At 45.8% G+C, this 144,179-nt stretch overlaps 2 protein-coding genes and 1 pseudogene across 2 annotated transcripts; all 3 read right to left on the bottom strand.

The window, feature by feature from the left end:
• Window positions 1–60,762: 60,762 nt before the first annotated feature.
• On the bottom strand, window positions 60,763–74,036 carry LOC143983817 (keratin, type II cytoskeletal cochleal-like). The gene is made up of 9 exons (XM_077483914.1): window positions 73,534–74,036; window positions 71,989–72,197; window positions 71,193–71,253; window positions 71,017–71,112; window positions 69,725–69,889; window positions 67,729–67,854; window positions 64,004–64,224; window positions 62,849–62,883; window positions 60,763–61,172 (listed from the first exon to the last, which is right to left on the bottom strand). The coding sequence occupies exons 1-9, from the start codon at window positions 73,957–73,959 to the stop codon at window positions 61,063–61,065; spliced, it is 1,449 nt and encodes a 482-aa protein (XP_077340040.1). The 5' UTR covers window positions 73,960–74,036; the 3' UTR covers window positions 60,763–61,062.
• Window positions 74,037–74,392: 356 nt separating this feature from the next.
• Window positions 74,393–123,629, bottom strand: LOC143984186 (keratin, type II cytoskeletal 75-like; annotated as a pseudogene).
• A 6,626-nt stretch (window positions 123,630–130,255) lies between these two features.
• Window positions 130,256–135,596, bottom strand: LOC143984466 (keratin, type II cytoskeletal cochleal-like). Its single transcript, XM_077484627.1, has 9 exons — window positions 135,138–135,596; window positions 134,703–134,911; window positions 134,555–134,615; window positions 134,374–134,469; window positions 133,032–133,196; window positions 132,691–132,816; window positions 132,337–132,557; window positions 130,879–130,913; window positions 130,256–130,772 (listed from the first exon to the last, which is right to left on the bottom strand). The coding sequence occupies exons 1-9, from the start codon at window positions 135,594–135,596 to the stop codon at window positions 130,498–130,500; spliced, it is 1,647 nt and encodes a 548-aa protein (XP_077340753.1). The 3' UTR covers window positions 130,256–130,497.
• Window positions 135,597–144,179: the final 8,583 nt, after the last annotated feature.

The following is a 144,179-nucleotide window of genomic DNA, read 5'->3' as shown; positions in this document are numbered from 1 at the left end:
CCAGCACAGCGGCCTTGTGTAGTGTTCCGGCATCTGCAGTTAGTGGATGTTGTCTGTGTGTCTTCACCGCACAATACATCTGTATCCACCCTTTATTGCTGTTCTGAGTGTTCTCTAATTGAGCCATCTGCCATCTGCAGGAGTTAGTGGGTGACTGGGTGTTGTATGTGTGCCTGCACCGCAGAATACACCTGTATCGACCCTTCATTGCTGTTCTCTAATTGAGCCATCTGCCATCTGCAGGAGTTAGTGGGAGACTGGGTGTTGTCTGTGTGCCTGCACCGCAGAATACACCTGTATCTACCCTTTGTTGCTGTTCTCTAATTGAGACATCTGCCATCTGCAGATGTTAGTGGCTGACTGGGTGTTGTCTGTGTGGCTGCACCGCAGAATACACCTGTATCTACCCTTTGTTGCTGTTCTCTAATTGAGCCATCTGCCATCTGCAGGAGTTAGTGGGTGACTGGGTGTTGTCTGTGTGCCTGCACCGGAGAATGCACCTGTATCTACCCTTTATTGCTGTTCTCTAATTGAGCCATCTGCCATCTGCAGGAGTTAGTGGGTGTTGTGTGCCTCCAGCACAGCACAGTATACACCTCTATCTACCCTTTATTGCTGGTGTTCTGTAATAAAGGCAATTGCATGAGTTAGTGGGTGTTGTGTGCCTCCAGCACTGCACAGTATACACCTATATCTAGCCTTTATTGCTGGTGTTCTATAATAAAGGCATCTGCAGGAGTTAGTGGGTGTTTTGTGCCTCCAGCACAATATACACTACCCAATTGCTGGTTTTCCCATCTCCCTGCAGACCATTACCATGTCTGGAAGGCCAACAAGGAGAGGCAGACAGGCGCGAGCCAATAAAAGAGGGCAAGCAGGCACTGTGTCTAGAGACAACAGTGCTGGTCGTGGACGCGGCGCATCGTCATCAGCACGTGGCCATGGGACACGCTTGTCCCATTTTTCGGCAGCTGGACGTGTTGAGCCACATCATGCCGAAGACTTGGTAGAGTGGATGGCCAAGCCTTCTTCATCCTCCTCATCCTCTCTCACCTAGGCTCAGGGTACTGGCAAAGCAGCTGCCAACGCATCCTCTTCTCTCATCTCAATGTCATCATTAGTGACTCCTTCCCTAGACCCACCACGTCCTCCTGAGGAGTCCCCAGAACTGTTTGAGCACAGTGTTGGGTACATGCTCCAGGAGGATGCCCAGTGTTTTGTAGGCTCTGATGATGATACTCAGCTATAGGAAGGCAGTAGCATGAGCGCAGAGAGAGGGGATGCTCAAGAAGGACAGAAATCTAGCAGTCATGTTCCACAAGCTGCAGCATACTGCCAGTGATGAGGGCACTGACTCCAGTGGGTGCCTGGTAGGAGAGAGGAGGGGGAGGAGGAGGAGGCACATTTCCAATGAGGCAGAATGCCCTCCAGGGGCCAGCTTAGGGGCTGCACACCGACTGAATCACACAGCAGAGCTCCGCCTGTGCAGGGCTCTGCTTCTGTGAATTATTCTAAAAGTTCTTTGGTGTGGGCCTTTTTTGAGACGAGTGCATCAGATTGCACCGCTGCTATTTGCAACATATGTCTCAAGCGTATCTCGCATGGCCAAAGCATCAGCTGCTTGGGCAACACATGCTTGACCAGACATATGTTGACCTGTCATGCAGCTCATTGGCAAGCTTACCTCAAAGACCCACACCAAAGAACAAAGCGGACCTCTCCTTGCTCCTCATCAGCTGGGATCTCCAACCCCACTAGACCTTCAGTCCTCTCTGAAACCTGCGCTGAGAGGAATGAAGGTGTAGAATTAGGTGTGTCACAGCCAAGTTCTTGCGGGCACTCTTCTAGCAGTACACCCACGTCCGATTGTAGCAGGCAAATTTCCCTGCCCCAGCTACTGGACCGTAGAAAGAACTTCACTCCCAGCCATCCACATGCCCAGCGGTTGAATGCTAGCTTGGCTAAATTGCTAGCACTTCAACTGCTGCCTTTTCAGTTGGTAGACTCGGCCCCCTTCCGTGAGCTTGTGCAATGTGCGGTTCCTCAGTGGCAAGTCCCCAAATGCCACTTTTTCTCACGGAAGGCGATTCCTGCTCTCTACCGGCATGTGGAAGGCAATGTCCTTGCCTCGCTGGACAGGGAGGTCAGTGATAAGGTGCATATTACCGCTGACTCATGGTCCAGCAGCCATGGACAGGGATGTTACCTGTCTTTCACGGCCCATTGGGTCACTCTTCTGGCAGCTGGGAAGGATGCAGGACAAGGTCCAGTAGTGTTGGAGGTTGTTCCGCCACCACACCTCCAAAATGCTACTACTGGTTGTGACACACCTCTCTCCTCCACCCCCTCCTCTTCTTCTTCCTCCATGGCCTCTCCAGGGCTCTGTCCGTGGAACCAGCAGTGCTCCATAGGCACTCAAGGGTCTACACAAGTATGCAGGCAAAACAATGCCATGCCGTGCTTGCGCTGGTATGTTTGGGGGACAGGAGCCACACTGGGGCAGATATTTTGTCAGCTCTGCAGGGGCAGGCCGAGAGGTGGTTGACGCCACGCCAGCTTAAGCCAGGATTGGTGGTTTGGGACAATGGCACCAGCCTCCTCTCCGCCCTCCGACAGGGACAACTGTCCCATGTGCCCTGTGTGGCTCACGTCCTTAACCTGGTGGTGCAGCAGTTCTTGGGCAGGTACCCGGGCTTACAGGATGTCCTGAAGCAGGCCAGGAAAGTCTGCGTGCATTTCCGCCGATCATTTAATGCCAGTGCTCGGCTGGCTGAGCTCCAAAAGGAGTTGAACCTGCCCAAGAACCGCCTTATATGTAGCATGCCCACCAGGTGGAACTCAATGTTGGCCATGCTGCAGCGGCTGCACGTGCAGCAGAGGGCCATCAATGAGTACCTGTGCGACTACGGCACCAGGACAGGGTCAGGGGAGCTCCGTTTTTTCTCACCATGCCAGTGGGGCATGATCAGGGATGCATGCACTGTCCTGTCACCGTTTGAGGAGGCCACAAGGATGGTGTGCAGTGACAGTGCATGCATCAGTGACACTGTACCTCTTGTCCACCTCTTGGAGCATACGCTGCATGGAATAATGGACAGGGCACTTGAGGCAGAACAGACGCAGGAAGAGGAGGACTTCCTTGCCTCTCAAGGCCCCCTTTATCCAGACAGTGTTCCTGCTGTCCCAGCCATCACACATGAAGAGGAGGAGGAGGAGGAGGAGGAGGATTGTGTCAGCATGGAGATGGAGCCTGGCACTCAGCATCAGCAGAAGCAGTCTTTTAGGGATGATTTACAGTTCTAAGAAACCCGTGGACTTCTACGTGTCTGGGAGGAGGTGGCTGCGGATCATGTTGTCCTTAGTGACCCAGAGGACTCCGGACCGAATGCCTCAGCTAACCTATGCTGCATGGCCTCCCTTATCCTGCAAAGCCTGTGGAAGGATCCTCATATTCTTCGGATCAAGGAGAGGGACCATTACTGGCTGGCCACTCTCCTTGATCCACGGTACAAGGGTAAGGTTGCAGACCTTATCTTGCCATTGCAGAGGGAGCAGAGGATGAGACATCTCCGGGAGGCCTTGCAGAAAGGTCTGTGCGAGTAACTCCTGGTCCTGGACAATGTGTTGCTGAGGCATCGGTCAGAAGGAGCGGTGGAGAAAGTGGCTGTCTGACCGATGCATTCAGACAATTTTTTAGTCTGCAGCCAAAATGTATGATCGGTTCCAGCAACCATCACCAGCGTCTGATTTAAATGGTGCAGGAACACCTAGGAGCAAGGTCAGACTTGGACACCCTTCCCACCGAAAATCCTCTGGCTTACTGGATCTTGAGGATGAATCACTGGCCAGAGCTTGCACAGTATGCAATTGAGTTAATGGCCTGTCCTGCATCCAGCGTTCTTTTGGAATGCACCTTCAGTGCTGCTGGTGGCTTTGTAACCAAACACAGGGTGCGCCTGTCCACTGACTCGGTTGATCGACTGACCTTCATAAAGATGAATCAGGCTTGGATCACCACCAGCTACCAAGCACCTGAAGCTGATGTAACCAAATAATTTTTTTTGAAATATCACATCCCTTCAAGACTACCTATGCTGATGCTGAGTGACTGTCCTGTTATGTTGACTGTCTATCCTCTTCCTCCTCCACTGATATCTTGGAAGAACATGTTTGGTTCTGGTTGATGCCACCAGCCCAATTTAAACAGGGGCGTGCAATTACAATTTTTGATGCAATGCTTTGCAGCAGGGCTCATTCCTGCACTCCAACTAGAGTATATGGTAGAGGTTGCAGTGTATAGGCCCAATTTTTCAGCCCCTGTGTAACAGGGGCATGTAATATAATTTTTGATGCAATGCTGTGCAGCAGGGCTCATTCCTGCACTCCAACTAGAGTATCTGGGAGAGGTTGCAGTGTTGTGCCACCAGCAAGCAGTGCCTAAGGCCCAATGTTTCAGCCCCTGTTTAACAGGGGCATGTAATTACAATTCTTGATATAATATTTCACAGCAGGGCCCGTTCCTGCGCCCACCAAGAGTAACTGTGAGGACTTACAGTGTTGTGGCACCAGCACCACTACCACCAGCACAACTACCAAAGGCCCTATTTTTCTACCACTGTTAAACAATGGCATGTAATTACAACTCTTGATATAATTGTTCACAGCAGGGCGCTCCAGCGCCTACCAGTAGTCAATTTGAGGGCTTACAGTGTTGTGGCAACACCAACACCTTAGGCGCAAATTTCTGCAGAGCATATAGGGCAGGCCCCTACTTTCAAACATCCAACTTACAAACGTCTCCTACTTGCAAATGGCAGGAGACAACAGGAAGTGAGATGAAAAAAGACGTACAGCAAAAAAATTATACAGGGGTGATAACCCTTCCCTATGTTTTCCAAAAAGCTTAAAAATTAATTTTTTGACTGGAGCTACACTTTAAAAATGTACTAGTTCAAAATTACAAACAGATTCTACTTAACAAAACAAACCTAAACAGTCCGTGTCTTGTTTGCACCGCCTGTATACTCCTGTTCTGAGTATATAGGATCTGGGGGCCCCACGCCTTTCCTTTTTTTGGGTATGAGGTTCCCCTTAATATCCGCACAAGACCCAAAGGGGCTGGTAATGGGCAGGGGGGGCTACCTATGCCATTTTTCTCAATAATTTTCATCCATATTGCCGGAACCAGATATTACATTAAAACCGCAAGCAGTTTTAAATGACTTTTTTTCTGTTAAATGTCATTTTGTGCAGGGACTGTTCTAAACACGGGAAACACGTGCCACTTCACAGGCATACTATAGACACCCCCGGGCACAATATTTAAAGGAATATTTCACTTTTTTTTTTCACTTTAATCTTCAGTAAAATCAGTGCTCCCGAAAAACGGCCATTTTTAAAAACATTTTAGGCATTGACCCATGTCCCCTGGGGCAGGAGCCAGGTCCCCAAACCCTTTTTAGGACAATATCTTGCATATTAGCCATTAAAATAAGCACTTTTTATTTCAAACGTTCGAGTCCCATAGACTTTAATGGGGTTCTAAAGTTTGCACAAATTTTCGGTCTGTTTGAAAGTGCTGGTGCGAACAGAACCGGGGGGTGTTCGGCTCATCCCTAATCACTTAATATCATAAACAACTGCCATTTTGTATTGTCTTATAAAGTATACTGTTTTCATTTTTTTGCATTGGTTTTTGCTTATCATTTTTGCATATTGTCTTCATTGTTTTGCAGTCATTCACTTTCTACAAGCGGTACCCCCGTGGGGGCTGCTGTTTGTTGTGGTCCACCTCACCCTACACAGCCTGGCACACGATCCTCAGCAGTCAAGAAGCAGTGCTTGTACTTTGTTTTTATGTTTTACTGGGGGAAATAAACTTGGATGGGGATAAGAGACATATGGGATGCCCACTTGATTGAAGAAAAAGATAAAGAATTGGGACTTTAACTATATACAGTCTTTGTATATACACCTCCTCACCGCCAGCTCTAGCACATCACTTGATTACTGATCTCACTCTCCAGCATATCACTCGTTTCCTCACTTCCAGGATCAGCTAGCACTATGTTTTAGGCCTGACACTAGCTTGGCCAGACCTTAGCAAATGCCCTTTGCGGGCAGGGACCGCAGGCCCCTTTGGTGTAGCAAAAATGTAGGTAGTCCTAGTGCTAGCTGTCCACGTGGCCACTGATCCCAGCACCACCTCTTGAGGCCCTGCCAGTCCTTCTGCCTGCAGCTGCCTCTCTCCACTGCTCATATCACCACAGTCCACTTTACTGCCTCTGCACCCATCCCAGACTGCACTCTCCCAGTTCTCTCAAGCATGACTCCCTAGTCCTCCTGATTGTGTGAATTCTCACCAGCCCTCTTGGCTGCACTCTGTGAAACTCCTGGAGCCTTGCCCGGCAGTGTTCCCCCCCCCCCCCGCTGTCCTCTCTTGTTCCTCCTGTGCAACCTGGTCAGGACACCTCTGGGTTGTAAGAGGGTCCCATCTGCACCTAAGCCCAGGCCCAAGGTCATCTCCCCCAATAATGATGAGCTCCCTCAAAGGCTACAACATTCTAACACTCCATCTCCATTTTCCACCGATACCAACTCCTCCCCAGCTGGACGAAGTATATGAGGAGGCCTGTCCCCTGCCAATCCTAGTTGGTGATTGGTCAGTGCCCTCAGAATAATCCAGACATCTCCACCTCTCCTTTCCTCCTTCCTTCCATCTGTTTGAGGTCAGGACTCTGTGCAAGCCAGTCAAGTTCCTCCACCCCAAACTCGCTCATCCATGTCTTTATGGACCTTGCTTTGTGCGCTGGTGCACAGTCATGTTGGAACAGGAAGGGGTCATCTCCAAACTGTTCCCACAAATTTGGGAGCATGAAATTGTCCAAAATGTCTTGGTATGCTGACACCTTAAGAGTTCCCCTTACTGGAGCTAAGGGGCCAACCCCTGAAAAACAACCCCACCCCATAATACCCCTCCACCAAATGATTTGGGTGGCCCAATACTTTTGGCAATAAAGTGTGGATGAGCGAGTTTGGGGTGGAGGAACTTGACTGGCCTGCACAGAGTACTGACCTCAACCTGATAGAGCACTTTTGGGATGAATTAGAGCGGAGACTGCGAGCCAGGCCTTCTTGTCCAACATCAGTGTCTGACATCAAAAATGTGCTCCTGGAAGAATGGTCAAAAGCCTAGCACACATGATCGGATTGTTCGATAATAAAACCGTGGAATTTTGTCTGAAGGGTGTTGGCCCAAAATTGTCATGCATACACACGGCCACACAAATGTTGGCCAACAATTACGAATGAAGTGACATTCTAGATGTACTACTAGCTAATAAAAAGGAAGTTCACTAGTCATTGCGCCACCCTTTTGGCTTCTTCTGCTAATCTCGTGCTAGTAGAAATTTGGTGAGTGTCCTTTTGCGCTTTTCAGTCTCGTGCTTGTCAGTTCTTTTCTGTTTTTCAGGTCATGCTTGATGGTTTGTTTCTGTTTTTCAGTGCGTGCTTGTCAGTTTGTTTCTGTTTTTCAGTGTGTACCTTTCAGTTCGCATCTGATTTTCAGTACGTGCTTGTCAGTCATTTCTGATTTTCAGGTTGTGCTTGTTATGTCCTTTCTGATTTTTAGTGCGTTCTGTCAGTTCATTTCTAAATGGCCGTCATGCTAATATTGGGCTTAGAGTTATTGCTTTGACCCAAGTCCAGTCCAGGGGGAGGAGGAGTTGCTTAATCGTGACCAATTCTGTCATATGCCTTTGTTGCGGGAGCTCCAGAAGATGTTTTCAAGAATTTACTCTGGATGACAGACCCCTGTCTTCACTGTCTATTGGCTTTGCTTACCCCCTATATTAGTAAGCAGGATAAATGCATGTGGCAAACCATTACTCCCGAGCAAAGGCTCGTCACCACTTTGCGGTACTTGGCGACAGGGAGAAGTATCCAGGATCTGAAGTTCACAACTAAGATCTCTCCTCAGGCCCTGGGAATCATTATTCCAGAGACCTGTTCTGCCATCACCCAAGTCCTGCAGAAGGACTATATTCAGGTAAGTTTTAGCCTTTAACATCACATTCTATGTATTTAATGTTTGCTAATGTATTGTATTAATTTCTTCATTCCATAATTATCATTATAATATGCTGTGAATTTCCTCTTTGTCCTCATGCATGCTGTAGCTTTTTTGTCCTTCATGCATATTTGCCTTCACTAACCTCCCCAGCATACTATCCTGGGCCCATACACGCCTAGCCTATTAACTTAACAATGTATTTTGTCAGATTCATTTTTGTGCTTACCCTAAACACCCCCTCAAATGTGTGCAAATGTTATTGCTGTCCTCAAATTCAGGCAGAGTGCAAAAGGGCATTTTTTGGGGGCCCAAACTCATTTGTAACCCTCCCAAGTGCTAAGTCAACTGATACCAATACTCTGCTGACTTTACACACTATAACTCTTTTGTGGTTATATTTCTGGATAAATTCACCAAAGATTGTAGTGAAAGGGCCTGCCTGAATCCCTTCAAATGGTACTGTTGAAAGTTTTTGTCTCCTATTATCTTGATAGGTAATTTATCAATGTAAAAATGTGCTTCAATTTGGACAGTGTGTATCCATATTTTTGGATTATGACACTTCTTACATGTCCAATGGGCTGCCAATAGTGTAAGTAAGGAGGGGCTGGCCAAAGTTTTACACATTATTTATGCATTCAACTCTCAAGTGGAGAGGGTTACCTGTCCAAAACATCTACACACCCCAACACCATAACATTTTTAGAGTGGGCCACCAGAGGGTGTTAGGAATCTGATAAGTTGACCTTATACTTTTGTATTTAAATACTCATTTAAATAAATGTTATACTTATGTTGGCCAAAAAAGTTTGTGTCTCTAATCTGCTTGCAATGTTATGTGCAAAAGTAGTCTTTTTTTTCTCATGTGGCTACACAGTTTCCTTTCAAATCACAGGAATGCAGGCTGTTGCTTCCCAATTCCACCATCAGTGAGATTTTCCCAACTGTGGTGAGGCTATTGATGGGAAGCATGTGCGTATTGTTGAGAAAAAAATGTGATGATCAGGCAATATCGAGTCACAAGCACGTTTAAAGCAGCAATGTATGCAGTAACGGGGAAGAGGATGGAGGGGAAGGGTCAGGGGGAGAGGGGGGGTAGAAAAGAGTCCAATGGGTGGGTAGGCCAAATAGATATATGGCTGCAAGGGAAGCATAGCCAACCATTGGACCTGGGGTACGCTCATTTCCGGGAGGAGCCTATACCAGACTGAGGCATCCTCTGGGAGAGAGATGTACAAGCAGGAGGGTAAGGAAGAACATCAAATGAGCTCTAGGGGGGGGGGGGCTGTAGGGAGTCCCGGGTTAAGCTGGGAATGGTCCCATAAGTCCCAGACCCGGAAGAACCTAGGTAGTGTGTCATGAATAACAGCGGTAAGGTGCTCCATCCTACAGGTCTGTTCCAGGGTTTGTAATATCTGTGGAAGCGTTGGCGGAGATCGCGACAACCATCTAATTGGTATGGCCCGTCTCGCTGCCAGCAGGATATAGCCTAAAAGTTTCTGGACATTGGCAGGCAGGTCAGGAAAGGGTAAGCCTAACAGAAAGTGGATTGGTGAAAGAGGGAGGGTGGTGTCGGAAAGCTGTTGCAGATATACATGGACAGAGGACCAAAAAGGTTGGATAACAGAACATTCCCAGAAAATGTGGAAAAGTGATCCGATAGCCTTCTGACATCTCCAGCAGAGTGGGGAAGCCCGGGGATCGTATTTATGTAGGAGCTGAGGGGTCCTGTACCAGAACATTAAAGTTTTATAGATCGTTTCTTTTTGTTCTACACATCTAGACGATTTAGAGGCAGTCTCCCAAATTTTCAGCCATTGGGGGGTGGTAATGGTCTGGCCAAGAAGCCTAGACCATTTGTGCATATAGAGGTGACCTGGGCCAGAAAGAGAGGGAGAGGCCTGTAAATACTTGTAAATCTCAGAGATGAGTCTCGTTTGGTATGGGCCTTGGGAACAAAGAAGTTCAAAAGGGGTAGGGTTACGTAAGGTAAGGGTAGGGTTTTTGGAGCTAAAGTAGTGTCTGATTTGAAGATAGGAGCAAAATAAACCCTTGGGGACCTGAAATTTACGTTGAATATCAGCGAATGAGAGAAGCGAATGTGTAAGGGGATGTACCAGGTTCCGAAGTTGGAAGACGCCCGCACGTGTCCAGGGGAACATGTGCGGGTAAGACAGACTGTCCGAGATGTCAGGGTTGAACAATACGTTTAATAAAGGTGAGTACGGAGAGGTCAGGGAGAAACGCTGGGCACACTTCTTCCATACAGAAAGAGTAAAGAGCATGGGGCGTAAAGACAGGTTCCTAAGTTGACGTATGGAAGTTTCCAGTTCTGCCCAAATCATCGAGCAGGGGTGAACCGGAGTAGTAATGTTCATTTCAATGTCAGACCACACACTGGACGACATTCTATGCGACCATACTATAACCGGTTTCAAGTGTGTAGCAAAATAATATTTAAAGAGGTCTGGGGCCCCCAGTCCACCTCTAGCTCTGGGAGTGAGCACAACGGAGCTAGCTATCCTGTGGGCCTTATATCGCCATATAAAATTAAGGAAGGACCTCTGAGTCGCTTTAAGTTGGGACATGGGAACGGGAATCTGTAACGTTTCAAATAGGTATAAAAGTCGGGGCATGATAGACATCTTCAAGACATTGATGCGACCCAAGAGGGAGATGGGATACAAGTCCCATTGCCGCAAGAGTCGGTCAATGTCCCGAAAGAGTGGGGGGAAGTTAGCGTGATACAGGCTAGAGTAGGAAGAGGTAAGGTTAACCCCTAGGTATTTGAGGGAATCTGTACACCAATGGTAAGCATAGTTGCGCTGCAAAGGGACAAGGTCCGTGGGGGGAATAAGGATAGGTAGAGCTTCCGTCTTGGTAGTGTTGATTTTATATCCAGAGAGTGAGCTGAATTGGTGCAGGAGAGCATGGAGAGAGGGAAGGGAGGTGTGGGGTCTGGTTAAAGTTAGCAGAATATCATCAGCGTATAGAGACAGTTTATACTCTGTGTGGCGTAACTGTACCCCTCGAATGTCAGGATGAATACGGATAGCCGCTGCCAGGGGAATGAGAATAAAGAGCAAGGGGGACAATGGACATCCTTGCCTAGTGCCATTACTGAGGGAGAAGGATGGTGATAAATAGGAGGACAACTGAACTTGCGAAGAGGGTCTGGAGTACAGTGCTCTCAGAGCCTCGACAAAGGGACCCGCAATGCCAAAGTGGGAGAGCGTGGCAAACATAAATGGCCAGCTGAGTCTATCGAACGCTTTTTGAGCGTCTAGGCTCAGAATTAGAGCTGGGCGGTTCGTTTTATTTAGTAAGTCGATCAAATCTATGGTACGTCTGGTATTGTCTCCCGCATGCCTAGCCAGTAGGAAACCGACTTGGTCCTTGTGGATGAGTTGTGGTATTAAGCTGGACAACCTACTCGCCAAGATATTAGTGAAAATGTTGTAATCGGAGTTTAGCAGCGCGATAGGCCTGTAATTATCTGGGAGGGAGGGGTCTTTGCCTGGTTTCGGGATCACAGATATGTGGGCATGGAGAAACTGGGGGTCAGGAACGGTGCCTTTCAGTAAGGAAGAGAATAGGGAAAGAAGATGTGGACTCAAAAGCGGGAGGAAAGTTTTGTAGTAGGAGTAAGGTAGGCCATCAGGGCCAGGGGCTTTTTGAGTGGGAAGGTTCTCCACTACTGTAGCTAATTCCTCAGGGGAGATAGCGGAGTTTAAAGACGGGAGGTGGTCAGGAGAAAGCTGGGGGAGGGGCAGTGATTCCACGAAGGAGGTAAACTTCTCCTGAGTGAAAGTGTATTGATCATCAGTGAGTAAACAGTTATACAGCTTATGATAAAAGTGGCCAAATGTTTTAGACATTGCGAGAGGGCAGTAAGTGGAGGAACCGTCGAGTTGTCTAAGGGAGTCAGGATATGCTTGGAAAGGTCTGGGTTTAAGTTTGTTTACTAGGATCCGGTGGGGTTTGTTAGAGTACTCGTAAAAATTTCTGTTTTGACCATAGGAGGGATTTGTCTATTTTCTGCATATCAAGAGATCTAAGGAAATTGCGTAAGTAGACAACAGTCCTAAGCCCTGACACCGTGGGGGAAGAGAACAAACGGTCTTCGGCCTTACGAAGCCTGAGAAGAGCCGAGGCTCTTTGGTACGTGGCGTCTTTTTTGAGTCGGGAGCTTATTGCAATACAATGCCCCCTGAATACAGGTTTATGTGCCTCCCACGGAGTCGAGGGCTCGGAGACGGTGCCAGCGTTAAGCTCAAAATAATCAGTAAGGCATGTGGTCAATTGGGCTTTAGTCTCAGGGTTACGTAAAAGAGTCTCATTGAGCCGCCAGTGACAGGTGCGGGGGAAGGCCGAGGATAGGGAGAGTTCTAAATCGACAGAGGAGTGATCCGACCAGGGGACAGGATTAATTTCCGAGGACACTGCAGCTGTCAAAAGGGGCGTGGAGATAAAAAAATGGTCCAGTCTAGAAAAAAGTTTGTGAGGGTGGGAGTAGAAAGTATAGTGTTTCTGAGTAGGATGTTTAATTCTCCATATGTCCAGTAAACGTCGGGTTCTGATAAGTCTGCGGAACGATTTGGAAAGGGAGTCTACATTGGAGGGGGTCTTAGGGGGAAACAAAACATGTTTGTCTTTACCAGGGGACATGACCATATTAAAATCTCCACCAATCACTGTAAAAGTGTGTGCATATTTATCTAACATATCAAACACAGTACTGAGAAAGCGAACTTGACTAGAATTGGGAGCATACACATTTAGGATCGTGACAGGTTGAGACTGAAACATGCAATCCAGAATAATAAATCTGCCCCGGGGGTCCAGGTAAGAAGATTGGATTCGAAACGGGCAGGAGCGGCCAATCAGGATCGCCACGCCCACCTTGCCAGATGGATCCGAGGCCAAAAAGGAGGTCGGAAATGCTTTGCTGGCAAATTTAAGGGAACCCCCAGGACGGAAGTGTATCTCCTGGATCAGTATCACGTCCGCCTTAGAAGCTTTAAACTCTTTCAGAACCAACCACCTTTTCCGAACAGAGTTTAAACCTTTCAGATTACAGGTAAAAAATTTCAACGACATATCAAAGGAGACTGGTGAGAGAGCATAGAAAGAAATATAAAACAGTCAGTGGAGAGTGAGTCCCGAGGGGTGGGGAGGAAGAAGCAAGAGGAGAAAAAGAAACGAAGGAAGAGAAAGAGAGAGAGCCTGACATTTTGGTAAATAGTGGTGTGACAGTAATATTGACAATTACATACAGCTAGAGAGTTGCGGCTGTCGGTCACCAAAAGATACAAAGGAGATAGAGGCCTGACTAAAAAGAACTTCCCAAGAAAAACTAGTGTGGAGGTGAGCGGTGTCACCAGGATAAGTGAATCACCGAAAAAAAGCTGTCGACAAATTTCAAAAACATTAAAGAAAACAAAAACAACAAAAAAAAAACAGCTTATGGGGAGACTGCATGGGCAGCAACCCCAAAAAAAGGACAAAAAAAAGGAAGAAAAAGAAAAACCAAAAATAAACAAGACATCCAAAGAGAAGCCTGGAGAAAAAAAAAAACGACCTCCAGGAAGTCCAGGTCTGAGCCCGGGACCAAAACAGGGGTCACGAGGACCGCCTAATGTGGGGGGGAGGGAAGCCCATAGGCCACCCCCCACCTTCCATAGCTGGAAAAAGGAATTCAGCCAACTTTCAAAAAGCGAGCGTAGCAACCGTGTAATAATATAACAGGCAAAAGGCAATATAACAGAGTTGCAAACAGTAAAAAAAAAAGAGAGCAATAAACAGTGATCAGTGAACAGTGCACCCCATGGGTGTCAGGGAATAGGTATGGGAGATCCACCATGGTACAACAACATGAGACAGTACCATGGAAAATCCAACAAGGCCCCATCTAAGGGGGTAGATACACTCAATCACGTTCCGATGCAGTGTCCCTCAAGTCGGGGGTCTGAAGGAAGGCCTCCGTTGAGGAGTGAGGTTGGATCTAGAAGGCTTTGGTCGAACCGGAGTCCAAATCCGGGCAGGAAGTGCAGACGGCCGAGGTGTAGAGGGAAGCGGAGCAGGTTCCTCATCTGGAAGAGGAGGGAGGCCAATACTTCGCAGGAAGGCGTCGCTTTCATGTAGATCACGAAGAGAGAATTGAGTGCCTTCTCGGGTCACCGAGAGGCGGAAGGGGAAACCCCATCTGTATGAAACCTTGTGGGATTGGAGGTGGAGCGTCAAGGGACGTAGGCTCCTTCATCTCGCCAAGGTGATGGGCGAAAGATCATTAAATATTTGAATTTTGGCACCTTTAAAGTCCAGCTTGGATTGATTACGAGTAGCGAGTGTAAGTGCTTCTTTGCTGTCAAAGTATTGGAACCGAACCACCACGTCCCTTGGGTTCGCACCTGCAGGGGGTTTAGGCGCCAGTGATCTATGGGCCCTGTCTAATCGCCAATCAATATCTGGAACTTGGGGGGCCACCACATTAAACAAGCTCAGAAGGTAGGAGCGGAGATCCCTGTCCTCCACTACTTCAGGGATGCCTCTGATCCGCAGGTTCTGCCTGTGTTCACGGTTCTCGAGGTCTTCTTGTTGCGTTTGGAGTTGAGAAACAGAGTGTTTAACACCGGCGTTATCTTCCTCTAACACTTGAACATATTGGACCAGTTCATCAAATTTAGTTTCCAGGGTGTCCGTTCGGCCGCCTAATTGGTCAATCTCACCCCTCAGCTCCTTGGCAAGCTTCCCAATTTCCTGAGTTATAGAGTGAGTGATAGCTTTGAGCAGGGATTGGAGCTTAGCGTCCAGGACATCTGCCGTCAGCAGAGTGGGGGGCCCCTGGTCTAGGGTGGGTGAAGGAGCGTCCAGGCAGTTCAAATCTGGTTCACGGCGAATTTGAAGGACTGATGCAGGGTCTCCCTCCGATTGGGAGGAGGGGGTGGATTTGTGTAGATAACGGTCCATGGTGGACGAAGTTTGGGGGAGAAGAACAGAAGCGTAGGACTTTCTTTGGTCTCCTATCTTCCCCATGGGGTGCACGGCTGTGCTGAGTGGGTGAGGATGTGACTCCCGGTGGTAGTAAAGCTGCAAAACATTGAGAAGGAGCATCAGGAAGGCGGGGGTGGGGACCTGGCCCCAGAATTACATGGCAGTCATGGTAAAGGGGCGCTCACATGGTCTAGCAGTCCACAGGCCTGGACAAGTAGGCACAGGAGTTGAAGGGGGGGGGCAGGGGGAGACACAGGGAGATCCGGGGAGGATGGGGGCAAAACAGTCAGCCCAGGTGGACATGGGGGGAAGCAGGGGCACAGAGGGGGATGATGAAGGGGGGGCAGATGCAGAAAGGTACCTGTTGAGATGGCAAGAAACACTGCGCTGTGTATCGGTCCAGAAGGAGGTCAATCACAGTAGGGGAGAACAGTCCGGTAGCTACCAGGGACCTCTGGCAGGTGGGGGGTGAGGGTAGGTGCAGACCCCCACAACTGTAGCTGCAGGTATCTCCGCTGGGTACGTAGATTGCTAAAGATGGCGGCCGGCCTCGTGTAAGAGGGGCTCCGCAGTAGGCCCCAGCGCGGTCGGATCTTCCGGAGGCGTTTCAGGCTACCACCGCTAGCTGTCTCTGCCCCCGATGGCCTGGGGGGGATGTCAGCCGCGCTGCAAGAGACCTCGGAGGACGCGGAGGTCTGGAGATGGGGTAGGCCCCAAGATGGCCGCGGCGCTCCGGCGGGCAGGAGTAGGCCGCAAGCCTGGACGGGGCTCGAGCGGCGGGCAAAAATACCAAAAAAACCCCCGGGATGGTGCGGGAGGGTTCCAGCACCCAGCGGGGAGAGTCCAGGGCTCTCTCCCCGCTCGGATCGTCCCGATGGCAGTGGATGAAGCGGCGGCTGTGTCGGAGCTCTGGCACAGCACGTCCGCTCCCATCGACTTCCGGTCACGCCCCCCCTTGAAAAGTTTTTTAAAATATATATTTCTCCATATGGGAGTGAAGGAACATACTCCCCTTATTTTAAGGAGATATCTCATATATTTCCATAGCATGTTCAGTAATATAATTGTGGGAAGAGTATTTGATAAGTTTGTGAATCCTGCTTCTAAATAGGCCAAGGCTGACAGACTGGATCCGTTGGGTACCAGCAGTGATCTAATCGGATCTGATATGTCTACACTCCCCCAATTATGTAGATGTTGTATTTGAGATGCTATGAAATAGGGATGGCCTTGCGGTTCGCCCGGCGCTAGGTTCACGACAAATTTTGCGTGTTCGTGATTCGCCAAACCGGCGGACTTCTGGCGCTGTTCGCGCGGCGGACATATGCGTTTGCATTGTGAAAGAACTTTGGCCCATGATGACACATCCACCATGGGGTACAGGACAGCCAATTGAGACATTTCAGCACATGGACAATTGGACATTCCCCCTACCTTATAAATAGACCTGATCTGGCGCCATTTTACATTTTGTCTTTTGTCAGTGTAGGGAGAGGTTGCTGTGTGGAGCAGGGACAGACTGTAGTGGCACAAATTTCTAGCTATTAGGTCTACAAAAGTCCTTTTAAGAACTGGTATAGGTGTACAGTATATAGGGTACTGGTGCACTGCTGCTGACTGCTGTGCTGCTGATTGCTGAGTGCACTGCTGACTGATTCTGCAGCTGTCTTTTGTCAGTGTAGAGACAGGACGCTGTGTGGAGCAGGGACAGTCAGTTTAATCACTAGCTATTACTATTAGGTCCACAAAAGTCCTTTTAAGGACTGGTGTAGGTGTACAGTATATAGGGTTTTGGTGCACTGCTGCAGACTCCTGTGTTGCTGATTGCTGAGTGCACTGTTGACCGATTCTGCAGCTGTCTTTTGTCAGTGTAGGGACATGATGCTGTGTGGAGCAGGGACAGTCAGTTTAATCACTAGCTATTACTATTAGGTCCACAAAGGTCCTTTTAAGGACTGGTATAGGTGTACAGTATATAGGGTTGTACAGGTATAATATACTTTCTTATAAAATATAGAAAGCCTATTATACTTGACTGCTGAGCTGAGTGCTGACCGATTCTTCAGCTGTCTTTTATCAGTGTAAGGACTGAGGGACAGTCTGCAAATCACTAGCTATTAGGTCCGCAAAGGTCCTTTTAAGGACTGGTAAAGATGTACAGTATATAGGGTTGTACACATATAATATACTTTCTTTCAAATATAGAAAGCCTATTATACTTCACTGCTGAGCTGAGTGCTGACCGATTCTGCAGCTGTCTTTTATCAGTGCAGGGACTGAGGGACAGTCTGCAAATCACTAGCTACTAGGTCCACAAAGGTCCTTTTATAGGTGTACAGTATATAGGGTTGTACACGTATAATATACTTTCTTTCAAATATAGAAAGCCTATTATACTTGACTGCTGAGCTGAGTGCTGGCCGATTCTGCAGCTGTCTTTTATCAGTGTAGGGACTGAGGGACAGTCTGCAAATCACTAGCTACTAGGTCCACAAAGGTCCTTTTATAGGTGTACAGTATGTAGGGTTGTACACGTACAATATAATTTCTTTCACATATAGAAAGCATATTATATATCACGGTGCTGGTGTCAGTGCTCTCTATCACGGTGCTGGTGTCAGTGCTCTCTAGCTCAGTGCTGGTGTCAGTGCTCTCTATCTCGTTGCTGGTGTCAGTGCTCTCTATCACGGTGCTGGTGTCAGTGCTCTCTAGCTCAGTGCTGGTGTCAGTGCTCTCTATCTCGTTGCTGGTGTCAGTGCTCTCTATCACGGTGCTGGTGTCAGTGCTCTCTATCACAGTGCTGGTGTCAGTGCTCTCTATCATGGTGCTGGTGTCAGTGCTCTCTATCTCGGTGCTGGTGTCAGTGCTCTCTATCTCGGTGATGGTGTCAGTGCTCTCTATCACGGTGTTGGTGGCAGTGCTCTCTATCTCGGTGCTGGTGTCAGTGCTCTCTATCACAGTGCTGGTGTCAGTGTGCTCTATCTTGGTGCTGGTGTCAGTGCTCTCTCTCTATCTTGGTGCTGGTGTAGTGTCAGTGCTCTCTATCTCAGTGCTGGTGTCAGTGCTCTCTATCACGGTGCTGGTGTCAGTGCGCTCTATCTCGGTGCTGGTGTCAGTGCTCTCTAGCTCAGTGCTGGTGTCAGTGCTCTCTATCACGGTGCTGGTGTCAGTACTCTCTAGATCAGTGCTGGTGTCAGTGCTCTCTATCACGATACTGGTGTCAGTGCTCTCTATCATGGTGCTGGTGTCAGTGCTCTCTCTCTAACTCGGGGCTGGTGTGGTGTCAGTGCTCTCTATGTCGATGCTGGTGTCAGTGCTCTCAATCACGGTGTTGGTGTCAGTACTCTATCACTGTGCTGGTGTCAGTGCTCTCTATCACGATGTTGGTGTCAGTGCTCTCTATCTCGGTGATGGTGTCAGTGCTCTCTATCACGGTGTTGGTGTCAGTGCTCTCTATCTCGGTGCTGGTGTCAGTGCTCTCCATCACGGTGCTGGTGTCAGTGCTCTCTCTCTATCTCTGTGCTAGTGTGGTGTCAGTACGTTCTATCTCGGTGCTGGTGGCAGTGCTCTCTATCACGGTGCTGGTGTCAGTGCTCTCTATCACGTTGTTGGTGTCAGTGATCTCTATGTCGGTGCTGGTGTCAGTGCTCTCTATCACGGTGCTGGTGTCAGTGTGCTCTATCTCGGTGCTGGTGTCAGTGCTCTCTCTCTCTATCTCGGTGCTGGTGTGGTGTCAGCGCTCTCTATCTCGGTGCTGGTGTCAGTGCTCTCTGTCACGGTGCTAGTGTCAGTGCTCTCTATCACGATGTTGGTGTCAGTGCTCTCTATCTCAGTGCTGGTGTCAGTGCTCTCTATCTTGGTGTTGGTGTCAGTGCTCTCTATCTCAGTGCTGGTGTCAGTGCTCTCTATCACAGTGCTGGTGTCAATGTGCTCTTTCTCGGTGCTGGTGTCAGTGCTCTATCTCGGTGCTGGTGTGGTGTCAGTTCTCTCTATCTCGGTTCTGGTGTCAGTGCTCTCTATCACAGTGCTGGTGTCAGTGCGCTCTATCTCGGTGCTGGTGTCAGTGCTCTCTCTCTATCTCGGTGCTGGTGTAGTGTCAGTGCTCTCTATCTCAGTGCTGGTGTCAGTGCTCTCTATCACGGTGCTGGTGTCAGTGTGCTCTATCTCGGTGCTGGTGTCAGTGCTCTCTAGCTCAGTGCTGGTGTCAGTGCTCTCTATCACGGTGCTGGTGTCAGTGCTCTCTAGCTCAGTGCTGGTGTCAGTGCTCTCTATCTTGATACTGGTGTCAGTGCTCTCTATCATGGTGCTGGTGTCAGTGCTCTCTATCTCGGTGCTGGTGTCAGTTCTCTCTCTCTATCTCGTTGCTGGTGTGGTGTCAGTGCTCTCTATCTCGGTGCTGGTGTCAGTGCTCTCTATCACTGTGCTGGTGTCAGTGCTCTCTATCACGTTGTTGGTGTCAGTGATCTCTATGTCGGTGCTGGTGTCAGTGCTCTCTATCACGGTGCTGGTGTCAGTGTGCTCTATCTCGGTGCTGGTGTCAGTGCTCTCTCTCTATCTCGGTGCTGGTGTGGTGTCAGCGCTCTCTATCTCGGTGCTGGTGTCAGTGCTCTCTGTCACGGTGCTAGTGTCAGTGCTCTCTATCACGATGTTGGTGTCAGTGCTCTCTATCTCAGTGCTGGTGTCAGTGCTCTCTATCTTGGTGTTGGTGTCAGTGCTCTCTATCTCAGTGCTGGTGTCAGTGCTCTCTATCACAGTGCTGGTGTCAATGTGCTCTTTCTCGGTGCTGGTGTCAGTGCTCTATCTCGGTGCTGGTGTGGTGTCAGTTCTCTCTATCTCGGTTCTGGTGTCAGTGCTCTCTATCACAGTGCTGGTGTCAGTGCGCTCTATCTCGGTGCTGGTGTCAGTGCTCTCTCTCTATCTCGGTGCTGGTGTAGTGTCAGTGCTCTCTATCTCAGTGCTGGTGTCAGTGCTCTCTATCACGGTGCTGGTGTCAGTGCGCTCTATCTCGGTGCTGGTGTCAGTGCTCTCTAGCTCAGTGCTGGTGTCAGTGCTCTCTATCACCGTGCTGGTGTCAGTGCTCTCTAGCTCAGTGCTGGTGTCAGTGCTCTCTATCTTGATACTGGTGTCAGTGCTCTCTATCATGGTGCTGGTGTCAGTGCTCTCTATCTCGGTGCTGGTGTCAGTTCTCTCTCTCTATCTCGTTGCTGGTGTGGTGTCAGTGCTCTCTATCTCGGTGCTGGTGTCAGTGCTCTCTATCACTGTGCTGGTGTCAGTGCTCTCTATCACGATGTTGGTGTCAGTGCTCTCTATCTCGGTGCTGGTGGCAGTGCTCTCTATCACGGTGCTGGTGTCAGTGCTCTCTATCACGTTGTTGGTGTCAGTGCTCTCTATGTCGGTGCTGGTGTCAGTGCTCTCTATCACGGTGCTGGTGTCAGTGTGCTCTATCTCGGTGCTGGTGTCAGTGCTCTCTCTCTCTATATCGGTGCTGGTGTGGTGTCAGCGCTCTCTATCTCAGTGCTGGTGTCAGTGCTATCTATCACGGTGCTGGTGTCAGTGCTCTCTAGCTCAGTGCTGGTGTCAGTGCTCTCTATCTCGTTGCTGGTGTCAGTGCTCTCTATCACAGTGCTGGTGTCAGTGCTCTCTATCATGGTGCTGGTGTCAGTGCTCTCTATCTCGGTGCTGGTGTCAGTGCTCTCTATCTCGGTGATGGTGTCAGTGCTCTCTATCACGGTGTTGGTGTCAGTGCTCTCTATCTCGGTGCTGGTGTCAGTGCTCTCTATCACAGTGCTGGTGTCAGTGTGCTCTATCTTGGTGCTGGTGTCAGTGCTCTCTTTCTATCTCGGTGCTGGTGTAGTGTCAGTGCTCTCTATCTCAGTGCTGGTGTCAGTGCTCTCTATCACGGTGCTGGTGTCAGTGCGCTCTATCTCGGTGCTGGTGTCAGTGCTCTCTAGCTCAGTGCTGGTGTCAGTGCTCTCTATCACGATGCTGGTGTCAGTACTCTCTAGATCAGTGCTGGTGTCAGTGCTCTCTATCACGATACTGGTGTCAGTGCTCTCTATCATGGTGCTGGTGTCAGTGCTCTCTCTCTAACTCGGTGCTGGTGTGGTGTCAGTGCTCTCTATGTCGATGCTGGTGTCAGTGCTCTCTATCACGGTGTTGGTGTCAGTACTCTATCACTGTGCTGGTGTCAGTGCTCTCTATCACGATGTTGGTGTCAGTGCTCTCTATCTCGGTGATGGTGTCAGTGCTCTCTATCACGGTGTTGGTGTCAGTGCTCTCTATCTCGGTGCTGGTGTCAGTGCTCTCCATCACGGTGCTGGTGTCAGTGCTCTCTCTCTATCTCTGTGCTAGTGTGGTGTCAGTACGTTCTATCTCGGTGCTGGTGGCAGTGCTCTCTATCACGGTGCTGGTGTCAGTGCTCTCTATCACGTTGTTGGTGTCAGTGATCTCTATGTCGGTGCTGGTGTCAGTGCTCTCTATCACGGTGCTGGTGTCAGTGTGCTCTATCTCGGTGCTGGTGTCAGTGCTCTCTCTCTCTATCTCGGTGCTGGTGTGGTGTCAGTGCTCTCTATCTCGGTGCTGGTGTCAGTGCTCTCTGTCACGGTGCTAGTGTCAGTGCGCTCTATCACGATGTTGGTGTCAGTGCTCTCTATCTCAGTGCTGGTGTCAGTGCTCTCTATCTCGGTGTTGGTGTCAGTGCTCTCTATCTCAGTGCTGGTGTCAGTGCTCTCTATCTCGTTGCTGGTGTCAGTGCTCTCTATCACAGTGCTGGTGTCAGTGCTCTCTATCACAGTGCTGGTGTCAGTGCTCTCTATCATGGTGCTGGTGTCAGTGCTCTCTATCTCGGTGCTGGTGTCAGTGCTCTCTATCTCGGTGATGGTGTCAGTGCTCTCTATCACGGTGTTGGTGTCAGTGCTCTCTATCTCGGTGCTGGTGTCAGTGCTCTCTATCACAGTGCTGGTGTCAGTGTGCTCTATCTTGGTGCTGGTGTCAGTGCTCTCTCTCTATCTCGGTGCTGGTGTAGTGTCAGTGCTCTCTATCTCAGTGCTGGTGTCAGTGCTCTCTATCACGGTGCTGGTGTCAGTGCGCTCTATCTCGGTGCTGGTGTCAGTGCTCTCTAGCTCAGTGCTGGTGTCAGTGCTCTCTATCACGATGCTGGTGTCAGTACTCTCTAGATCAGTGCTGGTGTCAGTGCTCTCTATCACGATATTGGTGTCAGTGCTCTCTATCATGGTGCTGGTGTCAGTGCTCTCTCTCTAACTCGGTGCTGGTGTGGTGTCAGTGCTCTCTATGTCGATGCTGGTGTCAGTGCTCTCTATCACGGTGTTGGTGTCAGTACTCTATCACTGTGCTGGTGTCAGTGCTCTCTATCACGATGTTGGTGTCAGTGCTCTCTATCTCGGTGATGGTGTCAGTGCTCTCTATCACGGTGTTGGTGTCAGTGCTCTCTATCTCGGTGCTGGTGTCAGTGCTCTCCATCACGGTGCTGGTGTCAGTGCTCTCTCTCTATCTCTGTGCTAGTGTGGTGTCAGTACGTTCTATCTCGGTGCTGGTGGCAGTGCTCTCTATCACGGTGCTGGTGTCAGTGCTCTCTAGCACGTTGTTGGTGTCAGTGATCTCTATCACGGTGCTGGTGTCAGTGTGCTCTATCTCGGTGCTGGTGTCAGTGCTCTCTCTCTCTATCTCGGTGCTGGTGTGGTGTCAGCGCTCTCTATCTCGGTGCTGGTGTCAGTGCTCTCTGTCACGGTGCTAGTGTCAGTGCGCTCTATCACGATGTTGGTGTCAGTGCTCTCTATCTCAGTGCTGGTGTCAGTGCTCTATCTCGGTGTTGGTGTCAGTGCTCTCTATCTCAGTGCTGGTTTCAGTGCTCTCTATCACAGTGCTGGTGTCAATGTGCTCTATCTTGGTGCTGGTGTCAGTGCTCTCTCTCTATCTCGGTGCTGGTGTAGTGTCAGTGCTCTCTATCTCAGTGCTGGTGTCAGTGCTCTCTATCACGGTGCTGGTGTCAGTGCGCTCTATCTCGGTGCTGGTGTCAGTGCTCTCTAGCTCAGTGCTGGTGTCAGTGCTCTCTATCACGGTGCTGGTGTCAGTGCTCTCTAGCTCAGTGCTGGTGTCAGTGCTCTCTATCTTGATACTGGTGTCAGTGCTCTCTATCATGGTGCTGGTGTCAGTGCTCTCTATCTCGGTGCTGGTGTCAGTTCTCTCTCTCTATCTCGGTGCTGTTGTGGTGTCAGTGCTCTCTATCTCGGTGCTGGTGTCAGTGCTCTCTATCACTGTGCTGGTGTCAGTGCTCTTTATCTCGGTGCTGGTGTCAGTGCTCTCTCTCTATCTCGGTGCTGGTGTAGTGTCAGTGCTCTCTATCTCAGTGCTGGTGTCAGTGCTCTCTATCACGGTGCTGGTGTCAGTGCGCTCTATCTCGGTGCTGGTGTCAGTGCTCTCTAGCTCAGTGCTGGTGTCAGTGCTCTCTATCACGGTGCTGGTGTCAGTGCTCTCTAGCTCAGTGCTGGTGTCAGTGCTCTCTATCTTGATACTGGTGTCAGTGCTCTCTATCATGGTGCTGGTGTCAGTGCTCTCTATCTCGGTGCTGGTGTCAGTTCTCTCTCTCTATCTCGGTGCTGGTGTGGTGTCAGTGCTCTCTATCTCGGTGCTGGTGTCAGTGCTCTCTATCACAGTGCTGGTGTCAGTGTGCTCTATCTTGGTGCTGGTGTCAGTGCTCTCTCTCTATCTCGGTGCTGGTGTAGTGTCAGTGCTCTCTATCTCAGTGCTGGTGTCAGTGCTCTCTATCACGGTGCTGGTGTCAGTGCGCTCTATCTCGGTGCTGGTGTCAGTGCTCTCTAGCTCAGTGCTGGTGTCAGTGCTTTCTATCACGATGCTGGTGTCAGTACTCTCTAGATCAGTGCTGGTGTCAGTGCTCTCTATCACGATACTGGTGTCAGTGCTCTCTATCATGGTGCTGGTGTCAGTGCTCTCTATCTCGGTGCTGGTGTCAGTTCTCTCTCTCTATCTCGGTGCTGGTGTGGTGTCAGTGCTCTATATCTCGGTGCTGGTGTCAGTGCTCTCTATCACAGTGCTGGTGTCAGTGTGCTCTATCTTGGTGCTGGTGTCAGTGCTCTCTCTCTATCTCGGTGCTGGTGTAGTGTCAGTGCTCTCTATCTCAGTGCTGGTGTCAGTGCTCTCTATCACGGTGCTGGTGTCAGTGCGCTCTATCTCGGTGCTGGTGTCAGTGCTCTCTAGCTCAGTGCTGGTGTCAGTGCTTTCTATCACGATGCTGGTGTCAGTACTCTCTAGATCAGTGCTGGTGTCAGTGCTCTCTATCACGATACTGGTGTCAGTGCTCTCTATCATGGTGCTGGTGTCAGTGCTCTCTCTCTAACTCGGTGCTGGTGTGGTGTCAGTGCTCTCTATGTCGATGCTGGTGTCAGTGCTCTCTATCACGGTTTTGGTGTCAGTACTCTATCACTGTGCTGGTGTCAGTGCTCTCTATCACGATGTTGGTGTCAGTGCTCTCTAGCTCAGTGCTGGTGTCAGTGCTCTCTATCACGATGCTGGTGTCAGTACTCTCTAGATCAGTGCTGGTGTCAGTGCTCTCTATCACGATATTGGTGTCAGTGCTCTCTATCATGGTGCTGGTGTCAGTGCTCTCTCTCTAACTCGGTGCTGGTGTGGTGTCAGTGCTCTCTATGTCGATGCTGGTGTCAGTGCTCTCTATCACGGTGTTGGTGTCAGTACTCTATCACTGTGCTGGTGTCAGTGCTCTCTATCACGATGTTGGTGTCAGTGCTCTCTATCTCGGTGATGGTGTCAGTGCTCTCTATCACGGTGTTGGTGTCAGTGCTCTCTATCTCGGTGCTGGTGTCAGTGCTCTCCATCACGGTGCTGGTGTCAGTGCTCTCTCTCTATCTCTGTGCTAGTGTGGTGTCAGTACGTTCTATCTCGGTGCTGGTGGCAGTGCTCTCTATCACGGTGCTGGTGTCAGTGCTCTCTAGCACGTTGTTGGTGTCAGTGATCTCTATCACGGTGCTGGTGTCAGTGTGCTCTATCTCGGTGCTGGTGTCAGTGCTCTCTCTCTCTATCTCGGTGCTGGTGTGGTGTCAGCGCTCTCTATCTCGGTGCTGGTGTCAGTGCTCTCTGTCACGGTGCTAGTGTCAGTGCGCTCTATCACGATGTTGGTGTCAGTGCTCTCTATCTCAGTGCTGGTGTCAGTGCTCTATCTCGGTGTTGGTTTCAGTGCTCTCTATCTCAGTGCTGGTTTCAGTGCTCTCTATTACAGTGCTGGTGTCAATGTGCTCTATCTTGGTGCTGGTGTCAGTGCTCTCTCTCTATCTCGGTGCTGGTGTAGTGTCAGTGCTCTCTATCTCAGTGCTGGTGTCAGTGCTCTCTATCACGGTGCTGGTGTCAGTGCGCTCTATCTCGGTGCTGGTGTCAGTGCTCTCTAGCTCAGTGCTGGTGTCAGTGCTCTCTATCACGGTGCTGGTGTCAGTGCTCTCTAGCTCAGTGCTGGTGTCAGTGCTCTCTATCTTGATACTGGTGTCAGTGCTCTCTATCATGGTGCTGGTGTCAGTGCTCTCTATCTCGGTGCTGGTGTCAGTTCTCTCTCTCTATCTCGGTGCTGTTGTGGTGTCAGTGCTCTCTATCTCGGTGCTGGTGTCAGTGCTCTCTATCACTGTGCTGGTGTCAGTGCTCTTTATCTCGGTGCTGGTGTCAGTACTCTCTCTCTATCTCGGTGCTGGTGTAGTGTCAGTGCTCTCTATCTCAGTGCTGGTGTCAGTGCTCTCTATCACGGTGCTGGTGTCAGTGCGCTCTATCTCGGTGCTGGTGTCAGTGCTCTCTAGCTCAGTGCTGGTGTCAGTGCTCTCTATCACGGTGCTGGTGTCAGTGCTCTCTAGCTCAGTGCTGGTGTCAGTGCTCTCTATCTTGATACTGGTGTCAGTGATCTCTATCATGGTGCTGGTGTCAGTGCTCTCTATCTCGGTGCTGGTGTCAGTTCTCTCTCTCTATCTCGGTGCTGGTGTGGTGTCAGTGCTCTCTATCTCGGTGCTGGTGTCAGTGCTCTCTATCACAGTGCTGGTGTCAGTGTGCTCTATCTTGGTGCTGGTGTCAGTGCTCTCTCTCTATCTCGGTGCTGGTGTAGTGTCAGTGCTCTCTATCTCAGTGCTGGTGTCAGTGCTCTCTATCACGGTGCTGGTGTCAGTGCGCTCTATCTCGGTGCTGGTGTCAGTGCTCTCTAGCTCAGTGCTGGTGTCAGTGCTTTCTATCACGATGCTGGTGTCAGTACTCTCTAGATCAGTGCTGGTGTCAGTGCTCTCTATCACGATACTGGTGTCAGTGCTCTCTATCATGGTGCTGGTGTCAGTGCTCTCTCTCTAACTCGGTGCTGGTGTGGTGTCAGTGCTCTCTATGTCGATGCTGGTGTCAGTGCTCTCTATCACGGTTTTGGTGTCAGTACTCTATCACTGTGCTGGTGTCAGTGCTCTCTATCACGATGTTGGTGTCAGTGCTCTCTATCTCGGTGATGGTGTCAGTGCTCTCTATCACGGTGTTGGTGTCAGTGCTCTCTATCTCGGTGCTGGTGTCAGTGCTCTCCATCACGGTGCTGGTGTCAGTGCTCTCTCTCTATCTCTGTGCTAGTGTGGTGTCAGTACGTTCTATCTCGGTGCTGGTGGCAGTGCTCTCTATCACGGTGCTGGTGTCAGTGCTCTCTATCACGTTGTTGGTGTCAGTGATCTCTATGTCGGTGCTGGTGTCAGTGCTCTCTATCACGGTGCTGGTGTCAGTGTGCTCTATCTCGGTGCTGGTGTCAGTGCTCTCTCTCTCTATCTCGGTGCTGGTGTGGTGTCAGTGCTCTCTATCTCGGTGCTGGTGTCAGTGCTCTCTATCACTGTGCTGGTGTCAGTGCTCTCTATCACGATGTTGGTGTCAGTGCTCTCTATCTCGGTGCTGGTGTCAGTGCTCTCCATCACGGTGCTGGTGTCAGTGCTCTCTCTCTATCTCTGTGCTAGTGTGGTGTCAGTACGTTCTATCTCGGTGCTGGTGGCAGTGCTCTCTATCACGGTGCTGGTGTCAGTGCTCTCTATCACGTTGTTGGTGTCAGTGATCTCTATGTCGGTGCTGGTGTCAGTGCTCTCTATCACGGTGCTGGTGTCAGTGTGCTCTATCTCGGTGCTGGTGTCAGTGCTCTCTCTCTATCTCGGTGCTGGTGTGGTGTCAGCGCTCTCTATCTCGGTGCTGGTGTCAGTGCTCTCTGTCACGGTGCTAGTGTCAGTGCTCTCTATCACGATGTTGGTGTCAGTGCTCTCTATCTCAGTGCTGGTGTCAGTGCTCTCTATCTTGGTGTTGGTGTCAGTGCTCTCTATCTCAGTGCTGGTGTCAGTGCTCTCTATCACAGTGCTGGTGTCAATGTGCTCTTTCTCGGTGCTGGTGTCAGTGCTCTATCTCGGTGCTGGTGTGGTGTCAGTTCTCTCTATCTCGGAGCTGGTGTCAGTGCTCTCTATCACAGTGCTGGTGTCAGTGCGCTCTATCTCGGTGCTGGTGTCAGTGCTCTCTCTCTATCTCGGTGCTGGTGTAGTGTCAGTGCTCTCTATCTCAGTGCTGGTGTCAGTGCTCTCTATCACGGTGCTGGTGTCAGTGCGCTCTATCTCGGTGCTGGTGTCAGTGCTCTCTAGCTCAGTGCTGGTGTCAGTGCTCTCTATCACGGTGCTGGTGTCAGTGCTCTCTAGCTCAGTGCTGGTGTCAGTGCTCTCTATCTTGATACTGGTGTCAGTGCTCTCTATCATGGTGCTGGTGTCAGTGCTCTCTATCTCGGTGCTGGTGTCAGTTCTCTCTCTCTATCTCGTTGCTGGTGTGGTGTCAGTGCTCTCTATCTCGGTGCTGGTGTCAGTGCTCTCTATCACTGTGCTGGTGTCAGTGCTCTCTATCACGATGTTGGTGTCAGTGCTCTCTATCTCGGTGCTGGTGGCAGTGCTCTCTATCACGGTGCTGGTGTCAGTGCTCTCTATCACGTTGTTGGTGTCAGTGCTCTCTATGTCGGTGCTGGTGTCAGTGCTCTCTATCACGGTGCTGGTGTCAGTGTGCTCTATCTCGGTGCTGGTGTCAGTGCTCTCTCTCTCTATCTCGGTGCTGGTGTGGTGTCAGCGCTCTCTATCTCAGTGCTGGTGTCAGTGCTATCTATCACGGTGCTGGTGTCAGTGCTCTCTAGCTCAGTGCTGGTGTCAGTGCTCTCTATCTCGTTGCTGGTGTCAGTGCTCTCTATCATGGTGCTGGTGTCAGTGCTCTCTATCACAGTGCTGGTGTCAGTGCTCTCTATCATGGTGCTGGTGTCAGTGCTCTCTATCTCGGTGCTGGTGTCAGTGCTCTCTATCTCGGTGATGGTGTCAGTGCTCTCTATCACGGTGTTGGTGTCAGTGCTCTCTATCTCGGTGCTGGTGTCAGTGCTCTCTATCACAGTGCTGGTGTCAGTGTGCTCTATCTTGGTGCTGGTGTCAGTGCTCTCTCTCTATCTCGGTGCTGGTGTAGTGTCAGTGCTCTCTATCTCAGTGCTGGTGTCAGTGCTCTCTATCACGGTGCTGGTGTCAGTGCGCTCTATCTCGGTGCTGGTGTCAGTGCTCTCTAGCTCAGTGCTGGTGTCAGTGCTCTCTATCACGATGCTGGTGTCAGTACTCTCTAGATCAGTGCTGGTGTCAGTGCTCTCTATCACGATACTGGTGTCAGTGCTCTCTATCATGGTGCTGGTGTCAGTGCTCTCTCTCTAACTCGGTGCTGGTGTGGTGTCAGTGCTCTCTATGTCGATGCTGGTGTCAGTGCTCTCTATCACGGTGTTGGTGTCAGTACTCTATCACTGTGCTGGTGTCAGTGCTCTCTATCACGATGTTGGTGTCAGTGCTCTCTATCTCGGTGATGGTGTCAGTGCTCTCTATCACGGTGTTGGTGTCAGTGCTCTCTATCTCGGTGCTGGTGTCAGTGCTCTCCATCACGGTGCTGGTGTCAGTGCTCTCTCTCTATCTCTGTGCTAGTGTGGTGTCAGTACGTTCTATCTCGGTGCTGGTGGCAGTGCTCTCTATCACGGTGCTGGTGTCAGTGCTCTCTATCACGTTGTTGGTGTCAGTGATCTCTATGTCGGTGCTGGTGTCAGTGCTCTCTATCACGGTGCTGGTGTCAGTGTGCTCTATCTCGGTGCTGGTGCCAGTGCTCTCTCTCTCTATCTCGGTGCTGGTGTGGTGTCAGCGCTCTCTATCTCGGTGCTGGTGTCAGTGCTCTCTGTCACGGTGCTAGCGTCAGTGCGCTCTATCACGATGTTGGTGTCAGTGCTCTCTATCTCAGTGCTGGTGTCAGTGCTCTCTATCTCGGTGTTGGTGTCAGTGCTCTCTATCTCAGTGCTGGTGTCAGTGCTCTCTATCTCGTTGCTGGTGTCAGTGCTCTCTATCACAGTGCTGGTGTCAGTGCTCTCTATCACAGTGCTGGTGTCAGTGCTCTCTATCATGGTGCTGGTGTCAGTGCTCTCTATCTCGGTGCTGGTGTCAGTGCTCTCTATCTCGGTGATGGTGTCAGTGCTCTCTATCACGGTGTTGGTGTCAGTGCTCTCTATCTCGGTGCTGGTGTCAGTGCTCTCTATCACAGTGCTGGTGTCAGTGTGCTCTATCACAGTGCTGGTGTCAGTGCTCTCTCTCTATCTCGGTGCTGGTGTAGTGTCAGTGCTCTCTATCTCAGTGCTGGTGTCAGTGCTCTCTATCACGGTGCTGGTGTCAGTGCGCTCTATCTCGGTGCTGGTGTCAGTGCTCTCTAGCTCAGTGCTGGTGTCAGTGCTCTCTATCACGATGCTGGTGTCAGTACTCTCTAGATCAGTGCTGGTGTCAGTGCTCTCTATCACGATACTGGTGTCAGTGCTCTCTATCATGGTGCTGGTGTCAGTGCTCTCTCTCTAACTCGGTGCTGGTGTGGTGTCAGTGCTCTCTATGTCGATGCTGGTGTCAGTGCTCTCTATCACGGTGTTGGTGTCAGTACTCTATCACTGTGCTGGTGTCAGTGCTCTCTATCACGATGTTGGTGTCAGTGCTCTCTATCTCGGTGATGGTGTCAGTGCTCTCTATCACGGTGTTGGTGTCAGTGCTCTCTATCTCGGTGCTGGTGTCAGTGCTCTCCATCACGGTGCTGGTGTCAGTGCTCTCTCTCTATCTCTGTGCTAGTGTGGTGTCAGTACGTTCTATCTCGGTGCTGGTGGCAGTGCTCTCTATCACGGTGCTGGTGTCAGTGCTCTCTATCACGTTGTTGGTGTCAGTGATCTCTATGTCGGTGCTGGTGTCAGTGCTCTCTATCACGGTGCTGGTGTCAGTGTGCTCTATCTCGGTGCTGGTGTCAGTGCTCTCTCTCTCTATCTCGGTGCTGGTGTGGTGTCAGCGCTCTCTCTCGGTGCTGGTGTCAGTGCTCTCTGTCACGGTGCTAGTGTCAGTGCGCTCTATCACGATGTTGGTGTCAGTGCTCTCTATCTCAGTGCTGGTGTCAGTGCTCTCTATCTCGGTGTTGGTGTCAGTGCTCTCTATCTCAGTGCTGGTGTCAGTGCTCTCTATCACAGTGCTGGTGTCAATGTGCTCTTTCTCGGTGCTGGTGTCAGTGCTCTATCTCGGTGCTGGTGTGGTGTCAGTTCTCTCTATCTCGGTTCTGGTGTCAGTGCTCTCTATCACAGTGCTGGTGTCAGTGCTCTCTATCTCGGTGCTGGTGTCAGTGCTCTCTCTCTATCTCGGTGCTGGTGTAGTGTCAGTGCTCTCTATCTCAGTGCTGGTGTCAGTGCTCTCTATCACGGTGCTGGTGTCAGTGCGCTCTATCTCGGTGCTGGTGTCAGTGCTCTCTAGCTCAGTGCTGGTGTCAGTGCTCTCTATCACGGTGCTGGTGTCAGTGCTCTCTAGCTCAGTGCTGGTGTCAGTGCTCTCTATCTTGATACTGGTGTCAGTGCTCTCTATCATGGTGCTGGTGTCAGTGCTCTCTATCTCGGTGCTGGTGGCAGTGCTCTCTATCACGGTGCTGGTGTCAGTGCTCTCTATCACGTTGTTGGTGTCAGTGATCTCTATGTCGGTGCTGGTGTCAGTGCTCTCTATCACGGTGCTGGTGTCAGTGTGCTCTATCTCGGTGCTGGTGTCAGTGCTCTCTCTCTCTATCTCGGTGCTGGTGTGGTGTCAGCGCTCTCTCTCGGTGCTGGTGTCAGTGCTCTCTGTCACGGTGCTAGTGTCAGTGCGCTCTATCACGATGTTGGTGTCAGTGCTCTCTATCTCAGTGCTGGTGTCAGTGCTCTCTATCTCGGTGTTGGTGTCAGTGCTCTCTATCTCAGTGCTGGTGTCAGTGCTCTCTATCACAGTGCTGGTGTCAATGTGCTCTTTCTCGGTGCTGGTGTCAGTGCTCTATCTCGGTGCTGGTGTGGTGTCAGTTCTCTCTATCTCGGTTCTGGTGTCAGTGCTCTCTATCACAGTGCTGGTGTCAGTGCTCTCTATCTCGGTGCTGGTGTCAGTGCTCTCTCTCTATCTCGGTGCTGGTGTAGTGTCAGTGCTCTCTATCTCAGTGCTGGTGTCAGTGCTCTCTATCACGGTGCTGGTGTCAGTGCGCTCTATCTCGGTGCTGGTGTCAGTGCTCTCTAGCTCAGTGCTGGTGTCAGTGCTCTCTATCACGGTGCTGGTGTCAGTGCTCTCTAGCTCAGTGCTGGTGTCAGTGCTCTCTATCTTGATACTGGTGTCAGTGCTCTCTATCATGGTGCTGGTGTCAGTGCTCTCTATCTCGGTGCTGGTGTCAGTTCTCTCTCTCTATCTCGGTGCTGTTGTGGTGTCAGTGCTCTCTATCTCGGTGCTGGTGTCAGTGCTCTCTATCACTGTGCTGGTGTCAGTGCTCTCTATCTCGGTGCTGGTGTCAGTGCTCTCTCTCTATCTCGGTGCTGGTGTAGTGTCAGTGCTCTCTATCACGGTGCTGGTGTCAGTGCGCTCTATCTCGGTGCTGGTGTCAGTGCTCTCTAGCTCAGTGCTGGTGTCAGTGCTCTCTATCACGGTGCTGGTGTCAGTGCTCTCTAGCTCAGTGCTGGTGTCAGTGCTCTCTATCTTGATACTGGTGTCAGTGCTCTCTATCATGGTGCTGGTGTCAGTGCTCTCTATCTCGGTGCTGGTGTCAGTTCTCTCTCTCTATCTCGGTGCTGGTGTGGTGTCAGTGCTCTCTATCTCGGTGCTGGTGTCAGTGCTCTCTATCACTGTGCTGGTGTCAGTGCTCTCTATCACGATGTTGGTGTCAGTGCTCTCTATCTCGGTGCTGGTGTCAGTGCTCTCTATCTCGGTGCTGGTGTCAGTGCTCTCTAGCTCAGTGCTGGTGTCAGTGCTCTCTATCACGGTGCTGGTGTCAGTGCTCTCTAGCTCAGTGCTGGTGTCAGTGCTCTCTATCTTGATACTGGTGTCAGTGCTCTCTATCATGGTGCTGGTGTCAGTGCTCTCTATCTCGGTGCTGGTGTCAGTTCTCTCTCTCTATCTCTGTGCTGGTGTGGTGTCAGTGCTCTCTATCTCGGTGCTGGTGTCAGTGCTCTCTATCACTGTGCTGGTGTCAGTGCTCTCTATCACGATGTTGGTGTCAGTGCTCTCTATCTCGGTGCTGGTGTCAGTGCTCTCTATCACGGTGCTGGTGTCAGTGCTCTCTCTCTATCTCTGTGCTAGTGTGGTGTCAGTACGTTCTATCTCGGTGCTGGTGGCAGTGCTCTCTATCACGGTGCTGGTGTCAGTGCTCTCTATCACGTTGTTGGTGTCAGTGCTCTCTATGTCGGTGCTGGTGTCAGTGCTCTCTATCACGGTGCTGGTGTCAGTGTGCTCTATCTCGGTGCTGGTGTCAGTGCTATCTCTCTCTATCTCGGTGCTGGTGTGGTGTCAGCGCTCTCTATCTCAGTGCTGGTGTCAGTGCTATCTATCACGTTGCTGGTGTCAGTGCTCTCTATCTCGGTGCTGGTGTCAGTGCTCCCTATCTCGGTGCTGGTGTCAGTGCTCTCTCTCTATCTCAGTGCTGGTGTGGTGTCAGTGCACTCTATCTCGGTGCTGGTGTCAGTGCTCTCTGTCACGGTGCTGGTGTCAGTGCTCTCTATTACGATGTTGGTGCCAGTGCTCTCTATCTCAGTGCTGGTGTCAGTGCTCTCTATCTCGGTGTTGGTGTCAGTGCTCTCTATCTCAGTGCTGGTGTCAGTGCTCTCTATCACGGTGCTGGTGTCAATGTGCTCTTTCTCGGTGCTGGTGTCAGTGCTCTATCTCGGTGCTGGTGTGGTGTCAGTTCTCTCTATCTCGGTTCTGGTGTCAGTGCTCTCTATCATGATGCTGGTGTCAGTGCGCTCTATCTCGTTGCTGGTGTCAGTGCTCTCTATCACGGTGCTGGTGTCAGTGCTCTCTACCATGGTGCTGGTGTCAGTGCTCTCTATCTCGGTGCTGGTGTCAGTGCTCTCTATCTCGGTTCTGCTGTCAGTGCTCTCTCTCTATCTCGGTGCTGGTGTGGTGTCAGTGCTCTCTATCTCAGTTCTGGTGTCAGTGCTCTCTATCACGGTGCTGGTGTCAGTGCGCTCTATCTCGGTGCTGGTGTCAGTGCTCTCTATCACGGTGCTGGTGTCAGTGCTCTCTATCACGGTGCTGGTGTCAGTGCTCTCTATCTCGGTGCTGGTGTCAGTGCTCTCTATCTCAGTGCTGGTGTGGTGTCAGTGCTCTCTATTTCGCTGCTGGTGTCAGTGCTCTCTCTCTCTCTATCGGTGCTGGTGTCAGTGCTCTCTCTCTAACTCGGTGCTGGTGTGGTGTCAGTGCTCTCTATGTCGATGCTGGTGTCAGTGCTCTCTATCACGGTGTTGGTGTCAGTACTCTCTATCTCGGTGCTGGTGTCAGTGCTCTCTATTAGTGATGGACGAACTTCCGACGGGACGTTTCGCGAACGCGAAACGCGAACGGGCACAAACGTTCGCGAAAACGACCGTTCGCCGCGGGCTCCATTGACTTCAATGGGAGGCGAATTTCGCAAACCTTTAGGTCGAATTTGCGGCCACGGGGTAATTATTAGGGGGTAGCACGTAGTCCCACCACCTGGACAATAGCATAATACATGTATGAGGTGAATTTGGGATCGATAACTACAAGCATTTTTTTTTTATTTGGGAAATTGTTCTGACAATTCAGGACTATGGAGCTAATGAAGGCAATGGAGGAGAGGGAAGGTCAGGGACCAGGGTAGGCAAACAAGAGGGTGCAGGAGATACAGAGCACTGACAGCAGCACCGTAATACAGAGCACTGACATCAGCACCGTGACATACAGCGCTGACAGCAGCTCCGTGACATACAGCGCTGACAGCAGCTCCGTGACATACAGCGCTGACAGCAGCTCCGTGACATACAGCGCTGACAGCAGCTCCGTGACATACAGCGCTGACAGCAGCACCGTGACATACAGCGCTGACAGCAGCTCCGTGACATACAGCGCTGACAGCAGCTCCGTGACATACAGCGCTGACAGCAGCTCCGTGACATACAGCACTGACAGCAGCTCCGTGACATACAGCGCTGACAGCAGCTCCGTGACATACAGCGCTGACAGCAGCACCGTGACATACAGCGCTGACAGCAGCTCCGTGACATACAGCGCTGACAGCAGCTCCGTGACATACAGCGCTGACAGCAGCTCCGTGACATACAGCACTGACAGCAGCTCCGTGACATACAGCGCTGACAGCAGCTCCGTGACATACAGCGCTGACAGCAGCACCGTGACATACAGCGCTGACAGCAGCTCCGTGACATACAGCGCTGACAGCAGCTCCGTGACATACAGCGCTGACAGCAGCTCCGTGACATACAGCGCTGACAGCAGCTCCGTGACATACAGCGCTGACAGCAGCTCCGTGACATACAGCGCTGACAGCAGCTCCGTGACATACAGCGCTGACAGCAGCTCCGTGACATACAGCGCTGACAGCAGCTCCGTGACATACAGCGCTGACAGCAGCACCGTAAGCAGCCCCAGGAGGAAGTCAGCACAGCACAGGGATGGTGTGATCCCCTCATAATAAGAACCCCCAGGAGGAAGTCAGCACAGCACAGGGATGGTGGGAGCCCCTCATAATAAGAACCCCCAGGAGGAAGTCAGCACAGCACAGGGATGGTGGGAGCCCCTCATAATAAGAACACCCAGGAGGAAGTCAGCACAGCACAGGGATGGTGGGAACCCCTCATAATAAGCAGCCCCAGTAGAAATATGACACCGCTCAACCTCTTCAAAGAGGAGGGTAGGGGCATATAGTACGGTGTGCTTTTTTGGGTCAGGGAAGTGAGCCAAATGAATTAAGAAGGTCTGTGTGCTTGATTCCAAAAATTGTTTATAGACATATACATGGTCTACTGATCACATGTGTTGAATTCCTCCGAGATCCATGCCTCATTCATTTTTAGAAATGTGAGGTAGTTAACACTGTCGTGAGCTAGGCGAGTACGCTTATCGGTCACAATCCCCCCTGCTGCGCTGAACGTCCTTTCGGACAGGACACTGGATGAGGGGCAAGCCAACAGTTCGATTGCAAATTGGGCAAGCTCTGGCCAGAGGTCAAGCCTGCCCACCCAGTAGTCTAGGGGTTCATCACTCCTCAGAGCGTCCACATCGGCCGTTAACCCAATGTAGTCGGACACCTGACGGTCTAGGCGTTCCCTGATGCTGGATCCGGATGACACCTGTCGATGGGTCGGCTGAAAGAATGACCTCATATCCGAAGTCACCAACACATCTTCAAACCGGCCTCTTCTTGCAGGCGCTGTTGGATTGGTACCCGCAAATCCTTCTCTGGGAGTGGGAATTGCTCCTCTGCCAGCGCACGCAAAAGCAGAATGCAGCATTTCTCGAAGCAAGGCCTGGAAGTGCTGCATTCTGACAGCCCTCTGCGACGGCGGTAACATTTCCGCCATTTTGTGTTTGTACCGGGGATCTAAGTACGTTGCCACCCAGTACTGGTCCTTGACCCTCATGCTTTTTATACGGGGGTCCCTATTAAAACACTGGAGCATGAAGGCCCCCATTTGCACTCAAGCGGAAGGTATGTGGTGGTGGTGGTGTTGTTGGTGGTAGTGTCTTTGGGGGTGCACATAGCAGAGAGTGAAGAAGAGGGTGCAGATCGAGAGGATGAGGAGGGTGCAGAAGAATAAGGCTGAGTGAGCCACTCAACCAAGTCTGGTGCGTCCTTTAAAGTAATTGAACGCACCTTCTGCAACTTCCCACTTTGGCTCAAGGCTGTTGCTCCTGCCCTACCCCTACCACCCCTGCGGAAGGGCCTGCCTCTTCCTCTGCCTGTCATTTTTTAAATCACCCTGTGACAAAACTCTTAGTCCCTATACCGCTGAAGGACTGCTGCAGTATAGGGCAGCGGTCAGCAGTAGTGCACGTCAACCCTATGTATTGTGGACCGATAGCGGTCCTTACAGAACAGCAGACTGTACTGCACTCAGGCCTATGTACCGTAGCACCCTATACCAAGTTACCAGTCCTTATAAGAACTTTTGTGGACCAAGCAGGTTGTGTGTTAGTGTTTAGCAGACTGTGCGTCAGTCCCTATACCGCTGAAGGACTGCTGCAGTATAGGGCAGCGGTCAGCAGTAGTGCACGGCAACCCTATGTATTGTGGACCGATAGCGGTCCTTACAGAACAGCAGACTGTAACGCACTCAGGCCTATGTACCGTAGCACCCTATACCAAGTTACCAGTCCTTATAAGAACTTTTGTGGACCAAGCAGGTTGTGTGTTAGTGATTAGCAGACTGTACGTCAGTCCCTATACCAATGAAGGACTGCTGCAGTATAGGGCAGCGGTCAGCAGTAGTGCACGGCAACCCTATGTATTGTGGACCGATAGCGGTCCTTACAGAACAGCAGACTGTAACGCACTCAGGCCTATGTACCGTAGCACCCTATACCAAGTTACCAGTCCTTATAAGAACTTTTGTGGACCAAGCAGGTTGTGTGTTAGTGATTAGCAGACTGTACGTCAGTCCCTATACCAATGAAGGACTGCTGCAGTATAGGGCAGCGGTCAGCAGTAGTGCACGGCAACCCTATGTATTGTGGACCGATAGCGGTCCTTACAGAACAGCAGACTGTACTGCACTCAGGCCTATGTACCGTAGCACCCTATACCAAGTTACCAGTCCTTATAAGAACTTTTGTGGACCAAGCAGGTTGTGTGTTAGTGATTAGCAGACTGTACGTCAGTCCCTATACCAATGAAGGACTGCTGCAGTATAGGGCAGCGGTCAGCAGTAGTGCACGTCAACCCTATGTATTGTGGACCGATAGCGGTCCTTACAGAACAGCAGACTGTACTGCACTCAGGCCTATGTACCGTAGCACCCTATACCAAGTTACCAGTCCTTATAAAAACTTTTGTGGACCAAGCAGGTTGTGTGTTAGTGATTAGCAGACTGTACGTCAGTCCCTATACCAATGAAGGACTGCTGCAGTATAGGGCAGCGGTCAGCAGTAGTGCACGGCAACCCTATGTATTGTGGACCGATAGCGGTCCTTACAGAACAGCAGACTGTAACGCACTCAGGCCTATGTACCGTAGCACCCTATACCAAGTTACCAGTCCTTATAAGAACTTTTGTGGACCAAGCAGGTTGTGTGTTAGTGATTAGCAGACTGTACGTCAGTCCCTATACCAATGAAGGACTGCTGCAGTATAGGGCAGCGGTCAGCAGTAGTGCACGGCAACCCTATGTATTGTGGACCGATAGCGGTCCTTACAGAACAGCAGACTGTACTGCACTCAGGCCTATGTACCGTAGCACCCTATACCAAGTTACCAGTCCTTATAAGAACTTTTGTGGACCAAGCAGGTTGTGTGTTAGTGTTTAGCAGACTGTGCGTCAGTCCCTATACCGCTGAAGGACTGCTGCAGTATAGGGCAGCGGTCAGCAGTAGTGCACGGCAACCCTATGTATTGTGGACCGATAGCGGTCCTTACAGAACAGCAGACTGTAACGCACTCAGGCCTATGTACCGTAGCACCCTATACCAAGTTACCAGTCCTTATAAGAACTTTTGTGGACCAAGCAGGTTGTGTGTTAGTGATTAGCAGACTGTACGTCAGTCCCTATACCAATGAAGGACTGCTGCAGTATAGGGCAGCGGTCAGCAGTAGTGCACGGCAACCCTATGTATTGTGGACCGATAGCGGTCCTTACAGAACAGCAGACTGTACTGCACTCAGGCCTATGTACCGTAGCACCCTATACCAAGTTACCAGTCCTTATAAGAACTTTTGTGGACCAAGCAGGTTGTGTGTTAGTGTTTAGCAGACTGTGCGTCAGTCCCTATACCGCTGAAGGACTGCTGCAGTATAGGGCAGCGGTCAGCAGTAGTGCACGGCAACCCTATGTATTGTGGACCGATAGCGGTCCTTACAGAACAGCAGACTGTAACGCACTCAGGCCTATGTACCGTAGCACCCTATACCAAGTTACCAGTCCTTATAAGAACTTTTGTGGACCAAGCAGGTTGTGTGTTAGTGATTAGCAGACTGTACGTCAGTCCCTATACCAATGAAGGACTGCTGCAGTATAGGGCAGCGGTCAGCAGTAGTGCACGGCAACCCTATGTATTGTGGACCGATAGCGGTCCTTACAGAACAGCAGACTGTAACGCACTCAGGCCTATGTACCGTAGCACCCTATACCAAGTTACCAGTCCTTATAAGAACTTTTGTGGACCAAGCAGGTTGTGTGTTAGTGATTAGCAGACTGTACGTCAGTCCCTATACCAATGAAGGACTGCTGCAGTATAGGGCAGCGGTCAGCAGTAGTGCACGGCAACCCTATGTATTGTGGACCGATAGCGGTCCTTACAGAACAGCAGACTGTACCGCACCCAAGCCTATGTACCGTAGCACCCTAGACAGACCAAGTTACCAGTCCTGATAAAGAGCTTTGTGGAACAAGTGAGTTGTGAATGATTAGCAGACTGCAGCAGAAGGGCAGCAGTCAAGTATAATATTCTTTCTATATTTGGAAGAAAGAATATTATACGTGTACAAGCCTATTACCGTACCACTGATACCAGTCCTGAAAAGAACCTTTGTGGAACTAATAGTAACAGCAAGTCTTTAAAATTATCCTCACTGCCTGACACACTGCTTCCTGCCTGTCCCTATACAAATTGGCAAAAAAGAGTAGGCTGGAACGATTAGCTGGAACAGCTCTTTTGTGGACCTGATAGTAACAGCTAATGATGATGATGATGATGATGATGAAGAAAGACTAATCTGGCTGAGCTGTCCCTAAAATAGCAGCATACAGCGCTCTGTCCCTTTATCTAAACTGACAAAAGAAACTCAGGCTGCTGACCTAACACCTATACCAGTCCTGAAAAGAACTTTTGTGTACCAAATAGCTAGCGTTTTCTCTGTCCCTACTCCACACAGGATCCTTTCCCTACAGTGACAGAAGAAAGAATGTAAAATGGCCACCGGATCGGGTGTATTTATAGGTTAGGGGGAATGTCCAAGTGTCCATGAGCTGTCATGTCTCAATTGGTTGTCCTGTAACACATGATAAACGTGTCACGAAAGGTTAAAGTTCTTGTATACATTAAACACGTAAGTCCGCCGGGGCGAACGACGGAAAAAGGCGTTCGAACCCGCGGACGGCGAAAGTCGGAAATTCGCCGCGAAACGACCGCCGGGCGAACCGTTCGGCCATCACTACTCTCTATCACGGTGCTGGTGTCAGTGTGCTCTCTCTCTGTGCTGGTGTCAGTGCTCTCTCTCTATCTTGGTGTTGGTGTGGTGTCAGTGCTCTCTATCTCAGTGCTGGTGTCAGTGCTCTCTATCATGGTGCTGGTGTCAGTGCTTTCTATCACAGTGCTGGTGTTAGTGCTCTCCATCTCGGTGCTGGTGTCAGTGCTCTCTATCTCGGTGCTGGTGTCAGTGCTCTCTCTAGCTCGGCGCTGGTGTGGTGTCAGTGCTCTCTATCTCGGTGCTAGTGTCAGATCTCTCTATCACGGTGCTGGTGTCAGTGTGCTCTATATCAGTGCTGGTGTCAGTGCTCTCTCTCTATCTTGGTGCTGGTGTGGTGTCAGTGCACTCTATCACGGTGCTGGTGTCAGTGCGCTCTATCTCGGTGCTTGTGTCAGTGCTCTCTATCACGGTGCTGGTATCAGTGCTCTCTCTCTATCTCAGTGCTGGTGTGGTGTCAGTGCACTCTATCTCGGTGCTGGTGTCAGTGCTCTCTGTCACGGTGCTGGTGTCAGTGCTCTCTATCACGATGTTGGTGTCAGTGCTCTCTATCTCAGTGCTGGTGTCAGTGCTCTCTATCTTGGTGTTGGTGTCAGTGCTCTCTATCTCAGTGCTGGTGTCAGTGCTCTCTATCACGGTGCTGGTGTCAATGTGCTCTTTCTCGGTGCTGGTGTCAGTGCTCTATCTCGGTGCTGGTGTGGTGTCAGTTCTCTCTATCTCAGTTCTGGTGTCAGTGCTCTCTATCATGATGCTGGTGTCAGTGGGCTCCATCTCGTTGCTGGTGTCAGTGCCCTCTATCACGGTGCTGGTGTCAGTGCTCTCTATCACGGTGCTGGTGTCAGTGCTCTCTATCATGGTGCTGGTGTCAGTGCTCTCTATCTCGGTGCTGGTGTCAGTGCTCTCTATCTCGGTGCTGGTGTCAGTGCTCTCTATCTCGGTTCTGCTGTCAGTGCTCTCTCTCTATCTCGGTGCTGGTGTGGTGTCAGTGCTCTCTATCTCAGTTCTGGTGTCAGTGCTCTCTATCACGGTGCTGGTGTCAGTGCGCTCTATCTCGGTGCTGGTGTCAGTGCTCTCTGTCACGGTGCTGGTGTCAGTGCTCTCTATCACGGTGCTGGTGTCAGTGCTCTCTATCTCGGTGCTGGTGTCAGTGCTCTCTATCTCGGTGCTGGTGTGGTGTCAGTGCTCTCTATTTCGCTGCTGGTGTCAGTGCTCTCTCTCTCTATATCGGTGCTGGTGTCAGTGCTCTCTCTCTAACTCGGTGCTGGTGTGGTGTCAGTGCTCTCTATGTCGATGCTGGTGTCAGTGCTCTCTATCACGGTGTTGGTGTCAGTACTCTCTATCTCGGTGCTGGTGTCAGTGCTCTCTATCACAGTGCTGGTGTCAGTGTGCTCTCTCTCTGTGCTGGTGTCAGTGCTCTCTCTCTATCTCGGTGTTGGTGTGGTGTCAGTGCTCTCTATCTCAGTGCTGGTGTCAGTGCTCTCTATCATGGTGCTGGTGTCAGTGCTCTCTATCACAGTGCTGGTGTCAGTGCTCTCCATCTAGGTGCTGGTGTCAGTGCTCTCTATCTCGGTGCTGGTGTCAGTGCTCTCTCTAACTCGGTGCTGGTGTGGTGTCAGTGCTTTCTATCTCGGTGCTAGTGTCAGATCTCTCTATCACGGTGCTGGTGTCAGTGTGCTCTATCTCAGTGCTGGTGTCAGTGCTCTCTCTCTATCTTGGTGCTGGTGTGGTGTCAGTGCACTCTATCTCGGTGCTGGTGTCAGTGCTCTCTATCACGGTGCTGGTGTCAGTGCTCAGTCTCTATCGCTGTGCTGGTTTGAGACAGTGAGGGAGATAGCAGTGGAGCAGCTAATCAGCAGGAAGTGCCAGCACCATGGCTGAGGATCAGCACTGGACTGGCCCCTCCGGACCACCGCAGTGGAGCCCTGCATAGGTGGGGGTAAGGGTCGGGCAGAGGGAGGGGCTTAAGCACAGGTTGGCACACTGGGACACTGGCACAGGACTGCGCTGCCCTGACTGTGGCACTGATCATCTCCTGCACCCCTTCATAGCCTGGCCTGACCTTGCCTCTCTTCCATGGCCTTCATGCGCTCCGAAATTGTCAAAATTTCACAGATAAAAAAAGAATGCTTGTCGTTGTCGATCCCAGATTCACTTAATACTTTTGTTATGTCAGTGCCCATGTTGTGGGACTATGTGTGCACAGCTAGTAAGCATTTTGTGGCTGAAAATATGACCTGGAGGTTTTTAAGGTTCACCTGCCATTAAAGTCAATGGTGTCCGCCGCAAACTTTGCGGTTCGCGTTTGCGAAACGTCCCGTCGGAAGTTCGTCCATCACTACTATGAAACAATATCTGGCATGTGGCACCGCCATGCCTCCTTGATCTTTCACTAGTTGTAAGGAGTTTAGGCTAATCCACGCAGGTTTCTTGCCCCAAATTAAGTCTCTAAACGTGTGCGTCTATTTGAGTGAACCACTTATGTGTTATCCATATAGGGTAGTTGTGTAATATATATATATATATATATATATATATATATATATATATATATATATATATATATATATATATATATAGGAGTTGTGGAGCCCATATCATTTTAGTTAGGTTGACTCTCCCTGTAAGCCCCTATACACACGGTCGGACATTCTGCCAACCAAATCCGTCGGATTTTGTCCGTCGGATTTTGCCCGTCGGATCTTGTCCGGAGCTGTTGCATACACACGGTCGGACTAAGTTGTCGAAAAATCCGATCATTCAGAACGTGATGACGTAATTTCGTTACGATGGGACTAGTAGCCAATAGCTTTGATGTAGGAATTTGATCTGAGCATGCGTGGCACTTGGTCCGATCAAAATTCTTTACACATGATCGGAGTATGTCCGATCAAACCAGTTGGTCGGAAAATATTTCCAACATGTTGGAAAATTGTGTCCGACGGAGATTCGGACGTAATCAGTCCGATGCATACCACACACACGGATTATCCGATGACACAGTCCGATAAGACGCAATCCGACGGATTCTCCGACCGTGTGTACAAGGCTTAAGAGGTAACTTTTTCCATGCTGAGCATTTCAGTTTAAATTTTTTAACCGCTTCCTGACCGGTGCATGATGATGTACGTCGGCAGAATGGCACGGACAGGCAAATTGGCGTACAGGTACGTCCATTTAAAATTGCCGCCATGCCATGGCGTGTGCGCTACCAGCGGCACGCGTGCTGGTTGGGACCCCCGTGAGTCCGAGCGCGGGTCCCGCAGACTCGATCACAGTGGGGATACCCGCGATTGTCTCACAGGGAGGGAGAACGGGGAGATGCCGTTGTAAAAAGCATCTCCCCGTTCTGCCTAGCAACAAGTGACACTGATCTCTGCTCCCTGTGATTGGAGCAGAGATCAGTGATCCGTAAATCACAGCCACGCCCCCCACAATTGGAAACACGCCCCTAGGATACACTTAACCCCTACACTGCCACCTCCTGGTTAACCCTTTTAACTACACTACACTACCCTTTACATTTGCATAGCACTGATTGCTGTTTAACCCCTTCCCGCCGAGCGTACGCAGATGTGCATATTCGGCTTCCCGGGGGTATACCGGCATGATGCCCGCACCTGCAGGCATCATCCCGGTACCGTTCTTTTCAGCAGGCGATTGGCTATCCAGGCATAACAACCGCTCGCCTGTTATGCTGGAGGAGTGGGAGGGGACGCCCCCCCCCCCCGCCGCCTCCCGCCGTTACCGGTGGTCCCTCTCGATCGGGAGCACCGATTCACGTTCCGCTGCCTCCGGCTGCTGAGGAGGAACTGGAATGAAGCCTTAATTGGCTTAGTTCCAGTCTCCTCATAGTAAACACGGAAGCAACGTCATGAGGTCACTTCCCGTTTACTCGGCTGTCAATGGCGCCGGTTTTAAAAAGATTTACGGTATTCAGAATCTCAGTTTTTGGCGATCTGAATACACTGAAGTGTAAAGGAGGGGTGGGGGGTCTTTTAGACCCCCGATCCCTCCATAAAGAGTACCTGTCACCACCTATTACTGTCACAAGGGATGTTTACATTCCTTGTGACAGCAATAAAAGTGATCACATTTTTTATTTTATTTTTTTAAAACAATTTAGTCATTTTAAAATAAATAAAATAAATAAATAAATAAAACATTTTTTTTTAAAGTGCCCGCTGTCCCCGCGAGCTCGCGAAGCAAAGAAAATGCATACGGAAGTCGCGCCCGCGTATGTAAACGGTGTTCAAATCACACATGCGAGGTATCGCCGCGATCGTCAGAGCGAGAGCAATAATTCTAGCACTAGACCTCCTCTGTAACACTAACCTGGTAACCGTAAAAAAATTTAAAAGCGTTGCCTATTGAGATTTTTAGGTACCGCACTTTGTTGTCACTCCACAAGGGCATGCAATTATAAAGTGTGACATTTTTGGTATCTATTTACTCGGCGTAACATTATCTTTCACATTATGCAAAAAAATTGGGCTAATTTTACTGTTTTGTTTTTTATTAATTCATGAAAGTGTCCCTTTTCCCAAAAAGTTGCGTTTAAAACACCGCTGCGCAAATACCGTGTGACATAAAATATTGCAACAATCACCGTTTTTTTCTCTAGAGTCTCTGCTAAAAAAATATATATAATGTTTTGGGGTTCCAAGTAATTTTCTAGCAAAAAATATGGATTTTAACTTGTAAACACCAACTGCCAAAAATAGGCTTAGTCATGAAAGGGATAAATGACAATGGTCCCAAAAAATGTGTCAAAAATGTCCAATGTGTCCGCCATAATGTCGCAGTCACAATAAAAATTGCTGATCACCACCATTACTAGTAAAAAAAAAATTAATTAAAATGCCATAAAACTATCCCCTATTTTGTAAACACTATAACTTTTGCGCCAACCAATCAATAATCGCTTATTGCAATTTTTTTACCAAAAATATGTAGAAGAATATGTATCAGCCTAAACTGAGGAAAAAAATGTTTTTTTATATATTTTTTGGGGATATTTATTATAGCAAAAAGTAAAAAATCATGCGTTTTTTTCAAAATTGTCGCTCTTTTTTTGTTTATAGAGCAAAAAATTAAAAACGCAGAGGTGATCAAAGACCACCAAAAGAAAGCTCTATTTGTGGGAAAAAAGACCGTCAATTTTATTTGGGAGCCACGTCGCACGACTGCGCAATTGTCAGTTAAAGCGTCGCAGTGCCGAATCGCAAAAGTGCTCTGGTCTTAAGCCAGCAAATTGGTCCGGGGCTATATATCCTCAGCACAGTCAGGTAGGGGACTCGTCAAGGGGTCAAGGGGCATAAGTACCGACTTGTTCCAGTTTATGCTAAAACCCGACAGCTTTCCAAAGTCAGCTATCAGGTTCATCACATTCTTCAAAGAACTGTCCGTGTACATGGAAATTACATCTTGTCTGGGTCTCCGTATAAATCCCGTCATGTTCTGTGCGGCTTTAATATGTATAGCCAAGGGTTCCAAGGCAAGGCCAAACAACAGGGGCTACAACGGGCACCTCTGTCGCATGCCCCTGTAGAGCCTAAAAGAATCAGACGCATCACCATTAATGAGCATTCTTGCTGATGGGGAACTATATAACAACTGAACCCACTTTAACCACTTGAGATCCGCGCTATAGCCAAATGACGGCTACAGCGCGGATCTCCTTTTCCGGGACAACGTCAATAGACGTAGTCCCGTGTACGAGCGGCCTGCGCGCCCCCCTGAGGGGCGCGCGCGGCGCGCTCTGTGATGGGCGAGTCCATGAGACTCGCCTGATCACCGATCCGTGCAAGGGGTCGATCCCGACCCCTTATCACGTGATCAGCTGTCAGCCAATGACAGCTGATCATGTGATATAACGGAGCCGGTAATCGGCTATTATTCCTCCTCGCGCTGACAGCGCGAGGAGAAAAAAAAAAGCCGATCACCGGCGGCCGTGATCGGGACATCAGTCCCGATCACGGCCAGCCCTGCTAGTGCCCACCTGCCCCCTGCCAGTGCCCACCTGCCCCCTGCAGTGCCACATGTACTAAAAGTAAATGCCCCCCTCAGTGCCACCCAGCAGTGCCCATAGTGCCACCCAGCAGTGCCCACAGTGCCACCCAGCAGTGCCCACAATGCCACCCAGCAGTGCCACCCAGCAGTGCCCACAATCTGCCTCAAAGGTGCTGCACCCCAGTGTCACATATCCGTGCCCATCAGTGTCATCTACCAGTGCCCAGCAGTGCCGCCCATCAGTGCCCAGCAGTGCCACCTATCAGAGCCACCTATCAGTGCCCATCAGTCCCATCTATCAGTGGTACCTATCAGTGCCCATCCGTGCCACCCATCCGTGCCACCCATCCGTGCCATCTTATCTGTGCCCATCTTTGCCCATCAGTGCCACCTTATCTGTGCCCATCGGTGCCGCCTTATCTGTGCCTATTAGTGCCGCCTTAACTATGCCTATCAGTGCCCACCAGTGCAGCCTATCAGTGCCCACCAATGCAGCCCATCAGTGCCCACCAATGCAGCCCATCAGTGCCCACCAGAGCCCACCAGTGCAGCCCATCAGTGCCGCCTAATCAGCGCACTTCAATGAAGGAGAAAAATTACCCGTTTGCAAAATTTTATAACAAACTATTAAAACATGATTTTTTTTTTTGCATCTTTTTTTGTTTGTTTAGCAAAAAATAAAACTCCGAGCTGTAACTAAATACCACCAAAAGAAAGCTCTATTTGTGGGAAAAAATGATAAAAATTTAATTTGGGTACAGTGTTATATGCCCACGCAATTGTCATTCAAAGTGCATCAGCGCTGAAAGCTGAAAATTGGTCTGGGACTGAGGGGGGTTTAAGTGCCCAGTAAGCAAGTGGTTAAAAAAGCTGTACCTACTCCAATTCTAGCCAACACTTCCCAAAGATAGGGCCATTTGACGCTATTGAACGCTTTGGTGGCGCCCTATTGCCCAGGTTGTCAGTGGGTATCTGTAGATTAAGGAATAATCGACGCAGATTCTGAGATGTGGATCTTGTCAATATGAAGCTGGATTGATACCTGTTGAATACATTTGGCCAATCTGTTCGCCAGAACCCTGGCCAACAGCTTGACATCAAAGGTTAGTAGTGATATGGGCCTATACAAGTCCGGTGATAAAGCATCTTTGCCAGGTTTTAGCAGTACTATTATAAGGGCCTCTGATAGGAGGCCGTCTTCCCTGGGTGCCCGGCGGTTTTTTGTATGAGCCAGTGCTTCTAACAGATCATAATCTGTCAGAGGAGCACTGAGTAGGGCCGAATATGAAGCAGGCAGGCAGGGTATGGGATATTTGTCTAAAAATGAGCAGATATCCTCCTGGGAGGGTTGGACCTTGGAGGAATAAACATTTTGAAAAAATAGTAAATACGTCTATTATGGCTTCAGTGGTATAGCATGGTAATCCCCGTGTGTCAGTCACTACCCCTATGTGTGAGGACAACTGTTGCGATTTGGCCAGCATTGCCAACATATGTCCTGTATTCTCCCCTTCCTCAAAGTGGCTTTGCTGTAAAAATAATATTTTGTTTTCTGCTAGATGTGAAGATAGGTCTCTGAGCATGGTTTGAGCTGCTAACCATGTCCTTTTTTGTGTCATCAGTTGGGTCTGCCACATATTTTGCTTCTGCAGACTGTGCTTCAGCTAGAACTGTCATCTCCCATTTTTTAGTGGAGGTTTTTATCTGGGATATCACACTAATAAATTGGCCACGTAGAAACGTTTTGGCTGTGTCCCACACCATGTCTATAGTCACTGAATCTATGTTATCTCTAAAAAAATCGGTGAGAAGTTCTGGTATCGGGTCAGGATCTGGCATAAGGGATAACCAGAAGGGGTTAAGTTTCCATAGGGTGTTTCCTTTAGCCATGCCCACCTGTATATCTATCGATAATGATGAGTGATCCGAGACCTGTCTGGGGTGATATTGTGAATGCACAACCAATGGTAGAAGCTGATCATTCCCCAACCCCATATCAATTCTAGATAAGCCCCCTATCGAGGCTGACTGGCATGAATACACCCTAGCTTCTTGATTACACATCCTCCAGACATCAACTAGCCCCATTTCTGCTAGTAGGTGAGCAAACGAGGTAGGACCATGTCGCCTCTGAGAATTATCTACTGTCAGGGCATGCAACTTGCCCCTGTCGTGGTCAATGTAGTTATTGACGTCCCCTATGACCAGGATTGGCATGCCCGGAAAGAGTTACAAAATGTCTGCCAAGTTTTTGAGGGGTCCAGTTAAGAATGTTGGAGGAATATACAACCCTGCTAATATACATTTAATCCCATAAAGGGAGCACATCAGAAAAATGTAGCGCCATCTGGATCAATTTTTACTTCCATAGCGGAAAACTGTGCATTACGTTTCACCAGGAGACTCACTCCCCTCGAGTACACTGAGTGGGTAGCATGATATTGATGGCAAAACTGTCTCACAGCAAATTGAGGAGTGGAAGTCGGGGGAAGATGAGTCTCCTGCAAACAGATCACATCCGCGTTAACACGCTTGATTGTGTGAAGCACAGCCAGGCGTTTAACAGGATTATTCAGACCCCAAACATTCCATGATAATATTCTAGTTATCCTGGACAGTGTAGTAAAATATTGGTAATAAGACAGATAACGTTAGCTAGCAGTTCACTGAAGCTGAGGAGCGTAAGGGTTGAGCATAACAAAAATACAATCTTTCCCCAAGAACTGAAGGAAAAAAATAGGTGTCAACTGTTGCAATAGGCGATATACCAATAAGAGGGGGTAGTTGACATCCCCGAAAGGGGTGGAGGACACACAGAGCACTGAGGGTAGAGCTGGTGGAAGTCCTGCGGTGGTGCAGTCTAGAAAGTAAAATGGCAATAAGTAACTGGCCAATGTGGCCAAACTGAGTCACCAAAAGGCAGTGGGAGGTCTGGACCAGACCATCTTGGGGTCAACAGTGGAAGTGCACTTTAGTGTCTTAACTACTTCTCAACAGCAAGAATAGATAGCCCTAATGGGTAATCTAGGTCCATATAGCAGCAGCCTTCTCCGCCTTGGCTTTTGGAATTGAAAGGACATTAGGATAGTCCCATCAGGAGGTTCAGGGTACCGGCTGTGGGATTCCCGAAGTGAATGTTCTTACCGGTCTAGCCATTGTACAGCTGTGGACGGAGAATCAAAGAAATTAATTGAGCCCAGCGCTTCTACCTGCAGTCGGGCGGGGTATAGCATTGCGTATTTCAAGTCAAGAGACCTGAGGTGTCGTTTTACATCCATAAATTGTGTGCGTTTTCTCTGTAGTTCAGCAGAGAAGTCTGGAAAAAAGGATATTTTAGTATTGTCAATTTTTAGGGCATCTGGTTTGATCCTAGCATTGTGAAAAATAGCATCCCTGTCCTTATAATGAAGGAGCTTAAATAGAAAGGATCCTGAAGGGGCTCCTGGTTGCAGGGGCCGAGATGGAACTCTGTGTGCACGCTCAAAAGAAAACATGGGGGTAAATGCATCTTTGCCAAAAGCAGCTATCAGCCATTTTTCAATGAACTCTACTGGATTCTTTCCTTCTATTCTTTCAGGTAACCCTATGGCTCTGATATTGTTCCTTCTCATTCTATTCTCCAGTTCCTCTATGCGAGATGAGTGCTGTGTGAGGAGATGATTATTGTAAGTGAGATCTCTCTGCATGGGCGCCATGTCCTCTTCTATGGAGCTGACTCTCCCTTCTAGTGCGGAGGTTCTTTCCCTTAACTTTTGAGTGTCTTGCCTCAAGAAGGTGATTTGGGCTTTTATCCCTTTAATTTCAGCTGTAAGGGCTGTCAGGGAGGAATTGCATGTGTTTACTGCCACGAAAATGTCTCTAAGTGAGAGTTCATTATCAGTGGTAGGGCTGGTGGGGACATAAGGCCTAGTGGAGCAGCCCTCTGGCGTACTTACTGCATCCCAGGCAAACCTTGATCCACCGGCATCATCCAGGGGCACTGTGTCATCTGCTCCAGATACACCTCCGGACAAATCCTCCAGTGTTCTGGATGAGCTGGCGGAATCTGTGGAGAGGGATCTAGAGAATAGCTTCTCTGCTGACTGCTTGTGTAGCTCCTTGGTGGAGCGCTGTGTCTGGGCGCCATTTTGGGTCATCGTGTCTGTGGTTCGGGCCGTGTTATGTCGTCTTGCATTTGCATGGGTGTTAGCAAAGTAGTATGCAGGGGACCTTCCAACAGCCAGCTGGCTTTGTTTGCAGATCTTCAGGGTAAGTTTTCAGGATAGCAGAGTGTCAGCATGTGCAATCTGCCATCACATGATATCAATGTATGTGTTTTGGGGGTGCAACCCCTTCCTCAAAACTAAAGCAGGCGAGAGGAAAGGTTTGCAATGCAAGTGCACTTATAGTGCAAAGTGGACTTGCCTTTCAGAAATAACCCCCAGTGTGTCGACATGTGCTAGCTCCCATCATGGGGGATCAATGGACATGTTTTGGGGGTGCAAAGCCTTCATCTCACCTAAAGTCCTGGGCCCTAAGATCAGAGCCTTTGACCCACCTAGAATCACCCCTGTCAGTGGCTAAATGAGTGTGTTTGAAGTTATCATGATTTTGGGAGGAAGATGGCCTTGAAGTCTCCCCTGTTGGGGCCCGGGAAATGGTAGCCTCCCATTGTGCCCTCTGGTGGCTTATCTGTAGCCTCTTTTTTTGTGCTTTCCTGTTGTTTTTTTCTTTATTTTTTTAAACAAAAATGGCAAAAAATAACATATTGAAATGTTCATATCTGCTTTATATTTAACTTTATGTTAAAAAAACTAATTCAGACAAATATTAGAGAAAACGTTATCTAGAATTTTAAAAGCCTACACGGAGAAAGCACATATACAGACAGCTAATTTACACATATACATATTGTTTAGATACAAATATTGCTTACCTTTTTTGATGATGTAATGGATGGACTCCATCTGCTCTTGCTCACAGTGCTATAAATCTGACCATCGCTTTTGGATTTGGTCCTTTGTTCGTTTGATCGAAAATTCGAGACAGCGAGGACCTTCTCCAAAATTAGGTATTTTCGTCTGTTGGGCCTTTCATAGTTGCGCAGCTTACAACTGTAGTCATGCTTCCCAAGGATACGCACCATCACCACCATATCAGCCTTGCTCATTGGGGTGGCTTTGTGCCTCCTATAAGATCCACCACTGCGGGGATGGCTGGAAACCTCGGAATCCGCCATGCTGTCACACTCCCGAATATCTCGCTGTGTGTGCCGCATGCAGAAGAGAGAGGATCACGCTCCAGCATCATGACGCACTGAGAGCAGAGTTTAACCCATGCGCAGTGTGTATAAAGCCATAATGCGCCATCTTTGTAACGGCCGCAGGAAAGATCTGGGAGGACGACGATTGACATCGCCAAAAGGAGAGCTAAAACTAAGGTACAATTGTAAATTGGGGCATCAGTGGTTAGTGGCCTATACTACTTATAAATTAGGCCTATATTGGGACCAGATTATTTATGAGTTTAGCCCGAGATTAGGGTTTGTCTTGTGTTGTGGCTTGCAGCCACAATGGTGGATAAATTCACAACGCAAGATTTTTTGCCATATTTTGTCCAGCAGTATCGGGAGCTGCTGTGTCTATGACAAGTCAAAAGTAGGGATTACTCCAATAAAATCAAGAGGGAGGCAGCGATGGAGAAACTGTTGGAATTGGTGAAGCCTCTGTATCCCACAGCAGACATCAATTATTTGAAGGCCAAAATTGGTAGCCTGCGTAGTATATATAATAGGGAGTACAAGAAGGTCATGGAATCTCAGAGATCAGAAGCATCAGCAGATAACATATATGTCCCCAGGCTGTGGTACTACAACAGCCTGTGTTTTTTATCAGACCAAACAGAACCTAGCCCATCACGCTCAATGCTTCCTTCCACATCGGCTGAAGCCACAGCTCCTGGGGTCCACCCAGTGATGGTCTGGGTTTGGTCAGGTCTGGCAAAAAGTGCAGGCTGCTGTAAGACCACAGCCTGGGGACATATATGTCATCTGCTTCTGCTCCCGATCTCAGGACCGTATTATGCTCCCTATCAAATGGACTCCTCAAGTTAGCAATTTTGCACTTCACATAAAGGATGTTAGCCCTGGGGTACAAAGGCTTCACCAATTCCAACTGTTTCTCCATCATTGCCTTCCTCTTGATTTTTATATATGACCTTGTGCTCCCTATTAAATAAAAAATATTTTGTTTGAAAAATACTTGGCTATGTGTTTTACTTAAAAAAGGACAGGCTGGGCTCAAGCTGGCTTGGGAAGATCCCAACGGCATTTTAGTTATAAAAGGAATCTTACAAAAGGAGCAACAGGGAGCAAAGACTACAGGAGTGAGTACATCAGCACATCCAGGGATTCATATGGGGGGAATTGGCACAAGTATCAAGCTTTCAGGAGGAAAGCACTGTGCTTAACCCTTCCTATCAATTGACCAGGGAGATCTTCGGAGCAGCCAGATGGGCTGGTGGCCAAGCATCCAGGAGGGCTGGTAATTCCAGCAGGCAGTGGAGCTGGAAGCAGTTCTACAAAGGATAGGGGATACTCCTGTATGAAGCTTACAACATATTGTGCTATTTTCTAAAGGGGCTGAGAGCTGCTAGTTCTCAAGGGACTTTTGCTTTTGATCACTTAAGACTGTTGGAGTCCAGGCTTTTGTACATAGGAAGGAATTTCTACCCATCCATTGTTTCAGTCAAGTTGGGCCTCTCATACCCCCTTTACCCCATACAAGTTATTACCCCTAATAAAACAACAAAACTAAGCTCAAAGACTGTTTTCTTTTGTATGGATGCGAGTGGAAAATGCTTGATGCCTGCCTGTGTAGAAGTAGGGAAACCAGTTGCCCGGGAGCCCTGGGAGGGGAGAAGGATTCATCCTCCACAGACAAAAGTTCAGAGAACATAAAAGTAGTCATGGAACACTCACACTATCAGAGATCAGGGTTGGTAAGGTATAACTGAGCCATGGTTCCCAGATTTTGAGTAATTTAGATTGTGAATCATTATAAATGCTAGACATCTTCTCATTTACTAGCATCAAGTTCATGTGGTCTTTAACCTCTTGAAAGGGGATTGAGGGTTTCTTCCATGTCCTAGCTATTGTTTGCTTTGCAGCTTTTGTTAGTTTTTGTTGATGCAAAATTAGTCCTGGGATCAATAGGGGAAAGATGGCAGCCCAAATATCTTTGAGGAGTATTACATGAAATAAGGTTAGACGCAGTCCAAAAGTTCTGGACCAGAACACTGTAAGTTTAGAATAGGACCACTAGGTATGAACTCCATCTCCACGTAGGCAACATCCCCTAAAGCATCAGTCGTTGTAAGATGGTTGGCTCAGGCTATTTTGGCAGGAGCCCAGTACCATTGAAAGAGGACGTATGCGGTTTGTTGGTAATTGTTTTTCCTTCAAGTTGGCAGGTGGCGGGAATAGTGATTGACAATGAATTTACAAGGGACTTTTTTACATTTTTTTAATAAAAGACTCGTCAAATGTTTGGGTATCATTATTTCCAGGTTAATTTTTATTTTTTTTGAATGAGTAGGGGGCACTTATTCATATGGGTGAAGCACTATCTGGGAACCTCCTTATTATTAAAGCAGACCTCCAGATTCCAATAATCCTCCCACCTGCAGACCCCTACAACCATGGACCAGGGTTGTGGTGAAGAGGCCCTTGTCACCATGGATATGGGGAGGCCCTTCCCCGTGTTGAGGTCATGTGGCCTGGTATAGTTCAGGAGGATTGCACATCTCATCCCCCCTTTTCCTGGCCAGCCAGGCTACATGTTTACATTAAGGGTCTGGTATTTTTTTTAAATACCAGGCCCCCCTCACCCCAAAGCACCTTGTCCCCATGTTGAAGAGGACAAGGGCCTCTTCCCGACAACCCTGGCCATTGGTTGTCGGGGTCTGCGGGCGGGGGGCTTATCGGAATCCGTGAGCCCCTTTAATAAGGGGGCCCCTGGATCCCGGCCCCCCACCCTATGTGAATGAGTATGGGGTACAATGTACCCCTACCCATTCACCTTTGAAAAAAGTAAAAAAAAAAACACAGCACACAAGGGTTAAAATAGTTTATTGCACAGCTCCGGGGGTTTTCTTCCGTCTTCGGGGGTCTTCTCCCCCCGGACTCCTCCGCTATCTTCTGCTCTTTTGATAGCTCTTTCACTAGCGGAGGAGCCCGGCTTTCTTCTTCACCGCCGCCCTCTTCTTCCGACTTCGGGGGTCTTGTCCCCCTCTTTGGTTCTTCTTGCCGGGCCACCGCGCCTTCTTCTAGCTCTTTTGCAAGCGGTGGCCCGGTCTTCTGTCGCCGCTGCCGTTGTCGCCGTCTTCTGTTCTTTTCTTCTGGAGATGTTGCCTTGTCGCTGTCTCCAGTCACAAGGGCAGTGACGCGGCGTGCGGCGACTTATATAGGGACATCACCGAATGATGTCCCCGCCCATTATGATGTCACAGTCCCAGCATCCACATCAACATGGGGACAAGGTGCTTTGGGTTGGGGGGGCCACGCGGCCCCCCCTTCCCCAAGGCACCCCCCCATGTTGAGGGCACGCAGCCTGGTACGGCTCAGGAGGAGGGGCGCTCGCTCGTCCCCACTCCCTTTACTGGCCAGCTGGGTAGCATGCTCGGATAAGGGTCTGATATGGACCTGGGGGGGACCCCCCCGCCGATTTTTAAGTCCATACCAGGTGACGCTGGCCCCAGCTACCTGGAGCCGTGCTCAAAATGAGCAGACTTTTCTCCGGGCGGGAATAGTCCGTTCATTTCAAAAGTACGGCAGACTGGCACACACATGGCTGTACTGTCCACCAGACAGATTGGAGAGCAAAACTACTTTCTTAGTCCGCCGGACTTTTGGGTAAAAAAAGTCAGCCGGAGCCTACACATGGGCAGATTGTCCAGTGGACTTGAGTCCGCTGGACTTTTCCACTGGATTGTTTGATCGTGTGTAAGAGGCATAATGCTACCTACATTCTCTTCCAAACATACATGTAGAGCTCGTTTAGTACACCCAATGTACTGTTTGGAGCCACGGGCACTGAATCAAATATACCACACACTCCGTAGAGCATGTAATAAACGATTCAATGTTGTAAACCTTATTGGTTTGGGTAGAACTAAACGTTTCACATTTTCTACCTACGAATTAATCTGGCAAATGATACACTTCCTGCAGGGGAAAAACCATGCATTGTTTGAAAAAATGAAACCGTTTTAGGAGGATCAATAACATTAGGAGCAATCATATGGCGTAAGGAGGGGGCTCCTTTATAAATGATAATTGGTCGGTCAGGGATAACCAGGCCCAAAACCTTATCATTTCTCAATATATTACAATATTTGTTAAAAATCTTTCTAACTGAAAAATGCTGATTGGAATATCTGGTAATCATAGAAAAAACTAATTTATTATCAACTTGTTGGTTAACTCTCCTCGGACGATTCAACATACCTTCTCTATCCCTATCAGCAACTCTTTGGATAATATCATCCAATTCACGCTCACCATAACCTTTATCAATAAACCTAGTTTTCAAAACAAGTGCTTGTTGCTGATAATCGGATAGAGAGGTACAATTACGACGTAACCTCTGAAATTGACCCTTAGGGACAGCTTGCAGCCATGTTGGATGATGGCAACTGTTAAGCAACTGTTAAGTGCAATGAACGCATTACGGTCCGTTTCTTTAAAGAACGTGGTAGTAAAAAAACATCCAGTAATGAAATCTTTCTAAATAGTGGTCAGAGCATGGTCAGTTTCCAAATAGAACTTAACCACATCTAGGCCATCCTGATGTGAAATTATAGTGTATAAGGAAGTAACATTAGCTGTGGCCAGAATATACCCTTCATTCCATATACAATCTGCCAGCAATTTGATAACTTGATAAAAATGGCATGGGATTTCCCCACAGGGGAACACCGAACCAAAATAAAAAAATAAAAAATGCATGGGGCCCCCCCTAAATTCCATACCAGGCCCTTCAGGTCTGGTGTGGATATTAAGGGGAACCCCACGCCAATTTTTTTTTTTTAAATGGCGTGGGGTTCCCCCAAAAATCCATACCAGACCTTTATCCAAGCACGCAACCTGGCAGGCCACAGGAAAAGAGGGGGGCTGAAAGAGCGCCCCCCCCTCCTGAACTGTACCAGGCCACATGCCCTCAACATTGGGAGGGTGCTTTAGGGTAGCCCCCCAAAGCACCATGTCCCCATGTTGATGGGGAGAAGGGCCTCATCCCCACAACCCTTGCCCGGTGATTGTCGGGGTCTGCGGGGGGGGCTTATCGGAATCTGGAAGCCCCCTTTAACAAGGGGACCCCCAGATCCCAGCCAATTAAGAAAGAGGGTCCATCAGTGTGTAATTTCATCTAAGTATAAACACAGCGGTTCTGTGAAACCCTCAGAGGTTTGTTAGAGAAATGTAATGAACAAACAGGATCGGGAAGGCCAAGGAACACACCAGAAAGGTTAGGGATAAAGTTGTGAAGAAGTTTAAAGCAGGGTTTGGTTATAAAAAAAGTCTTGGGGGCGTGGTCTGGCTATGGAGGAACGAGGACGTGCCGTGCCTTATCTCCGTCCAGTCCGCAGCTACAGAGGCGAATACCCCCCGTTTTTCATCCAGGGCATGCCACAACGATACCGAGCATCCTTACCACCCAAAAAAGCATTCCAGTACGGCCAGGGTTCACTGGATTCCTTCTTCTCCGACACTCCTCATCAGAAGAGAGGAAAATCCAAGATGGCGTTGGAATGAACGGCTTCACAGTAGCAACACGAGGCTCAGCCTGCACTACCAGCGCTGTCTCCTATCCCCTCTCCCAGGGAAGTAAGCGACTCTATCCCCCCTGCCTCCCCCCGCTCCACCTCATCACCAGATCAGGGCAAGGAGATAGCAGATCTGGCAGGAGACATGGATATAAGGCAGCACCTGTGGTCTCTCCCCACTAAAGAAGACTTGGAGGGTTGTGTTTTACCAGCAGGATTGAAAGGGCTTTCAAGCAGGACATTGAGCAATTAAAGACAGACACCACTGAGCTGGGATACAGGGTAGAGACTTTGGAGCAGAAATTTGATGATACTGTGCCCGCTATTTTTCAGCCCAGAGACCAGTCCCTGACCCACGGTCATCAAATTTAAGCCCTCTTATGTCAATTAGATGACATGGAAAATCACAGCAGATGGGTGAACATTCGCATACGTGGCTTACCAGAAGCTACAGCGCCCAAAGATATTATACCTACGCTGCAGGGGGTGTTCTGAGAAATTTTAAGCCTGCCACCCTCAACCCCGATTGAGATAGGCAGGGCCCACAGGGCTCTCAAGCCCCCATCTGAGGACCCAGACAACCTCAGGGATATCATTTGCAAACTCCACAAATATACTTTAAAGGAGCGAATCATGCAAAAGATGCGCAACAGACTGGTCTTTGATTTTGATGGAGCCCAACTGTCCTCTTACCAGGACCTCTCCAGACGCACCCTAATGCAACGGCGAGCAGTGCACCCACTCCTGGTGGAAATTCAAGCAGCAGGCCTCACTTATCACTGGGGGTTCACATTCAGCCTCCAGGCATCCAAAAATGGTCGCTGGGCCATGCTGCGCACCAAGGATCACATCCCCCGCTCCCTTCACATCCTGGAGCTTGGCCCTGTGGATTTTCCAACATTCCGGATATCCCACTTCCACAGCTGCCTCAACCGTGGATCACGGCAGCCGGTGGGCACCGTCCCCGTGGGCACAAAAGGCAGACAGAGGGGCTTTCCCTGGGCACCTCTGCCATTAGAGACTGAACATCCTGTCATTGAACTTATTGATCACCTGTAGTCCCTTGAAAGGACCAAGATTACCTCCTTCCCGCTGACGGTCGCCTGGACCCTACAGAGGAGCTAATGGATGCAACGCTGTAGGCACACACCCATCACAGGGCTGACATTGAATCTTGACTCCTCTGTGTTACTATCCAGCATAAAGTTGAGACTTCTGCGGCACGCTGGAATGGAGGCCTTGCTATGCAACCTACTGTTTGGATGCCGTTTCCTTTTTCTTTTTTCTTTTTTTGCACTTTTGGGGAGTACAAGTTCCAGTACTCTGTTTTCACACCCTGTTCATTTGGATTCATTGATCGGATGGGGCACTGGGCCCCGTGTTCCCTTGGTGGTTACCCCACTTGGGCCCCACCTAACTAGGTGTTTGTCCCTGGCGGGACTTCAAGCTAACGCCCAGGCAGTGGATACCCCCCTCCCCGGGCGGGCTTTTTAGTTTACCACTGTACAGTGTTCCAGGCCTGCTAGACAGGGTCTGGCCCTTATTTACTTTTGTGCTTTATCCCTCTACCCCTCCTCTTTCCCCTTCTCCTCCTTACCTCCCCCTTTCTCCTTTCCCACACCCCCTGCCTGCCTTTCCTTCCCCCTTACCCTCATTAGTGCCTCTTATACTGCTTCTAATAACTTACGGTTTGCCACTTTGGCCTTCAGATTACTTTTCACTCGCTCGCAAACGTACATGAGAACTCAGAGAGGAACAGACGGACTGATTATCAGCGATTTCAGGTATGTCATCACTAAAAATACTGTCTTATAATGTTAGGGGGCTCTGCTCTCCACAAAAGCGCAAAAAAACACTGCACATCACCCTGAACACACCACCCCCACCGTGAAACATGGGGGTGGCAGTATCATGTTGTGGGGATGCGTTTCTTCAGCAGGCACAGGGAAGCTGGTCAGAGTTGATGGGTAGATGGATGGAGCCAAATACAGGGCAACCTTAGAAGAAAATCTGTTAAAGTCTGCAAAAGATGTGAGACTAGGGTGGAGGTTCGCCTTCCAGCAGAACAAAGACCCTAAACATACAGCCAGAGCTACAATGGAATCATTTAGAACAATATTTATGTGTTAGAATGGTCCAGTCAAAGTTCAGATCTAAATCCAATTGAGATTCTGTGGCAAGACTTGAAAATTGCTGTTCAGGGATGCTCCCCATCCAATCTGACAGAGCTTGAGCTATTTTGCAAAGAAAAATGGGCAAAAATGTCTCTCTCTAGATGTGCAAAGCTAGTAGAGACATACCCAAAAAAACTTTTAGCTGTAATTGCAGTGAAAGGTGGTACTACAAAGTATTGACTCAGGGGGCTGAATACAAATGCACGCCACACTTTTCACTAATTTATTTGTAGACAATTTTGAAAAAAAATATTTTTTCCTTTATGTGCCACTTTGTTTTGATCTATCACATACAATCCCAATAAAATATATTTATGTTTTTGGTTATAACATTTCAAAATGTGGAAAATTTCAAGGGGTATGAATACTTTTTCAAGGCACTGAATGAGAGCTTCCTATCTGTCAATGGTTGCTAAGCAAGCAGTGGCTGCCAGAGCCCACTGCATCCTTAGCACCACGTGATTTAAACTGGTCCCATTAATCTACTGGCTGGAAATCCCAGCCATATATACAAATGGGTGGGGATAGCATGACGTCACTGACCAAATATGCCAACATAAATATAATTAGGCAATGATATTGACCAAATATGAGCATGGCAATATTTTCTCTATAACATCTCCTAGTAGACACCCACCCTTTGTTTACTTTTTAGAGGCCTCAGGAGATGTCATTTGGTGCAAGTCAGTGCCGGGCATCAGGCAGCTTTCATTGCAATTGACGCAGATCTATATCACCGAGGGATGTGATTGATGATAAATGTGAACTTGTCAAAAACTGTGTTTATTAACTTTTTTATATTTATTGTGTGGCCAACCAGGCTGCATGTTTGGATAAGGGTCTGGTATGGTATGGATTTTTAGGGGGAACCCCACACTTTTTCTCTATTTTTTTTTTGCAAAATTCATACATGGTCAGTTATTATGGTATGGTGACTTGTAATTTGCCATAGTACTAGTTCTTAAAGAAGAACTGAACTTTGAAATTTGTACCCAAAAAGACAGACATAGGGTGAAGGACTAGTCATCAGAATTACCTGTGGTCTCTATTCAGCTGATCTTTTCCCCATTACTGACTTGCCATACCTTGTTCTGCACTGAGTAGAGGCAGCCATCTTGGTAGAAGCAGGCATTTGCTTCCTCAAATCAGTCTCCAAAAAGGAGAAGAGTGAGCAGCATGTAGTACAATCACCAAATCTCACTCCAAATTTTACCAGGATTTTGACAGCTATGTTTCAGGAGGAATTCAAGACAAAGGGTACATTTTTTGTGGTTAGGCACAATAAACATTTCTAAATGTTCCCCACAACGCAGCAATTTTTCCTTAGACACTGGACCTATCTACCTGATAAAAAATGATCTGGCTTCTTTAAAATTAGATCATATACTCAAGTCTTGCAATATTTTGGCACAAAAACCTTATTCAGATTAGACTTTGCTGACCCTAAAAGACCACTTAGGGCCTGAGATGCTGTCTCCATTGTGATATGATATGCAATATAAAGGTCTTTGAATATGATTTCTAACAGAGAGGGTCCTAACAGGGCAGCGCACACATCAGAGATTTGAACACGCATGAAGATGCTTAAGGGTTGATTTAATAAAGGCAAATAGACTGTACACTTTGCAAAATGCGACTGTGCTTCACAAGTGCAGTTGCTTCAGAGCTTTGTAAATGAGTAGAAGCTCTGCTGACTTCCATCATCCAATCATGTGCAAGCAAAATTTATTTATTTTATTTCCCTTGCATGTGATTGGGTACTCTTTGCAAACTGAAGCTTTACCTCATTTACTAAGCTGTGGAGCAAATACACTTGCAAAGTGCACAGTCTATTTGCCTTCAACCCTGTCATTGTAGCATGATAGTGTTATAATAAACCAATTTGTGCATCTAGGTGTATACTTTAGTCCCTGAGACAGACTCAGGCAAACTGGTAACTCAATAAATTAAGAAAGCCAGGCATAGAAATATTTTGCTTAAATTGACTTTATTACAGGGAATTCAGAAAAGTACAATGGTATGCATAGCAAAATTACAGAATTATTTGATAAGATGCAGCTGTGATAAAACAAAAAACCCACTCACAAGAAACACAGCCACACACATGCAGAGAATGCTGAAGTATTATAGACAGAAGAAGAGATTAATGATGATAACTGAGTATGTTTCAGAGCCCAGGTCAGGGTGTCTGGGCTGAGTACAGTGCAATTAATGGGAACAGAACATCTTGGATATCTAATTAATAGATTTGGCTTTGCTCTCTTCCATCTAGCAGTGATGTCCGTGTTTTCCCTTGGAAAGGCTGCCGGAGCTGAATCCTCCTCCGATGTGGTGGTGCTGGCTGCTAGCACTGTGTCCTGAAGAGCTGCTGACCACAGCTGAAAACAAACAAGCCAATGTTAAAGTTAAAGTATACTAGATAAAATGCAGAATCTTTGAAGTGGGAAAATATTAAGGGGGGCTCATCTGTTTTGTGTGTTTTTTTTTTAAACATGTATTTAAATGATCCCCTGAGTACTTTAGAGGACTGAACAAAAATTCAACTCTTCCTTATCAGAATCCCATCTGAATGGTATGGCCTTTTAAAACTTCAGTTGACCTTTAATATTATCCAATAGGGTTGATTTACTAAAACTGGAGAGTGCAAAATCTGGTGCAGCTGTGCATGGTAGCCAATCAGCTTCTAACATCAGCTTGTTCAGTTAATCTTTGACAAAAAAAACAGAAGCTGATTGGTTTCCGTGCAGAGCTGCACCACATTTTGCACTCTTCAGTTTTAGTGAATCAACCCCTATGTGTTTTTACTCTAGGAACCTATGTGCATATCCATTGGTGCATAGCTCTCACATAAGGTTGCCACCTTTTTTTCAAGCCAAACCCGAACACTTTATCAGCCTGGGACACCTTGGGGTGCCCCAAGGAGAGTATTTATGTGGTGCGCATAGCATGCTGCAGCAAACGGTGGGTGTAGCCAAATTTCTATTGCTGACATCCCCCCCCCCTGCCCCCCCCCCCCCCAAGTGATGTCAAATTTGCCCTCAGACAGACACCAGCAGCTCCCAGATGGCAACAGATTTGTGTGGACTTTGGACTTGATGGACTTGTGTTTTTTTTCAACCTCACCTACTATGTAACTATAGGATTGATTTACTAAAGGCAAATCCACTTTGCACTACAAGGGCACTGCAAGTGCCCTTGATAGCGCACTTGGAAGTGCAGTCACTGTAGATCTGTGGGGGACATGCAAGGAAAATAAAAAACTGCATTTTAGCTTGCACATGATTGGATGATAAAATCGGCAGAGCTTCCCCTGATTTCAGATCTACCCCTCAGATTTACAGTAACTGCACTTCCAAGTGCACTTGTAGTGCAGAGTGGATTTGCCTTTAGTAAATAAACCCCAATGGGTGTGACTATCTTGGTCACTTGGCGAGCCACAGTCTGGTCTGAATAATGTGTTCGGATTTCTGTCCACCTGAAACCCAAACACATGACTGAAAACCCAACCTGTCGGTGTGAGTCCTGGACAGGTGGCAACTCTACTCTCACACCTACTGGGGAGACCCAGGCAATAACAGCTGGATCAGTTATTAGGAGAAAAAAATCTTTGGATTAGTGATGAGCTCAGGAGTGTTTAGATCCTAGTCCAAACCCACCTGAGCAAGTATGCAAATAAACTGTCACTGTACTGGAGCAAATTATAAGCAGGGAAGGCGTTCTCTACCCAACAGCAGCACATATACAATGGGCATGTATGCATGCAGCTGCAGGGGGGGAAGCTTTGTCAGCTTATGATTGGCCCTGTACAGCAGCAGCTTCCTGGTGGGCTGGCTCAGGCGGGGATATAGGATATGAACATGCCTGAGCTCATCACTACTTTGGAAAAGCCATTGTTTTTTTTTTCTCCCAGAAGCTTTATGGAAATCTGAACCACCAAAAATAATACTACATTTCGGATTCAAATCTGGCCATTCAAAGCTATGAAATTTAGTCTCAATTTAACATCATCAAAAGTTTAGGATCCACTATAACTTCTATGATTAATTTTACTTACAGATGCTAACAGATCCATGTCCTTCTCCAACCATCCTGCAAGATGCAAGAAAAATAGATATTAAATTAACAGAGAACTAAAAGTCAGTATACAGATACATTCTTTTATTTGTATATGCTCTTGTACTTATAACAGATCCATGAACATTTACAGTAAATGCGTAAAGGAGCTGGGGCATGGTTATTTTGCATTATTGTGACATCTATTGTCATTATCTTGCTAAAGGAATATTTTACGTTAAACATTTGCACTTACCGTACTTTTTAATATATATGTAGGCAGGCATAATACTGTTAATTAATGTACTGTAAATATCGCCCTATACAATACTGTACTTATTTTGGTTTTCCTCTTAATATTTGAATAGCAGACCTACTCTAATCCAATCAAGTAAACAGCAGTATTGTCTTATTGTTTTATGGATGTCCTAAACAGAGTTTGGCAGACATCTATCCAGCAAATTAGTGACACAATACCATATCAAGCAATATACAGCATTCAGACTGCCTCTCATTTATCAATGTCTATGCAACAGTGTTCCTGTGCAACTGGAATCCTGTATAGCAAATTGAGACTATGGTGCCCAGGACTGCAACAGATTTAGCAATTAATATGAGACCGATTTCTGCTCCAAACAAATAACATAAAAAAGTGATGGCAGAAAAAGAACAAGTGGTATCATCTAGTCTGCACATTTTTTTTTTAACCTTTCTGTCTGAATATAGATCAGTGTTTGCTCCAAGCATTTTAAATGTATTTAACATTGACTGACTCACTACCTCTGCTGGAAGTCTGTTGCAATCAATTACTCTTTTGGTAAAAAATACTTTCTATGGTGAGTTGTGACTTTGAAGTCATGTCCATGCATTCCTTATCTTGGCTTCATATGGAAAATACTGCCTATGAACCTTATTATGCTGAACCCTTATTGTAGTTAAATGTTTCAACCGACGTTGCCTTATTTTCTCCAGACAGTACATATTAGGTCCTGCAGTCTCTCCTGATGATGTTTTATTGCTCAGACCTTTTGCCATGTTTCTTACGCTTGTCTCTGGACTTGTCCTCTTTAATTATTTTGTGCTATGTACTTTATTTATTACATATTTTGATAGAATGATGGTGTCCTTGGGCATCAATGATAATGTGTGTACTAACCTGCCCTCTTCTCCTTCCAGAAGTTTCCTGTAGGTGGCGATCTCAATATCCAGAGCCAGTTTGACATTCATCAGTTCCTGGTATTCTCTCAGTTGGCGAGCCATGTCCTGCTTGGCCTTCTGTAAAGCAGCTTCTAGCTCAGTCAGCTTATGCTTGGCATCTTTCACGGCAGCCTCACCGCGCCCCTCAGCTTCTGCTATGGCAGATTCCAGCTTGGCACGCTGGATGACAAAAACACATGATACATAGTATAGTTAATATTGATTCAAATGTGTTCCCTTTGTATACCCAATCATGTGGCAAAAAATAAATAACAGGATTTTTGCTTGCACATGGCACAGCATCATCTTATTTACTAAGTCAAGGGCATTGTAAACACATTCAGTTGAATGTTCTAAAACATGATGCTAGGTAAAGTGCAGTGATGGTAGCTGTAATAATCCTGTACCAAACCTGTACAGAGGATATTCTGTTTTTTAGATTCTCTTGCTCATGATGGGAGCTATGAAGTGAAAACAATTCCCTGCACTTAACCCACTGCAGCTGACCCGGTTTCTGCCAAACAGCATGTTAACCGGTTGATTTGCTAAAGGAGTAAAGCATGTTCACTTTGCAAAATATAATTTCACTTCCATCATTCAATCATGTGCAAGTACAAATGTTATTTTTTTATGTTTCTTGCACGTGATTTGGGCATTCTTTTCAAAGTGAAACTTTACCACTGAGATCAGGGGAAAATTCCATCGAGTAATGCAACTTCCCTTGCAGTGTGTAAATTTGTCCTTCAACAGGGGTGCAACTGCAACTAAAGGTGCACATGTTCTGTACATAATATATAGCCCATTCCATGTGATGAAAAGCTAACATATTTCATATGCCATGTTTACTCAATATAATTACGTATTCACTGCTGCCTAATAAACTAACTATAACATAAACGATGTGTGAAGATATTAGATATGCATAGATTGTATTTGGTTCAGTGTATGACCGTATGTTTGTACTCAGACTGATGTCATACCTCCTCCTACAGGATCAAACAGAAAATTGCAGGGAGCTTTCAACCCTAGCTTTACAAAATAACCTAAATAGTATTATAGCTTTTTGACAACTATGAATGTTTTTTCTGATTAGAGGTGTTTAATCAAATTGTACTTTATATCCATGAATGTGAAAATACAATTCACAGAACATGAAAAAGTTATATATAGCAAGGTTGATTAAATAACCTATTCATTCATTTAAACCATAGGCATTTATTTAAGTCAGGACAAAAAGAAAAAGAAAAAAAAAAAGTACAGCAACAGTTTAAGATGGCAAGTAACTCCTTCCTAACCTCCTCAATGAATAAATTAATTATTTCTATGGACTGATTGTTGTAACATTTGCTAGCAATGGCTCCTAATCAAGACATTCAATTACATTTACATGCTCTTATATTGCCTAGTAAATCTATCCAAAACCCAATCACAAAAAATCGAAACTTTAAAGGTTGTTTCTTTTTTAAATCTGCAGTTTTTCTTAAGGTGGTTGTAATCCCAGCTAGTTCTTTTGCATCTAAATGATAGGACATGCCACCAACCACTAATTTATACAGGAAATGCAGTCAGTAAAAAGTAATTGATACCTTTTCTAATTAATTTTCTTTGGAATGCATTAAGGTGAAAAACAATAAGGGTTTATAACCACTTTAATTGAGAAAACTGAAGTTAGAAGCTGATTGGCTACCATGTACAGCTGCACCAGATTCTGAGTGCACTAGTTTTAGTAAATCAACCCTACACTATTTTGGCATGCTCTAGTCAGTCAGTGTGTCCAGTGCTGACTCTGGAGTAAGGACATGTAGACAGGTAGGGTATCACAGTAATATTAAAAAGGTTTATCAACCTATTTTATTCATTTTTAAACAACAACTCCAGGCAACATATAAACTGGATGAATGAATGAATATGAACTGGATGAACCCAGTATGCAATACATCTTTTCTAAAGTTTAAAAACACTCAATGTGACTTACTTAATTCTGTGTAATCAACTGCAGTCAGAATCCAAAGAGCACCTCACAGGGGCACTGGGAGTGTATGCCCTGTAGCCTAACCTGTGTAACTTGCTCTCTGTTTTCTGTGTCACCAATCACATCCAAACTGCCCAGGCAGGCTTAAATTCTATTAGTGGCACTGAGCGATACCACTGTAGCTTTCTGTATGTGAGAAGCAGCAATGGATCTGTAATCATGTGTGCTTAGGAACAGCTCCTCTGTATATCATAATGGGATTACAGACAACAGAAAGAGGAGTATTGTGATGCACTACCACCTATACTGCCTAGTGAAAGATTGAAGATGTGAACAGATAGTCTGAGCTCTGTGTATGTTGCCCATGGTTTTATTTTGCATTTTGACCAGAGTGTACCTTTAAACCAGGTAACGGAGAAATATTGGGACTATAACCTAAACTATAACTTTGATGAAGATTGCAGACAGACATGTATTCATTCAAATGAGACACTGACATCTAAAGGCACATTTTTCACATTTCATAGTAAAGTCTCACGGTGAGTGTGAATTGAAACAAAGGTGCATGCTTGACAAGATAAATCAATGTAACTTTGTGAGTAATGTGAAATCATCACTTTTTACAAGCTCTCCCATGCCCCACCTAGCATATGAACCTGTTCCACCTCTTCTCTGTTATTGTGCTCATTATCTCTTATAAAAGGGGATATCAAAGAGCTTTCCATATCTGCTGCTTCAGCCTTTCATATTAAAGAAAACCTGTATCAACTGGGCTTATGCTAGATTTTGAACATTACATTTTCAACCATTATAATTGTCTAGATTACCCATGAAAGATTTATATTTACTCATGATAATCACTATAAAATTGCTATGAAAGTAGATAGGACTCGCTATCATTAGCAAACATGTATTTAAGATGGAGATTAAGGCAGGGAACCCCTTAATGCCTTTTATAAAGGGCCTTCAAAACACAGATTTACACCCTTTCTTGCACTGCTATTGATAACACGTTGCCTACACATTTATAATCATTTAAGATTGGATAATCCAACTCTAACATAAGCTCAACAAATTAGTTTAAGCTATTAAATTGAGCTGGCAAGAACTTCTGAAAAACACTACAAAATGATGAAGTTGTAAAACGGGCAACTCCCTCTGAATAAAAGAATGACAGATTACATAGTTAAAATCAAAATTTTCTATGGGGAAATATACAAAAATAGCTACCTTTCTTTATATAAAGAGTGTGAAGTGTTAAAGAGATTTATTTTACCAATCTACAGCTTCATTGAATTCTGCTTAGCTGCTTACTCATACTTACAAATAATTTAATCTTCTGGACTCAATACTGAATCCTCATTACTGATCCCCTCATTACTCATTACTGAATCCAGAACTTTACAAACATAAGACTATTAAATTACTATACTATTATATATTATATATATATATATTATATACTATAAATTACTATACTATAAACGTCTATTATTATTACATTTCTATAGTATTATTTCTTCAAATAAATGATCCAGCCATTATACAATCATCTTTATGTACACTATCAATCTATTATGTACTTGAAATCCTTCAGATCTATCTAAAAACAATGTTATTCAAGGTTAAACATACTCTTTAAAACATAAATCACCCATCTATATAAGTAACACATTTTTTAAAAGAAATACATGTGTTTTAGGTAATATTACCTGTGATTTGATACTCTCGATTTCACCCTTTAGTCTCTGGATCAGACGGGTGAGTTCAGTGATTTCATGCTTGGTGTTACGTAGATCATCTCCATGTTTTCCTGCTGTCAAACGTAACTCCTCATACTATGAAAGAGAATTTTGTGAAGTTAGGAAGGTACCAAAGCAAAGAAAGCACTTAGATCTGCATATTCTCAAGGATATTTCAGCAGAAGATGTTACTTCAGTTTTTAGGGAGTCCTAAAGTATTTAGGACAATAAAAATACTTAATAACCATAAAAAATACCAGACAAAACAAATAATGATTTACTGTTAATAGCAGTTAAATGAAGCTCATACTGGCTGTAATATGTAAAACGATGAATATAGCCCTTGGGTTTAGGCCACGCACTAATGTCAAGATACCCCCACTCTTTGTTCCTTTTTTCTTTTAAAGTTCTGACTGGGTATAGGCACCTACTGGAGGAGATCATTGCCAAACGTTAGGGGGTAATTATTTACACAGCTGGGATGTATCTGAAACCCCACTATATGGGCAGATGTTTTGGATATCTGACCATCAAACCAATATGAGCTTGTTGGACTTTCCATTCCAAAAGATGGCAATTTCTACACATCCCCCTCAATCTTCTTCTGTTCCTTTGCACTTTAACAGCCTTCATTCTCCTCCATTCTTCTAAGAAGAATTTTGGTGCATATCTGAGGAAATGTGTACCCATTTAGCAACAAAATTCTTAGTTAGCATACCAATTCATTCCAAATGGGCTTAGTAGGGAATTATGCAAGACACTCAAGCTGCTTCACACCAATCTTGTCAAACCATGTCTTAAAGGAACGTGCTTTGCTTTAAAGGGCACAGTCATGGTGGAGCAGAAAGGAGCTTTCCCCAAGCTGTTGCTGCAAAGTTGAAAGGCAACAATTGTCTGAAATATCTTTGAATGCTGTAGCTTTAACTGTACCCTTAAATGGAAACATCTGATCTCAGTAATTAGGAGGGGTATCCATACACTTTTGTCCATGAGTAAAGCCTAGCACACACTATCAGGTTTTTTTTTGTTCAACCCAGCGGGTTGGGGCTGCTGTACTAATGATCCAATGTTAGTACATCGATCTCCCCTGCAGAGCTATTATGTTTTGGCATGGGACGGCCCTCCTGCCAGAACACTTCAATGGCTGAGAGCCCTGATCAGGAGCCAGTTGGCTGCAGGTTTTTCAGAATGCTCAGCTGACTTCTATTGGACTGTCTGCCATACACATGGGCCGAATGTCGGCCGCTTCATATTGAACTGGCCAATGAAGATTGACATTTGACACGTGTGAGCTAAGCTTAAGGGTGCAGAGGAAAAAAAGTAAATGGCAGCTGCTCCATCAGTTTATAAGCTAGCAAACCATAGTGTACAGAGATGGAGCAATTAACAACAAACATCTTTCTAAAGAGACTTGATTATGACATGTTGAAAAAGCATTGAAGGAGCTCAATAACTTTGCACTTTAGTTTTCAGATGCCATTTACTGTTCAGACAAATAATTGTAAGAAAAATGATTTTACCCATTGAGCAATGTATGTTGTAACTCACTTTAATATTTGTGCTGCTTGAAGAGACTCCAACGCCATATTTATAAACCATAATTACTATTACATATAGCATGTGTATGCAACCCTAGGCTGTGTCAGAATGTAAGTGTTTAGCTAATGTATTACATCAGCATTTGTCATCCTGACAGTTGAAAAAATTGTTGTCTGTTCAAACAGTGATGGCAGAAAATGCTGTGATTCACTGGATGTTACTGATGCCACCTTGATGACACAATCAGTCTGAAGAGGTTATGGGAGAATGAGAAAAGTCATAGAAACAGCTATTCATCATGAATCCAATGATTTGTCATCAGATAAACTGATGCAGAAAATTACCAACAAATTGAAAAGTGTAGGGCCATCACAATATGCTGTGTTGGGATGCCCTAATTACACATGTATGTTGGAGTCACACTTACCCTTGACTGGTACATTGCTTCAGCCTCAGATCTGCTTCTGTTGGCGATCTCCTCATACTGAGCTTTGACCTCAGCAATGATGCAATCCATGTCAAGATCTCTACTGTTGTCCATGGACACAATCACTGAAATATCTGAGATCTGAGCCTGGAGCTGAGCAATTTCCTAAAGAAAAACAAGGAGATGAGAAATATCATAAAGAAGTACTCTGCTGAGCTTTTTTTTTTACAATAAATGACTTTATTATATAACCCAAATTATCAAACAGACTAAATCTATTTGTGTTCCGAACATGTTTACTGTGGATAGTCACCATGTCTTTTGCAGTCATGTGGAAAAATAAAAAAAATGAAAATTTTGTGTAATCACTCCTGTGGTTGATTTACTAAAGACAAATAGACTGTAAACTTTGCAAGGTAATTTTCCCTAAGCTTAGGTATGTGGTGAAAACTGAAAATTCACTTTGCAAAGAATACCCAATAACAAAAGTGAGCAAAGCTTCACCACATTCACTAAGATAAGGCAAATGTCCTTGCATAGTGAACAGCCTATTTGCCTCAGACTTTGCTATTATAATTACTGTGCTTGGGCTACAAGCTGAATGGGCATTTAAAGCTTGGAAATATGATCGACCAAGTTACTGGGAATCATCTGTCAGTATCAACAGAGCAGGAACAAATATGTGTATTTCATGAAGTTTGCTTAAAGCGAAGCTCCACCCAAAAGGGTAAGCTCTGCTTGTTTGCACCTTCCCCCTCTCCACTGCCAAATTTGGCACTTTTTGGGGGGAGGGGGGAACGGGTACCTGGTTTTACCAGGCACCCACTCCCACTTCCTGGTAAGATCACCGTGGCAATCTCTGAGTATTTCCGGCCCCTCCTCCTTCCCCTACTGCCTTCTGGGACACACAGGCCCCAGAACACAGCAGAAACCATTCAGAAAGTGCAGTGTGACTTGTGCATGATCAGTAGGAAAAAAAAGCTTCACTGCCGATTTCCCAAGGTTAATATACCAGCGCCTGAACCTGAAGCTGATTGAAGAATCAGCTTGGGGTACTGACATCGCTGGATCCCTGGATAAGTAAATGTCCTTATATCAGAAGTCAGCAGCTACAGTATTTGTATATATATATATATATATATATATATATATATATATATATATATATATATATATATACCATTGCTGTACTGTTCCCAGATAAATCAACAAACATGGAGATACATTTTTAAGAATTGTATAAAGTTAATTACAAGAAAGTTAATTACAACTACAGGAGAACAAAAATTTACCGCATCAAAGAGTGTGCGCAGGAAGTTGATTTCATCAGTGAGGGAGTCCACTTTAGATTGCAGTTCTGCCTTGTTGATGAAAGCGGCATCAACATCCTACAAGGTAAATAAGGTAATGGTTAAAATCTTTTTTGCTCTTTATGGTAGCATAACATTTAATTCTTGTCTGTACATACCCTCTTAAGTCCAACAAACTCATTTTCTGCAGCTGTGCGCCTATTGATCTCTTCTTCATACCTGTTGAGTTGGACACAATAAGTATTTTGTACAACACTGTTTTCACTGTTATGCAAAAATGCTTTTATATTACACACCAAACATGATAGGATGCAATTCCTAGCATTGCCAGGCTAGGACCATGTTTGGTATACAAAGCTGACCTGATAATCTTTTTACTTTTTTTTTTTAACCTGACAATGCTTTTTAGCATGTATATGTATGCCAGTAGATGTTAATAAAATGATCAAGAATTTGTATTTATTAAACTCAAAGCGAAACGCTGCAATGAGGTAAGAGTTTGCAGTTTGATCTAATCAGTGCTAATTAAAACAAAGAAGCACATGAGACGCAAACCAACCCTTAGACACTTCAGATATAGCAAGTCATCTTACTATGCTTTATAGCCAGGGCCAGATTCCTTCCAAAGCTAAAAAACCACTCCATGGTTTACACCCAAACCAAACTGCTAGCAGAATAAGGCAATGGTTTGAACTACTGACGCTAAGCAAACTTTCGGCTTCCTTGCTCCTAGCCTTAGCGTACAGTGTATGGTTCAGATATCTGATCCTGTTAGTCTGATACTAAGGCTAGCCAGCCAATGGGGGTGCCATAGCACAGACTTAAAATGGTTGGCCTTCGGTTGAAGGAAGTATAAACCCAGCCCTGTTTATAGTCAATGCTTGACTGTTTGCCTGTAATTTATCAAATGAATAGGTACATGTGTTATCATAATCTCAACCCAAGGCTTCTTACTTCTTCTTGAATTCCTCAACTGCATCTTCCATGTTTCTTCTTTCTGACTCCAGATGAGCTCTCTCACTTCCTAGGTGCTCCAGCTGTTTCCTAAGGTTATTGATGTAAGCTTCAAACAGGGGTTCAATGTGGCTCTTGGCAGGTTTCTTCTCTTGCAAAAGTCCCCACTTGGTCTCCAGCATCTTATTCTGTTGCTCTAAGAATCGTACCTGCCATAGATAGAAATCAGTAATTAATAATTCACTATGTGCAGAAGCAAGCTGGTTCCACTTAGGATAGGATCCATGAACATGGGTTGCGCAATAATTTAGCTGCGGGTATTCATTTAGGGTTTCCCTTAAAAAACCTACATCCATCACCATTTTAAGTATGAATTATATTCATATATATATATATATATATATATATATATATATATATATATATATATATATATATATTGTATAACATGGGGAATGGTGTCAGGTTTTTTTGTGTTTGGGGAGATTTACCTTTTTTGAGAGTAAATCATTTTAAAGAGAGGGGAAATCCCCTTGTTTGTCCCAAGAATAGGTGTACCCATTGGAGAATTTCCCCTGTATTGCTGTTCCATTAGTCACCAGGGCATATAGAAGGGATATCTCTCCTCAGCCGATATGTAAGCAGCAATGCATATCTGAGAGGGGTTTTAATACTTATATCATATCTATCCAATTCTTTTTTTTTTAATTATGACTTTTGCTACGATTTATTGTTAAAAGAAAATCATCACTTTTACTTGTTTTGTTTCCTAAGTTTGCTCAAGTTTAGTTGTCACGTATTTATTGCAAAAGAAATGTTTACATTTTGTAGCCATGGCAGAAGCCTAGTCCTATAGAAAGTTATGTATGTGCATTTCATTAGGTAGGTAAAGTGACTGTGCCACTTCCCCTTCACTTTCCTAACTTGTGTACGTTTTTCTCTTGGTAACAAGGAATACACTGTAGGAATTCTAATGCTATTGATGTTTTATCAGTGTAAATACATGTATTTAATGAACAACAGTATGAATCCATATTACCTTTTGTATTAACATTGAATAACTGTCATCCAGTTTACAGGGTAGAGAAATACTTGGAGAATGCAGTCTAAAAATTCTCCGAGAAATAGAGATGCCACTGTGGCATTAAATTCTTCATAATTGCACTAAATTAATGCTAACTCATAAATTGCCTATTGGTGCACAGAAAAAAAATGCACAATTATGCTGCCAGCAAAGCTGGTACTATGTCAGTTACTCATTAAGCAGTAAAGCGAGGATAAGAATTGTAGACTTTGAGCCTATGAGATAGCTGATCTATAACTATTGATTATAATGTGTGGTGGAGATATATCATATTCTGAGGTGTTTCAGCTTAGCATCAAATTACTCACACTGAAACAAGAGCCAAGAATATATAACACAACAATCTTTGACCTACTATCAATTCAATCAGTTTTCAGATCCTTTAGCTGAGACAGTGAAGGTAATCTACTCTACATGGCATTCTGGCAATCCTGGTCCACTACATACAATACATATCTTACCTTATCTATGAAAGTTGCAAACTTGTTATTCAGTCCTTTAATTTGGTCTTTTTCATCAGTTCTGACTCTCTGGATGTTGGGATCAATTTCCAAATTGAGAGGGGCCAGTAGACTTTGGTTGACGGTAACTGGTGTGATACCAGCAGAGCAAAATGATCCACTAAATCCATAGCTAGCAGAGCTCAGTCCATGTCCAATTCCAGCAAAACTATATCCATGCCCAGCCTTCAGTCCAGATGACAACTTATGTCCGCCGGACACAACACTGTAGACACTTTTGCTGCTATAAGAAGGAACTACCTTGTGGCCAACGGAGACTTTCTTACTGAGGGAGCCAAAGCTGTGCTTGCTCATAGCCGGTAAGCAAGCTGAGGAAGAGGTGAAGTTTCTGTGTCCGTGGCTGCCATGTCCGGAGTGGTGAGACATCTTTGAAGAGCTAATTGGGATGTGAGATTCAAGAGTGAAGAAGAAGCTTCAAGTCGGTCCGTCTGAATTCAGTGCTGAAAATCTCCCATTTTATATAGTCAGTACATATGGGCCTGGTTACTTTAATGTGCACTAAGACCCTGTAATTGCAACTTGTGAGCTTCAAATTTGGCATTTTTACATTCCCATCATCTTGAGTTAATGAAATTTAATAGAACAGTTAAATAAAACACACCTAGAATATTCGTAAAGATGAAAAGCCCTTAATGCTGATGACTTTTCCCTGTAATAGTGCACACCTCATTTTCTGCACATGAGTGTCATTACTTAAATAGGGGTCAGCTTGTAAAGTTCTTTTATGGGTCTCTAGTTCTTAGTTTGTCATACAGTGTCACATCAATGCTGGTTTACTTCCCTTTACTGGTTGCCTTCTTTATTTTATATCTTCATAAAATGTCTGGTGAGAGAAATAAAGTATTAATGTCAAACTAATTAGGCACATTTTATGAAGTTCTCAAATTAGTATTAAGTTCTTGTCTCTAATTTTTTTTTAATTTCTAACTTGCAGAGGCATGTTTATTGCATCACAAACTAATTTGAATACAGATGATATAGGGTTTACAAAATTATACATTTTTCAGATAAAATCATTAGATAACATTTACTTTTTCTTATCTTTCTACTCCTACCTGAGTCACATCTGCACGAGGTCAGTGCTCTATTTCTTCTTCACAGGTAGACCCCAACTTATAAACATTCTTCGAAGTATTTAATTGCCCTGTGATCTGAAATGAACAGTACATAATTTATAAAAATTGCAATGCTTCTGTTACACTAAGAATTTAATTACTGCAAGAGAAGAGAATATTTACTTTGCATTGCTAATGTGTTCAGTCTTCACCTATACATTTTTTTGTGCATTTGGCAGTTTGCAGAAACGCACTACAGTCTATTTAACCACTTGCCGACCGCCGCACGCCGATGTACGTCGGCAGAATGGCACGGGCAGGCATAAGGGCTTACATGTACGTCCCTTGCCTCCCGCGGGTCGGGGGCCCGATCGGGCCCCCGCCCGGTGCCTGCGGCGGTCGGTATTCGTTCGGGAGCGATCCCGGACGAGGGGACGGCCATTCATTCATGGCCACCCCCTCGCGATCGCTCCCGGCGAATGAAATTGTCCGGTGACATCACTTCCTCTCCTGTAATGTAAACACAGGAGAGGAAGTGATGTATTCTCTCCTCCGTGTCGGTAGTTTTCGTTCCGGCACCGAGGAGAGAGCATCGGTGAGTTGCACAAGCACTACACTACACAGTAGAACATGCCAGGCACACTCACACCCCCCCTTTACCCCCCGATCACCCCCCAATTACCCCTGCCCCCCCAGTCACAGTGACACCAATTGCTTTTTTTTTTTTTTGCATTGGTGTCATTTGTGACTGTAATAACTGTTAGGGCAGTTAGGGTTAGCCCCCTTTAGTTCTAATGTGCCCCCCTAACCCCCCCAATAAAGGTTTAACCCCGTGATCACCCCCCGTCGCCAGTGTCACTAAGGCAGGGTTCACATTGCAGCGGTTTATGAGAACGAATGTGATTCGCACCGCACTGCAGTGCAAATCACATCCGATCTCTGTGCGATTCGAGTTCAGCCATTCGCCGCACCCGCCACACCCACCGCACCCGCCGCAAATTCGCACGGGACCCTTTTTTTGGCCCGCAGCAGAATCGGATCGCATGGGTGTTCACACCATGCGATCCGAGTTTGCAGATCGCACTGCGATATGCGAACTGATCTGGGGGTGTCAGTAACATTTCACTGACACTCCCAGCAGTTCGCATAGGGCAGTGTGAACTGCCGCCGGGAGGCATGCGATGCGGGAACCCGCCGCGGATTCGTGGCGTTCCCGCATCGCTCCAGTGTGAACCCAGCCTAATAAGCGATCATTTTTCTGATTGCCGTATTAGTGTCACAGGTGACGCTAGTTAGGCAGGTAGGTATTTAGGTTCGCCGCAGCTTTTTATAGCACCAGGGACCCCCATATACTACCGCATAAAGCCCCCTGATTGCCCCCTAGTTAACCCTTTCACCAGTGATCACCATATAACTGTTACAGGTGACGCTGGTTGGTTAGTTATTTTTTTATAGTTTCAGGGCACCCGCCATTTATTACCTAATAAAGGTTTAACCCCCTGATCACCCGGCGGGTGTCATTTGTGACTGTAATAACTGTTAGGGCAGTTAGGGTTAGCCCCCTTTAGTTCTAAGGTACCCCCCTAACCCCCCCAATAAAGGTTTAACCCCGTGATCACCCCCCGTCGCCAGTGTCACTAAGGCTGGGTTCACATTGCAGCGGTTTATGAGAACGGATGTGATTCGCACCGCACTGCAGTGCAAATCACATCCGATCTCTGTGCGATTCGAGTTCAGCCATACAGATAGTATGGCTGAATTCGTGTCGCACCCGCCGCACCCGCCGCAAACTCGCACGGGACCCTTTTTTTGGTCCGCAGCAGAATCGGATCACATGGGTGTTCACACCATGCGATCCGAGTTTGCAGATCGCACTGCGATATGCGAACTGATCTGGGGGTGTCATTAACATTTCACTGACACTCCCAGCAGTTCGCATAGGGCAGTGTGAACTGCCGCCGGGAGGCATGCGATGCGGGAACCCGCCGCGGATTCGTGGCGTTCCCGCATCGCTCCAGTGTGAACCCAGCCTAATAAGCGATCGTTTTTCTGATCGCTGTATTAGTGTCACAGGTGACGCTAGTTAGGCAGGTAGGTATTTAGGTTCGCCGCAGCTTTTTATAGCGCCAGGGACCCCCATATACTACCGCATAAAGCCCCCTGATTGCCCCCTAGTTAACCCTTTCACCAGTGATCACCATATAACTGTTACAGGTGACGCTGATTGGTTAGTTATTTTTTTTATAGTTTCAGGGCACCCGCCATTTATTACCTAGTCTCACTAGTGTACCCCTAAATTTAGGGGTGTCTACTTTCCAAAATGGGGTCATTTGGGGGGGGGTTTGTGCCATCTTGGTATTTTATGGCCTTCAAAACTGTAACGCCCTTAGAAAGCCTGAAGGCGGTGCTTGGTTTTCGGGGCCCCGTACGCGGCTAGGCTCCCAAAAAGTCCCACATATGTGGTATCCCCGTACTCAGGAGAAGCAGCAGAATTTATTTTGGGGTGTCATTTCACATATGCCCATGGCATGCGTGAGCAATATATCATTTAGTGACAACTTTGTGAAAAAAAAAAAAAGTTTGTAATTTTCCCGCAACTTGTGGCAAAATATAAAATATTCCATGGACTCAACATGCCTCTCAGCAAATAGCTTGGGGTGTCTACTTTCTAAAATGGGGTCATTTGTGGGGGTTTTGTGCCATCTTGGCATTTTATGGCCTTCAAAACTGTAATAGGTAGTGAGGAGTGAAGTCAAATATTTACGCCCTTAGAAAACCTGAAGGCGGTTCTTGGCTTTCGGGGCCCCGTACGCGGCTAGGCTCCCAAAAAGTCCCACATATGTGGTATCCCCGTACTCAGGAGAAGCAGCAGAATTTATTTTGGGGTGTCATTTCACATATGCCCATAGCATGTGTGAGCAATATATCATTTAGTGACAACTTTGTGAAAAAAAAATAAAAAAAAATTAAAGTTTGTAATTTTCCCGCAACTTGTGGCAAAATATAAAATATTCCATGGACTCAAAATGCCTCTCAGCAAATAGCTTGGGGTGTCTACTTTCTAAAATGGGGTCATTTGTGGGGGTTTTGTGCCATCTTGGCATTTTATGGCCTTCAAAACTGTAATAGGTAGTGAGGCGTGAAATCAAAAATTTACGCCCTTAGAAAGCCTGAAGGCGGTGCTTGGTTTTCGGGGCCCCGTACGCGGCTAGGCTCCCAAAAAGTCCCACATATGTGGTATCCCCATACTCAGGAGAAGCAGCAGAATTTATTTTGGGGTATCATTTCACATATGCCCATAGCATGTGTGAGCAATATATCATTTAGTGACAACTTTGTGTAAAAAAAAAAAAAAAAAAAAATTTTTTTGTCATTATTCAATCGCTTGAGGCAAAAAAATAAAATATTTAATGGGCTCAACATTCCACTTATCAATTTCCTCAGGGTGTCTACTTTCCAAAATGGGGTCATTTGGGGGGGTTTTGTACTGCCCTGCCATTTTAGCACCTCAAGAAATGAGATAGGCAGTCGTAAACTAAAAGCTGCGTAAATTCCAGAAAACGTACCTTAGTTTGTAGATGTGACAACTTTTGCGCAAACCAATAAATATACAATTATTGACTTTTTTTTTACCAAAGACATGTGGCTGAATACATTTTGGCCTAAATGTATGACTAAAATTGAGTTTATTGGATTTTTCTAATAACAAAAAGTAGAAAATATCATTTTTTTTCAAAATTTGCGGTCTTTTTACGTTTATATCGCAAAAAATAAAAATCGCAGAGGCAATCAAATACCATCAAAAGAAAGCTCTATTTGTGGGAAGAAAAGGACGCAAATTTTGTTTGGGTACAACATTGCATGACCGCGCAATTACCAGTTAAAGCAGCGCAGTGCCAAATTGTAAAAAGACCTCTGGTCATTTACCAGCAAAATGGTCCGGTCTGAAGGTGGTTAACATGGTTTCCTATGGTACAAGTCCTCAGCTATGCGTTTTGCGGTTGGTGCATTCTTGGAAAGGGTCGAGGATTGTTGTGGTTGTGATGCGATTTTTGATTTGTTTTGCAGCTTTTATTTTAACACTGTATATAGCTGGTTGCTAAGCAGGGGTCAGGAAGTCGGCCGCCATGTCCATAACAACAGATGAGTCATCAGCTGTCAGTGGGGTTCCACGCTGGCAGCTAAATAGTAAAAAATAAATTGCTGCAAAAAAAATTAATTCCGGAAAAACGGCATGGGTCTTCCCCCCCCCGCCCCCTCCAAGATCCATACCAGGCCCTTCAGGTCTAGTATTGGTTCAGAGGTAACCACCAACATTTTCATTTTAAATGTTGTGGGGTGCCCCCCAAAATCCATACCAAACCCTTATCCAAGCATGTAGCCCAGCAGGTATGGAAAGGGAGTGGATGAGCGAGCGCTCCCTCCTGAACCATACCAGGCTGCATGCCCTCAACATGAGGGGGACATGTTGATGGGGACAAGGGCCTCTTCCCGACAACTCTAGCTGGTGGGTGTCGCGGTCTGTGGGCAGGGGACTTATCGAAATCTGGAAGCCCCCTTTAAGAAGGAGGACCCCAGATCCTGCCTCCCCTATGTGAATGGGTAGGGGTATATCGTACACCCCCAAAAAGAAGTGAAATATATTAAAAAAAGAGAGGTTTTTGACAAGTCCTTTATTAAAAAAATAGCTCTGAGCTGTCTTCTCCCCGAGCTGTCTCTCATGGTGCTGTCTTCTCCTGCCGCATGTCTCCCTGAGCTTTCTTTTGGTGTTATTTAATCACCACTGGGTTGTTGTTGTTTTTTTTCTAAACAAAAAAAGTTTCTCTTAGTTTCTGTTATAGCGTTTTGTTGCTAAGTAATTTTACTCCTTAACTGATGTGCGTTGTTGAGGCTGCACTGATGGCCACTGATAGGTGGCACTGATGGACACGGATGAGGAGGCACTGATGCGGCTTCATTGATAGGCGACACTGAGGGCACTGATAGGCAGCACTGATTGGCACTGACAGGCATTACTGATGGGGACTGAGAAGAGGAGGATCTAGGCTGCCCTGTGCAAAACCACTGCACTGAGCAGGTAAGTATGACATGTTTGTTATTTTTAACTAAAAAAAACCAAGACTTTACAATCACTTTAAGTTTACCAATCCTTAAATGTGGTGGCTGCATTAATTTTCTTCTTTAATTAGTTTATTTTTTGAAGTTGAACACCAGTTAACACTTGACTAAAGGATGTGTCAATGTAGGTCCTTCAAACCCCACACAATAAAGACACAGACTACTTGACATGCGTTTTAATACAGCCACAGCAACCAATGAATAAATAACATCACATTAAACATAACAATAAATACAATTCAACAATGTAATTATAACAATGCAAACAACAAGGGGTCTTTGGCTGTCCTTAAGGTACAATTTTAACTGGAATGTCCTCAGCCACGTCCCCAGCCGGCTCGAAGACATTGCAACCTCACACATACATCCATTTTCTTCCGAGATTACCTAGCTACTGGGGGAACTACCACTAACCAACCAAGTGGAAGCACCATACCCTAGATGGGCCCCACAATTTTGTAACAATGTCATTAATCTCTGACCCCCCAAAGACACCCTGACCCGTCAAGCTGCTGTGACAAAATGTGCACCATACATAAGTGCTGTTTTTTTCTCTTTTAATCGTGAACAAAGTCAGAAACACAAAAAACATTACTTAAACCTGACACATCAGTCAGTGACGTCACTAGGATTGGTGTCACCCGGTGCAGAAAAACATGGTGTCAACCCCCTCCACCAACTATAGTCCACCCTCAGTACAGACCCCCCTCCCTCAGTACAGGCCCCTCTCCAATAAGTACAGATCCCCTCCACTAAGTACAGACTTCCCTCACTAAGTACAGACTCCCCTCACTAAATACAGACCCCCTTCCATAAAGTACAGACCCCCTCTCAGTATAGACCCCCCACTAAGTACAGACCCCCCATCCCTTAGTACAGACCCCCTCACAAAGTACAGACCTCCCTTCCTCAGTATAGTCCCCCCTCACTAAGTACAGACCCCTGTCCCACAGTATAGATCCCTCTCCCTCAGCACAGATCCCCCTCCATCAGTATAGACCTTTCCCTTAGTACAGACCCCCTCCCTCAGTACAGACCCCCCCTCAGTGCAGACCCCCCTCCATCAGTATAGACCACATCAGAGCAGACCCCCCTCCATCAGTATAGACACCCTCAGTGCAGACCCCCTGTGCAGACCCCCCTCTATCAGTATAGACCCCCTCTTCACTTGTGCTAGTAGACCCCCCTCTCCCCTCCCATTGCGCCCCCCAGCACATACCCCCATCTTTATTTTACTTGCCCCCCTTCCTGGTCACTCTTCCCTTCTTCTGTCCATCTACATTACAATACACTGTACAGACCTCAGAACAGCACAGGATATGCACAGCGGTACGTCCCTCAGACCTTCCTCCTGCTGTGTAGATGTAAACAGAGAGGAGGCGGAGGTGGCTTTGGTGAACTCCGCTCCATGCAACAGGGAGACAGCTGGCAACTTGCTGGGTGTAGGGGTGCGGTGTTAGCGGTCCCGTTGCCCACAGGTATCACCCCTCTGGTGGTTGTCACTCGGGTGCAGCCCGCAGCCCCCACTCCCCTCTATCGACGCCACTGACATCAGTAACTCTTAACACAAGGGTGGGCGGGAGGGAAATTTCCTCTTCATCTGAACTTCTTGGAATGACTATACTGCCAGCTTGCATGAACCTCCTTGCAGATACACCTTGCCCCTCTGGCATGTGGCCTCTAATCGGGTAAGGACCGCACGCTCTCCCCAAAAAAACATAACCTAGCTGACCGTTTCCTGACCCTGTTCCTCCCTTAGTCATGCAGGACCTTCGTCCATTTTTCTTCTCCGGGTCACACTTTATAAGCAGCTACAGAAAACAGTTTTTTTGCCTTTTCTGATAAAGGTTTTTACATAAATAAGTAAAAATGACCATTGGAAGCACCCCTGCCAGTGTTGAATGGTTTGTCTAATCTCTGTAACTGATGCATCTGCAAGAGAGCTTGCAAAACACTTACTGGTCAGATCACTAGGTAAAAAAGAAAACAAATGCAGCCCTCACATCTAAGAAATGGTATGCTGCATTATAATAAATGTTTGCTTTTGGGTTTAACATCACTGTAACCTTCCAAGGGCATGATTCAAGATCATTTTTCAAAACAATCCCATAAAAATAGTTATAGGTTATTTGGAGTGTTAAAGTAGACACTTTTGACATTAAACCTCTTGTAAATGTTGATGTCATGATAAAAATCACATTAGTTAAATTTAACTACCTAATTGCAAAAAGTAGATTACATTTATTGCATATATACTTTAGCTTGTGGAATTAAAAAAATGAATGATACACAAAATAAGGTTGCTAACACTAGAACAAAGAAAAACATACCCATAAGCTGGCCATACATGGATAGAAAATGTTTGAAAAAACAGTCAGATTTCTAAAGATCTGTCGAGCGTGCATGCGATAAAGCCATTATTGTTTTGATAACTATCAACATATTATTGAGCGTTAACAACATAAACAGTGCATTTTTTATCAATCGATTACAAGATTCGGGGTTACATTTTAACACACGCATGCGCTGTAATTTTTTTTTTATGTTTTCGATTTCACTACCAGTATTTAGAAAATCGATCGTTTAGGCTGAAAAAATCCAACATGACAGTTGTTGTTTTTTTTGCCATAAAACTACCGTATGTATTTCGATAATCGAAATTAGACTACTAAGGTTTCGAAAGTTGAACGATCAAGTGTAACAACAACTTTTTCAACCGACTTTCTATCCATGTATAGCCAGCTTTAGTCTCTCACAATGGCCCTGCTTCTGGGCTGGGCTGTAATTAATAAATAAATGTTGTGGCTTTTTTAAATGTGAGTCTGTGATTCTGTTAGCATATTGCCCACCCTCTGTCCATTTTACTTTGTAAGGCCAAATTAGTATGGAAAGCAGCCCATGCTTTTAAACCCCAACTCTGTCCCCCCCAACTCTTTCCCTCAGAGTTTATCTTTCAGTCTTCCAGGTTGCTTGATGTCCAGTTATACTCAACCTTGAATACTCAGGACTCTACTGTGAACATATAAAAAGCATAAAGACTAAAAAGTTAGCCAGTGTGGACCATAAGGGTGGGAGGGGTTTATTGGGGGGGGGCATGGAGTTTGGCTTTAAGCACAGCAGCCCACATTTGTGTTCCTCACCAAACTGTGCCAGGCCTTTTTGTCATAAAAAAAAATTATGAAGAAGCTGATCAATCCACAATATGTGAGACAAGTCCAGAAATGCATTGGGGTTTATTTACTAAAGCTGGAGAGTGCAAAATCAGTCTCACTTCTGCATAGAAACCAATCATCTTCCAGGTTTTATTGTCAAAGATAAACAAAAAAACGTTCCCTGTGACACTGCGCTATCCAAAAAACAGAAAAAAGCTGCTAACACAATCACAAGGATAAAACAGTGAATAATTAACAAATATCAAAACGTAGTGTAGCGCTAAACAAAATTATGAATGACCTAGTTAGTGCATCATCATACAGTAATTAACCCAAAACACCTTAAGTGTGAAGATTCGTGTAAAAAAAATAATATATAGGAATAAAATAACAATTCCAAAAAAAAAAATAGAAAAAGTCTCTGCGTAAAATGTTGATCCAATCCAAACGTGAAATACGGGTCACCATCCACCTTCTCAAGATGAAGCTAGCATGCAGACACCCTGTGATATTCCCGTCACCTTTAGAAATAAAGGCTTACCAGATAATATGGATCCAAACGAATATATATTCGAAGGATCATGCAAGCTTGTACACTTAGAAGGCGAGATTATAGATGTAAAATGTCCAGGGAAGTAACAAGTCAGACTCCACATAAAGATGTCCTCAACTAGTTGTTAAATCCTCATCGGTACACTCCAGCACAAAATGTTGAACTCATACAAAGGAAAATAAGGAGCCACAATAGTGTAAATCCATTTAAAAGAAAAAATTTAATAAAAAGGTAATGAACTCACATGTAACCAAAAGAAATCAAGCGCTTATTCCATAAAAACAGTGCTACAGCAGTAGTCCCGACGCGTTTCGTCCTCTACAGACGTCATCTGGGGTAGCACTACACTGTAGCATCATCACTTTTATAGCAAACATTCAATTTGGGCAAAAATTCCATCTGCCTGTGTCACCACGTGTCATTTCCGGTCTAAGATGGCGCCCGGCGTGCGTTCCACGCCTCATTATAATGCTGCAGCATGGACTAGCAAGCTAATCATGCCATAATTAGCTTGCTAATTGCTGATGATGCTACAGTGTAGTGCTACCCCAGATGACGTCTGTAGAGGACGAAACGCGTCGGGACTACTGCTGTAGCACTGTTTTTATGGAATAAGCGCTTGATTTCTTTTGGTTACATGTGAGTTCATTACCTTTTTATTAAATTTTTTCTTTTAAATGGATTTACACTATTGTGGCTCCTTATTTTCCTTTGTATGAGTTCAACATTTTGTGCTGGAGTGTACCGATGAGGATTTAACAACTAGTTGAGGACATCTTTATGTGGAGTCTGACTTGTTACTTCCCTGGACATTTTACATCTATAATCTCGCCTTCTAAGTGTACAAGCTTGCATGATCCTTCGAATATATATTCGTTTGGATCCATATTATCTGGTAAGCCTTTATTTCTAAAGGTGACGGGAATATCACAGGGTGTCTGCATGCTAGCTTCATCTTGAGAAGGTGGATGGTGACCCGTATTTCACGTTTGGATTGGATCAACATTTTACGCAGAGACTTTTTCTATTTTTTTTTTGGAATTGTTATTTTATTCCTATATATTATTTTTTTTACACGAATCTTCACACTTAAGGTGTTTTGGGTTAATTACTGTATGATGATGCACTAACTAGGTCATTCATAATTTTGTTTAGCGCTACACTACGTTTTGATATTTATTGTCAAAGATTAATAGAACAAGCTGACGTTAGAAGCTGATTGACTACCATGCACAGCTGCACCAGATTATGTGTGCACCAGTTTTAGTAAATCTATCCCATTATGACACATATAGCATCTAGAAAATTTTAGATTTGCTATTTGTGAGTCTGTTCTTTCTCCCGTTGGCTATTAGGAATAAGGTTCAAGCTTTGGGCCATGCAAGGTTTGCCTTGAACTATATCAGTTTGCACTTTGGTGAATGGAAGAACTAAATGGGCTGTTTGCCTGTCAGAGCTAACCTCTGGCTGTGCAGGAAGTCATTCATCAGTGGCGGTTACCACCACTAATGAATGATGGCTCCCTGATTAGGACTGTGGATTCTAGGATGCTGGTGGTGCCCAACTAATGATGCATACACAGCCCTATTCTGCTGAATGTAAGCATTGGCACCAGTGGTCCTGTCTGATGTCATTGAAAAAATATTGCCATTTGACCATGTGACATCATCCAGCATCCCCAGTTTCTTTACTTTTATTCAGCTGATGGCCAGGGATTCCCCCAGCCAACAGTGAATGTGGTGAGAGGTGTGTCACTGGTTTTCCCTAGTTTACTTGCAAAAGCTATCCCATTGTGAATGACATCAAAGGATATTATTATTATTAATTTACCTCCCTGGCGGTATGATTATTTCGGATTTTAGGTGCTGAAAGCGGTACCATTATTTTGAATGGAAATTTGGCGTTTTATATTGTAAGCCTGCAATTCTTAGGAATAACTCACTGAAATCTGTTTAAACCAAAGTCTAGTAGACATCCCGGGTAGGATAAAGTTTGAAACACAAAATCATAAATTATAATATAATAAATAACTGTAAATAATAACAAATAATAATATAATAATAATCATACTTTTTATTCAATACATTTTAGTAAATAATATAATCAAAAACACTGAAATTTTTTTTTTTCAAACAAGGGTGCAATATTGGTAGTCATATTGCTTCAGTAAACGTCTCTGGTATGGAAAATTTTAAAACATGGTACAGCACAAAGTCCAACATCACAGTCAGGACAGTAGAACCTTGTTTCTTTTCGAATTTTCCTTCCAGTGTCGTCACGCTTAGAGCAGCAAACGACACACATCCTTGTGGGTGCTGCCTTGTTTTCTGTTGGTGGAACGTGGTCCATAAAGTGCCGACCAGTCAGGCGTTCCGGGTTCACAACGCCAGTAGCACGACGGCCAGATCTGTTTACAGACGTTGGTGTTTGGTGCCTGAGGAAAATAAGTTTGGCAACTTTCCAAACAAAGTCCACATGAACAACAGGCTTGTCACCATTTTTTTTTAGAAGAATGAAAGCATTCCACAGGGACTGCTCCAGAAGGTGCCTGAAGATTTTTTTATAATGTTTTTTCTGTTGCTTCCTCATGGCTGGGTAAAAAGTCATGGCCTGGTCAGCACGGTCAACACCTCTCATAGTATGGTTGTAGTCCATCACGACTTGGGGCTTCATGATGTCTTTTCCACCTTTTGTTTGTACCATGACAGTAGAGGTGTTGTGAATGGTACTCATTAGGCACACGTCTTTTTTGTCACGCCATTTCAGTGCCATCATTTTTCCTTTTTGCCAGGCAACTATTTCTCCTGCCTTGAGATTTTTATTGACAAAGGTTGGTGGCAAGTCACGCCGGTTAGCTCTAACGGTCCCGTATGCATCTTTTTTATGCTGCAAAAGGAACTCATAGAGTTCTGGAGAACTGTAAAAATTGTCTGTGGTTACATAGTAGCCCTGATTCAGCAGCGGTTCAATCAGAGTAAGCACGGAAGCGGTTGCCAGTCCATAGTTACCGAATCTCTCATTGAACTTGGTTCCTAAATTATGGAATTCCATATGTACCCAGTGCTGGATTCACAGAGCATGAATGATTTTATTCCAAAACGTGCCCTCTTGGACGCAATAAACTGTATCCAACTGAGTCTTCCTTTGTAGGCCATCAGACTTTCATCGATACTGATGTCTCTGTCGGGTACATAGGTCTTCTGAAAATTTTGCTGAATCATTTGGTAAAGCCCCCAAATCTTTTTTAGTTTTGGTGCTGGATGAGAAGTCTCGTCGAATTCCTCATTATTCTCAAAGTGCAGATACTTCATAATAAGGGAAAATCTGTACTCCGACATGACGGTTCCAAATAAAGGAGTTGCTAGCATTTTGTTAGTGGTCCAGTACCACTTCTGCAGGGGTTTACCAACCACTCCCTGTAGAATTATGAGGCCCAGAAACTTCCAGATGTCCTCCTTGGTTACTGGTTCCCACTTTCTGCTCCTTGCAAATCTCTGATGCGTAGCAGCTTGTTGTTCGTGGTACCGATTTGATTCCATAACAATTTTTTCTATAACCTCATTGGTCAAAAAGAGTTGTAGATATGCCAATGGGTTGTCATCCACATCCACTTTGATACCAGGTGTTCCAGTAAATGGAAATCTTGGGGGCGCTGCATGCTCCGTACCGCAATTAATTGAGCACCAAGTCCGCACATCACTGGGCAAAGTAACAGCATCATCGCTAAAATCGCTTTCCGTGCCTGACGACGAACTTCCCCACGAATCGCTATCACTCACTTCTGCAAGGGATTCTGCATTGCTGTCGCTGTTTTCAAACAGGTCATATGCCACTTTTGAGGTAGAGGCGCGCTTTTTTGATGCCATGGTCGCTCTGCAGTTTCCAGACACAAAGTACAGTAAAACTGCAGGCAGGGGCACTGGATAAAGCAATGGAGGCAAGCTAAGGTCAGTTTTATTTTATTTAGTAATGTAATCCAATAGGATTACAATGTATCAGTGTGTTTGTGCTTTTAACTTTTTGAATTTGGCGCTGGTTCCACCTCCCTGCGTCGCTATGCTCGCAGGGAAAGGAAGCCAGGGCACACAGTGCATCGGGCGGAAGGTCCGGCCGCCATACACAGCGGGGATACATCGCGGGATCCCGGAGATAAGGTAAGTTATCTCTTTCTGGATCCAGCGATGCAATCCCGAGTGTGGCTTGGGGTTACCGCTAATGGTACAAAAATCTCACCCCGGGCCACACTCGGGAATACCGTCAGGGGGGTTAATTTAAAAAAACGCTATTTACTGTATGTGTTTATTTACTATGTAACTTTTTTTTAATGAGTAATCAGGAATACTATGGACCTTTTATTCGGTCATGTAGGGCAGGGGTGTCCAAACTTTTTTGAAAGGGGGCCAGATTTAATGAAGTGAACATGCGTGAGGGCCGACCATTTTGGTTGACATTCTTTGAACCATTAAAATTCGGTCTAAGTGTGTTCATTAGAGCAATAATACACTGCCCAACAAGAATTATCTTGCATGTGTCGCGCTCGTTCCCGAACACACACGAATGCTCTGCTCTTTAGGGGTAGTGTTAATTCCTAATCGTATCCCACACATTCGAAAACATGGCGTACTTTTAATGCAGTGCAATTAAAAAAAAAAAACTTGAGCACTTCTTTCCCTGCATTTTTGTGCATAGGGAAGCCCATTGAAATGAATGGGCTGCCCTACACACAGCACGCAGCCACACAGATGTGAATCAGGGGCTTGTTTACATGTCAGATTGGAGGGGCAGTAAAACCACATGGTTAAGCTGTTTTTACCACCCCAACTTCTCCCCCTTTAGCTGCAGAGGGAGCAGGTGGTGAGTAGGGATGAGCTTGGTGTTCGAGTCGAATGCATGTTCGACTCGAACATCGGCTGTTAGCACGTTTGGGGAATACCGAACGTTATGGGCCATTTGCGCCAAATTCATATGGCGCTCACGGCCCACAATGCACTGCGCCATTGCAGTCCATTGCTGGCTCATGATTGGCCAAGCATGCACTGTGACCCTGCATGCTTGGCCAATCACAGCGCCGGAAGTGAGAAGAGCCATAATTGGCCACAGGCAGGATGCCTGTGGCCAATTATAGCTCAGGGGGTTTAGTACACGCCCCACACTATATAAGGCCACCAGCGCGGCGGCCTTGTGTAGTGTGTTCTGGCATGCAGGGAGAGAAGGATAGGCAGGGAAAGTTTGTTCTTTTCTCAGGCATCTGCAGGAGTTAGTGGGTGCTGTGTGCCTCCAGCGCAGTATACACCTGTATTTACCCTTTATTGCTGTTGTTCTCTAATACAGCCATCTGCAGGAGTTAGTGGGTGTTGTGTGCCTCCAGCGCAGTATACACCTGTATCTACCCGTTATTGCTGTTGTTCTCTAATACAGCCATCTGCAGGAGTTAGTGGGTGTCGTGTGCCTCCAGCGCAGTATACACCTGTATCTACCCTTTATTGCTGTTGTTCTCTAATACAGCCATCTGTAGGAGTTAGAGGGTGTTGTGTGCCTACAGCATAATATACACTACCCAATTGCTGATTTTCCCATCTCTGTGCAGGCCATTACTATTTGTGGAAGGCCAACAAGGAGAGGCAGACAGGCACGAGCCAATAAAAGAGGGCAAGCAGCCTCTGTTTCTAGAGACAACAGTGCTGGTCCTGCACGCGGTGCATCGTCATCAGCACGTGGCCATGGGACACGCTTGTCCTTATTTTCGGCAGCTGGACGTGTAGAGTGAGGGGATGATGAGGTCACTGACTCCACATGGGTGCCTGATAGGAGAGAGGAGGAGGAAGCACATCTCCAACAAGGCAGGATGCCCTCCGGGGGCCAGCTTAGGGGCATCACACCGACTGAATCTCACCACAGAGCTCTGCCTGTGCAGGGCGTTGCCTCTGCGCGTTATTCCAAAAGTTCTTTGGTGTGGGCCTTTTTTGAGACGAGTGCATCAGATCGCACCAATGCTATTTGCAACATATGTTTCAAGCGTATCTCGCATGTCCAAAACATCAGCCACTTGGGCACCACATGCTTGACCAGACATATGTTGACCTGCCATGCAGCTCATTGGCAAGCGTACCTCAAAGACCCACACCAAAGAACAAAGCGGACCTCTCCTTGCTCCTCATCAGCTGGCATCTCCAACCCCACTAGACCTTCAGTCCTCTCTGAAACCTGCACTGAGAGGAATGAAGGTGTAGAATTAGGTGTGTCACAGCCAATTACTTGCGGGCACTCTGCTAGCAGTACACCCACGTCCGATTGTAGTAGGCACATTTCCCTGCCCCAGCTGCTGGACCGTCGAAAGAAGTTCACTCCCAGCCATCCACATACTCAGTGGTTGAATGCTAGCTTGGCTACATTGCTAGCACTTCAACTGCTACCTTTTCAGTTGGTAGACTCGGCCCCCTTCCGTGAGTTTGTGCAATGTGCGGTTCCTCAGTGGCAGGTTCCCAAACGCCACTTTTTCTCACGGAAGGCGATTCCGGCTCTCTACCAACATGTGGAAGGAAATGTTCATGCCTCGCTGGACAGAGCGGTCAGCGGTAAGGTGCATATTAACGCTGACTCATGGTCCAGCAGGCATGGACAGGGACATTACCTATCTTTCACGGCCCATTGGGTCACTCTTCTGGCAGCTGGGTAGGATGTAGGACAAGGTGCAGTAGTGTTGGAGGTTGTTCCGCCACCACGCCTCCAAAATTCTACTACTGGTTGTGACATACCTCTCTCCTCCACCCCCTCCTCTTCTTCTTCCTCCATGGCCTCTTCCAGTGCTCTGTCCTCGGAACCAGCGGTGCTCCGTACGCGTTCAAGGGGCTACGCAAGTACGCAGGCAAAACGATGCCATGCCGTGCTTGCGCTGGTTTGTTTGGGGGACAGGAGCCACACTGGGGCAGATATTTTGTCAGCTCTGCAGGGGCAGGCCGAGAGGTGGTTGACGCCATGCCAGCTTAAGCCAGGAATGGGGGTTTGCGACAATGGCACAAACCTTCTCTCCGCCCTCCGACAGGGACAACTGACCCATGTGCCCTGTGTGGCTCACATCCTTAACCTGGTGGTGCAGCGGTTCTTTGGCAGGCATCCAGGCTTACAGGATGTCCTGAGGCAGGCCAGGAAAGTCTGTGTGAATTTCCACCAATCATTTAATGCCAGTGCTCGGCTGGCTGAGCTCCAAAAGGAGTTGAACCTGCCCAAGAACCGTCTTATATGTGACATGCCCACCAGGTGAAAATCAACGTTGGCCATGCTGCAGCGGCTGCACATGCAGCAGAGGGCCATCAATGAGTACCTGTGCGACTACGGCACCAGGACAGGGTCAGGGGAGCTTGGGTTTTTCTCACCATGCCAGTGGGGCATGATCAGGGATGCATGCACTGTCCTGTTACTGTCTGAGGAGCCACAAGGATGGTGAGCAGTGACAGTGCATGCATCAGTGACACTGTACCTCTTGTGCACCTCTTGGAGCATACGCTGCGTGGAATAATGGACAGGGCACTTGAGGCAGAACAGAGGCAGGAAGAGGAGGACTTCCTTGACTCTCAAGGCCACGTTTATCCAGACAGTGTTCCTGCTGTCCCACCCATCGCACAGGAAGAGGACCAGGAGGAGGAGGATGATCGTGTCAGCATGGAGGTGGAGCCTGGCACTCAGCATCAGCAGCAGCAGCAGGGATGATTTACAGTCCCAAGAAACCCATGAACTTGTACGTGGCTGGGAGGAGGTGGCTACAGATCATGTTGTCCTTAGAGGACTCTGGACTGAATGCCTCAGCTAACTTACACTGCATGGCCTCCCTGATCCTGCAAAGCCTACGGAAGGATCCTTGTATTCTTCGGATCAAGGAGAGGGACCATTACTGGCTGGCCACTCTCCTTGATCCACGGTATAAGGATAAGGTTGCGGACCTTATCTTGCCATTGCAGAGGGAGCAGAGGATGAGACATCTCCGGGAAGCCTTGCAGAAGGGTCTGTGCAATGTGTTCCCAGAGACTGGGAGGTTACAAACTCTTGGTACTGGACAACGCGTTGCTGAGGCTTCGGTCAGTCACAGAAGGAGAGGTGGAGAAGGTGGCCGTCTGAACAATGCGTTCAGACAATTTTTTAGTCCGCAGCCCCAAGGTATGATCAGTTCCAGCAACCATCGCCAGCGTCTGATTTACAGGGTGCAGGAATACCTAGGGGCAAGATCAGACTTGGACACCTTTCCCACCGAAAATCCTCTGGCTTACTGGGTCTTGAGGATGGATCACTGGCCAGAGCTTGCACAGTATGCTTTGCAGCAGGGCTCATTCCTGCACTCCAACTACAGTATATGTTAGAGGTTGCAGTGTCGTGGTACCAGCACCAGTGCCTAAGACCCAATTTTTCAGCCCCTGTTTAACAGGGGTGTGTAATTAAAATTTTTGATGCAATGCTTAGCAACTGGGCTCATTCTTGCACTCCAACTAGAGTATCTGGGAGAGGTTGCAGTGTCGTGGCACCAGCAAGCAGTGCCTAAGGCCCAATTTTTCAGCCCCTGTTTAACAGGGGCATGTTATTACTAGGGATGAGCCGAACACCCCCCGGTTCGGTTCGCACCAGAACTTTCGAACGGACCCCACGTTCGTTACGAACGTTAGAACCCCATTGAAGTCTATGGGACTTGAACGTTCGAAATGGAAAGTGCTAATTTTAACGGCTAATATGCAAGATACTGTCCTAAAAAGGGTTTGGGGACCTGGCTCCTGCCCCAGGGGACATGGGTCAATGCCTAAAAATGGCCGTTTTGGCGGGAGCACTGATTTTACTGACGATTAAAGTGAAAAAAAAAGTGAAACATTCCTTTAAATATGGTGCTTGGGGGGTGTCTGTAGTATGCCTGTGAAGTGCCACGTGTTTCTCGTGTTTAGGACAGTCCCTGCACAAAATGACATTAAACGGAAATAACACCATTTAAAACTGCTTGCGGTTTTAATGTTATATCTGGTTCCTGCAATATGGTTGAAAATCATTCAGAAAAATGGCATGGGTAGCCCTCCCTGCCCATTACCAGCCTATTTGGGTCTTGTACGCATATTAAGGGGAACCCTGTACCCATATTAAAAAAAGGAAATGCGTGTGGCCCCCAGGCCCTATATACTCAGAACAGCAGTATACAGGCGGTGCAAACAAGACAGGGACTGTGTAGGTTTGTTGTGTTAAGTTGAATCTGTTTGTAATTTTCAACTGGTACGATTTTAAAGTGTAGCTCCAGTCAAAAAAACTATTTTTAAGCTTTTTGGAAAACATAGGGAAGGGTTATCACCCCTGTATAATTTGTTTTGTCGTCCATCTTTTTTCATCTCACTTGCTGCTGTCTCCTTGCGTTTGCAAGTAGGAGATGTTTGTAAGTTGGATGTTTGAAAGTAGGGGCCTGCCCTATATGCTCTGCAGAAATGGCGGAACAAGGTGTTGGTTTTGCCACAACATTGTAAGCCCTCAAAGTGACTCTTGGTGGGTGCTGGAGCGCCCTGCTGTGAACGATTATATCAAGAATTGTAATTACATGCCATTGTTGAACAGTGGTAGAAAAATTGACCTTTGGTGGTTGTGGTGCTGGTGCCACAACACTATAAGTCCTCACCGTTACTCTGGGTGGGCACAGGAAGGGGCCCTCCTGTGAAATATTATATCAAGAATTGTAATTACATGTCCCTGTTAAACAGGGGCAGAAAAATTTGGCCTTAGGCACTGCTGCTGGTGCCACCACACTGCAACCTCTTCCATATACTCTAGTTTTTTTGCTGGAATTAGCCCTGCTGCAAAGCATTGCATCAAAAATTGTACTTAAACGCCCCTGTTAAACAGGGGCAGAAAAATTGGGCCTTAGGCACTGGTGCTGGTGCCACCACACTGCAACCTCTGCCATATACTCTAGTTTTATTGCAGGAATTAGCCCTGCTGCAAAGCATTGCATCAAAAATTGTACTTAAACGCCCCTGTTAAACAGGGGCAGAAAAATTGGGCCTTAGGCACTGGTGCTGGTGCCACCACACTGCAACCTCTGCCATATACTCTAGTTTTATTGCAGGAATTAGCCCTGCTGCAAAGCATTGCATCAAAAATTGTACTTAAACGCCCCTGTTAAACAGGGGCAGAAAAATTGGGCCTTAGGCACTGGTGCTGGTGCCACCACACTGCAACCTCTGCCATATACTCTAGTTTTATTGCAGGAATTAGCCCTGCTGCAAAGCATTGCATCAAAAATTGTACTTAAACGCCCCTGTTAAACAGGGGCAGAAAAATTGGGCCTTAGGCACTGGTGCTGGTGCCACCACACTGCAACCTCTACCATATACTCTAGTTTTATTGCAGGAATTAGCCCTGCTGCAAAGCATTGCATCAAAAATTGTACTTAAACGCCCCTGTTAAACAGGGGCAGAAAAATTGGGCCTTAGGCACTGGTGCTGGTGCCACCACACTGCAACCTCTGCCATATACTCTAGTTTTATTGCAGGAATTAGCCCTGCCGCAAAGCATTGCATCAAAAATCGTACTTAAACGCCCCTGTTAAACAGGGGCAGAAAAATTGGGCTGCTGGCATCACCCAGAACCAAAAATGTTCTTCCAACATATCAGCAGAGGAGGAAGAGGATAGACAATCAACATAACAGGACAGTCACTCAGCATCAGCATAGGCAGTCTTGAAGGGATGTGGTATTTCAAAAAAAATTATTCAGTTACATCAGCTTCAGGTGCTTGGTAGCTGTGGGTGATCCAAGACTGATTCATCTTGATGAAGGTCAGTCGATCAACTGATTCGGTGGACAGGCGCACCCTGTGATCGGTAACAAAGCCACCAGCAGCACTGAAGGTGCGTTCCGAAAGAACGCTGGATGCAGGACAGGCCAGTAGCTCAATTGCATACTGTGCAAGCTCTGGCCAGTGATCCATCCTCAAGACCCAGTAAGCCAGAGGATTTTCGGTGGGAAAGGTGTCCAAGTCTGACCTGGCCCCTAGGTATTCCTGCACCATGTAAATCAGACGCTGGCGATGGGTGCTGGAACCAATCATACCTTGGGGCTGCGGACTAAAAAATTGTCTGAAAGCAACAGTCAGACGGCCACCTTCTCCACCGCTCCTTCTGACCGATGCCTCAGCAACACGTTGTCCAGGACCAGGAGTTTGTAACCTCCCAGTCTCTGGGAACGCGTTGCACAAACCTTTCTGAAAGGCCTCCCGGAGATGTCTCATCCTCTGCTCCCTCTACGATGGCAAGATAAGGTCGGCAACCTTACCCTTGTACCGTGGATCAAGGAGAGTGGCCAGCCAGTAATGATCCCTCTCCTTGATCCGAAGAATACGAGGATCCTTCCGCAGGCTTTGCAGGATCAGGGAGGCCATGCAGTGTAGGTTAGCTGAGGCATTCGGTCCGGAGTCCTCTGGGTCACTAAGGACAACATGATCCGCAGCTACCTCCTCCCAGCCACGTACAAGTCCACGTGTTTCTTGGGACTGTAAATCATCCCTATAAGACTGCTGCTGCTGATGCTGATGCTGAGTGCCAGCCTCCACCTCCATGCTGACACAATCATCCTCCTCCTCCTCTTCCTCCTCCTCATCCTCTTCCTGTGTGATGGGTGGCACAGCAGGAACACTGTCTGGATAAAGGGGGCCTTGAGAGGCAAGGAAGTCCTCCTCTTCCTGCCTCTGTTCTGCCTCAAGTGCCCTGTCCATTATTCCACGCAGCGTATGCTCCAAGAGGTGGACAAGAGGTACAGTGTCACAGATGCATGCACTGTCACTGCTCACCATCCTTGTGGCCTCCTCAAACGGTGACAGGACAGTGCATGCATCCCTGATCATGCCCCACTGGCGTGGTGAGAAAAAACCAAGCTCCCCTGACCCTCTGCTGCGTGTGCAGCCGCTGCAGCATGGCCAATGTTGAGTTCCATCTGGTGGGCATGTCACATATAAGGCGGTTCTTGGGCAGGTTCAACTCCTTTGGAGCTCAGCCAGCCGAGCACAGGCATTAAATGATCGGCAGAAATGCACACAGACTTTCCTGGCCTGCTTCAGGACATCCTGTAAGCCGGGGTACCTGCCCAAGAACCGCTGCACCACCAGGTTAAGGACGTGAGCTACACAGGGCACATGGGTCAGTTGTCCCTGTTGGAGGGCGGAGAGGAGGTTGGTGCCATTGTCGCAAACCACCATTCCTGGCTTAAGCTGGCGTGGTGTCAACCACCTCTCGGCCTGCCCCTGCAGAGCTGACAAAACATCCGACCCAGTGTGGCTCCTGTCCCCCAAACAAACCAACGCAAGCACGGCATGGCATCGTTTTGCCTGCGTACTTGCGTAGCCCCTGGAACGCCTACGGAGCACCGCTGGTTCTGAGGACAGAGCACTGGAAGAGGCCATGGAGGAAGAAGAAGAGGAGGGGGTGGAGGAGAGAGGTGTGTCACAACCAATAGTAGCATTTTGGAGGCGTGGTGGCGGAACAACCTCCAACACTACTGCACCTTGTCCTGCATCCTTCCCAGCAGCCAGAAGAGTGACCCAATGGGCCGTGAAAGACAGGTAACGTCCCTGTCCATGCCTGCTGGACCATGAGTCAGCGTTAATATGCACCTTACCGTTGACCGCCCTGTCCAGCGAGGCAAGGACATTGCCTTCCACATGCCGGTAGAGAGCCGGAATCGCCTTCCGTGAGAAAAAGTGGCGTTTGGGGACCTGCCACTGAGGAACCGCACATTGTACAAACTCACGGAAGGGGGCCGAGTCTACCAACTGAAAAGGCAGCAGTTGAAGTGCTAGCAATTTAGCCAAGCTAGCATTCAACCGCTGGGCATGTGGATGGCTGGGAGTAAACTTCTTCCGCCGGTCCAGCAGCTGGGGCAGGGACATGTGCCTGCTATAATCAGACGTGGGTGTACCACTAGCAGAGTTCCCGGAAGCACTTGGCTGTGACACACCTAATTCTACACCTTCATTCCTCTCAGAGCAGGTTTCAGAGAGGACTGAAGGTCTAGTGGGGTTGGAGATGCCAGCTGATGAGGAGCAAGGAGAGGTCCGCTTTGTTCTTTGGTGTGGGTCTTTGAGGTACGCTTGCCAACGAGCTGCATGGCAGGTCAACATATGTCTGGTCAAGCATGTGGTGCCCAAGCGGCTGATGTTTTGGCCACGTGAGATACGCTTGAGACATATGTTGCAAATAGCAGCGGTGCAATCTGATGCACTCGTCTCAAAAGAACTTTTAGCATAACGTGCAGAGGCAGCGCCCTGCACAGGCGGAGCTCTGCGGTGTGATTCAGTCGGTGTGCTGCCCCTAAGCTGGCCCCCGGAGGGCATCCTGCCTCGTTGGACATGTGCCTCCTCCTCCTCCTCCTCCCTCCTTCCAGGCACCCACGTGGAGTCAGTGCCCTCATCATCCCCTCCCTCTTCATCGCTGTAGCAAACCTGGCAGTATGCTGCAGCTTGTGGAACATGACTGCCAGATTGCTGTCCTTCTTGAGCATCCCCTCTCTCTGCGCTCACGCTACTGCCTTCCTCTAGCTGAGTGTCATCATCAGAGCCCACCAAACACTGGGCATCCTCCTGGAGCATGTACCCAACACTGTGCTCAAAGAGTTCAGGAGACTCCTCAGGAGGACGTGGTGGGTCTAGGGAAGGAGTCACTGATGATGACATTAAGAGGAGGGAAGACGATGCGTTGGCAGCTGCTTTGCTACTACCCTGAGACTGGGTGAGAGAGGATGAGGAGGATGAAGAGGGCTTGGTCATCCACTCTACCAAGTCGTTGGCATGTTGCGGTTCAACATGTCCAGCTGCCGAAAAGAAGGACAAGCATGTCCCATGGCCATGTGCTGATGACAATGCACTGCGTTCACGACCAGCACTGTTGTCTCTAGACACAGAGCCTGCTTGCCCTCTTTTATCAGCTCGCGCCTGTCTGCCTCTCCTTGCTGGCCTTCCAGACATGGTAATGGCCTGAAGGGAGTTGGGTAAAACAGCAGTTGGGTAGTTTATATTGTGCTGGAGGCACACAACACCCACTAACTCCTGCAGATGCCTTTTTTATAGAACACCAGAGATAAAGGGGTATATACAGATGTATACTGTACTGTGCTGGAGGCACACACAACTTCCAATAACTCCTGCAGATGGCAATTGGGCTCAAATAGAGAACAGCTATGTAGGTGGATTATAGCGGTATGTACTGGGTACAGAGCACGCAGACAGCACGCACTATCTCCAAACACTACTGACTGCAAGCTCTATTATTAAAGATAGATCACTAGCTATATAGGTGAGGTGAATATAGCGGTGTATACTGCGGTCAGGGCACGCAGACAATAACCAGAAAACAGCAGAGATAAAGGGGTATATACAGATGTATACTGTGCTGTGCTGGAGGCACACACAACTTCCAATAACTCCTGCAGATGGCAATTGGGCTCAAATAGAGAACAGCTATGTAGGTGGATTATAACGGTATGTACACGCACTATCTCCTAACACTACTGACTGCAAGCTCTATTATTAAAGATAGATCACTAGCTATATAGGTGAGGTGAATATAGTGGTGTATACTGCGGTCAGGGCACAGACAATAACCACTACACAACAGCAAGATAGGAAATCAGCCAAAAACGATCGGTGTGTACTGTGTTGAAGGTACACAGAACACCCACTGCTTCAGATGCCAACATACTACACGAGGCCGCCTCAATGGCGGCCTTATATAGTGTGGGGCGTGCACTACACAGCCTGAGCTATGATTGGCCACAGGCATCCTGCCTGTGGCCAATCATGGCTCTCCTCGCTGCTGGCGCTGCGATTGGCCAAGCATGCGGGGTCACAGTGCATGCTTGGCCAATCATGAGCCAGCAATGCACTGCGCCATCGCAGTGCATTGTGGGCCGTGAGCACCACACGAATTTTGACGCGAACGGACCAAGTGTTCGGATTTCGCCGAACGGACGAACAGCCAATGTTCGAGTCGAACGTACGTTCGACTCGAACACGAAGCTCATCCCTAGTTATTACCATTCTTGATATAATATTTAACAGCAGGGCCCGTTCCTGCACCCACCAAGAGTAACTGTGAGGACTTATAGTGTTGTGGCACCAGCACCACCACCACAACCACCAAAGGCCCAATTTTTCTACCACTGTTCAACAATATCATGTAATTACAATTCTTGATATAATTGTTCACAGCAGGGTGCTCCAGCGCTCACCAAGAGTCACTTTGAGGGCTTACAGTGTTGTGGCAACACCAACACCTTAGTCCCCCATTTCTGCAGAGCATATGGGCAGGCCCCTACTTTCAAACATTCAACTTACAAACGTCTCCTACTTGCAAACGGAAGGAGACAACAGGAAGTGAGAGGAAAAAAGACGGATTGGCAAAAAAAATTATACAGGGGTGATAACCCTTCCCTATGTTTTCCAAAAATCTTAAAAATAGATTTTTTGACTGGAGCTACACTTTAAAAATGTACCAGTTTAAAATTACAGATTCTACTTAACACAACAAACCTACACAGTGCCTGTCTTGTTTGAGCCACCTGTATACCGCTGTTCTGAGTATAGACCCAAAGGGGCTGGTAATGGGCAGTGGGGGCTACCCATGCCATTTTTCTCAATGATTTTCATCCATATTGCCGAAACCAGATATTACATTAAAACCACAAGCAGTTTTAATTGACCTTTTTTCCGTTAAATGTCAATTTGTGCAGGGACTGTTCTAAAAACCGGGGAACACGTGCCCCTTCACAGGCACGATATTTAAAGGAATATTTCAATTTCTTTTTCACTTTAATCTTCATTAAAATCAGTGCTCCCGAAAAAACTTCAGTTTAAAAAAAAAAAAATTGGCATTGACCCATGTCCCCTGGGGCAGGAGCCAGGTCCCCAAACCCTTTTTAGGACAATATCTTGCATATTAGCCATTAAAATTAGCACTTTTTATTTCAAACGTTCAAGTCCTATAGACGTCAATGGGGTTCTAAAGTTCGCACAAATTTTCTGTCCGTTCGAAAGTTCTGGTGCGAACGGAACCGGGGGGGTGTTTGGCTCATCCCTAGTGGTGAGGAGGCAACATAATGCCTCTTTACTGCCTTTCAAATGGCTCTGAAAAGTGATCTGTGCATGGATTGCTTTTCAGAGGAGCACCAGTCCTGGCTGATATCACACACAAGCCCTACCAAAACACACACATACATACAGACACATTCACACACATACAGACACATGCACACACATACAGACACATGCACACACATACAGACACATGCACACACATACATACAGATATACAGTGGTGTGAAAAAGTGTTTGCCCCCTTCCTCATTTCCTGTTCCTTTGCATGTTTGTCACACTTAAGTGTTTCGGAACATCAAACCAATTTAAACAATAGTCAAGGACAACACAAGTAAACACAAAATGCAATTTGTAAATGAAGGTGTTTATTATTAAAGGTGAAAAAAAATCCAAACCATCATGGCCCTGTGTGAAAAAGTGATTGCCCCCTAAACCTAATAACTGGTTGGGCCACCCTTAGTAGCAACAACTGCAACCAAGCGTTTGCGATAACGTGCAATGAGGCTTTTATAGCGTCCTGGAGGAATTTTGGCCCACTCATCTTTGCAGAATTGTCCTAATTCAGTTACATTAGAGGGTTTTCGAGCATGAACGGCCTTTTTAAGGTCATACCACAACATGTCAATAGGATTCAGGTCAGGACTTTGGCTAGGCCACTCCAAAGTCTTCATTTTGTTTTTCTTCAGCCATTCGGTGGTGGACTTGCTGGTGTGTTTAGGATCATTGTCCTGCTGCAGAACCCAAGTTCCTTTCAGCTTGAGTACACGAACAGATGGTCGGACATTCTCCTTCAGGATCTCTTGGTAGACAGCAGAATTCATAGTTCCTTTTATCACGGCAAGTCTTCCAGGTCCTGAAGCAGCAAAACAGCCCCAGATCATCACACTACCACCACCATATTTTACTGTTGGTATAATGTTCTTTTTATGAAATGCAGTGTTCCTTCTATGCCAGATATACTTGGACACACACCTTCCAAAGAGTTGCACTTTTGTCTCATCGGTCCACAGAATGTTGTCCCAAAAGTCTTGGGGATCATCAAGATGTGTTGTGGAGAAATTGAGACGAGCTTTGATGTTCTTTTTGCTCAGCAGTGGTTTTCTCCTTGGAACTCTGCCATGCAGGCCATTTTTGCCCAGTCTTTTCCTGATGGTGGAGGCATGAACGCTGACCTTAACTGAGGCAAGTGAGGCCTGCAGTTCCTTGGACGTTGTTGTGGGGTCTTTTGTGACCTCTTGGATGAGTCGTCGCTGCGCTCTTGGGGTAATTTTGGGCGGCCGGCCACTCCTGGGAAGGTTCAGCACTGTTCCATGTCTTCGCCATTTGTGGATAATGGCTCTCACTGTGGTTCGCTGGATTCCCAAAGCTTTGGAAATGGCTTTATAACCCTTTCCAGACTGATAGATCTCAATTACTTTCTTTCTCAATTGTTCCTGAATTTCTTTGGGTCTCGGCATTATGTGTAGCTTTTAAGGATCTTCTGGTGGACCTTACTGTGTCAAGCAGCTCCTATTTAAGTGATGCCTTGATTGTGAACAGGTGTGGCAATAATCAGGCCTGGGTGTGGCTAGAGAAATTGAACTCAGGTGTGGACAACCACAGTTATAGTATGTTTTAACAAGGGGGGCAATCACTTTTTCACACAGGGCCATGATGGTTTGGATTTTTTTTCACCTTTAATAATAAACACCTTAATTTACAAATTGCATTTTGTGTTTACTTGTGTTGTCCTTGACTATTGTTTAAATTGGTTTGATGTTCCGAAACACTTAAGTGTGACAAACATGCAAAGGAACAGGAAATGAGGAAGGGGGCAAACACTTTTTCACACCACTGTACATACAGACTAGACATGTGCACACTGAAATATTTCATTTCAGAATTTAGTTTTCGTCCGAAAAATACATTTATTTAGTTACTCCTGAAATTAGTTTTTATTTATTCAGTTTTTCGTTAAAAATTGCATTCATCTGAAAATCCAAATTAATTAAGGTCGAATCTGTCATTGAAAGCTTATGGTGTCTGTCGAATATTCAAAGAAGATTAGACGGAGCACCTAAACTGTATGACTCTGTATAGTTTAGCTGCTCCGTCGAATCTTCTTAGAACTTTCAACAGACACCATAAGCCAAAGATTTGACGTTTGTATGTTTTGCTCTGCTTTGTTGAATTTTTGTCGTTCATGTTGAATGTATATAGTTCAAACAGAAAATGGACTGGTGATAGTGATCACTGATCAGACATGTAACTCAATCTATAATATAGAATCTATAATAATAAATCCCCCCCCCCCCACAACACAGGCAGCCTCTGAGGCTATCACAACACTAGCAACACTACTATCACTATCAAGTTCACAACACTAACACAATAGCAGCAGATTATTAGGAAAAGGTTAAAATAATTTGTTAAAACAATAACGAAAATACCTGAAATTCGGACGAAAATGCATTCGGACGAAAACGAATGCACATTTCTAATACAGACACATGCACACACATACAGACACATGCACCCACATAGACACATGCATACACATACATACATGCTCAGACACATGAATAAAGCCCTTTTAAAACAAATCTAGCTTCTAGCACAGTACTCTACCTTTCCAGCTTCCTCATTCAGCTGGGTACTGCACTGTAGGGGTAAGCAGAGAGCACAGCACACTCCCCTGCACTTTACTTTCACTTTTGAGGCTGACGGAGATTCTCACAGTGCCAATGTACAGTTCATCAGGGGATCGGGCTCATCTGACAGCCCTGACCCCGTGGCACACTGGTTGAGTAAGGCTGGTTTAGATAGCCAGGCAGGCCATTCAAAACCGGACCGCAGGCCGCGATTGGCCCAAAGGCCAGACTTTGGACATGCCTGATGTAGGGGGTGGATATCTGGGGGACTGCTTATTTGAGAGAAGCTTTCAGATTCTGATTCGTTCCCTTCTGCAGTCCCCCACACGACTGGGCCTAGGATGTGGGAATGAAGTCCTTGTCCTTATCAACATGTGGACAAGGTGCTTTGTCAGGTGGGTCCTACCTGGTAAAGCACCCCTCATATCATGAGGACATGTGGCCTGGTATGGTTCAGGAGGAGGGGCACATGCTCATCCCCCCTTCCTTTCCTGGCCAACCAGGTTGCATGCTCGGATTAAGGATCTGGTCTGTTTTTTTTAGGAGACCTCACACATTCTTTTATTCTTATTTTTTGTTACTTACCCCTTTAAAATTCTTAGATATTCATTTTTAATGTAGGCTGTGCTATAGCAAAAATTGCCTTTACAAAGAAAAAACATGATACAGTTTAACCACTTGCCATCCAGGCCAATTCTGACATTTCTCTCCTACATGTAAAGTTCATCATTTTTTTGCTAGAAAATTACATAGAACCACCAAACATTATATGAACATTAACGTTAGGCGAATTTTACTTACGTATGCGTTCGCTTTTGCATGCGAGCACACAGGGAAAGGGGCCCTTTAAATTTTTTATTTTTTTATTGTTAATTTTACTTTTTTTTTTTTGTTTGACACTTTAAAAAAAAAAAATGTGATCACTTTTATTCCTATTATAAGGAATGTAAACATCCCTTATAAGAGAAAATGGCATTTACAGTGAGATATGGGGTCAATAAGACTCCACATCTAACCTATAGACTGGGAAGCTTGAAATAAAAATAAAAAAATAAACGATCACGGCTTCCCAGCCAAGGCGGCGCAATTCATTTGAATGCAGAGGCCGGGCGTGACGTCATAACATCGCGTCCGGCCTCTAAACGATCATAGAGACTCCGGTGACCATCTGGTGCACCGGAAATCTCTAAGATCACCATCCAGGGCCTGCAGATCCATTCTTCGACTCACCGTTGGAAATGGTAAGTCGGTAGAAGCACCGGAGGGCGGTGGGAGGGGAGGGCCCCTCCCACTGCCAGTAAGAATGATCAAGTGGCAGAACATCTGCTTTGATCATTCTTATGGTGTAGGGAATCACTGGCTGAAAAAGCCAATATCTGAATGATGCCTGTAGCTGCAAGCATCAGTCATATATACCCCCGCAAAGTCAAGTACGTCCCTGGACATACCTTGGGCGGGAAGTGGTTAAATTGCCAGGGAACGACCTTCATTGCCAGCTTCTTCTTTTTACCACAGCACAAGTGGAAGAAAAATGATAAATGGTTTTCAAAATGTTTTACAAATAAATATCTGAAAAGTGTGGTGTGCCTTTATTTTCAGCCCCTTTAAGCCTCGTACACATGGTCTGATTGTTGGGCAAATGAGCATCTGATTTTTGTCAAAAGGGCATGTGCACACATGAATAAAGCCCTTTTAAAACAAATCTAGCTTCTAGCACAGTACTCTACCTTTCCAGCTTCCTCATTCAGCTGGGTACTGCACTGTAGGGGTAAGCAGAGAGCACAGCACACTCCCCTGCACTTTACTTTCACTTTTGAGGCTGACGGAGATTCTCACAGTGCCGATGTACAGTTCATCAGGGGATCGGGCTCATCTGACAGCCCTGACCCCGTGGCACACTGGTTGAGTAAGGCTGGTTTAGATAGCCAGGCAGGCCATTCAAAACCGGACCGCAGGCCGCGATTGGCCCAAAGGCCAGACTTTGGACATGCCTGATGTAGGGGGTGGATATCTGGGGGACTGCTTATTTGAGAGAAGCTTTCAGATTCTGATTCGTTCCCTTCTGCAGTCCCCCACACCGACTGGGCCTAGGATGTGGGAATGAAGTCCTTGTCCTTATCAACATGTGGACAAGGTGCTTTGTCAGGTGGGTCCTACCTGGTAAAGCACCCCTCATATCATGAGGACATGTGGCCTGGTATGGTTCAGGAGGAGGGGCACATGCTCACCCCCCCTCCCTTTCCTGGCCAACCAGGTTGCATGCTCGGATTAAGGATCTGGTCTGGTTTTTTTTTAGGAGACCTCACACATTCTTTTATTCTTATTTTTTGTTACTTACCCCTTTAAAATTCTTAGATATTCATTTTTAATGTAGGCTGTGCTATAGCAAAAATTGCCTTTACAAAGAAAAAACATGATACAGTTTAACCACTTGCCATCCAGGCCAATTCTGACATTTCTCTCCTACATGTAAAGTTCATCATTTTTTTGCTAGAAAATTACATAGAACCACCAAACATTATATGAACATTAACGTTAGGCGAATTTTACTTACGTATGCGTTTGCTTTTGCATGCGAGCACACAGGGAAAGGGGCCCTTTAAATTTTTTATTTTTTTATTGTTAATTTTACTTTTATTTTTTAGTTTGACACTTTAAAAAAAAATGTGATCACTTTTATTCCTATTATAAGGAATGTAAACATCCCTTATAAGAGAAAATGGCATTTACAGTGAGATATGGGGTCAATAAGACCCCACATCTAACCTATAGGCTGGGAAGCTTGAAATAAAAATAAAAAAATAAACGATCACGGCTTCCCAGCCAAGGCAGCGCAATTCGTTTGAATGCAGAGGCCGGGCGTGACGTCATAACATCGCGTCCGGCCTCTAAACGATCATAGAGACTCCGGTGACCATCTGGTGCACCGGAAATCTCTAAGATCACCATCCAGGGCCCGCGGATCCATTCTTCGACTCACCGTTGGAAAAGGTGAGTCGGTAGAAGCACCGGAGGGCGGTGGGAGGGGAGGGCCCCTCCCACTGCCAGTAAGAATGATCAAGTGGCAGAACATCTGCTTTGATCATTCTTATGGTGTAGGGAATCACTGGCTGAAAAAGCCAATATCTGAATGATGCCTGTAGCTGCAGGCATCAGTCATATATACCCCCGCAAAGTTAAGTACGTCCCTGGACATACCTTGGGCGGGAAGTGGTTAAATTGCCAGGGAATGACCTTCATTGCCAGCTTCTTCTTTTTACCATAGCACAAGTGGAAGAAAAATGATAAATGGTTTTCAAAATGTTTTACAAATAAATATCTGAAAAGTGTAGTGTGCCTTTATTTTCAGCCCCCTTTAAGCCTCGTACACATGGTCTGATTGTTGGGCAAATGAGCGTCTGATTTTTGTCAAAAGGGCATCTGCAGGATTTTGTCTAGCATACTAACTATCTGCAAATTTTCATTTGACAAACACGGGGGTTAGTGAAGGGCAAGGGACACACCAGACAGATCAGGGATAAAGCTGTGGAGATGTCTAAAGCAGGGTTAGGATATAAAAAAAATCCCAAGCTTTGAACATCTCACGGAGCACAGCTCAATCCATCATCCGAAAATGGAGAGAGTATGGCACAACTGCAAACCTACCAATACATGGCCAACCACCTAAACTGACAGGCCAGGCATGGAGAGCATTAACCGCTTAAGGACCACCCCACATACATATACTGTGGCAGGGCGACCCTTAAGCGCAAAGTCACATACTGTACTTGTATGTGATTTTTTTATTCGGCTCTGGGGCACGCACACGCTTGTGTTTCTGCAAAGCAGAAACACGGATCTGTCTTCCTACAATTAAACCACCCTCCACACAGTTAGAAAGCACTCCCAGGGAACACATTTAATCCTTTAATCGCCCCTAATGTTAACCCTTTCCCTGTCAGTGTCATTAGTACAATAACATTACATTTTATTAAGCACTGATCACCATATTAGTGTCACTGGTCCCCAAAAAGTGTCACAAATGTCAGTTAAGTATCCGATTTTTCCGCCGCAATGTCGCAGTCCAGCTAAAAATCATCGCCATTACTAGTAAAATAAAAAATAAAAAAATGTAAAGTTCATAAATATATCCTATAATTTGTAGACCCTATACATTTTGTGCAAAGCAATCAATATACGCTTATTGGGATTATCTTTTACCAAAAACATGTAGCAGAATACATATTGGTCTAAATTGATGAAGACATTTGATTTTTTACATTTCCTTATTGGATACATTTTAACCACTTTCAGACCGGACCATTTTGCAGGCCAATGACCAGACCACTTTTTGCGATTCGGCACTGTGTCGCTTTGACTGACAATTGCGCGGTCGTGCGACATGGCTCCCAAACAAAATTGACGTCATTTTTTTCCCACAAATAGAACTTTCTTTTGGTTGTATTTTATCACCCCTGTGGTTTTTATTTTTTGTGCTATAAACAAAAAAAGAGCGACAATTTTGAAAAAAATGCATTCTTTTTTACTTTTTGCTATAATAAATATCCCCCAAAAATATATAAAAAAATTTATTTTTGTCCTCAGTTTAGGCTGATATGTATTCTTCTACATATTTTTGGTAAAAAAAATCGCAATAAGCGATTATTGATTGGTTTGCGCAAAATTTATAGCGTTTACAAAATAGGGGATAGTTTTATGGCATTTTTATTAATATTTTTTTTTACTAGTAATGGCAGCAATCAGCGATTTTTATTGTGATTGCGACATTACGGCGGACACATCAGACATTTTTGACACATTTTTGGGACCATTGTCATTTATATAGCAATCAGTGCTATACAAATGCACTGATTCCTCTGTAAATGACATTGGCAGTGAAGGGGTTAACCAGGGGGTGGCAGTGCGGGGGTTAAGTGTGTCCTATGGGCGTGTTACTAACTGTGGGGGGCGTGGCTGTGCTTTAATGAACACTGATCTCTGCTCCAATCACAAGGAGCAGAGATCAGTGTCACTTGTTGCTAGGCAGAACGGGCAGTTACATCGGCATCTCCCCATTCTCCCTCCCCGTGAAACGACCGCAGGTATCCCCACGGTGATCGAGTCCACGGGACCCGCGGGGGTCCCAACCGGCATGTGCGTGCACCCTCACCGGGAAGTGGTTAACCTCCCTGGCAGTATGATTATGTCGGATTTTAACCACTTCAGCCCCGGACCAATAAACACCTTAAGGACCAGAGGTCTTTTTCCAATTTCGCACTGCGCTGCTTTAACTGGTAATTGCGCGGTCATGCAATATTGCACCCAAACGAAATTTGCGTCCTTTTCTTCCCACAAATAGAGCTTTCTTTTGATGGTATTTGATTGCCTCTGCGATTTTTTTTTTTTGCGATGTAAATGGAAAAAGAGCGAAAATTTTGAAAAAAAAAGATATTTTCTTATTTTTGTTATGAGAAAAATCGAATAAACTAAATTTTAGTCATACATTGAGGGCAAAATTTATTCAGCCACATGTCTTTAGTAAAAAAAATGTCAATAAGCGTATATTTTTTGGTTTGCGCAAAAGTTATAGCGTCTACAAACTAGAGTACATTTTCTGGAATTTACACAGCTTTTAATTTATGACTGCCGATCTCATTTCTTGAGGTGCTAAAATGGCAGGGCAGTACAAATCCCCCCCAAATGACCCCATTTTGGAAAGTAGACACCCCAAGGAAATTGCTGATGGGTATGTTGAGCCCATTGAATATTTATTTTTTTTGTCCTAAGGGATTGAATAATGACAAAAAAAAAAAAAAAAAAAATTTTTTTACAAAAAGTTGTCACTAAATGATATATTGCTCACACATGCCATAGTTATATGTGGAATTGCACCCCAAAATATATTCCGCTACTTCTCCCGAGTATGGGGATACCACATGTGTGGGACTTTTTGGGAGTCTAGTCGCGCACGGCACCCCGAAAACCAATCACCACCTTCAGGATTTCTAAGGGTGCAAATTTTTGATTTAACTCCTCACTACCTATCACAGTTTCGAAGGCCATAAAATGCCAAACTAGCACAAAACCCCCCAAAATGACCCCATTTTGGAAAGTAGACACCCCAAGCTATTTACTGAGAGGCATGTTGAGTCCATGGAATATTTTATATTTTGCCAAAAGTTGCGGGAAGATTACAAACTTTTTTTTTTTTGCACAAAGTTGTCACTAAATGATATATTGCTCACACATGCTATGGGCAGAAGTCAAATTACACCCCAAAATAAATTCTGCTGCTTCTCCCGAGTACGGGGATACCACATGTGGGGGACTTTTTGGGAGCCTAGCCACGTACGGGACCCCGAAAACCAAGCACTGCCTTCCGGATTTAAATATAAAATGCTACCAAAAAACCTGTTAGCGATGGCAGGGATCAGGCCTGACTCTGCGATCGCTGCAGTTATGTGTTTAGTGTTTTGTAAGTGACAGTGATCGATCGATACTGCACTTGGGTGGGCTGGGCAGAGGGGCAAAACGCAGGGGCTAGCAGGTATCTGGGCTGATCCCGCTAACAATGCGTTTTTTTGGAACCCTAAACTGCTGGGGACGCTAGTATAGATCTGATCAGATCAGATATTGATCTGTTCAGATTCTATAGCACTACGGGAGGTGTATGCTTTGCGTGTGGGTGTTAGCGGTACTGGCACTAACCTAGCGCTGCCTGGGGCGACGCAGACCCTGACCCTAAAACCTAATTGATATCACCCGCCGGGTGATCAGGGGGTTAAACCTTTATTGGGTAATAAATGGTGGGTGCCCTGATGCTATAAAAAACAAACTAACCAGAGTCACCCGTAACACATACGGTGATCAGTGGTGAAAGGGTTAACTAGGGGCAATCAGGGGGTTCAAATTTTTATTAGGTAGTATATGGGGGTCCCTGGCGCTATATAAAAACCTGACGGGGAACCTAAATAACTAACTGGCTAACCAGCGTCACCAGTGACACTTATACTGTGATCGCTGGTGAAAGGGGGTGAAAGGGTTAACTAGCAGCAATCAGGGGGTTAAAACCATTATTGGGTAGTATATCGGGGTACCTAGCGCTATAAAAACCTGGCGGTGAACCTAAAAAAATAACTAGCTACCTAGCGACACATGCAGCGATCAGAAAAATGATCGCTTAGTGACAATGGCAAAAGGGGGTGAAAGGGTTAACTAGCGGCAATCAGGGGGTTAAAACCATTATTGGGTAGTATATCGGGGTACCTAGCACTATAAAAACCTGGCGGTGAACCTAAAAAAATAACTAGCTACCTAGCGACACTAGCGACACTGATGCAGCGATCAGAAAAATGATCGCTTAGTGACACTGGCAAAAGGGGGTGAAAGGGTTAACTAGCGGCAATCAGGGGGTTAAAAACATTATTGGGTAGTATATCGGGGTACCTAGCGATATAAAAACCTGGCGGTGAACCTAAAAAAATAACTAGCTACCTAGCGACACATGCAGCGATCAGAAAAATGATCGCTTAGTGACACTGGCAAAAGGGGGTGAAAGGATTAACTAGCGGCAATCAGGGGGTTAAAAACATTATTGGGTAGTATATCGGGGTACCTAGCGATATAAAAACCTGGCGGTGAACCTAAAAAAATAACTAGCTACCTAGCGACACATGCAGCGATCAGAAAAATGATCGCTTAGTGACACTGGCAAAAGGGGGTGAAAGGGTTAACTCTAGGGGCAATCAGGGGGTTAAATCTTTATTGGGGGGTGATATGGGGGCTACCCTGGACCTAACACTAACTGTCCTGACAGTTTTTACTGTCACAACTGACACTGAATGCATTGATCAGTAAAGAAATGATCAATGCAATCAGTGACACTGTGACTGGGGGGGGAGGGGGGGCGGGGGGGATCGGCGGGCGATCGGGGGGGGGATCGGGGGGGGTTTGTGTGCCTGTGTGTACCTATATGTCAGTGTAGTGTTGGTGCACACTTACTTTTAGTCTTCTCCTCGTAGTCCGGTCAAAAAGACCGCCCCGAGGAGAATGACATCACTTCCTCCTTCCTGTGTAAACAATACACAGTGGGAGGAAGCTTCTCATTGGCCAGGAGCGATCCAGAGGGGGTGGCCGAAAACGAACGGCCATCCCCTCATCACGGAGCGCTCCTGGAGGGAACCGGACCGTCGTATCCAACGGGAGGGGGTCCGATTGGACCCCCCACCCGCTGGAAGGCAATCACGTACATCTACGTGATTGTGCCTGCCTGTGCCATTGTGCTGACGTACATTGGCAATACGGCGGTCCTGAAGTGGTTAAGTGCTGAAAGCGGTACAATTATTTTGTATGGAAATCTGGCATTTTATATTGTAGTCCTGTAATTCTTAGGAATAACTCACTTAAATCTGTCCAAACCAGAGTCTAGTAGATACCCCAGGTATGAAAAAGTTTGAAAAATTAAATAATAAATTATAATATAATAAATGACTATAAATAATTATACCAAATAATATAATAATAATAATAATAATAATAAAAATTATTCAATAATGTAAACAAATCAAAAACACTGAAATTTGCTCAGTTGCAGAATTGTCACTGTCATTACTTTCAGTGTTTGACAACGGATCTCTCCAAAAATCGCTATCGTTCAATTCTGCAATTCTAACTTATTATCGCTGTTAACCACTTTTGATGTAAAGGGACAGTTTTAGTTGCTATGGACAATCTCCAGTTTCCAGGCAGAAAGAACAGTTTTTATATTATAAAGCTGCATGCAGGACACTGGGGACAAAGGGGATGTGAAACAATTACATACAGCAATATAATCTGTAAGATTACATTATACTGTATGTATTTTGTGTGTTTCACTTTTAGAATTTGGCGCCATTCTCTGTCCCCGTACGTTGCAACGCTCGTAGGGAACGGAGCTCGGCTCTGTGATGAATCGAGCAGGGGACGAGCTGCTCACACTGCGGAGAGAAATCGCAGGATCCTGAGGACAACTCATCCTGGATCCTGCGAAGCGATCCCAAGTCTGCCTCGGAGTTACCACTTTTGGTTCTGAAATTACACCCCGAGCCAGGCTTGGGAATACCACCAGTGAGGTTAAAGCAGAAAGTAAAAAATATTGTTTATTTTTTTCAAAATTGTCTTCTTTTGTTTATAGCGCAAAAAATAAAAAATACCACCAAAAGATAGCTCTAATTGAGTCCATAGAAGGGCCACAAAATGAATAAGGGGACTGGAGGACCTCAGTTACAGTGCCTTGAAAAAGTATTTATACCCCTTGAAATTTTCCACATTTTGTCATGTAACAATGTATGTGATAGAACAAAACAAAGTGCCACATAATTGTGAAGTGGAAGGAAAATAATAAATGGTTTTACATTTTTTTTACAAATAAATATGTGAAAAATGTGGCCTGCATTTGTATTCAGCCCCCCTGAGTCAATAATTTGTAGAACCACCTTTCTCTGCAATAACAGCTGCAAGTTGTTTTGGGAATGTTTCTACCAGCTTTGCACATCTAGAGAGTGAAATTGTTGCTCCATCTTCTTTTCAAAATAGCTCAAGCTCTGTCAGATTAGATGGAGAGTGAATATGAACAGCAATTTTCAAGTCTTGCCACAGATTCTCAATTGGATTTAGGTCTGGACTTTGACTGGGCCATTCTAACACATGAATATGCTTTGATCTAAACAATTCCATCATAGCTCTGACTATGTTTAGGGTCGTTGTCCCACTGGAAGGTGAACCTCCGCCCCAGTCTCAAGTCTTTTGCAGACTCTAACAGTTTCTTTTTTATAAGATTGCCCTGTATTTGGCTCCATCCATCTTCCCATCAACTCTGACCAGCTTCCCTGTCCCTGCTGAAGAAAAGCATCCCCACAACATGATGCTGCCACCACCATGTTTCACGATGAGGATGGTGTGTCCAGGGTGATGTGCAGTGTTAGTTTTCCACCACACATAGCATTTTGCTTTTAGGCCAACATTTTTTACTTTGGCCTCATCTGACCAGAGCACCTTCTTCCACCTTCTTCCACATGTTTGCTGTGCCCCTCACATGGCTTTTAGCAAACTGCAAATGGGACTTTTTATGGCTTTCTTTCAACAATGGCTTTATTCTTGCCGCTCTTCCATAAAGACCAGATTTGTGAAGTGCATGACTAATAGTTGTCCTGTGGACAGATTCTCCCATCTGAGCTGTGGATCTCTGCAGCTCCTCCAGAGTTACCATGGGCCTCTTCGCTGCTTTTCTGATTAATGCTCTCCTTGCCCAGCCTTCAGCTTAGGTGTCTTGGTAGGTTCTATTTTCAGATGATGGATTGAACAGTGCTCTGTGAGATATTCCAAACTTCCAAGCTTGGGATATTTTTTTATAACCTATCCCTGCTTTAAATTTCTCCATACCTTCCCTGACCTGTCTGGTGTGTTCCTTGGCCTTCATGATGCTGTTTGTTCACTAAGGTTCTCTAATAAACCTCTGAGGACTTCACAGGACAGCTGTATTTATACTGAAAATAACTTACACACAGGTGGACTCTGTTTACTAATTAGATAACTTCTGAAGGCAATTGGTTCCACTAAATTTTAGTTAGGGGTATCAGAGTAAAGGGGGCTGAATACAAATGCACACCACACGTTTCAAGATTTATTTGTAAAAACATTTGAAAAGCGCTTATCATGTTCCTCCCACCTCATTATAATTCACCACCTTGTGTTGGTCTATCACATAAAACCTCAAAAAAATAAATTTACGTTTTTGGTTGTAACATGACAAAATGTGAAAAATTTCAAGGGGTATGAATACTTTTTCAAGGCACTGTACAAGGAACGACTACAAGCATTAAACGTATTCTTCCTGGAGAAGAGACGCTTGAGAGGAGATATTGTAGCGATATACAAATAACTCAATAGTGATTCCAGCATAGGAAGAAAACGATTCAGTCTCAGGGAGTGTAAGAAGACACGGGGCCACTCATTGAAATTGGAGGAGAAACAGTTTAATGCGGAGCTCCACCCTAAAGTGGAGCTTCCGCTCATTGGAACCCTCCCCCCCTCCGGCGCCACAATTGGCACCTTTCAGGGGGGAGGGGGGTCCAGATACCTGTACAGTACAGGTATCTGCACCCACTTCCGGCATAGATATCTGCAGAATGTATGCCCCTTTCTGCAGAATCTACGCCCCTTTCCGCAGGTCCCCCGCTATCTGCTGGGAAACACACAGATCCCAGAGACAGCGGGGACCATCCTTATTGCGCAGCGTGACTCGCGCATGCGCAGTAGGGAACCGGGAAATGAAGCCACAAGGCTCCACTTCCTGATTCCCATACCCAAGATGGCGGCGGCAGCACCCGAGAGACAATCGAGAGATCAGCTTCGGGTGCCGACATCGGGGGCGCGCTGGGCGGTTAAGTGTCCTTATTTTAAAAGTCAGCAGCTGCAGTATTTTTAAAAAATATTAAAAAAAGACGGTGGAACTCCCGCTTTAACCTTAAACTATGTAGAGAGTTTTTCACTGTCAGAGCGGTAAGGATGTGAAACTCCCTTTCACAATCAGTGGTGTCAGCAGGAAGCATTAATAGTTTAAAAAAAACTCTTGTACATGCATCTTAGTGAACACAGTATACAGAGATATGGAAAATGATTTTCAACATGAACACACACGCACTTGCACAGGTTTAACTGGATGGACTAGTATCTTTATTCAACCTTATCAACTATGCAACCAGGGGCGGGCTGGCCTGGGGGGCAGGGATGCAATTGCCCCCTGGGCTGCTCTGACATGCTGTGACAAAGGCTGCTGTGCCAGAGCACACATGCGCAGATCTTGAGCTGGCCGAGTCCAGTACTGTGATCCAGCGATGTCTTTATGTCAGGGCTGACAGTCTGTTACACAGAACAGCCCCAGCCCCTCCCTACTCCACACCATTGGCTGGCAGAGGCTGGACCTGCTTCTTTCCCCGCCCACACTCCAGGGCAGCCCATGTGCTGTCTGTGAAGAGGATGTGTGGGCGGGAACGTTCAATCTGAGCAGTCGGCTGGAATAAAGTGAGGCTCCTGAGAGGCGGGGACCATCCAAGTAAGTGAGCTCCTCCCTCCCCCTCTCTGCAGCCAAAGAGTTTTTTTTTTTTTCTAGCAGCCTGAGCAGTACCTTCTAGATGGTATGATGTGGGCTCACACTGGCATGCTGCGGTTTGGCTGCAGTGCTGGTGTCCTGGCAATCTTCCTGCATGTTGTCCCTGGTCCCATAGAGGCTGTACATTTTTACTGCATGTTCTGAAAGTGCACAAAACGTCCTGCATGCTGTTCCAGAAAATGCAGCAAAAAGGTGCACCCTAAAAGAAGCCCAAGGGAAGTCTGGGGGACTGTAAAAGCCACCAGTACACCCGCACTGCAGCAAAACTGCAGCACACTAAAGGCTTGTATTCACTTGCAGCAGCCACTCCTCTAAAAAGTAATCCATGCTCAGGTCCCCTTTCAGAGGCATTTGACAGGCAGTGAGGCGTTGATATTACATTTCATCCCTGCCTGTTTTAACCCTCTAAATGCCAATCCCAGCAGGTAATGATACGGTTCACTTTGAACTCCACCTCATTTCCATTACTCTCTGTAGGCATTAGATGTGCTCTCACCTTATTGTTTGCACATCTAATATCCAAGGGTACTTTCACACTGGGGCGGTTTGGCCAGTAGTGGTAAAGCGCTGCTCGTTTTAGTGGCATTAGCGGGGCACTTTTAACCCCCGCTCTGCTCAAGAAAGGGCTAAAACCGCTCATTTCAGTGGGCAGGGCACCTCTCCCAAACCGCCCCAATAATGCTGCTTGCAGGACTTTTCAGAATGTCCTGCAAGTGCCCCACCCCATTGTGAGAGCACTCGGGGCCTTTACCCTGGGGTAGCATGAGAGGCAGTTTACAGGCACTATTTTTAGCACTAAAACGCCTGTAAAGCGCCTTCAGTGTGAAGGGACCCTAAAAAGAGTTCTGGAAATAAGGTGGAGTTCAAAGTAAATTTCTACACCTAAGTGGAGCGCTCCTTTCAGAAGATTTGAGGATATTATTAAACAGAGACTGGTGGACTTATGCCCCGTACACACGAGAGGACTTATGTCCGACAGACTTCCAAAGGAGTTCCGCCGGAATTCCGCCGGAGTTCTGACAGACTTTTCGGCCGAACGGACTTGGCCACACACGATCACACTAAACTCCGACGGATTCGAACGTGATGACGTACGACCCGACTCGAATAAGGAAGTTCATAGCCAGTAGCCAATAGCTGCCCTAGCGTCAGTTTTAGTCCGTCGGAGTAGCATACACACGAGCGGATTTTTCGAAGGGGACCGGGTCCGGCGGAGTTCCGTCGGGAAAATTTGAAGCATGCTTCATTTCTAAAGTCCGTCAGACTTTTGCGAAGCTAAAGTCCGTTGCAGCCCACACACGATCGGATAGTCTGACGGACTCGGTCTGACGGACTTTGGATGTTGAAAAGTCCGCTCGTGTGTACGGGGCATTAGACACCACCATAGACAGATTGAAATTCTGCCTGTTCAGCAGAAATTTCAATCAATCTATGTGCAGACTGGTTTCACAGAATTCGATCTATCAACTGACAATACAACCAGCGTGTCTTTATTTATTTTTTTGCGATCACTGCTGGCTGCTAAGCTGCCGGCAGCGATCACTGTATTCTGATGGCTTGAAAACTTTCATCCCAGAGCCCACACCCACACACAGCTCTTATGGATGCTTAGTAAATCAAGTGCCAGGCTTCCCTAGCATTACACCTGTGTGACTGCGACCAAGTCTGGGCACAAGCTAGCATAGGCTCCTGGAAACATGAGAGGGTGGCCAGTAAGAGGAGAGCTGGGATATGACATTACTTGCTTTATATTCCTGCCACTCCTAAACCTGCTCCACTGCAGCACCAGGCCCACGATGCCCTTAATCTGGCTGGTGCTCCGGTGTGCACCTGCATGTGCTTTTCTCACTTCCCGCAATTGACACAGGAGGAGCCTGCACCCTGTTGAATCTGGTGGTCATGCCACGGAGAAAGCAGGATTTTTTGTTTTTAGCCTGCTGAACTCACTGTGACTCTCGGCTACTCTGCTGGCTTGGCTTGCCCAGTGGTGTGGTGCTCACTCACCAGAGAAGCTCCAGACTCCACAGGTAGCACTTAGTGTGGCGGCAGTGGCAGCACAGTCTTTAGTCTTCATCTTCCTGCAGTCTTATTGGTCTTTGTACTGGGTGTGGGGAAGGGGCAAGCGTGTAGTCTCTCTCTGAGAGACTGCTCCAAAATGATTGCCCCCACAGGGAGTGACCGCTTCACACTGCCTGCACAGACAGAGTGACCGCTTCATACTGTCTGCACAGAGAGATTGACCGCTTCACACTGCCTGCACAGAGAGAGTGACCGCTTCACACTGCACAGAGAGAGTGACCGCTTCACACTGCCTGCACAGAGAGAGTGACTGTTTCACACTGTCTGCACAAAGAGTGACTGATTCACACTGCCTGCACAGAGAGAGTGATCACTTCATACTGTCTGCACAGAGAGTGACCGCTTCACACTGCCTGCACAGAGAGTGACTGCTTCACACTGCCTGCACAGAGAGAGTGACCGCTTCACACTGTCTGCACAAAGAGAGTGACCGCTTCACACTGCCTGCACAGAGAGAGTGACCACTTCACACTGCACAGAGAGTGACTGCTTCACACTGCCTGCACAGAGAGAGTGACCGCTTCAGACGGGCTGACTGCTGCAGACGGTGGACAGATCCCACTGGGGTTAGAGCGTAAGATTCCCTGGGGCGCGGAGTCTAAGAGCCAGCAGGTGTTCACTAGAGCCTCCAGTGGTGAGGATGGACTTGGCTGCAACTGGCTCCAGGTCGCGACCCCCAGGGTCCCCCAGCTCACACCCACAGTAGGCAACAGGAGGATAGGGATGATGAGGGACAAAGCCAAGGTCGGGCCACAAGCAGACAAGAATAGTCGGGTACATGCCAAAAGATCAGGATCACAGGCAAACAGGGATGGTCAAGACACACCAAAGTCGGTAACGGAAAACAGAAGCAGAGCACACGGCAGGAAACAGGAAGCTAACACACAAAGGAATACACAATGGTTGATCAGCGCTGATGGCCTGCAGTGCACAGGTTAATATAGGGCTCCCTGATAGGGCCTGGGGTGGAGCCATGCTTAGAGGAGAGGTTATAAAAACCACCAGGTGGAAGTGGCTGGCCTCTAGTCTGAACACATGAGGGGAGGTAAGCAAACACAGGAAGATCACTGCATAACCATGACAGTACCCTCCCTCTTACGAGGCCTCCCCCTCCCCCGCCTGAGTCCAGGCTTAAAGGGAAACTCCAGATGGAACCTCCTTAACAGACAGGGAGCAAAGACCTCAGATGCAGTGATCCAAGACCTTTCCTCAGGGCCCAACCCTTTCCAAAGTACGAGGTACTGAAGAATGCCTTTACGGAATCCAAAACTTGACTAACCTCGTATTTAGATTAGATTATCCTCAGAGACCGAAACAGAGGTAAGGAGAGGACGAGAGGACTTGAGGACTAAAGGCTTTTTAGGAATGGGTAAGGGCATGAGAAGATCAGGAGTCTGAGTAGGGTCCCCCACACCCTTAAAGATGAGCTGTGCATCCATAACAGGACCACCAGACTGGGCAGAGGTCAGTGGATCCCTGAGGTCAGGTTGGTTAGAAAGTGACATGTCACAAGAGTCAAGCTGGATAGCTGCAACACAAACAGAATGCAGAGAACCCTGAGAAAAAGATTGAAAACCCCTCCTGGCCGAATGAGGTATTCTATCCCAAGGATGGATTGAGCCTCTTAAACAGGTTTGAACAGACATAGTAGCAGTAGGGTGAGGCCAGGTCACAGAAGGTGCTGAACAAGAAGCAGGAAGCTCATTGGGCATGGGCTGGACTGGCATAACTGGTGCAGAGGTCGACTGATTAGTATTGTCAGGTGTAGCGACCATCTCAATCGCATCACAGGGCATAGCAACTGTGGAACTTGCAGACAAGTTAGCCTGGCTGTGCGTCCAAGGGAGATTAGGGACAGACAAAGGTAAATGGTTATGCGAACTGGAGTGAATGATCGACTCAGGTTCATAGGTGGGTCTCTCATCCAGAGTACCACATGACCTAGAGAGTGCATCAGTCCGACTAATGCAGGACGCATCCCAGAGATCGCTATATACAGCGGGAAGAGCAGAAGATACTGGGATGGTGGTAACAGGAAGTTTCTCTTTTGGGGTACCCTTGAGTAAGCAGGAAGAGGAACAAAAGGAACCCCAAGCCAGGATCTGACCAGCAGACCAGTCGACGTGTGGAGAATGGAGCCGTAACCAAGGAAGACCTAATATGATAGGAGATGAAGCCTTAGGTAAGACAAGGAAGGATATCCACTCCTGGTGGAGTGTCCCTACTGACATCTTAACAGGAAGAGTCTGGAAGCGGATAGGGCCCCCTGGGAGAACACTGCCATCAATCGTCAAGACCACCAATGGCGTTGTAAGGGGCAAAAGTGGAAGTCTCATGGAGGATGCAGTTTCCCAATCCATGAAATTGGCAGCGGCTCCGGAATCCAGATATGCTGAGACCGAACGAGAGGAAGCACCGACATGAAGCAACACGGAAAGGAGAAGACGAGAAGGTGAAGGTGATATTTCAGGGTCTAATACTCCACCTTCCAGATGTATTAGCCCTGAGCGTTTTTCCGGACGAAGAGAACAAGTATCACGGAAATGACCTTTGGTTCCAAAATAGAGGCTTAGGCCCAGAGTTCTGTGCCTAGCACGTTCTTCGGGAGATAACTTTGTCCGGCCCAACTGCATAGGTTCCTCAGTAGGCAGGGGGTGTTCCTCGGATCGAAGAGAAGGGACTGGGGGCTCAGGCTGCCTAAAAAACGGGGAGTGCTGGCGTCTTTTTTCCAGGGCCCTCTCCTGAAAGCGAATATCGATCTGGTTACACAAGGTGATGACACTGTCCAGATCTGCAGGAAGGGATCTTCCTGCTAATTCATCCTTCACTCTATCAGAGAGGTAAAAAGGTTGCAACTAGGGCCTCATTATTCCAGCTCAATTCAGCTGTGAGGATACGGAACTGAAGAGCATACTGTCCCACAGACGCAGACTCTTGACGGAGATGTAAAAGAGCTCTGGCCGCTGAGGAGACACGACCCGGTTCCTCGAAGCTATTCCGAAAAAGTTTCAAGAAATCAGACAGGCTAGAAACCACTGGATCATTCAGTTCCCACATAGGGGCGGCCCAAGCTAACGCCTCGCCGGACAGGAGGTATATGATATATGCGACTTTTGCCCGATCGGAGAGGAAGTTTTGGGGCTGGAGTTCAAAATGAATTGTGCACTGGCTAAGGAACCCCCTGCAAGCCTTGGAGTCCCCAGAGAAACAGACCGGAGCTGGTAGTTGTAATGAATGTGTGGCTGCGACTGATGCGATAGGTGCAGCAGCAGATAGCGGTTGAGGTTGTTGAAACGGGGGTCCTAATGAGGCCTGAACCTGTTCAACACGGGATGCCAAATCCTGAAGGAAACGCATCACCTGGGTCTGATGTGATTCTTGGGTCTCAAGTCGCCGAACTAAGCTCTGCAATGGCTCATCTGCAGGAAGCGGCACGTCAGCCGGGTCCATGGCTGATCAAACTGTCAGGTCACCTTGAGGTGACCTGACAGTGCACTTCCCAGAATCGCAATGGAAAACCGCTACCGAGTCCGGCTGGGCCCAATTGGTGGAAGAAGGTTGCTTCGGGGGAAAGCTCAGACTGTAAGTAAAACTCTAGTGAATTATTTACCGGCAGAGGAATACCGGGACTCAGAGTTAGAGTCTTTGTCAGATACTGGGGACGATTACATTTTTGAGACATGGTCCGGGGTTCCAGTTCAGAAGTATGTTCTGACTCCATGGTCCTGGTCCTCCTGACCAGCCCCCCAGGAAGGCTATGGCCTGGGGTGCGCATACACCCGACTTTATGTCTCGGGGCTGGCTAGCCCGAGGCAGGCAAACTAAAGAAAGGATTCTGAGGTGTTTGCGTGCCATCTCCAGTCGTGGAGAGGCCCAGTAACTTCGTAGCTATCCAGGGGAGGACTCTTCAGAAGAAGGCCGCGTACGGGCTGGCTTCTTAGAAAGAGCCTATTGGGGCTGAAGTACCTAAGTGAATCCAATTTCATGGGTTTTGCCAAACTGGCTGAAAGATCCAGGTATTACACGAGTGTTCTACAAGTTTTAGCTTCCTGCATGTTCTACAACGTCTGTGGCAGAGACTTATTTCTACATGTTCTACAACGTCTGTGGCAGAGACTTGTTCCTGAGTTAAGCACCTTGTTGGCTGCTAGGCCTTGTAAGAGAGGGACTATCCAACTTGAGTGAACATCCAGCTGGTAATGGCTATTCTCTGGATTTAGTCAAAGTAAGCAAGTCCTTCATTATTGACTTTGACACTAAGCCCCTGTACACACGGTCGGAGATTTCCACAACTAAATCCATCGGATTTTGCCCGTCGGATTTTGTCCGTCGGATCTTGTCCGAAACTGTTGCATACACACGGTCGGACAAAGTTGGCGAAAAATCCGATCTTTCAGAACGTGATGACGTAATTTCGTTACGATGGGACTACATTCAGGCTAGTAGCCAATAGCTTTGATGTAGGAATTTGATCTGAGCATGCGTGGCACTTAGTCCGATCAAAATTCTCTACACATGATCGGAGTATGTCCGACCGGCCCAGTTGGTCGGGAAATATTTCCAACATGTTGGAAAATTGGGTCCGACAGATATTCCGACGGAATCAATCCGATACATATCACACACAGTCAGATTATCCGACAACACGGTCCGATAGGACACATTCCGACGGATTCTCCGATCGTGTGTACAAGGGCTAAGAGTACCTGAACTTTCCTCCTAACCCTCTGATCCTATTTTAAGAGACTGTTCATTAACTACGGTTTTTGCAAATAAAAATCCCTTTAAGCGGATCTGTCGTCAGTCTCTAAAGTTACTGGGCCATCTACCAGGGGAACCCCTAGACACAAATTGAGGAGAAGAAGGTAACGGTAAGACAAATCAAACCAGCAACTCCTTCGGGGGGTTAGTGCTACATTATATTTATATATTTTATATTATATATTATATATTATATATAATATGTATATATTATAAAATATTGCCATACCTGAGCTTTAACATTTTCAGTCTCTGCTTTGAGCCTTTGCACAGCTCTGTTGAGATCAGCAATTTCATTCTTTGTGCTGCGCAGGTCATCACCGTGTTTTCCTGCTGTATTCTTCAGCTCTTCATACTATATAGTTTGATCAAATTAAAAGGTAAAAAATGGTTGCTTTTAATATCTTATGAAATACTGGGCAAGTCAGTTATCTGTACACAGTGTAAATAAAACTAATTGTGGAAGTGTCTGATAACTTTTGCAGTCTAACAAAATTATTCAATGCGTTTCTGGTGGCAGATTTCTTATGGAAATTGTTGAGGATATACTTACTTTGAACTGGTACTAGGATTCTGCTTCAATTCTGCTTTTGTTAGAAATCTCTTGGTACTGAGCTTTGATCCCATGAATGATAGAATCCATGTCCAGGTCACGGTTGTTATCCATGGACACAATGACAGAGGTGTCTGAGATCTGAGACTGCAGTTGACAAATTTCCTGTTAAAAGAAAAATTTAATTTTGACAGTTATTTTAAATATCTGGGGTAAATGGTCATATGTTAATAAATGTTTCTAAATTTACATATATGAAGTTGTGAATGTTACTATCCCTGATAAATTATACCCAATCACTTGCCAATGAACAATATGCAGCTGTGTTTCTGGTCCTTAAATATTCACCCATCATTCATCAGACCACCAGTCATGAGGGGAACTCTGACGTGAGGAATCAAAGCCATATTCCTCTGCCAGGATGGCTTCCTCCACACAGAGGCACAATTCAGAACAAGAATTCTAAATTAGTAATGGGGAAATGACCAGCTGAAGGCAGTCAACAGGTAATAATGGTGACTAGTCATTTACCCTCACTTGCCTTTTTGGGCACAGTCTTACAGGTCTGGTCCTTTTTTAATTTGTTTTTCATGCTGAGAGAGGTAAATGTGTCTCAGTTTTAAAATGTTTCTCAGATTCTGTACTTATGTCGTTACTTACAAAATCATATACTGTCCTTAGGAAGTTGAGTTCATCATTGAGAGAGTCAACCTTAGCCTGACGTTCAGTCTTGTTCATAAAAGCTGCATCAACATCCTGTAAAAGATATTGATGAACACAGTTCAGAAATACATTTATTGAAGTTTGTGGGTTAGTTGCCTAAATAATGAAAACCACATGCCTTTTTAAGTACAACAAATTCATTTTCTGCAGCTGTACGCTTATTGAGTTCATCCTCATATCTAGAAATATAAGTAAACACAAACCACTGTGAATTATTTTACAATGTCTTACATCACCATTAAGATTTTTAAAGTAGATCATCATACTTCCTTTTAAATTCCTGTACTAAATCCTCCATATTCGTTTTCTCTGCTTCTAAACGTGACCTTTCATTGTCCAAACAATCCAGTTGCCTTCTAAGATTGTTAATGAAGGATTTGAAAAATGGTTCAATGTTACTTTTCACAGTCTTTTGGTCTTGCAGAAAAGCCCATTTTGTCTCCAGCATCTTATTTTGCTGTTCTAAGAACCTAACCTATAGGATTAGAAAAAAAGCATTTGATCATTTGTTTAGCAAGGCTTAGGTGTGTGGCTATCAATAAAACACACTACACAAAGAACAAACTAGACAGATATATAATAAAAATATATATTATTATTATTATTATTATTTTTATATTATGCAAATTATCTGAGCCCATATTTCTCACATAAGTACATGGTAAATTCTGCCACATAAATAAACATGAATAAGCATACCATACCTTGTCAATGAAAGAGGCAAATTTGTTGTTCAGAGTTTTGATCTGTTCTTTCTCTTTTTTCCTGAGCTTCTGAAGATATGGGTCGATCTCCAGGAGGGGTGCCAGGAGACTTTCATTGACAGTGACATTTGTGATGCTCTGTGCTTCACCACAACCAGCTCCACCAAAGCCAGCCCCTCCAAAGCCTCCTCGACCAGAGCTGGATCCACCAAAGCCGTATCCAGATCCCATAATGGATCCAAAACCACCGCCATAGCCTGCTCCACCACATCCATATCCACTCATTCCAGTGCTATGACTTGCAACTGAAATCTTTGGAGATTTGCCAGAACCAAGATTGTAAGTACTTCTGCTGTACTGTGATTGCATTCTTGACCCTACACTTGCAATTCTTGAAGAGCAACCGCCTTGCCTATTTCTTGGCAATGAAGAAGAGCTAAAATTTTTGTAGCTAGAGCTACTGTGGTTTAGTAAACAAGACATGATAAGATGAAATACTGAATGTGGCACAAATTCAAGAAGATGGTTCTGAGTTACAGACATGGTATCTTTGACAAATGGGTTTGGCAGTATTTTGCAATGAAATAATACCCTATCATTGTATTTTTATTTTATTAATTTAATGGCAGGGAATTTCATGCCTCTATCATTTTAAGAAAACAGCTACACACTTTACAATGTGCAAGCTATGAAAAACAATTATTTTTGGTTACTCTACTACCCATAAAAAAAGTTATATTTTAGGCCAAATTTATAAGCAATACTTATAACACACACAGTGATGTCCTCAGTAACATTGCTATGTGGCATGGCATGTGTTAGCTTACTATATTATTTTCAGGTTTTCTTTTGGAGTCACACATTTCTGAAATTGTCTTATAAAATCTTCCGTAAACATATATTTTGTAAGTTCACCTGTCTTTATAAACAACGTGTAGCACCCTCCTGGTGTAGGATGATAGGTAAATTTAGTTTTTGGCTCCTATTGTAATCAAGTAAACAGTGATGGTTTGGCCTGGTCTACTCAGAGTTTCACAGGCTGGGAGATTGTTTGCCTCTGGAAGAAGATTCTGGAGCTTAGGGCTGGAGATTCAAATAACCAACCTGAAAATGTGTTATGCTCCAGCCATTCTTTGTAGAGGAGTATCCAGTAGGGGGTTAGAAAGGTGATAAATAGTCTGAAGCTATGGAAAGCTGGGTTCTTTCTCACTAGGAGGATTCCAGAGCCTGATGGGCCGTTGCCTTCAGACTGTGCATAGACTATGCAGTTGTTTAGAGGCCTCATTGATGTCAGGGGTAAGGGCTTGCATATACCTTGTTAGAAGCTGAATGCAGGACCTCACCACAAGGGATCTGGTCTGGAGAAGGAATGTCTCACTCACTGGACCATGTCCAGAGGAAACTGTAAGCTGGCAGCTGTCCTGGGACTTGTGAGTAAACACCCTAATTTGATCCCTGTGCTTGTGTAATGTTCTGGAGCTTTCAATGAGTACCAGTAGTTGTGCACTGGTGCAAGATAACCAGATGCCAAAGAAACTTGCCTCAGAGATTTGCCTAATTTTTCCCAGCTAAGAGACATTAAACTGTCAAACACCCACAAACTCTTAACGAGAAGACTTACCTCTGCCCTAACCCCTTTTGCCCCGTACACACAATCGGACTATCTGGCGGACTTAGTCTTTCCGAACCAGCAGACTTGCCCACACACGACCACACACGAACTGACTTTTCCGGAGGTCCGCTGGACTTTCCAAATAAACGGACTTGCCCACACATGGACTAAAGTCTGTTAATTTTGAACGTGACTTCAGGTACGATGGGACTAGAGAAGGAAATCAATCTCACCGTCTCCATCGGCGAGATTGACACCTTGCGAGCCCCGTCACCTGGATGGGTTTTAAGTGTAACCCCTATGCCGGAAAACAGCATGGGGGTCCCCCCAAAGTCCATACCAGACCCTTATCCGAGCACGCAGCCCGGCCGGTCAGGAAAGGGGGTGGGGACGAGTGAGCGCCCCCCTCCTGAACCGTACCAGGTCGCGTGCCCTCAACATGGGGGGATGGGTGCTTTGGGGAAGGGGGGCCCTGCGCCCTCCACCCCAAAGCACCTTGTCCCCATGTTGATGAGGACAAGGGCCTCTTCCCAACAACCCTGATCATTAGTTGTCGGGGTCTGCAGGCGGGGGGTTTATCAGAATTCGGAAGCTCCCTTTAACCACTTGAGGACCGCCGTATTGCCATTGTACGTCAGCACAATGGCACAGGCAGGCATAATCACGTAATCTACGTGATTGCCTTCCAGCGGGTGGGGGGTCCCATCGGACCCCCTCCCGCTGGTTACGGCGGTCCGATTCGGTCCAGGAGCGCTCCGTGATGAGGGGATGGCCGTTGGTTTTCGGCCACCCCCTCTGGATCGCTCCTGGCCAATGAGAAGCTTCCTCCCCTGTGTATTGTTTACACAGGAAGGAGGAAGTGATGTCATTCTCCTCGGGGCGGTCTTTTTGACCGGACTACGAGGAGAAGAGTAAAAGTAAGTCTGCACGAACACTACACTGACATGTAGGTACACACAGGCACACAAACCCCCCCCGATCCCCCCCCCGATCGCCCCCCGATCCCCCCCCCGCCCCCCTCCCCCCCCAGTCACAGTGTCACTGATTGCATTGATCATTTCTTTACTGATCAATGCATTCAGTGTCAGTTGTGACAGTAAAAACTGTCAGGACAGTTAGTGTTAGGTCCAGGGTAGCCCCCTATCACCCCCCAATAAAGATTTAACCCCCTGATTGCCCCTAGAGTTAACCCTTTCACCCCCTTTTGCCAGTGTCACTAAGCGATCATTTTTCTGATCGCTGCATGTGTCGCTAGTGTCGCTAGGTAGCTAGTTATTTTTTTAGGTTCACCGCCAGGTTTTTATATCGCTAGGTACCCCGATATACTACCCAATAATGTTTTTAACCCCCTGATTGCCGCTAGTTAACCCTTTCACCCCCTTTTGCCAGTGTCACTAAGCGATCGTTTTTCTGATCGCTGCATTAGTGTCGCTACAGTCGCTAGGTAGCTAGTTATTTTTTTAGGTTCACCGCCAGGTTTTTATAGCGCTAGGTACCCCGATATACTACCCAATAATGTTTTTAACCCCCTGATTGCCGCTAGTTAACCCTTTCACCCCCTTTTGCCAGTGTCACTAAGCGATCATTTTTCTGATCGCTGCATGTGTCGCTAGGTAGCTAGTTATTTTTTTAGGTTCACCGCCAGGTTTTTATATCGCTAGGTACCCCGATATACTACCCAATAATGTTTTTAACCCCCTGATTGCCGCTAGTTAACCCTTTCACCCCCTTTTGCCAGTGTCACTAAGCGATCGTTTTTCTGATCGCTGCATTAGTGTCGCTACAGTCGCTAGGTAGCTAGTTATTTTTTTAGGTTCACCGCCAGGTTTTTATAGCGCTAGGTACCCCGATATACTACCCAATAATGGTTTTAACCCCCTGATTTCCGCTAGTTAACCCTTTCACCCCCTTTTGCCAGTGTCACTAAGCGATAATTTTTCTGAACGCTGCATCAGTGTCGCTAGTGTCGCTAGGTAGCTAGTTAACTAGGCTCCCAAAAAGTGCCCCACATGTGGTATCCCCGTACTCGGGAGAAGCAGCAGAATTTATTTTGGGGTGTAATTTGACTTCTGCCCATAGCATGTGTGAGCAATATATCATTTAGTGACAACTTTGTGCAAAAAAAAAAAAGTTTGTAATATTCCCGCAACTTTTGGCAAAATATAAAATATTCCATGGACTCAACATGCCTCTCAGTAAATAGCTTGGGGTGTCTACTTTCCAAAATGGGGTCATTTGGGGGGGTTTTGTGCTATTTTGGCATTTTATGGCCTTCGAAACTGTGATAGGTAGTGAGGAGTTAAATCAAAAATTTGCACCCTTAGAAATCCTGAAGGTGGTGATTGGTTTTCGGGGTGCCGTGCGCGACTAGACTCCCAAAAAGTCCCACACATGTGGTATCCCCGTACTCGGGAGAAGCAGCAGAATGTATTTTGGGGTGTCATTTCACATATAACCATGGCATGTGTGAGCAATATATCATTTAGTGACAACTTTTTGTAAAAAATTTTTTTTTTTTTTTTTTTTGTCATTATTCAATCCCTTAGGACAAAAAAAATAAATATTCAATGGGCTCAACATACCCATCAGCAATTTCCTTGGGGTGTCTACTTTCCAAAATGGGGTCATTTGGGGGGGATTTGTACTGCCCTGCCATTTTAGCACCTCAAGAAATGAGATCGGCAGTCATAAATTAAAAGCTGTGTAAATTCCAGAAAATGTACTCTAGTTTGTAGACGCTATAACTTTTGCGCAAACCAAAAAATATACGCTTATTGACATTTTTTTTACTAAAGACATGTGGCTGAATACATTTTGCCCTCAATGTATGACTAAATTTTAGTTTATTCGATTTTTCTTATAACAAAAAGAAGAAAATATCTTTTTTTTTCAAAATTTTCGCTCTTTTTCCATTTATATCGCAAAAAAAAAAAATCGCAGAGGCAATCAAATACCATCAAAAGAAAGCTCTATTTGTGGGAAGAAAAGGACGCAAATTTCGTTTGGGTGCAATATTGCATAACCGCGCAATTACCAGTTAAAGCAGCGCAGTGCGAAATTGCAAAAAGACCTCTGGTCCTTAAGGTGTTTATTGGTCCGGAGCTGAAGTGGTTAATAAGGGGGCCCCCAGATCCCAGCCCCCCACCCTATGTGAATGAGTATGGGGAACATCATACCCCTACCCATTCACCTGGGGGGGAAAGTGTCAATAAAAAAACACACAACACAGGTTTTTAAAGTCGTTTATTAGGCAGCTACGGGGGTCTTCTTCCGACTTTGGGGGTCTTCTCGCTGGGCTCCTCCGCTATCTTCTTCTCTTTTGCTGCTCTTTTTCTAGCCGAGGAGCCCGGCTTTCTCTTTCGTTGTCGTCTCCGTGTGGGAGTCTTCTTCCGACTTCGGGGGTCTTCTTCTGACTTCTCCGCACTTTCCGGCCTCTTCTCCCGCTCTCGTTCTTCTGCCGGGCTCCTCCACTATCTTCCTCCAGCACTTTTACTAGCGTTGGCCTGGTCTTCTTGTTCGTTATCACCGTCTTCTTCTTCCTTCTTCTGTTCTTCCGATGTTGACACGACGCTCTCTCCCGCTGTAATGCCGGGGACTCATTGCGCAGCGACTTATATAGGCATAAGGGGTGGGGTCACCGGGTGGTGTCACATGGTGACACCGCCCCTTAAGAAGTCACAGTCCCAGCATCCCCAACACTGTGACATCATAAGGGACGGGGTCACCATGTGACATCACCTGGTGACCCCGCCCCTCATGCCGTAACCCCCTCGGCATAGGGGTTACCCTTTAATGAACACGGCAAGATTGACTTCCTTCTCTAGTCCCATCGTACCTGAAGTCATGTTCAAAATGAACAGACTTTAGTCCGTGTGTGGGCAAGTCCATTCATTTGGAAAGTTCGGCAGACTAGCACACAGATGAGCGCATTTTCCGCCGGAAAGCCGAATCCGGCAAACAATTTTGAGTCAAGTCTTCTTTCAAAGTCCGCTGGACTTTGGGGAAGAAAAAGTCTGCCGGAGCCCACACATGGTCAAATTGTCTGGCGGACTGCTGGCTTTAAAAAAAAAAAAACGGCGGACTCCCGCTTTAAGGTGAAAAAACACGAGGGTTTACAACCCCTGTAGATGCATCATCACTATGCTGCAACTGCATGCAAATTACATATTAGGAAGGGTTTCCTTGAGACAACCAGTGATGGAAAAGGATCTGTGGGTGCTTGTGGATAACAGACTTAGCAACAGCATGCAATGTCAAGCCACAGCTAGCAAAATACTCTCATGCTTTAAAAAGGGCATGCATGCAAGAGGTAAATCAAAAATTCTACACCTTTAAAAAACAATGGTTCAGCCTTGAATATAAAGTTCAGTTTTGATGACCAATCCTCAGGAAAAGTAGCATGGGGAACCTCAGCTATGAGGATCAATTATGTAGATTACAGTTATTCACTCTGGAGAAAAGCCCTTAGGAGGAGATGTGATTATGAGTACAAATATCTCAAAGGTGACTCTGGTAACTGTAATAAATTGTTTACTTTAAGGTCACATGGCCAAAATTTAGGGCTAGAAAGAATGCGTTTAACCTTAAATTAAAAAAAAAATTCTTCTTCTTTCTTCTGTTTCCTCTTTCTTTTCTTTCATAAATAATAAGGGGGTAGAAAACGATACACTAGGGTAATAAGGAAGGTGGTTGGGGGGGCGGGAATATGGGGAATAGGTTAAAAAGGGATCATGGTTTTATAGAAGCCTCATACACTAAGTTTGGTGTGGGTTTTTTTTTTTTTATTCTTCCTCCCTTTTTGGTTAATTTTACACAGGTCACATAGGAGGTGGGGGGGGGGGGGGGGTTTAAAATATTTTATTATATAAGGGAGGGGGTGGAGGATGGGGGAAAAGAGGGGGGAGACCAAAGGAAATAGAGAGGGAAACCTCCAAGAAATTTTTCTTTTTTTTCCTTTTTGCGGGAGGGGGGGAATACTAGATAAGGATGTTTTCATGGTTAAATGTTTAAACATAAGAATTATTTTATATTTTAAATGGAAATGTTAAAAGACTAATAAAAATGTGATAATAAAAAAAAATAACCTAAAATTACGGAAAGGGTTCTTTACTGTTTGGGCAGTAAAACTTGGAATTCCCTCCCTCAGGATGTAGTACTAGATGACATTGTCAACAACTTCAAAAAATATTTAGATGTCTTCCAAAGGAAGCAGAATATACAGGGCGATGTGAATTGTTAGCGAATAAAATGAAAACACACATAGGATGAAATGAAAACACCTGTGTTTCTTTTCAACCTTATAAACCATGTAACTATGTAACTTCAAGGAAAACAAGAGACAATTATCTTTTTTTTTAAATGAGCTAAAGTTTATTGAATAAGGAATACAAGCAGTTTGCAGAGAATCAAATGTGATTGATAATTTTATCACGTAATAAAGCCAATTAACAATTAAGAAACGGTGGTATCGTTATCACCTTTTTTTGTTTTGTTTTGAAATTTTTTAAGTGCCTGCTGGCAGTGACAGCAAATGTGTTGAATAGCTTTTAATAATAATTCATGTTTCTGCAAAAGGGAATTTGTTACATAATCTTATTATGGGTATGTTTCAGGGTAATCTGTACAGTTAACATTTTTTAGGACAGTTTGATGATAACTGTAACTGGCCATTTCTTAAGACAGAATAGGTTAAGCAGAAAGGGTAAAGCAGTAATGTGAAAGAGGGGAGTAACTATTAGTTTAGATCTTCCTTGAACTTGAGGAGCTTGAGGAGGTTGTTCTTGTTATGGTAGCTGAGCTTGTTCCTCCGGGGTATCCTCCACCAGAGCTGGAGTATCCACCTGAACTAGTGAAGCGGCTACTGCTCATGCCTCCGCTGACATTTGCTGTTCCAAATCCAGCTCCAGAGCTCTTTACACTGTCACCGTGGGAGCCACCATGGGAGCCACCATGGGAGCCACCATGGGAGCCACCATGAGAAGCAAAGGATCCTCCGACAGTGGATGAAACAACAGCTGTGTGAAGAGGATTTTAAAATATGCATCATTAAATAAGGACATTAACCCACATAATAGGCATTAGTGAAATTAACTGAAATAAAATTAAATTTAAACCACTTACAGATTTTAACAGATCCTGCACATTCTCCAGAAAGCCTAAAAATAAACATGCACACTTTAGTGTTATAGCAGGAAAAAAAATTCATACTGTATATGAAATTAGTACTTTTAATAGGGCATTTATTTTCTATAACACATTTTTGTTGATATTACGCTAGCATCCAAATTTTAAGGGTATATTTACAAAGTAACGAATGTGACGTTTGCCATTTACAATTGGCAGATCATTCCTTCTAATGTAAAACATATGCACCAGAAAGATTAATCTGCAGTCAATATTTGGTGAATGTCACATTTACTGCTTTATAAAGATGCTTCTAATGCCCCATACACACAATCGTATTTTCCAAAAACAAATGTTGCATGGGAGCTTGTTGGCGGAAAGTCTGACCGTGTGTATGCTCCAATGAACATTTGTTGTCGGACTTTCCGCCAACAAATGTTGGCTAGCAGGTTCTCAAATTTTCCGCCAACATATTTTTGTTGTTGGACTTTCTGATCGTGTGTACACAAGTCCGTCGCACAAAAGTCCACGCATGCTGGGAATCAAGTATGAGCCAGAAGTGCTCAGTCTTGTAAAACTAGTGTTCGTAATGTAGATATTACGCACGTCTTATACGTCACTACGCTCCTAATTGTTGGCCAACTTTCGTGTGACCGTGTGTATGCAAGACAAGTTGGAGCCAACAACCTTCGAACAAAAATCCACGGTTTTGTTGTCACAAAGTCCGATCATGTGTATGGGGTATTAGACTTTAAAGTGACCATAGAGCCTTTTTTTCAGTTAAAATAAAAAAACGATTGTATACTTACCTGCTCTGTGCAATGGTATTGCATAGAGTGACCCCTTACCTCCTCTGCTGGAATTCCCAGTTTTGCTCTCTGCCCCTCCCCTCCTGCATGTGTCCCCATAGCAAGCCATGTACTATGGAGGCACCTGTGCAGGTGTGCTACCGAGCCAGATTGTGTACATTCATAGACACACACAGTGCAGCTTTCTTCTGCTTCCTCCTCACAGGATTTGACTGACAGTAGCGGGAGCCAAAGGTTTCCACTGCTACCTGATTCGCCGGTGTCACCATCAGGCACTGTCGCTTGCCCTGAGAGGAAAGGTAGCAGTCTCTCTTCAAGGATCTAAATGTCTAGTAAAGATCAAACATCTTTATCTTACATCTGATTCTTTCCATTGTAACAGAAAAATGCTAACTCCTATAGTAAATAGATATGTTGTACAGGAAAGAATGATAATTCATGCTTCCCCGTTTCTCAATAATCCCATCTTACTGTATCTAAGAGTTCAGGAGAGACCACATGGTTTCCTGTTTTTTGTCTTGAGTCTATTATGGGACAATAAGTAAACTGCAGGAGTACAATCAGACAATAAAACCTTTCAAAGACAATGATCAGCAATGGAAGCCTACATATTTTCCCAATATGAATATGGGTGTTATGCACTCACCGGGACTCTTCTCCTTCCAGTAGTTTCTTATAGGCAGCAATTTCAAGATCCAGAGCCAATTTGGTGTTCATCAGTTCTTGATATTCCTTCAGCTGACGAGCCATGTCCTGCTTGGCCTTCTGTAATGCATCTTCCAGATCAGCCAATTTATTTCTTGCATCCTTAACAGCCATCTCACCACGTTCTTCAGCTTGTGCTATGGCAGATTCTAGTTTTGTTTTCTAAATTAAACCAATAATAATAAATATGATAACATACCACGCATTTGGCATTTTTTGCATTATCATTCAATCTAGGCCACATCTCATAACATAATGATTTATATTATTGAATAATGTGAAAATTTTGCCATACCTGAGCTTTAACATTTTCAATCTCTGCTTTGAACCTTTGGACAGCTCTGTTGAGATCAGCAATTTCATTCTTTGTGCTGCGCAGATCATCACCGTGTTTTCCTGCTGTATTCTTTAACTCTTCGTACTGTAGAGAATAATTCGACCAAATTAGAAGGTAACAAATTGTTGGTTTGAATTTGTTACAGAATATACAGTATGGCGTGTCAGTTATCTGTACACAGTGTAAGTAAAACTGGAGTTGTGAAAACGTATTATAACTTTTGCAGTATAAAAAAATTATTTCATGGTTTTCTTGTGTCAGATTAATTATGACAATGACATTGTCTAGGATATACTCACTTTGGACTGGTACCAGGATTCTGCTTCAATCCTGCTTTTGTTAGCAATCTCTTGGTATTGAGCTTTGATCTCATGGATGATAGAATCCATGTCCAAGTCACGGCTGTTATCCATGGACACAATGACAGAGGTGTCTGAGATCTGGGACTGTAGTTGACAAATTTCCTGTTAAAGGAAAAAAGTCCAATTAGACAGTTATTTAATAAAATATCTAGGGTAAATGCCCATATGTTAATATTTTTTGTAAATTTGCATCTCTAAAGTTGTAGATTTTATTACCGAAGATGAATGATATCCAATCATTTACAAATGAATCTTACGTGGCTGTCTTCTTTGATGTTGCATTTTTGTCTGAGACCATCTATAGCATGTCTATATAAGGTATATGTACTGTATACCCTTAACTTCAGTCAAAATGTTTAATATCATTAACAAGTTTTCACCATATAACAACATATTTAAAGTGAATCTGAACCTAAAATGGAAGACTTCCTATGTTATAGAAAACATCAAGAAATATTAACAGTATTTAACCGCTTCAGCCTCGGAAGATTTTACCCCCTTCTTGACCAGAGCACTTTTTGCAATTTGGCACTGCGTTGCTTTAACTGACAATTGCGCAGTTGTGCGACGTGGCTCCCGAACAAAATTTCCTTTTTTTCCCACAAATAGAGCTTTCTTTTGGTGGTATTTGATCACCTCTGTGGTTTTTATTTTATGCGCTATAAACAAAAAAGAGCGTCAATTTTGAAAAAAAAACACATTTTGCTATAATAAATATCCCCCAAAAATATATAAAAAAACTTTTTGTTTCCTCAGTTTATACCGATACGTATTCTTCTACATATTTTTGGTAAAATTTTTTTTGCAATAAGCGCTTATTGATTGGTTTGCACAAAAGTTATAGCGTTTACAAAATAGGGGATCGTTTTCTGTGTAAATGACACTGGCAGTGAAGGGGTTAATGTACTTGTACATAAATTATTATTTTTGTGGATATATATTATAGCAGAAAGTAGAAAATATTTTTTTTTTTTCAAAATTGTTGCTTTTTTTGTTTATAACGCAAAAAATAAAAACCGTAGAGGTGATCAAATGCCACCAAAAGAAAGCTCTATTTGTGGGAAAAAAAGAATATCAATTTTGTTAGGGTACAATGTCGCACTTGCAATTGTCAGTTAAAACGACGAAGTGTCATATTGCAAAAAAAATGGCCTCGTCAGGAAGGGGGTAAACCCTTCCAGGGCTGAAGTGGTTGTGGTTTTCATGCTCTAAAAAGGTTGTAAATGTATCTTCGTTTTTTAAAACTTTTCTCAGATTCTGTACTAAGGTTGTTACTCACCAAATCACATACTGTCCTTAGGAAGTTGAGCTCATCATTGAGAGCGTCAACCTTAGCCTGAAGTTCAGTCTTGCTCATAAAAGCTGCATCAACATCCTGTAAAAGATATTGGGGAGCACAGTTCAGCAATACATTTATTGAAGTTTGTGGGTTAGATTCCAAAATAATGAAAATCACATGCCTTTTTAAGTGCCACAAATTCATTTTCTGCAGCTGTACGCTTATTCAGTTCATCTTCATATCTAAAGATACAAGTAAACACAAATCATTGTGAATTATTTTACAGCATCTTACATCACCATTAAGATTTTTAAAGTAGATCGTCATACTTCTTTTTAAATTCCTCTACTAATTCTTCCATATTCTTCTTCTCTGCTTCTAAACGTGACCTTTCATTGTCCAAACAATCCAGTTGCCTCCTAAGATTGTTAATGAAGGATTCGAAAAGTGGTTCCATGTTACTTTTCACAGTCTTTTGGTCTTGCAGAAAAGCCCATTTTGTCTCCAGCATCTTATTTTGCTGTTCTAAGAATCTAACCTATGGATTTAAGGAAAAAAAACATTCAATCATTTGTTTAGCAAGGTTTATAAGTGCATCTTTCAAAAAATTCACTATACAAAGAACAAATGACACACGTATATAATAGATAAAGACATAAATATAATTATTTTATTTTATTATGTAAATGATCCGAGTATACATTTCTCCCATAAGTTCATGGTAAATTCTGACACATAAATAAACATGAACAAGCATACCATACCTTGTCAATGAAAGAGGCAAATTTGTTGTTCAGGGTTTTGATCTGTTCTTTCTCTTCTTTCTTGAGTTTCTGAAGATTTGGGTCGATCTCCAAATTGAGGGGTGCCAGTAGACTTTCATTGACAGTGACATTTGTGATGCTCTGTGCTCCACCACAACCAGCTCCACCAAAGCCAGCACCTCCAAAGCCACCTCGACCAGATCCTATACCAGATCCAAAACCACCGCCATAACCTGCCCCACCATATCCATATCCGCTCATTCCAGTGCTATGACTTGCAACTGAAATCTTTGGAGATCTTCCAGAGCCAAGATTGTAGGCACTTCTGCTGTATTGTGATTGTAGCCTTGACCCTACACTGGCAATTCTTGAAGAGCAACCACCTTGCCTATTTCTTGGCATTGAAGAAGAGCTAAAATTTCTGTAGCTAGAGCTACTGTGGTTGAGTAAACAAGACATGGTGAGATGAAGTACTGGATGCAGCACAACTTCAAGAAGATGGTTCTGAGTTACAGACACTATCTCCTTTTATATTTTGACGTATGGGTTTGGCAGTACTTTGCAATGAAAAAATACCCTATCATTGTATTTTTATTAGCTTAATTTGCTGGCAGGGCATTTCATGCCTCTATCATTTTCAGGAAAAAGCTACACACCTTCCAATGTACACACTATGAAAAACAATTATTATTGGTTACTCTACTACATATAAAAAAGAAGATTTTAATTTAGGCCAAAGTTATAAAGAATAATTATAAAGAATACATCCTTTATGATAGTAATGTGGCATGACTGTGTTGGCTTACTATATTATTTTCAGGTTTTCCTTTTGTGTCATACATTTCTGAAATTGTCTTAAAAATATATATATATATTTTTAGAAGGCTCACCTGTCTTTTTAACCACTTTCAGACCGGACCATTTTGCTGGTCAATGACCAGAGGTCTTTTTACAATTTGGCACTGCGCTGCTTTAACTGGTAATTGCACGGTCATGCAATGTTGTACCCAAACAAAATTTGCGTCCTTTTTTTCCCACAAATAGAGCTTTCTTTTAAAGGTATTTGACTGACTCTGCGATTTTTATTTTTTGCGATATAAATGTAAAAAGACCGCAAATTTTGAAAAAAAAATTATATTTTCTACTTTTTGTTATTAGAGAAATCCAATAAACTCAATTTTAGTCATACATTTAGGCCAAAATGTATTCAGCCACATGTCTTTGGTAAAAAAAAAAGTCAATAACTGTATATTTATTGGTTTGCGCAAAAGTTGTCACATCTACAAACTAAGGTAAGTTTTCTGGAATTTACGCAGCTTTTAGTTTATGACTGCCTATCTCATTTCTTGAGGTGCTAAAATGGCAGGGCAGTACAAACCCCCCCCAAATGACCCCATTTTGGAAAGTAGATACCCTAAGGAAATTGATAAGAGGCATGTTGAGCCCATTGAATATTTAAATTTTTTGCCTCAAGCGATTGAATAATGACAAAAAAAAATTTTTTTTTTTTTTACACAAAGTTGTCACTACATGATATATTGCTCACACATGCCATGGTTATATGTGGAATTGTACCCCAAAATACATTCTGCTGCTTCTCCTGAGTACGGAGATACCACATGTGGTCGACTTTTTGGAAGCCTAGCCGCGTACGGGGCCCCGAAAGCCAAGCACCGCCTTCAGGATTTCTAAGGGCATACATTTGTAATTTCACTCCTCACTACCTATCACAGTTTTGAAGGCCATAAAATGCCAATATGGCACAAAACCCCCACAAATGACCCCATTTTAGAAATTAGACACCCCAAGCTATTTGCTGAGAGGCATGTTGAGTCCATGGAATATTTTATATTTGGCACAAGTTGCGGGAAAATTACAAACTTTTATTTTTTTTTATTTTTTTTCACAAAGTTGTCACTAAATGATATATTGCTCACGCATGCCATGGGCATATGTGAAATAACACCCCAAAATAAATTCTGCTGCTTCTCCTGAGTACGGGGATACCACATATATGGGACTTTTTGGGAGCCTAGCCGCGTACGGGGCCCCGAAAACCAAGCACCGCCTTCAGGCTTTCTAAGGGCGTTACAGTTTTGAAGGCCATAAAATGCCAAGATGGCACAAACCCCCCCCAAATGACCCCATTTTGGAAAGTAGACACCCCTAAATTTAGGGGTACACTAGTGAGACTAGGTAATAAATGGTGGGTGCCCTGAAACTATAAAAAAATAACTAACCAACCAGCGTCACCTGTAACAGTTATATGGTGATCACTGGTGAAAGGGTTAACTAGGGGGCAATCAGGGGGCTTTATGCGGTAGTATATGGGAGTCCCTGGCGCTATAAAAAGCTGCGGCGAACCTAAATACCTACCTGCCTAACTAGCGTCACCTGTGACACTAATACAGCGATCAGAAAAACGATCGCTTATTAGGCTGGGTTCACACTGGAGCGATGCGGGAACACCACGAATCCGCGGCGGGTTCCCGCATCGCATGCCTCCCGGCAGCAGTTCACACTGCCCTATGCGAACTGCTGGGAGTGTCAGTGAAATGTTAATGACACCCCCAGATCAGTTCGCATATCGCAGTGCGATCTGCAAACTCGGATCGCATGGTGTGAACACCCATGCGATCCGATTCTGCTGCGGACCAAAAAAAGGGTCCCGTGCGAGTTTGCGGCGGGTGCGGTGCGAATTCAGCCATACTATCTGTATGGCTGAACTCGAATCGCACAGAGATCGGATGTGATTTGCACTGCAGTGCGGTGCGAATCACATCCGTTCTCATAAACCGCTGCAATGTGAACCCAGCCTTAGTGACACTGGCGACGGGGGGTGATCACGGGGTTAAACCTTTATTGGGGGGTTAGGGGGTACCTTAGAACTAAAGGGGGCTAACCCTAACTGCCCTAACAGTTATTACAGTCACAAATGACACCCGCCGGGTGATCAGGGGGTTAAACCTTTATTAGGTAATAAATGACGGGTGCCCTGAAACTATAAAAAAATAACTAACCAACCAGCGTCACCTGTAACAGTTATATGGTGATCACTGGTGAAAGGGTTAACTAGGGGGCAATCAGGGGGCTTTATGCGGTAGTATATGGGGGTCCCTGGCACTATAAAAAGCTGTGGCGAACCTAAATACCTACCTTCCTAACTAGCGTCACCTGTGACACTAATACAGCGATCAGAAAAACGATCGCTTATTAGGCTGGGTTCACACTGGAGCGATGTGGGAACGCCACGAATCCGCGGCGGGTTCCCGCATCGCATGCCTCCCGGCGGCAGTTCACACTGCCCTATGCGAACTGCTGGGAGTATCAGTGAAATGTTAATGACACCCCCAGATCAGTTCGCATATCGCAGTGCAATCTGCAAACTCTGATCGCATGGTGTGAACACCCATGCGATCCGATTCTGCTGCGGACCAAAAAAAGGGTCCCGTGCAAATTTGCGGCGGGTGCGGCGCGAATTCAGCCATACTATCTGTATGGCTGAACTCGAATCGCACAGAGATCGGATGTGATTTGCACTGCAGTGCGGTGCGAATCACATCCGTTCTCATAAACCGCTGCAATGTGAACCCAGCCTTAGTGACACTGGCGACGGGGGGTGATCACGGGGTTAAACCTTTATTGGGGGGGTTAGGGGGGTACATTAGAACTAAAGGGGGCTAACCCTAACTGCCCTAACAGTTATTACAGTCACAAATGACACCAATGCAAAAAAATTGGTGTCACTGTGACTGGGGGGGGCAGGGGTAATTGGGGGGGGTGATCGGGGGGTGAAGGGGAGGTGTGAGTGTGCCTGGCATGTTCTACTGTGTAGTGTCGTGTTGGTGCAACTCACCGATCCTCTCTCCTCGGTGCCGGAACGAAAAATACCGACACGGAGGAGAGATTACATCACTTCCTCTGCCTGTGTTTACATTACAGGAGAGGAAGTGATGCAATGCTTCACTTACATTCGTCAGGAGCGATCGCGAGGGGGTGGCCATGAATGAATGGCCACCCCTTCATCCCGGATCGCTCCTGCACGGATACCGACCGCTGCTGGCACCGGGGGGGGGGCCCGATCGGGCCCCCCACCCGCGGGAAGGCAGGGACGTACAGGTACGCCCATATGCCTGCCCGTGCCATTCTGTCGACGTATATCGTCGTGTGGCGGTCGGCAAGTGGTTAAACAACAGATCTGTGGTTGTGTCTATTATTCTGTTGGTCATAAAAAGCTGATACTATTGTATGTTCTACTGTCATGGTCCTTTCATTATTAGGTTATATTTAGCTGAGTAGGGATCATTGCATTCCTTACTTATAATTCGAAAAACGTATTTTACTCCACATACACACGGTACACACAGGCCAAATATTAGCCGATGTGTACACCAGCCTGTCTGACAGCCAAACAGCCAGCTTCTGTCAAACAGACAAGCTGGAAAACCAGCATAAGATTAGCATCTGAATAGCTTTGGCAGCCAATGGCTGTGAGCGCTGACCAATGTGTTCTGCCATGGGGGCCATCAGAACACAATAGCTCAGTGGGGAAATCAACGTACTAACATCGGATAGTTAGTACAGCTCCCAAGCTCCTCAGCAACCCGCTGGGTTGAATGAAGATAAACTGATAATGTCTACCAGGCTTAAGCTGCTTTTGATTCTGCAAAGGCCGAACTCTGGATTGCAGCATTATGAGAATTATTTAAAGAGGCCTTAGCAAATAGTTGATTCTTTCTTACCTATTGACCATTCACCATATATGCCACATGACCGACGGTTCCATAGGACCAGGCTCATCACAAATCACGGTAAATGGACGCTGATCGCTGCCAATTACCACGTGATCGCTCCGTCAAATGAATAAACAAAACGGCTCCTCTCTCCCCTCTGTGTACTGATCTGTACAGTGAGGGGGGGAGAGATTGGATGGCAGCAGGACTGTGGACTGGATCTGTAGTGCCTTCAGCGCTGCTCTGTGACAATTGCAGTCACATCCATGGATCCATCCATCCATGCTCAGCCAACCCTCCATACTCTGCAATACCCTGCCATACTCTGCCATACCCTGCCAATACTGTGCAATACTCTGCCATACCCTGCCAATAGTCTGCAATACCCAGCCATACTCTGCAATACCCAGCCATACTCTGCAATACTCGGTGATACCCAGCCATCCTCTGCAATACCCAGCCATACTCTGCAATACTTGGTGATACCCAGCCATGCTCTGCAATACTTAGCCATACTCCAGACGACGTCATCCTATGACGAAAAGCATGTCGGGTGGCTAGGACGTGCTGACGGAATCACGTTGGGATCCTGAGAGAACGGGCGCTCGCTTGCCGGCTGGAATACATGCTGTTTTCATCCTGTGTTTGTAAGTGTTTTTATCTATCATATATTAAAGTGCTTTACCAGGTTTACACTATGGGAAGTCCCTTTTGCTTTTTTTCTGAGGGACCATTGTCTCACGATTGGGAGTCTCCTCAGTTTACCGTTGGGGGTGTGTGTTCCTGACCTGCTGTCCTTTGAATTGTTAATACGGGTACTGCCATTGGGACCCTGTTGAGTGTGGTTGATGGTTGATGCTTGCCTCTGGCAAGCGTGCATTCTTTATGGTGGTCAACACTTATTGGTGACGGAAGTTTGCATGAATTCATCACATTCACTTTATTATTTGGACTAATACTTGAACATTTTTATTATCACTTAAGATATAATTTTCATAAATTTTCATTTATTTACACAATATTGGTCGTGGGTATTTTACATTTGATTGTTCATATATTAATTTAATTTATTTAATTATCTGAATTTTTTTCCTCTGATTCAAAAACAGGGGTGTCACTGTCAGCGCAGCTACCTTCCTTTATAATACTCTGCCATACTCTGCAATACTCTGTGATACCCAGCTATACTCTGCAATACCCGGTAATACCTAGCCATACTCAGCGATACCCAGCCGTACCCAGCTATGCTCAGCTGTACCCAGCCATACTCAGCCATACTCAGCCATGCTCGGCCATGCTTGTCTGTGCTTGGCCTCTGTATGTGACCCGGCTGTGGAAGTCTCACACATGTGGTATCGCCGTACTCAGGAGGAATAGGAGAATCTATTTTGGAATGTCATTTTTTGGTATGTACATGCTATGTGTTATAAATATTGTATAAATGGACAACTTTGTGTTAAAAAAAAATGCATTTTAACCACTTCCATATTATGTGGGGATATCTGAATAATGCCTGCAGCTACAGGCATCATTCAAATATCATCTTTTTCAGCTGGCGATTCCCTACACCATAAGAATGATCATAGTGGCTGTTGCACCACTTGATCTTTCTTACGGGAGGTGAGAGGGGGTGTCCCCCCTCCCGTCACCCTCCAGTGCTTCTACCGACTCGCCAATACGATCAAAGTCAGGATTATTTTATTTTATTTTTTTGTTATTTCAGGCTTCCCAGCCTAGAGGTGAGATGTGGGGGTCTTATTGACCCCATATCTCACTGTAAAGAGGACCTGCCATGCCATATTCCTATTGCAAGGAATGTTTACATTGCTTGTAATAGGAATAAAAGTGATCCGAAAATTTATTTTTGGGAAAATAGTGTTGAACTATAATAAGTAAAGTAAAATGAACAATAAAACATTTTTTTTTTAAAGCGCCTCTGTCCCTGTGTGCTCGCATGCAGAAGCAAACGCATACGTAAGTCCCGCCCACATATGAAAACCACACATGTGAGGTATCGCTGCTAACGTTAGAGCGAGAGCAATAATTCTGGCCCTAGAACTCCTCTGTAACTCAAAATATGTAACCAGTAATCATTTTTATAGCATCACCTATGGGTATTTTTAAGTAGCGAAGTTTGGCGCCATTCCACGAGTGTGTGCAATTTTGAAGGGTGACATGTTAGGTCCAGAACGCCTGATGGTGCTCCCTGTATGTTGGGCTTCTGTATGTGGCCCCGCTGTGTAAAAGTCTCACACATGTGGTATCGCCATACTCGGGGGTAATAGCAGAATGCATTTTGGGGAGTAATTTGTGGCATGCATATGCTGTGTGTGAGAAATAACCTGCTAATATGACAATTTTGTGGAAAAAAAAAATCGTGATTTTGCAAAGAATTGTGGGAAAATAATGACAACTTCAAAACCTCACCATGCATCTTTCTAAATACCTTGGAATGTCTTATTTCCAAAAAGGGGTCATTTGGGGGGTATTTGTACTTTTCTGGCATGTTAGGGTCTCAAGAAATGAGATAGGCCGTCAGTAATTCAGGTGTGATCAATTTTCAGATATTGGTACCATAGCTTGTGGACTCTATAACTTTCACAAAGACCAAATAATATGCACCAATTTGTACTTATTTTTACCAAAGATATGTAGTAGTATAAATTTTGGCCAAAATTTATGAAGAAAAATTACGAATTTTCAACAGAAGCGAAGAAAAATTCATTTTTTTTACTGAATTTTTAGTCTTTTTTCTTTTATAGCGCAAAAAATAAAAAACCCAGCAGTGATTAAATACCACCAAAAGAAAACTCTATTTGTGTGAAAAAAGGACACAAATTTCATATAGGTACAGTGTTGCATGACTGAGTAATTGTCATTCAAAATGTGATGGCACCGAAAGCTGAAAATTGGTCTGGTTAGGAATGGGGTTTAAGTGCCCAGTGGTCAAGTGGTTAATATTATAGCCATTCAGCCATGAGTACCATCTGGATCAGTTGTATGTGCTTTTTGGAGAGCAAGTTGGTGGGCAGCAGGACTTTTTTTGTGTATTTTTATTTTTTTAACTGCTTCCGGACCGCCTCACTCAGATAAACTGCGGCAAAAGGGCACGTACAGACAGATTAATGTACCTGTACGTGGCCCTTTAACAGGCAGCTTGGGGGCACGCCTGCGCTTGCCGGGAGCTCCGTGACTGTGATCGTGGGCCCCGCAGACTTGATGTCCAAGGGTATACAAGCGATCATCTCACGATGAGTAAGAACGAGGAGATGCTAATGTAAACAAGCATCTCCCCGTTCTGCCTAATGACACTGTCACTGATCACAGCTCCCGGTGATCAGTGACATGTCACACAGACCCCCCCCCCCCCCCACAGTTAGAATCATTGCCTAAGACACACTTAACCCCTACAGTGATACCTAGTGGTTAACCCCTTCACTGCCAGTAATATTTTTACAGTAATCAATGTGATTTTTTAGCATTGATCGCTGTATTAATGCCAATGGTGCCAAAAATGTGTCAGAATTGTTCTATGTGTCCGCCATAATGCCGCAGTCACAATAAAAATTGCTGATCAACGCCATTACTAGTAAAAAAAATTATCAATAAAAATGCGATAAAACTATCCCCTATTTTGTAGACGCTATAACTTTTGCGCAAAACAATCAATAAACACTTATTGTGATTTTTTTTTTTTACCAAAAATATGTAGAAGAATATGTAGAAGAATATGTATTGGCCTAAACTGAGAAAAAAAATGTTTTTTTATATATTTTTTGGGAATGTTTATTATAGCAAAAAGTTAAAAATAATGCGTTTTTTTTAAATTGTCGTTATTTTTTTGCTTATAGCGCAAAAAATAAAAACCACGGAGGTGATCAAATAGCACCAAAAGAAAGCTCTATTTTTGGGAAAAAATGGATGTAAATTAAAAAATTGACGTCGTACGACCGCGCAATTGTCAGTCAAAGCGACGCAGTGCCAAATCGCAAGAAGTACTCTGGTCAGGAAGGGGGTAAAAGCTTCCGGGGCTGTAGCGGTTAACAAAGGACTAACATCTAGGTGTCTTTGTCTCTAGGTTACAAATATTTTTTCCGTGAATGAGTAGGGGTACTGCGTACTCCCTACTCATTTACATAGATGGGGTGGTATTTGAGGGGCTCCCTTATTATTAAAGAGTTTTGATAAGCCCACCACTGGGGAAGAGGTCCCCGTAGACAGCGGTGCCCATCTTCGGAGGTCCTACAGGCAAGCCTTAACCACTTCCCGACCAGCGCACGACGATGTACGTCGACAGAATGGCACGGGC

Source organism: Lithobates pipiens, unplaced genomic scaffold (genome assembly GCF_037356315.1).
Source record: "Lithobates pipiens isolate NorthernLeopardFrog02 unplaced genomic scaffold, aLitPip1_a1.2 Scaffold_16, whole genome shotgun sequence".
NCBI classification, from domain to species: domain Eukaryota; kingdom Metazoa; phylum Chordata; class Amphibia; order Anura; family Ranidae; genus Lithobates; species Lithobates pipiens.
This window is presented reverse-complemented; position numbering and strand designations above follow the sequence as displayed.

What these genes read in the sequence shown, in the direction of transcription:
- LOC143983817 (XM_077483914.1), bottom strand. Translation starts at nt 73,959, where the DNA reads ATGTCTCACCACTCCGGACATGGCAGCCACGGACACAGAAACTTCACC. An exon ending in TTGCAACTTTCATAGATAAG is followed by an intron (nt 72,198 to 73,533) that starts GTAAGATATGTA and finishes TATCTATGGCAG; the next exon opens with GTACGATTCTTAGAGCAACA. An exon ending in AGTTTGTTGGACTTAAGAGG is followed by an intron (nt 71,113 to 71,192) that starts GTATGTACAGAC and finishes TTTACCTTGTAG; the next exon opens with GATGTTGATGCCGCTTTCAT.
- LOC143984466 (XM_077484627.1), bottom strand. Translation starts at nt 135,596, where the DNA reads ATGTCTTGTTTACTCAACCACAGTAGCTCTAGCTACAGAAATTTTAGC. An exon ending in TTGCCTCTTTCATTGACAAG is followed by an intron (nt 134,912 to 135,137) that starts GTATGGTATGCT and finishes TTAAATCCATAG; the next exon opens with GTTAGATTCTTAGAACAGCA. An exon ending in AATTTGTGGCACTTAAAAAG is followed by an intron (nt 134,470 to 134,554) that starts GCATGTGATTTT and finishes TATCTTTTACAG; the next exon opens with GATGTTGATGCAGCTTTTAT.